This window comes from Dermacentor variabilis, chromosome 5 (genome assembly GCF_050947875.1).
Source record: "Dermacentor variabilis isolate Ectoservices chromosome 5, ASM5094787v1, whole genome shotgun sequence".
Taxonomy (NCBI): Eukaryota; Metazoa; Arthropoda; class Arachnida; order Ixodida; family Ixodidae; genus Dermacentor; species Dermacentor variabilis.
Genome location: NC_134572.1, coordinates 118081388 through 118211826, shown reverse-complemented (window position 1 = coordinate 118211826; position 130439 = coordinate 118081388). Strand labels below are relative to the sequence as shown.

The 130439-nt window shown below is 44.5% G+C and overlaps 5 protein-coding genes across 16 annotated transcripts in view; 3 read left to right on the top strand and 2 right to left on the bottom strand.

The window, feature by feature from the left end:
- Positions 1-9740: 9740 nt before the first annotated feature.
- LOC142583108 (transmembrane protein 245) lies at positions 9741-60669 on the bottom strand. Its single transcript, XM_075693432.1, has 16 exons — positions 59820-60669; positions 53776-54004; positions 52307-52395; positions 50892-51017; positions 46391-46580; positions 44617-44767; positions 40066-40210; positions 38919-39023; positions 36751-36927; positions 34079-34306; positions 32408-32530; positions 29890-30121; positions 23409-23583; positions 22044-22223; positions 17031-17084; positions 9741-10529 (listed from the first exon to the last, which is right to left on the bottom strand). The coding sequence occupies exons 1-15, from the start codon at positions 60333-60335 to the stop codon at positions 17066-17068; spliced, it is 2685 nt and encodes an 894-aa protein (XP_075549547.1). The 5' UTR covers positions 60336-60669; the 3' UTR covers positions 9741-10529; positions 17031-17065.
- A 328-nt stretch (positions 60670-60997) lies between these two features.
- Positions 60998-71724, top strand: Smug (Single-strand-selective monofunctional uracil-DNA glycosylase). 5 transcript variants are annotated; one of them, XM_075693422.1, is made up of 5 exons: positions 60998-61493; positions 65241-65258; positions 66309-66428; positions 67797-67964; positions 71309-71724. In XM_075693422.1, the coding sequence occupies exons 1-5, from the start codon at positions 61257-61259 to the stop codon at positions 71672-71674; spliced, it is 909 nt and encodes a 302-aa protein (XP_075549537.1). In that variant the 5' UTR covers positions 60998-61256; the 3' UTR covers positions 71675-71724. The 5 variants fall into 5 exon arrangements, with proteins under 5 accessions (XP_075549537.1, XP_075549539.1, XP_075549540.1 ...); XM_075693424.1 differs by lacking the exon at positions 65241-65258 and having other exon boundaries at positions 60999-61412; positions 66296-66428; XM_075693425.1 differs by lacking the exon at positions 65241-65258 and having other exon boundaries at positions 61002-61412.
- Positions 71725-72788: 1064 nt separating this feature from the next.
- LOC142583104 (heterogeneous nuclear ribonucleoprotein 87F-like) lies at positions 72789-76885 on the bottom strand. Of its 4 annotated transcripts, none has more exons than XR_012828544.1 (7): positions 76756-76885; positions 75707-75925; positions 75010-75265; positions 74468-74890; positions 74297-74358; positions 73206-73266; positions 72789-72957 (listed from the first exon to the last, which is right to left on the bottom strand). XR_012828544.1 is itself a non-coding variant. In XM_075693420.1 (6 exons), exons 1-5 carry the CDS (start codon positions 76768-76770, stop codon positions 74324-74326), a joined length of 948 nt encoding a protein of 315 aa, XP_075549535.1. In that variant the 5' UTR covers positions 76771-76885; the 3' UTR covers positions 73873-74232; positions 74297-74323. The 4 variants fall into 4 exon arrangements, 2 of the variants coding, with proteins under 2 accessions (XP_075549535.1, XP_075549536.1); XR_012828545.1 differs by having other exon boundaries at positions 74483-74890; XM_075693420.1 differs by lacking the exons at positions 72789-72957; positions 73206-73266 and adding an exon at positions 73873-74232.
- Positions 76886-77011: 126 nt separating this feature from the next.
- Positions 77012-94476, top strand: LOC142583107 (chromobox protein homolog 3-like). 4 transcript variants are annotated; one of them, XM_075693428.1, is made up of 6 exons: positions 77012-77132; positions 77915-78049; positions 83769-83934; positions 85011-85061; positions 87591-87688; positions 93277-94476. In XM_075693428.1, exons 2-6 carry the CDS (start codon positions 77919-77921, stop codon positions 93422-93424), a joined length of 594 nt encoding a protein of 197 aa, XP_075549543.1. In that variant the 5' UTR covers positions 77012-77132; positions 77915-77918; the 3' UTR covers positions 93425-94476. The 4 variants fall into 4 exon arrangements, with proteins under 4 accessions (XP_075549543.1, XP_075549542.1, XP_075549545.1 ...); XM_075693427.1 differs by having other exon boundaries at positions 83769-83952; XM_075693430.1 differs by lacking the exon at positions 85011-85061.
- Positions 94477-104260: 9784 nt separating this feature from the next.
- LOC142583103 (uncharacterized) overlaps positions 104261-130439 on the top strand; it is a 90419-nt gene continuing 64240 nt past the window's right edge. The window contains exon 1 of one of the 2 annotated variants that reach the window (XM_075693417.1): positions 104261-104964. In XM_075693417.1, the coding sequence (XP_075549532.1) occupies positions 104943-104964 (22 nt within the window). In that variant the 5' untranslated portion in view covers positions 104261-104942. The remainder of the gene's footprint in view (positions 104965-130439) is intronic. The other variant, XM_075693419.1, reaches the window with a different exon arrangement.

The following is a 130439-nucleotide window of genomic DNA, read 5'->3' as shown; positions in this document are numbered from 1 at the left end:
GGGGGGAGTGGTGAAGTTCGAATAATTTAGTGGTTTGTCAGAAAATTGGTCGGCTACGGTGGCATTGTTAGCCTTTTTTTTTTATTCAACCTGCTAATAGTAACGAACATGGTAGTAAGACTTTGCCAGAAAACATTTTTTGTTTTTGGACATACCTGGTTTACAATTAAACTCGGGAGGGTGGCAAAACGATAAAGACTTCTTGCGCTAAAGGAGGGTCGTAAACCTGCATCGTGTAGGCTTTTAAACCCTACAACAAATAGTAACCTTTAGGCGCCATAAAAATTTGCCAGTTTCGGTTTCGTTTCCTAGGAAGTTACGGCGTTGCGACGTAATTACTGTGGCAGTTGGACATTACGTTCTGACACGCGCACATACCACCAAGCGGAATCTTTACTTTTCTGGTCTATTTTAATAAATAATTACCTATTTATAATAAGCTACATTATTATTATTATTCAAAATAGAAAGTTTGATTCGTTGCGCCATCACGAGAAGCAGACGACTCGGTGTACGAGTAGCAGCGATGCATGGTTATCAGTCTGTGTATTACGTTATTATTTTGTTTCTTAAGGGCCTCCACTCAGCAATAAATGTACAAAAAAACAACTTACGGGATAACATTGCTTCGTGGCGCGTCAACAACCAGCTCAACAGACAGTTTTTAATGGAGGAAGTCTGAAGCTCATCGCAGTATCCGTGCTTGTACTATTTGTATTTGCTCAAGTTCCCTGCAGCGCCGGAATAATGCCATGTATGCACCGGCGCCCACAATGACACTTCAAACCCAGCAAGACCGCAAGAGTAAGTAGCGTAGGTGTTGTTACTGTTGTTACGATGTGTTGCTATGTTATAGCTCCGTTCCGAAACTATGCCCTCCTTTCTTTTTTGTTTTTCACTTCGGACGGCGGTTATTACGTCTACAACGTTGTGCCTTTCTCGCTCGAAAACGTACGTACAAAGTGACTGCGAGCCTGTTTCGCCTGCTGTAAACTAGGAACAAAACAAGAAGGGAAATTAAAGTGCATTGACGTGGCTGCGCGCGCGTATTACTGGTATTACGTCGTCGCGGTTGTGCTATGCGTTTCTGGTGTTCGCGAAAGGTATGGGCTCTTAATAGCTAGCTGTAACGCTTATGCGTGTGTCAGTTGGCTGTATATGGCAGTGCTAGGCCAACGTGTGTAACTTTTTTGATTAAATCCAGCATATGTCATGTTCTATATATGATGACCAAAACCAGACAAGAAGCGGCGGTGTGGCCATTGTGTCCCATATTTGCATGATTGTGCGCACCACTCGCTTTATCCATTGAGAGCTTGCAGACGAACAGTCGGAAGTATGAAAATTTATCTAGGTCAAAGAACATTTGCGAGTAAGCCAGGGTTTCGTGTTTTAGTCGCATCTTCTGCCGGGCCCAGACTCTCGAATGGCTGCGGCATCACTCCATAGAATAAAGAACCAATTCTCCACACTGTTAGGTTGGGGTCCGTGGGCGCCTGGCCAGACAACTCCGGGTAGCAACACACCCATTCCCACAGTAACGAGACGGCCGACATGGCATGCAACTTAGTAAGCCCTGAATGTAAAGATGGGAAATGTTTCGAGTCGCTCGGGGTTTGTGAATGCACCCCAAGTGCGTGTTCGAGTACAACAGTCCAGACGTGCAAAAGTCAGCAGTTTGTCTCTGACCATGCCAGAGGAGAATTGTGGGAAGTGGGAAATTCGTAAAGTTTACGAATTTGGGCCGGTTCTGCAATTTTCTATTGTTTCCATGTTTATGAAACTTTGGCTGAACTTCAACCGATTACCACTTGCAAACTTGTGAATTTTATTTGGACTTAACAAAGATGCGATTTATAGTGGGCACAAGTAGGAAATATTTGAGGTGTGGAAGGATTGCCCAGATTCTACAATTAATGGTAATGCTAGAGACACTGTCAACTGCTCACTATAATGCTGAATGCCAAGGGATATTTGGTACTTCAAGCAAGGCTCAAATAGAATTAGGTTCCAACTGTATACCTTAGGAACTTTTCTTATAGCGAAAGGAACTTGCTTTGGGCAAGTTCATCCAGACAAGTTCTATACGCAGGCAAAATCAGCAACGGTAATGTTGCCAAGGAAGTTACTCTGATCTAAAGACTCGCTTGTCGGTATCTGCTGTTCCAAGTTTGCCACTCTTTCAGTGCTGCATCTAAAGATAAATCATTAAAGTTTACGTATCCTACAAAAGGTCAGTGCAAGCTTATAAAGACACTTGCACTATCACTCTGCTCTCCACTTTCCGATATGTCATGTTTTGCGGGGATTTTTACAGACATTAAAGTGCACAGGCTGGCAGGCAGGTTAACACTTGAAATGTTGCCTCATAAAAGCCATATCCCATGTAAATGTGGCATCAAAATTTGAACAATTCAACTGTTTTCAGCATACAGAGAAAACTAATCTTTTGAAATGCCAGAAATGCACCCATAGCTAGTGCTGTAAAAGTATCTATATTTAGTGACACAGTTTCGTTTAATTCACTCGATATTGCCATGACGAAATGAATGACCTTTGAATGCAAAACACTTTATGCTGTGAAGTAGCATTGCAACACAACCTATTCTCAAAGAACATAAAAGAAATGGCTACATATATTCTCAGCAAAGCCATGCCAAATCGTAAATAAATTCATGTGCTATGCCTACAATTCCTGCAGTGATTGATTGACTGCAGCACCAGATTTCCTTATCATGATCTTTGCACAAGACTCTGTGGGTGTCGCCCTCTTTTTTTTCATTGTTATGCCCCTGGAATATCAAGCCTCTGCTCACGTTACGAACGATTAATTTGCAACCCCTGAAGCCATAAATCTATAAATCCAGCTTATTGCTAAAACTAGAAGACATATTGAGGCCAGGCTTACTAGGAATTGCACACTTCATATGTACGAGGTCTGTCCGCAACTTTGTAAAAATAAATTGCATACGCTTGCCTACTGACGAGTTAGGTTTGTTGCTTTTGAAGTCGTCCCTTTCCAAGTTGATGCGCAGAATCCAGGATTTCTGCCATGAAAAGAATGCTTCCTGGTATGTTTGTTTCTGTAAAGATTCTGTCCAGCTACGCTAGTGAAATTTTCCGTGATGGCATCAGTAGATTCAATATGCCGTGCTTTCAGAGCAGACTTTAGGGTCTGCTCTGAAATAAAACAACTAGTGAATACAGAGGTTGGGGGACAAGTGGCATCAAGTTCTTAGCCAAAAACACTGTAATGAGCAGTTATGTGTGGGCGAGCGCATTATCATAATGGACCATCCAGCACTGTTATTTCCTAGCATTTAGTCTTCTCCTCCTTCACAAGGTCGTTTTAAAACTTCCAGATAGTATTCCTTATTGCCAGCCTTCCCTTGTGGAGGAAATTAATGGTTAACGACACGTTTGGAATCAAAAAGTATGGAGAGTAAGACCTTCAGATTGGACCCAACTTGTTGCACTTCCTTGGGTCTCGGTGAAAATTGCCCCATCCACTGTGATGACTGAAGCTTAGTTTCCACATCACAACCATAAACCCATGTCCCTTCCCCAGTGATGATGTTTCTTATTGTACTGTAAACTAAGGAGCAGTGGGGCTGTGGCTTTGAGAGAGAGAACGACGACGAGAGAGACAAACCTTGTTTCGGTGCTCGATCGGCTGTATTACCTCTCACTGCTCCATGATTCTAGTCGCGAACGCCTACTGCCCAAAGTGCTTCACGACATTTGGTGGAAGGTGCCGGACCTTTTGTAAACCTGGAACTCCGAAGCCGGACGATCCCTGTCACATCTCCCATGCCTGAGGAAACTAGTCCTACCGATCCACCCCAGGCACCGCCTCCGGTAGTCCGTCCTGGTGCGCCACGCCAACGGGATCCTCCCATATTCAATGGCTCTGTCGATCATGATGTAAAGGACTGGCTGTCATCGTACAACAGAGTGAGTGCCCGCAACAAATGGAGTGAAGCTGACAAGCTTGGTTACGTACCATTCTACCTTTCCGGGGTCGCCCATCATTGGTTCCGCAACCATGAGGCTGACTTTTCCACCTGGACAGCATTCCGAACGACACTTCAAGAAGTCTTCGGTCGCCCTGCTGTGCGCAAACTTTGGGCTGAACAACAGCTTCGCTGTTGTGCCCAACAAAGGGGGGAAACTTTTACGAGCTACACTGAAGATGTAGTTCACATTTGCTGGCATATCAACCCAGATATGACCGAAGATGACAAGGTCAAGAACATCTTAAAAGGCATAGAAGATGACGCCTTCCAAATGCTCTCGGCAAAGAATCCTCAGATGGTCAACGACCTCATAACGCTTTGCCAGAGCTATGAGGTGCTGCGCAAACAACGGCTTTCTACTCGTTGCGTTTTCAGCTCTGAGTGATATCGTCAGTGCTTCTTGCAGTTCAGCAATGTTCGACCAAATCAAGCAATTTGTACGAGAAGTGGCACGCCAACTCTCTCTTCTGCCAGTCAGTCCAGCATCAGAGTCGCCCTTGTCTCCCGATCTCCGTCAGGTGATACAAGAACAAGTGACCAACGCCATACCACTTGCTCATCAACCGCCTCCTATGCCTGTTCCACTTATGTATGCTGCCGTTGTCGCTAATCCAAGGCCTCCGTTTGCATCTGCTCAACCCAGACTTACCAGCGCCTTTCCCTCAATTCCGCAAGCAGCTGCAACATATGCACCTCCAAACAGCTACTGGCCGTCACAGCAACCCGTGCGCCCACCTCGCCAATATTTCCATCAGTCTCCGCCCGCTGTTCTCAATCCATGGCGCACCCATGACAACTGACCTATCTGTTATTCGTGCGGCCTACCTGGGCATGTAGCACGGCTTTGCCGCCGGCACAGGTGGTATCCTTCGGATTCTCTGAGGGCACAAGGCAACGGTTTTGACTCTCCGACCCGTTCCACTTCTGCCGCTCAGCCCTATGGAACTTCGCCTCCTGCTTCCCGAACCTTCAATACCCGTCGGTCTCCGTCTCCCCGTCGGCGTTCTCTGTCGCCGCTTATCCGTCGCCTTGAAGCTATCCGAGAGGAAAACTAAGGACTGCAGTTTCATAGTCAAGAACTGCGATCTCAACGATCCTCAAGACCTCATTTATTTCCTGCGAACATCCTTGAAGTTTATGCAGAAGACATTGCCGTTCATGCGCTTGTAGACACGGGAGCAGCAATATCAGTGATTTCAGACCAGCTTCATCTTAACCTTAGAAAAGTTGCGACACCATAGTCTGCCATTTCATTACGTACAGCAAGCGCTGCGCCGATAGAACTCTTAGGGAAGTGAACAGTGCGTGTTGTTATAAGCGGCACTTTATACCATGTTGAGTGTTGTTCTGCCTCGCTGCTCCCATGCCATGATTTTAGGATGGGACTTTCTGTCCTCTCATCATGCCGTTATAGATTGTGCCCGTGCTGAACTCGCGCTGTCACCATTCGGCCACACCGTTTTTGAAGATAATGATGACGCTTCCTGTCGTGTGTTCATCACCTCCGACACCGAGATTCCTCCATACTCTGCCTCACTTGTACCCATTTCCTGCATTGGGTTTTCCGACTCCACAGTTATTTTCATGCCGTCTAAGCTTGTTGCTCACCGTCATCCCTTCTTGCTTCCTTTTGCCCTGCTAGCCTGCTCCACGATGAGTGTCTTGGTTATGTTGACGAAATCGAGCCAAGGTTCCTTTACGATGTGCCTGACGACCCGGCTTCTCCTCCAGTTGATGCTCTGGCCCTTCAAGTTTCTACCCCCACGCCGCCGTGTGACCCAACATTTTCCCGGTGTATTGATCCCAACCTCACTCCAAGTCAGCACGCCCAGATCGTCGATCTCCTTGACCACTTTCGTACGTCATTCGACCTACAACAATCTCACTTAGGCCGTACTTCCACTGTTGTCCATCAGATCAACACCAGCAACCATGCGCCTTTAAGCCATAGGCCATGTCGTGTATCCGCCACGGAGCATAGCGTCATCACTGAGCAAGTTGGAGACATGCTACAACACGGCATCACACAACCTTCGCACAGTCCCTAGGCTTCTCCTGTAGTGCTGGTCAAAAAGAAAGATGGCACAATTCGCTTTTGTGTGGACTACCGGCGACTCAATAAGATCACCGGCAAGGACGTTTATCCACTATTTCGTATTGACGACGCGCTAGACTGCCTCCAAGGCGCCGAATTCTTCTAATTAGACTTACGATCCGGGCACTGGCAAGTGCCAGTGGCCAAGTCAGACCGTCCAAAAACAGCCTTCATCACACCTGACGGTTTGTTTGAATTCACCGTGATGCTATTTGGCCTGTGTAACGCGCCTGCCACATTTGAAAGAATGATGGACAACATCTTGCACGGCCTCAAATGGCAGATATGCCTGTGTTGTCTGGACGACATCGTCATCTTTTCACCTGACTTTCCTTCCCACTTCCACTTGAACGCGTCCTCAAGTGCATTGCCGATTCTGGCCTCCAGCTTAACTTGAAGTGTCGCTTCGCTGCCCGGCAGCTGGTCATCCTCGGCCATGTCGTGTCGAAAGAAGGTGTGCTCCCTGATCCTGCGAAACTACAAGCTGTTGCCCAGTTTTCGTGACCAACGACCTTGAAAGAACTGCGCAGCTTCATTGGGTTAGCGTCATACTTCCGCCGTTTCATCCGCAATTTCGCCACCATAATAGCACCTTTAACGCAGCTTCTTCGTGGTGGCCACAACCTTTCGACCTGGTCACCGGATTGCAATGCCGCATTCACAAAGCTGCGTCGTCTCTTGACGTCACCACCAATCCTGCACCATTTCGACCCAAGCGCTTCAACTGAAATACACCTGGATGCCAGTGGCGTTGGCCTTGGTGCCATTTTCGCTCACAGAAAGGCTGGCTTCGATGAGTACGTCGTCGCCTTCGCCAGTCGTGCACTCACTAAACCCGAATCAAACTATTCAGTAATAGAAAAGGAATGCCTGGCTATAATTTGAGCCATAACCAAATTCCGTCCGTATCTCTATGGACGCCCATTTGACATAACTGGTCACCACTTGCTGTGCTGGCTGTCGTCCTTAAAAGAACCATCCGGTCGTCTTGCTCGATGGGCCCTTTGACAGCAGGAGTACGACATTCGCGTGCTGTACCGTTCTGGCCAAAAACACTCGGATGCGGATGCCTTGTCTCGTTCGCCACTAACAGACGAGGTTAGCTTCCCAAAGGCCTCATTGTCCGAGTCTTCCCTTGCTGCCACGGACATTCTTCTGGAGCAGAAGAAAGACCCATGGATCGTGTCCGTGCTGAGTTTCTTGTCCACCCCATCGACACCCACTACCAATCGCGCATTACGTCGCCAAGCACATCACTTTTCCATTCGCGACGGGCTCTTGTACCATCGTAACTACCTCACAGATGGCTGCAAATGGTTGCTTGTCATCCCTCGGCATCTGCGTTCGGATATTTGTGCAGCGTTCCACGATGACCCCCAGTGTGCGCATGCAGGTGTACTAAAGACATATGCGCGTCTACGCCTTCGTTACTACTGGCAGGGCATGTATCGATTAATCCGTCATTATGTCTGCTCCTGCCTCGTTTGCCAATGCCGCAAAGATCCACCTCGTCGTGCAACCGCCCCATTGCAGCTGTTGCCTTGCTCAGCACATGCTTTTGATCGAGTAGGCATCGACATTTATGGACCTCTGCCAACCACATCAGACGGCAATCGCTGGGTAATTGTGGCCATCGACCATCTTACGCGCTATGCGGAAACTTCCCCTTTGTCCAGTACTTGTGCACGTGACGTCGCCTGGTTTCTCCTGCGCCACATCATTCTTTGCCACGGAGCCCCCAGGGAATTACTTAGTGACAGAGGCCGCATTTTCCTCTCAGACGTCACCGAGGCTCTCATCAAAGAATGCCGCATCATTCATCGCACCACTACTGCATATCATCCGCAGACAAATGGCATGACCAAGCGCTTTAATCGCACTCTTGGTGACATGCTGGCCATGTATGTTGCATCCGACCAAAGCAAATGGGACCATGTTCTACCATTTCTGACCTACGCTTATAATACCGCCATGCAGACTACCACGGGATTTTTGCCCTTCTTTCTCCTGTACGGACGCGAACCTTTTTCCATAATGGATACTATCCTTCCGTACTGCCCTGACACCACGGAAACCACTACTTTATCCGAAGCTGTTGCACACGCAGAAGAGTGTCACAAGCTATCCCGTATATTTACAGCAGAAGACCAACAACGCCAGAAGCACCATCGAGAAACTTCCCATGCTCCTGGCTCGCTAGTGTGGCTCTGGCTTCCAGCCCCTACCCCTGGATTGTCACCGAAACTCGTGTCAAAGTACCAGGGCTCATACCGCATGATCAACTAAATGTCTCCAGTCAACTACATCGTGGAACCCCTCGAGCTACCTTTGTATCGTCGCCTTCGAGGACGTGAAATTGTGCATGTCCAGCGTCTAAAGCCGTACTATGACCCGCCTGTGTTGTCCTACCCGTAGGTCGCTGGGATGGCTTCTTTTTCCGTGAGGGAGATAGCTGTACTGTAAACTAAGGAGTAGTGGGGCTGTGGCTTTGAGAGAGAACGATGAGAGAGACAAACCTTGTTTCGGTGCTTGATCGGCTGAATTATTTCTCGCTGCTCCATCATTCTAGTCACGAACGCCTACTGCCAAAAGTGCTTCACGACACTTATAAATTTTTCCCGGATGCCCTACGCTCGTTTTCAGTTGTGTGTTTTTGTTCACCTGACAAAAGCAGTGGCAAAAATTTTGCTGCAAGGCGGCACATTCCCAACAAGTCAGTCAGAATGTCATGGCACACAGTTTTTGAGATGCCAACCTCTTCAGCTACTTCCCGAACTGTCAGGCGACGGTTGGAATGAATAATTTAATTCACTTCCTCCACAGTGGAATCAGTATTTGAAGTAGCCGGTCTTCCTGAACGGTCATCTTCAACAGAAGTGCAGCCATCTTCAAAGCGTTTCCACCACTTGTGCACTGCAGCTTTCCCTAAAGTTGAATTCCCAACAACTGTTTGTCACATCTCATATGTCTCCTTAAAAGATTTTCCAAGTTTTATGCAGAACATCATGAAAACTGGCTGCTCACCTGACTTGGCCATTTCAACGTGCATGGGAAGAATACCCAAAAGCAGTCAACATCATTTCTCACAGAAGTGTGTAACAAAACATATGAATGTAGACAAAGCTGCTTTTGCCAGCTGGTACACTAAGTGTGCCACTAGAGGGCAGTACAAGTTGCATTGAAATTGTCTTCCGGACAGTAATTTATAAAGGTGAACTTTCTGGAAAGACCTTGCATATACTGACGAGAAAAACTATAGTGTGTGTGGTAAAATTCATTTATGAAAGTTGCAAGAAAGGTTAGTAAAGCAGGAAAGATGTGGTAGCCAGCGCAGGGCCTTCACAAAGTTTTTCATGTTCTTCATCCAAACTTCTGCCAGCTTGAGTAATCTCTATGAAGAGTATAACATCAGCTCAAGATTGCTTTTGGAAATCGTTGCTGACCTTTTGGGGGTTCGCTCTCTGCCCATTATTTCGATGTATGTCCTCATCTAAGTGTTCATAAATCTGCTAATAAGTAGGTTTTTCCCTCCATCTTTTGTTTGCTACTTGTTGAAAATACACCAATAGACAATTCCAAATAATTTCCATTCACTTCAATTCAGAAATTTGAAGACACACACACACACATTTCCATTAAACACAACCTTTATTTTGTAAATAACATCAATAGTTTAAATAACATCAATAGTTGCACCTCCAGATTTTATGTATATTGTCGATAGTCTGAATAGCAAGCAGCTTCTGTACCAACAAGGATTAGGCAACAAGCAACATGATGGGAGGCTATATTGAAGAACCAAGTTACCTGCCATTGATCTATTCAACATTCATCCTTGAATCACACAGTATTAGAGGAACTAGCAAAGACAGATCCATCACTGAAATTATTGAGCTTGGTGAAAATTCTTAACTGTGCTAGTCAAATGCAAGGTTTTGCCCGTAACAATGCTTTCTGGACGTATACAAATCAAACACAAAAAGTTGTCATTCCTGGTCACGTGGCTCGATGACCACAACGCAAGCTTCAACAAATGATGTGACCAGTAAAAGTACAAAATGTTCTTTGGTGTTAGTAGTACTTAGGCCATGTAGAAATGCAAGCACGAGGCGAATTTGTGACATTGCGAGTATTATTGCTTCGACATATTTTCAAACCATTTACACGAAGCGACAACGTGTTCTATTCTGCTGTGCTGCACCAGTTGGCATAGAATACATATGATAAGGAAACATTGTGTAAACATAAGAGGGTGCTTGCACAAGCCAAAGGATGTAGGCTGCAGAAGCTGTTGTGCGCTGCAGACGGAAGGCATACATTGGCAATCTGAAATCGGCTGAGCAAGGCACAAAATGACTAGCAGCTGGTAACGAGGCAGGTTGTCAGTGGACGCCAGGATGCTTCATCTGCTGTTGTACCTGGAAGAGAAAGTGAACGTGCAAGGGATCACTGCAATTTGCCCTGCTGTGCAGTACACTTGCCGACTCCTAAGTACTTGTGCAGTCTCAACATAATGCTGTTGTGAGCACGATGACAGCATTATGGTCATAGTACTCGCTACTAGCTGAATGTAATGCAGGGCTCATTGAGCAAATGCTGAGCCATAACACATTCAGTGCACTAAGTAGTCTTCTAGCAGTTGTGATGCAAGTTACAAGCTGCACTTGCATAAAGAACTGAAGAGTTCTTTCTCATTAATTTATTACTTTATGCGTCTGCACAATAAAACTATAAACCTTTCACAAAAAAGCTTGATGGCCATTGCCACATTCTACACTGGGCTGCAGAGGCATAGTCCAAAACTGGCACTTAATCATCTTTGTTCTGATGCTGTCAAAAGATATAGTCTGTGCACATTCAGGAGTATTACAGGAGAGGGTTAAAGAGTAATTTCGTTTGCATGGAGTTACTTAATGTGCAAAAAAGTTTCTATATGTGTGGGATTTCTGCACACCACTCTGATCAAATTCGTTCAAATGTGTTAAGTTCATGTACAGCAATTGGTTTTGCTCTGTAAAGAATTTTTATGTTTAAGAAGGGTTGATTGTGCATTGTGTTACCTAATTCACAAGTTTGTACTGTAGAAAGTTGTAAGCATGATGCTTACAAACACTCGTTTCAACACATTGGTGCTCTTCTCAATGTTCAATGTCATCTACACTGTTTTCACGTACAAGACACACAAAGCAAAAGTGCATGTTTAACCATTGAAATAAGGCACCCTTCATGAGAAGTGGCAGAGAACAATACTATGTGGATTCATCACGATGGTAATGTTCTTCCTCCATGCACATGTGTGTCCAAGGAGGTGTGGTCGTTTTTGGCACTTTAAGACAACAACAGTTGGTAAAGGCGAGCACTGCAAAATGATGTGAAATGGTACATAACATTCTCAAACAAAGAAATTGTTTACCGCCAGTTTGAGCGCATGCATTGCTTTTCATAGTCTTTGTTCACCACGATGCCAGCATAGGCCTCGTCAGGCACGTACCCAGGATTTTTTTTCGGAAGGGGGGGTACCTTTAATTACAATTGTGAATAATGCCCACTGTTCGCCATAAAGACGTGTAAACCCGCAAAAAAGAAATTAAATAAGGTGTATCTCATGGTACGCCTGTGAGATACACCTCTCCTTTTCTTGACAAACAAGGAGTTGCATCAAATGGGCTCGCGCAGGAAAGATACGCAGGAAGAACACTGCCAAGAACAATTAACCAAGCGTAAAAAAAGTGTGGAAAGTAAAAAGTGTAAAATAAAGATTTCTACTGGTGTTTTTTGAATTAGCTCTGGAAGAATTATAGAGAAATATATAGGCTGGGCACCTGCCTGGGCCTCGTGCTAACAAAGAGACACAGGAAAAGGCTGATCGACGTCATCACACATCAAAATAGCAAAGTCTAAAAGCATATGCAATGCGCTCCCTGTGCAAATAGCATGCTTATTTGCTATGCTTTGTGTCACGCTTACTAGTTTGGTTCATTAGGGAATTGTTGCCAAGCTAGGATAGAGAGATTAGGTGACAGGTCTACATGTTATGATGCAATTAATTGGGCTTAAAAAGATTAATAAAGTAAAGGTGGGGCATGGGTGGTGTACAGCTCTATGGACAAGGACATGTAAGCAAGGTGCACATGCTGGTTTGCTATAATTGCTCTAAGAGCACATGCTTGCAGGTCCCATGCATTGACTGAAGGCCTCTGGGCTCCACGGAACTGTGCCCTCCACACTAATGCTAAAGGTTTAGCTTTTGCCCAATTTGTTCCAAATACACGAAAAATGCATAAATGATCTTAACTGAGGCCAACTGCTGAACCGATTTGTATGAAATTCGTTAAATTTGAAACAAACAAATCTTGTAGCAATTGGGAGCAGGTACCTGTGATTCAGCTACATAGCTACAAAAATGGGAAAATATAGAAGATACTGCATTGCTGTTCTGCAAGACTACAAAAACAGATAGCAGTATTCTGTAAACAGCACCTGCCAAGTGCTGTATTTATTGCATGTCATTCTACAGAATATGACTTCATAAGAATTGTAAAACTCACATGGACAATTATGTTATGTAAGCAAACTATTAAAATAAGTTAGTGTACTTCAGACACACTAACAGGTTCAATAACACAGCGAATTACGAGAGTTTTTTTTGGATTTGGCCGATGTTGATTAATTATCTGCTATCATGCACTGCAGACATACTTTGACACATGTGCAGCTGGTCCAAGATGGGCTAGCAGCACATTTATGAAACACCCGTGGTGGCACCCGTGGCTACATTATGCCCTCTTAGTTTGCATTATGTACAGAATCCTGTTTCTCTCTATATTTCAAATTTCCAGAACTTTCTTTTCAAGTTGCCAGAAGGTTCAAGTTTCTGGCATTATGCTTAAGTTCATTTTATATTCATGCAAGCAGTATTTACTGATCTTTTACAATTATAGAAAAAAGAAAGTGAGGACTAAATAAATCTTTTAAATAATGTACCGTTGACCATGTTCATTTTCTGCATTTACACACGACCACAATGCAGTTAGTAGCATTTAACTTCATTTTATATGCAAAATTTACGTTGGTTCAGCAGTTTCCCCAACAAGAGCATTTCTGCATTTCACATGCTTTAGAAGAGTGAGAGTAAGAGCTTACACCTTCTTCCTTACAATGTTCGCTTCGCAGAAGCACCACCTTTGTGAATGCCTGTGCTTTGGTGATAACATATGCAGGCTACATGTTGTCAGCTGTGAATTCTGACTGTTGTGAATGTGGCAAGAGTGACGATACTGGGTCTCTCTCACTTGTTGTCCTGCACTGCCTCAGGTGCTGCTTTCAGCCAATGAATGTAGGCGCATGCAGCATCTCGGGTAGTGCAGGACAGTCCAGAACAACAAATCGAGGAGACCCACCACTACCAGCATGAGCTTTTGGATGGGAAATTTAAGCAACCAAGAGACTATACATTCCAGCAAGATCTCTCTGGCTTCTGTATTCTGCACTGAAGTTTTTCACCCATTTGTGAGCATTAGGATAGTATATTGCAACAGGGAAAAAAAAAATCTTATGCTTCAATGTGAATGGCAGAAAGGTGCCCTGATGAAGATAAGCCGACAGCTGTCTCAAAACAAGCTTAAATAACTGGCAACGCCTATCCAAAAATATATTGAAACAAGTGGAGTGTCACTCAGACAACCTCAGAAACCTGGCTTATGTTAATCATACATATATCTTACTTAAGTTTCCACATGTGGATGAGGTTGTTCAAAAACACAAATGAAGAATTGGCATAAGAATGCTAACATTGATCACAATTCTGCTAAGCAGTCATGGAGGTATTTTTTAAGTGTTTACTGTTATGTGTAGTGAGAGTTATGGATCTAAGTATGTGCCATTCGAGGCCAATTTGAAATTCTATCCGGCACAAAACTTGTAAAATCAAGGAGTATAAATTAAAATTTAGAATACATAGGACATTTAGAAGAAGATAAGCATTAACAAGCTCAAGTCTAAAGTACCACCACAACGAAAACTAGGTGATACAACAGGCCCAAATTCACGTCAGGTTAAAGTGACCAACTTGGCAGACACACATGTTGCATGTGCATATCAATATACAGTTGACAGAGGCTGACTCGAACTCAAGCATACCTTAATATTGCAGTTAACTTTAAAAAACTTGTAACCTTGCTTGGTTTTCCATGTTTTGAGTGCATATTTATTAATGCTTTAGCTTTTCAGAGCCAGAAGAGTGCAGGCAAGAACAGTAGATCGGAGGTCACTCATAACATGAATAATTAAAATGGCCCATGTTTGATATATTCAGGCTCCTGTGTACATTGATGGGTGCTAGTGCAAAATGGTGACATTGACCTGGTCACCTTGAGCCCGACTGGATAGTATGTGTGTTTGTATCCCTGTCCTGATCATATGTATCTGCTCAAACGCAACAAATTATGCACTACATCCATTTGTACAATAAAACAGTTTTGTTTTAGGCCATCTCTTATTTAAACATAATTTAAATTTTTCATAACTAGCACAAATATCTGTGGTCTCTAGATATTCCCACGCAAATGACACATTTCAGTGTGCTTACTTAGCTCTCACTTATCATGCCTATGCATGCGGGCTTGGACAAATCCTAGCAAAAATTTGCATGGATCCTGCGTTGATGCATGAAAATATGGTCATAAATAGCAGTAGTGCCCTTGTGCCGTACTAAACTGAGTTGCATACGAACAACATTGGGAGAGCAAGTCATAACTCTTTCCTTACTGTATTACGAGAAAGTGACAAGTGGCTTTTTGTAGAATGACTTCAGAATTTTTAAGCAAAACATGCTTTGCGATGGTTTGAAGACAGCACATTCCGTTGTGCATTTGTCTTATTTTTTTTCACTTTTGGAGTCTAAAAGGGCAACTTTGGCCAGTGGTATAAGAGAGTTTTTAGCTTGTTCATAAACATATTGCCATTTGCAAAATGGTGGGTTAGCGCAGAGATGTACGGCAGCAACAATGCTGGTAGTGACTTCTTGTGATGCAGAGTTTAACCAGAGAACACACCAAAGCTAAAGCTGCAGCGACCTGCTATATTCCACTTAAATTCTGGTGTAAAGCATTGGTAGCGACACAATCATTAATGTGAAGTCATATTAAGATTTTCTTTTTTTTTGATCAGAACATTCAAGCTACATAAAAGTGTATAAAACACATTGTAGTTGGATAAAGCATCACAAGATGTTGACCTGCCATGGTTGCTTAGTGGCTTTGGTGTTGCGCTACTAAGCACGAGGCTGCGGGATCAAATCCTGGCCACAGCAGCCGCATGTCGATGAGGGCGAAATGCAAAAACACCCATGTACTTAAATTTAGATGGACGTAAAGAACCCCCGGTGGTCAAAATTAATCCAGAGTCCCCCACTACGGCATGCGTCATAATCAGATTAGTGGTCTTGGCATGTAAAACCCCATAATTTATTTTTTTTTATTTAATAATTTAATCTGTGTTGTTACCAGCTTTGTTGCTGCCTTTCATGGCTCTGGTAACCCAGTAAAGGAAAAGATGTTTACCAACAAGATGAAACCCTCTATTGTCAAACATAGCTGCCAGCATGCACAGCACATTGTGAAACTAGTGGCACAAACATAGAGGAAGGAAAAAAAAACACTCTGGAGAGGGCCACTCCACTCTCCACAAAGCCATCCTGGGGTGCAATATTATAATGGTTTGGAAGGTGAACCATTCACTTGCCCTCATGTGGCTGGTCAGAATGGGGTCTTTGCTGATGAAAGAGCGATTCTGATAAATCATGCTAGGGCAGCTGAACTGTTTGCTTTCTAAACCATCACAAAGTGAAGCATTACAAGATCTCACCCCGGAATGGCACTTTCGACTTATGAGGCATATCCTTTTCTTATATTCGCCTTCTCTCATCTCCGGCTCAAATGTGCCTTTTTCTTGTTTTGCGTAACACTGACGAAGGGGAAATCAGCCACAGAGAGTAGCCAGCTAGCTAGGCAACTTTTTCTATATTTGCCCTATAAATGTGGACAATGAAGCTTAAAATGTCCCACAACTTCTACAACACTTTTTGCAATACACCTTGTGCCTCTCCATTTTTTTTCCTCTTCACTTAAACTACGCCCTTCAGACCTTCAGTTGCAGGTTATTTAATGACAGCAGCAACGAGGACTTTGTAGACTGTGTTCGGCCTCCAGATTACCAGCTCATACTGTTGTGCCTGCCTTGTCAGGAGACATCAATTTTCACACGTTATGAACTTAGCACTGAGAACACATTTCAGGTGTGTTCCCAGTGCTTCGCTATTTATCTTGAACTGCATAAGCACAAAGTATTATGCACAATGTGTGCATGAAGTTGACTGCCTGTAGTGATACACCTCTCACCTACATGAACAGCCATTTTTTATTAGGCATGTGCATACCTCAGCTGGTAGCTCCAATGCTAGACAAGCTTGTCAGAAAGAAGCTGGTCTAATTCGTGCTTCGCTACGCATGTATTTCATATGCTTCAGATTTTCATTAATCCTTGTTAATGACACTGCACTTCAGTACAGTAAGAGTGAAAAACAATCCTTTTTTTTTTTTCAATGCCCACTTCCACTGTGTAGAACATCTTTCCTGATTACTTCTTTACTGTCATTGAATAGACCAGTACTATTTGTCAAATAAAAAAAAAAAGGTTGAGCCCTCACTAGAATCACTGCAAAGCAGCACCTTCATCAACAGTAAGGAAACAGTTAAAAGGCTTCACCAGCTGTCACCCATACAAGTACACATGCGATTAGTGACAAGGGCAGCCAGGAGAATGGGAAAAGCAGGAGCTTAACTTACGTAGTGTTAAAAAAAAAAATGTTCGCAAAATAGAGAAAAAGCAGGCCAATTTCACGAAGCTAATGAGCCTCTCACCTTGGATCCACAGGGGTGATGTGCGCCATGCCACGCTAGTCTATTGTGAACATCCTAAACAGAAGCGACACCCATTGGCACCACAACCAAAAGTAAACAGCAAGAAGCAAAAATAAAAGATTACAGCGTGCAGTACACTTTTCTTGGTGAACAGTGATGCGCAATGCCATGACCAAAGCCTCCTTGCTGCAAAAGTTCTAGCCTCACTGCACATGTGATAAAAGTTAAACGGCCAGCACCGAACCATGTATGCACACCACTGCAGGCTTTCGCAAGCTCTATTTTTCCCAACAGAAAGCACAGCAACTTATTCTGAGGCACCTAATCTGCGAGTATGGCTTGTTAAAATAGTGTTAAAGGAGTACTGACAAATTTTTGAAGTTGTCGAAACTACCATGTACTCCTCAAACATAACACGATCACACTGGGCAAATATTCAGGTTGGGAAACACAAGACCTCATCATCATCAAGTTGCATCCAGCAAGACAAATTGTTTGTTAGATCCAACATTTGTTATGAGCGTACGCGCTAATATTGATGTAAAATAAAAGTGTGATCATGTCTAGGTGAAGAAACACAAGCCTGATGCCTCCAATAAGCCTGCAAGGAGTCACCTGTGGATTTTGACACCTTGTTGGCAGCTTGTCGTGCCAGTATGTTGCACAAGAGCAACAATAAACTAATTAGTCTGTGCACACAACGATGCGTTCAGTGTGATCACACGGAATCGCCAGGTTGGATTGTCAGTTGTGGCCCAAGCCAAGCTGCTAGCCAAAAGAGGCACACATGTCCAAAATGTGCCATTTCACCATGGAGGATTCCTCCACACATTTGAAGCTGCGCTTGCTAAGTACAGTCACCAATCGATTACATCTAAAAAATTTAGTGGCACACCATGTGTCGTTCGAAATTTCTATGGTAGTGCCACAGGTGCGAGGGAACATGCGGGTTCGAACAATCAGGCATCTGAAAATTTTATTGGCAACTGTATTTGACATTTCTTAGCCAATTATTTTTAGATTTTGACATATTTATAGCCACATGCAAACAAATTTGCTTCGATATAACAGCTCTCATGACGCTTCCAGTGTTTTTGCTTTCGTTAGTGCAAAATACTCCATTGAAATGAAGCATGACCTACCAAATTTTATATTTAATTCGTTATATCTAATAATTATTAATCCGTATTCATTACATTGAGGTCTGAATTATTTTAATTTGATACAAAAGTTGGTCTCAAAAGCCCGACTTCGCATCGTTGACACTATGGTGACATAGCAAAATTTGCTGACATCATAGAGCAATAAGACAAGGCATGGTTGTGCCAGTTATAAAAACATTAGCTAGAGTACTGCACACATTTCTTTCAGCTCCACTCATGTGTGGCAGCCACAGAGCAAGCCAGTGTATCGTGACAGTGTACTACTTCCTTGGTACTTAAATCAGCACTGGTTTGTAGAAACGAGTGTATAGCATTGCAAATTATCTGGGGCACTCTGGCACTAGCCAGTACTTTCTTCTGAACTTTAGAGGGTGTTGTGACCTTCATTAATTTGCAAAAAAAAGAAAACAGAGACAAGTAAAAAATGTAATGTCAGTACTCCTTTAACACTTTCTATACAGACAGCGAGCCCAGCTCTTTCCCAGATGCTGGGTTCATCTTGTCCTGAATCAAAGGCATGTTCCTCATTAAAAATGCCATATGTTCACTGAAACATACATTAGGTGGCACATGGTGTCCATGGTACTTGAACAATACCTCATTTTGTTTGCCCTGGCTTCACTGCTTTTTAGAAACGGCATACTCCTCGGGCACATACGTAGTAGTGTTTATTTTGAATTGCAATAGAGAGAGCATCCTAAAGAATTTTAGTGTAGTGAAAATGAATTTGGAGTAGACATCTAATTAGTTGTATGAAGAATATTTTGAGTTCCAGGAAATGCTATACGAGCATTATACCAAGATCTAGCACATCTAGAGTGAATTATGCATATATCAGTGCACCAGAACTGCTGTTTTTCTTTTTGTTTAAGCATTAGACTTCACTTTAAAGCAGCAGAGAAATTTATGCTCATTCAAGAAGGTGTACTCAAGAAGGTGTAATGCTCAGACGTGTACGTACGTCTACGTCCTGTCCTCCACTTAATATTGTCACTGTAAAACTAAGCGCAATATAACCATGAAATTCAAGATTGTTTGCAAGATTTTTTGAATAATCCCATACTAAGAAGGTTAGCATGATAAGTTTTGACAGGTTGAATATAATTTATAGAGGTATGGCCACAGTGCACCTACTTTAACCTAAACTCTTTGTAGGTAAACTTAATAGACTGTACTATGTTCAGCTGCTAGCAGTCAATAAAGCACTGGCATTGTCTGCTGCAGTTGTACAGTAGTGGTATCATCTAGTTATACTGGAGAGCTGCTGTTAGTGTTTTCAAAACATTACATTACTGTATTTGATTCTCTACCTAAAGAAACAAAGAGCTTGTCTTTTTAAGAATTCAGTGAGGCTGATGTACGTTCTGCACCAAATAAAGTATCCATGAAAGTCCAACTTTAGATGCCTATGTAATTGCTGACAAGTTGTCTGCCAAAAACATAAAAGAAAGCAACCCAAATGAGCACATTATTTCAGCCTATTAAACGCACCAGATCGATCAAGCAAGCAGTTTAAGCCCCCTGCACAGAGGGTGAAGAGGTCAAGCATTGATGTTGCCGCTGATGTCAATTTCTCAAATTAGCACTGATGATGTAAAGAGCCTGACCATCTGGTTTCGGCGTGGCAAATAAAACCTACAATGGGCAGAACACAGTTATTCCTCTTGCCAAATGCGTTAACCCGCACCACAATTTGCACTATGCATTACATCTTGGTGGCCTTTAAGCACTCTGTTTATTGGTTTGTTTTATGCACACAGGATTATTTCACTGGCAACAGAAGATCAGGGAAATCGCGCCACATCGCTGCGCTGCCTAATATTGTGCATTTGCTGTCAAGACCCACACCTCACAAACATACATTTTGAAGACACGCTTTCTGTTTGCTGCTGTTGGGCATGCTTGCAGGGACAGTCATTGTCTAAATGTGTTGCCTAAAATGTCCTTGAGGAGTTTGTGATCTTATAATTTGCATGTGCACTGTAATGTGTCAATATAACTTGAGTTGAATAGTACTGCTGTACTGATTAGGCGGAGAGCGTCACTGTGCCCATGGACCTGCTGAGATGTTTCATAGTATTAATTTGTAAGCCAGCCTTTCATAACACTTTACGGTACCGATTGCTTTTCATGAGTGTTAGCCTGAGAAGTTATGGCTGTGATTTTGCTGATGTTAACCTAATTAAGAAAATAATGTAAGAGGAAAGGTGTGAGTGCCATTATGTGATGCTGCATCTTGTTCAAGGTATTCATCTAGCACATTGAATTATTTTATCAAAACCTATGTGAACCATTTAGCTCACCACTCTATATTATTTCATTTGCCTTATGCTTCCTCTTCATAACAATATGTAAATGAGCATGTAAGAGCAAATTTGATTTGTTTTGGCAGTGGCATAGAAGACATCTTGAAAATGTGTGGCAACACTGTGCTACCTTAAGCTGCCATGACATGCATTCAACACAGAGGTCCAGCTCAAAAGATTAACTTCATTTGCTTTTCAATGAACAGTCAGCCACCAGAGAAAGCTTCATCTACATCAAACATCTTGTTCAAACATGCATCTTAACAGTCCACAAAGCAGCCCTCTTGCATGTTTATGGTTTGAGCAAACAGACAGATCAGCAAGAAAAGATGTGCATACACGAAGTGTGAGCCTCAATAGAAGGTGCACAACATCAGATAGTATGGCGACTTGTTTTAGTCGTTGCTCATGCATATAGAAAATTTTGGGGGGAATGGTATTTGCCTTCAGTGCAATCTGCAATGTGCTGTCAAAGGGCGCTTTCATTGCAACATCTGGTGCCCTGACATGCCGCAATGAGCAGAGGAGCTTGGACGTGTATACAGTTTGATAATTCCAAAAGCAGCCAATCTCTTACAGTGTGCTCAAATTGTAGACAATCCACTATCTATCACAGGCCAATTCGACTGCGACTGTAAAGTATGCAACATACAAAACGTAACAAAGTGAGCCAGCAACCTACACTATGGTGAAGTGTGTATTTAAAGGCCTATGTCAAAACATGATGCAGAATTCCCCAAGAGCCATGTACTTGGCATTACAAGTGCACATGCTGTACTTGGATATTCAGAATGTTTACCAAACCAAGATACCTGCATCAGTGATGCAGTCAAACCACTTTTGCTAGTTTGGTGCCAGCATACTTTTCTAATCTGCATTAATCCTAATTCATTCACCACTTCTTGTAGCAGGAAGAGGCCCATTCTTTAACTCCTTGATGTGCTGGTTTTGTTAAAAAATCGCCGCCCATGTAAATGGAGACAAAAATTTAAAAACAATGTTTTTATGTTTAAGTACACAGGGCATTAAAATGCAGCTACACAACGTGTAATTAAAACTAAAGTGAGCTGCTCACCAGCATGTGTCTATTTTGAGGCTTTCTGATGAACCTAGTGAGATAAAGGTTCAGATTCTGCTTGGCCCCTTTGTTTTTGGCCTAAACTATGTGCAATATAATCTAGGCCACGTGTAAGACATAATACAGACTTCCTTTAACATGAACATGAAAGGACATTGGCAATCTATTTTACGAGAAATTTGGCTTAACAGGAATGCACTGAGTCTATGGTAATGTAAATTAAGGCTTACAGACTCTTCAGCTTACAGGGGATTTCATCTTCACACAGTCCATGTTAAAGGTGGTCTAGGCTGCTGGTGAACCTATATTACATTTTGTTTAGGGCAACAAGCAAGCAAACATGTTGAAAGCTGTAGCCGCAGTCAACTACAGGCGTAGAAAAAGTGCCCCAAAAAAGGGTCACACTCCAGATGCCAAGCTTTGCGAGTGACTAAGATGCGGAGTCGTCCCAGCATCAGGGCCTCACCTCTTGAAGCTGAAGCGTCGGCCTGCCGTGCCAGCGGGCATGGATTGCATCACAGAGCGGTACACTTTCATGGCTACAATGAGAACACAGAGGAGCATGGGCCCAAACAGTGCACCCTGGAAGCCCAGGCAGAACACACCACCCGCTATCGCCAGCCCAGTCAGGAAGGGATGACCACCCCTGCATAGCGAGGAAATTGGCATAACCACCGCGAACGAGGCAGCCAGTGTGTTCACGGAAAAGCTGCAGCGCCGGTTTTGAATGTAGTCTGTAGGTTTCAACCGAGCAGAAAATGTCCTTATTGACAACAGTTATGTCACATCGCGTCATAGACACTAAAGAAGAATGTCGAGTTTAGCTTGATTGATAGATAAATAGCTTCTCCCGACTTCAAAAATTCAAATTCATTTCATTTCACCAGAAATGGTCTGGATGGCTGCCTAGGTTAACAGCTGCAATTAAACAGCTTGACAGAGGCTCAGGCAGTCGTCATGTGGCACGGGCACATAGTGTTTAGGGTACAATATACGCAATAATGTATTCATCAGATTTCAGGAGAATTACCGATTCAATCAAGTTGCAACAGAGGCCTATAGATAGGAATGATGAAACATATTAACAGAATACAGGTAAACATATGGAGAACTCTGCTGCTGTGGTTTAGCTTACCAAGAATGGAGGCCTGCTAAGCCAGAGAAGATTCACAAAAATGCCAAGATGAGAGGTGATGCCAGCTTGGAAGTTTTTACACCAGGCATTCTTTGTGTCACAGGTTTTGACCTTGTGCACTTGGGACAGTATGCGCGCTTCGCGCTTAGCCAATTTTTCAACTTTTCATTGCAATCTGAAGGAATCAGACTTGGCCCCAAAAGTTCTGAGAAATGTTTCTGCATGGGATGGTTCCAAACTGGAGTCAAGGCATTGAAATCCGTGGCATCACAATGACACACCGTTGCTGTAGTTCGGGCGTGACATTCAACATGGGCAAGTTCAGTCTCCATTCCTTTTGCTAGTAATAAAAGATTTTCCGACAAATGTATAATGCAGATAAAATTCTGGAAGAATACTTTACGGGTATGAACTGCATAAGTGTTACACTTCCAGTGTCGCTTTAACAATCAGGCTGCCAGATCACTTAATACTCAGTTTGTAAGACTATGCACGATCTGTTAGTCAAAATCAGCTTAAACTGATGACTAGTCACAATTAATCATTAGATTGTTAGCACAGCTCCGCCCTGTTTCATCTTCCTGCCTGATGTCTCATGTTTCGTGAACTGGTTTGTTTTTCTTGTCATCTGGTTTAGCCAACTGCTGTGTAACCAGCAATCTGAGAACAGATATCGCATGCAAGAGAGATACTTGCCCCTTAATCTCGGCATAGATGGCACAGTCAACAAAGTAGGCAGGTGCCAGCTGGCAGATAAGCATGAGAAGCGCCTTGAGACGCTGCGCTTGCACCAGCCACAGCTCCAGCACAGCTGGCAGGCAGGCCCAGTATGCACCAATGAAAGGCACCGCTCCAAACAGGGCTGCCAGTGCTGTGGGAAAAGGGAAGCATGGCAAGTTGCACAAAACAGTCAAAAGTGGAGCTGCACTAAATCGTAACAGGTGCTTGTAGTAAACGGCAGGCCATTGCCACTGGCCAACTGCTCCTCTTTTGTGCTTTAGATAAAGCTATGCTGCAAATTATAATCACCATGACAACTTTGTCCACTGCCACTTAATAACATGTAATATTGTTCTTGTTAAAAATATAAATTAACGAGTGATGTCTTGCCGATGCTTCAGGCCGCTGAGAAAGAGGGGAAGGGAAAGATTTAGGGTGGGTCAAGGGTGGTGAATAAGGAGACATTGAGAGGTAAGAAATAAAACACAAGATAGCATGAAAGACTACTTTGCCTAATGCAGTCTGGGCGAAAAGGGGCAGGCAGATGAACATTTCTTTAATGAACAAATGAAAATGAGTTAGCTATTTATGTGGCTAACATCATATCCCACACAGTGAGAGCAAGTGTTGGAATATTTTAGGATATGCATGCATGCATATATTTATTGCCAAAAAATGCTTAGGTTAGCATATTGTATACTGTGGCCGCTAGTTCAAAGCAACTTGAATACAGCTTTACAGATAACTGAACTGGACCAAACTACATCCACAATGCTTATGTGTTGAGGCTGGTGCAAAAACTGTTACACTTTCTTTATCACGGCCAATAAACGTAGGTCATGAGCCAGCCACAAGTGCTACGCCTGATTGCAAGACTCTCGGCACCCTTATGGGCTTGCAGTGCCATCTAGAATACAGTCTATAGAGTAAACTATTGTTTTCTGAGTAGATTTTTTCTTCTCTCTCTCTCTTCTGTGTGGAGGCACTTTTTAATGAGCATGTAGAGATGTGCACCCAGAGATCATGAAGAGTAGCTGAGCTCTCACGTGAACAATTCCAGTATCGAGAACTTTCTGTTAATAGTAGCAATGAGACTGAAGATGGTGTTAGGCCATAAGATTTTGATTTGGACGATGAAGATCCTCAAAACTAGCTTAGACCATCATGGGCTTGGGCTATTCAACAGCAAGCTTAGTTTTCTGCCTGTTCACAAATGACCGATTTCTTGCGCTCACTGAAATGTTGTAAAAGTCATAGAAATGTTAGAAATTTATATCTTACTTTCAGTCTCTCTACGGCAAGCTGACTACTGCCCACCCAGTAGGGTGTGACATTTTGCCAAATAGTTGTTGCAACCACCAGACACAGACACTTGCCTGTGTGCAGTAGACAACAGTCTTTTTTTTTTTTGTATATCACTTAATTCCCTTATGAGCCAGAACTCAAACTTTCATGTATAGCAGGCAACTAAAGTGGGAACATTTTGGCTATTTAAAAAAAAAAAAAACCTTTTTTCTACTTTATCAGCGAAACACTGTAAACGTTTTCTGCGCACTTCAGCAAACTTTGTTCGTCACAAATTATATAGCATTACCATCAAAATGTACTTTTTAAATTTATACCTTTCAGAAGCATATATATTTAGCTTTATATTGATATACAGTATGCCACTGTAACCATTATGGTATATTCAATAAAAATCATTACTAAAGCCTTGAAGAAAGACTTTAGTAATAATTTTCCTTACTCTGGGTAAAGAAACAGTTGTCCACACAACCACTTCAGCCATAAAGTAGGCAAGTCACTGTCACTCCTGCATAGGTCTGGTCACATTGATGTCCAGCCTTAGTGCTCACACAGCTTTGAATTGCATGTATGCTATTTCTCAAGGCAACAATTAAATGCCCTGGAACTTTTGACAATTCCTAATTTCGTTCTTGAATCACTAATGTTCCTAGAGCTCTTGTTAAGCCTTTTCAGGGTACACTTCATACTATCCCTGAAAGATTCACTAGAACCTAGCATACGCACAGATATGAGTGTATGCATGCACGTGTCCGCTTAAAACCTAGCATGCCATTTTGATATTGTTTGTGCTAATATGCTGGGCCAAACTTTTTATTCCCGACTTTTTCACATTTGTGATGTGTGTCCCCAACCCCTAATTCTGGAGTAAAGTTAATGCAGTCACTGGAACAAGCCACGCTAAATGGTGCACTGATGTCACACCCTGCTGGGATTACAAAAAGTTGGAAGGCATTTTCAATCTCTAATTGAGGTTGACAAAGGTCAAAGTCTTTCTGGGTGAGTCGGGAGTGAGAATGGGGTGCGTGAACAGTGTAACTTATTGTGAGAGCCACACTGGAATGACCCCATCTGATCGACATCAAGTAGAGGTTGAATCACTTTCCAAATTTTTTTTAGTGCATGCATAGCCAACACACCCTCCGTGCATTTCTTTGTCCGCTCTTCCAATTCGGCTTGGGTCAGCAATTTCTTTGGGAGCAGAATGGCAATGCGAAGATGAGTAGCGATTGTCGGTATCATTTCATGCCGCTCCCCTGATGTACAGAAATACGTGCTGAAGGCAGAGCCACCGTACTGAAGGCACTCTATCACGTCACCACTCGTGTGAGGACAGCAGGAAGGGCGTCAAACTTGCACTATCTTCAGAACCTGCCCACATTTTTATACTGCACCATGTCAAGGATCGACCTATAACAGAGCCTAGAAGTTAGAAACAGACAAAGTGGTGGTAACTCGCCAATACTTGCCAATGAAGAAATTGTCTTCAAAAACAAACTTATGTCTTTAAAACTTTCATTCATAAATGTTGCTGGGTTAATTGGATTATGATTGGCAAACACAAAAGCAGAATATTAATGAAGACGAGACATGCCATCCTGCGTCATTTCACGTCGTTTTTAACTTTGGCAAATGCATGGGTAGTGTTAAATGGCAGTGTTAAGGTAAATGATGAAACAAGAAAAATAAGATATCATGGAACTGAATTTTCTGGCTTTGCAAATATATATATATATATATATATGAGTGGATTGTACAATGCATGACCAAAAAATTATGTTAGCACAATCGGCCTTCCTTTCCTCTTCTCCCTCCCTCTCCATTGCTAGCCCCTCATTCAACTAATAATTTTGGAAGCCAAATCAGCAGAACATTCCAACTAACTGCAGTGAATTGCTGGAAACTTGCACTGGTAAATTTGTGTGCTCTTTCCATATGTGGCTATGTTAAGCAAACATTCTCAGGCCTTGCATAATAATTTGTCAAAGCTGTGATGCAGCTTTACTTAAGCCACCCGCCACAAACTGTGCCTTTCTTGTAAGAAGAAGTATTTTAATGATTGGAAAATGTAGAGAGGTCGGCCGGATAATGGAGCATCTGGCCTGCTACTCTACGTAAGGGAAGGGGAAGAGGGGAAGAAAAAGGGTCACAATGGGGGATGATAATGGGAGGAACGAGGTGAATGACACATTACACAACTGGTATCACAGGCGTGAGTCCAGGCCCGTGTCACCTAGGAAACGTGAAAGTGCACGCATTGTCTCTGTCGTCTGCCAACTCTGTGGCCACGCGCCTAGCAAGAGGTCCTCCGACAGTGGTCCATTGTGTAAATGTCTCAATGTATCTGCTAATGTCAGTCTTTCTCGCGCATACTCAGGGCACACCACGAGCACATGTTCTATAGTCTCTACAGCGCCACACACTGAACAGTCCGGGGAGTCTGTCCGTCCAATAATGTGCAAATATTTGCGCGTGAAGGCGACGCCTAAGCGCAGTCTGTGTATCAGGCATGTATGAGGGCGTGGAATTCCACGCAGAATGGGAAATTTCATATCGGGATCCAGGCTTTTAAGGCGGACGTGACGAGCGTCTGGCTGGGCCCAGTATCTTCTCGTCGCACTCCTCATTAATTCCGACAGGAGGCATGTGATGTCCCGTCTGGAGAATGGCACTACAGTTCGCAGACCATTGCTGAGGGCGCGCCTTGCTGCAGCATCGGCCATCTCATTACCGTTGAGCCCACAGTGTCCCGGGATCCATTGGAACACTATGCGGTGGTGTTTTTCTTGAGCGTATGAAAGTAGCTCGGTGATCTGCAGGGCCAGAACCTGATATGCGGTGTGGCGCAGGAAGCATCCCAAAATTTGCAGCGCAGGGTTTTGAGTCCGTGAAAATGCACCACTCTTGAGGTCTTTCCCCGCAAATGTGGCGAATCGCTTCCCGAATAGCCACAAGCTCTGCAGCAGTTGATGTTGAATTATGGTCTAGTATGAAAGCTCGAGTCATCTGTTGGGCTGGTATCACCACAGCTGCTGTCGATGCCTTAGATGACGCGGAGCCGTCTGTGTAGACATGAACATATGTCTGGTATTCTGACCAGATGTACGCGAGAGCAAGTTGTTGTAGTCCACTGACGGGAACCAATGATTTCTTTAGTATGCCGGGGACATGTACGCATACGGAAGGTTGAGCCATCACCCATGGTGGTTTGACGGGGTGATATGGAAGGGCATAGCCTGATGTTATGTGGGGTAGATGGCAGCGGAGTGCACTTGTGAAACTGCTGTCCGGTCGCTCATGTAGAACCGACATCAATGGATGGCAATGGTGTCGTGTCAGTAAGCGTAAATACACACGAAGTGGTTCGTGGGACAGGTATATCGGTAATGGGCATACGTGGGCTTCCTCAATTGTGCCTTTGTTGGAGGCACGCCGTGGAAACCCGAGGCATATTTTGAGTGCCTGCGCTTGGACGCTCTCTAATGTCCGTAAGCAGGAAATGCTCAAGTTTGAGAGTATCGGAAGGCTGTATCGAATGTAGCCTACGAAAAGAGACTGATAAAGTCTTAGTAATGAGCCTTCCGTGGGGCCCCATTTCATGCCTGTTGCGAAGCGAAGAACATGGCAAAACAGATTAAGTTTTTGCTTCAACATATTAGCATGCCTCGTCCATGACAAACCGCGGTCGATGATAATGCCCAAGAATCTGTGGTGAGAGACATAAGGTATTATGACACCGTTAATGGAGATCGGGTAGCGGCAGACGGATTTGCGCGTGAATGCAACCACAGCACATTTTTCGGCAGCTAAGCGCAAACCCTGACGCCGTATGTATCGTGAAGTAGATGACACAGCTCGTTGTAATTTCGCACGTAGTTGTGGGCGTGTTGTACCAGAAGCCCAGATGCAGATGTCATCTGCATATGCACTGATGTGGATGTGAGGTGGAAGCTCGCTCACCAGGCCAATCAGTGCCACATTAAATAATGTTGGGCTGAGAACTCCTCCCTGAGGAACTCCACGGCATACCTGATGACGGTTAGTGTCTCCATCAGGCGTGGACATATAAACGAAACGGCCGCTGAGGTAGCTCACAATCCACAGGTAGAGCCGGCCGCCAATACCCAAGTCATCTAGGGCATCGAGAATGGCTTCATGAAGGATGTTGTCGTAGGCTCCTTTGATATCTAAGAAAACAGCGGCGACGAGTCGGCGTTGACGTTTTTCATGTTCCACTGTAGTAACGAGGTCAATGACTCTGTCAATTGAAGAACGACCCCGCCGAAAACCGGTCATCATGTTCGGATAAAGATCATTTCTTTCCAGAAACCATTCGAGCCTCGCCAGGACCATTCGTTCCATAACTTTGCCAACACAGCTGGCTAATGCAACTGGGCGGTATGAGGTAAGCTCATAAGGAGTCTTTCCAGGCTTCAAGAGAGCAACCAGGCGGCTGATCTTCCACTGCTGCGGAACAATACCGGAGACCCATGTGTCGTTGTAATAATTGAGCAGGGCAGTGCGACCAGCCCTGCCAAGGTGAGACAGAGACGAGTACGAGATCCCGTGCAAATGACCAATGTAGCCAGAATGTCCATAAACTAAATAAAAATTCAATGTCAAAAGCAACTAAGCTCCCCATTTCAACTGCACTTTGTGCATAAGTTAATAGCATACAAGAGTAGTGCCAAGGCCATTCCACTAGACATGTTCAAAGCAGTGATCCTGTATACAAAAAGATCTACCACAACAGCAGGCTTTCCTAGTACAGCTTTGCATTGAAAATATTCCATGGGAGTATTGAACCAGAATATCAAAAACCAAGTTATGCTTTGTTCATGATTAAAAAAGCAGCGCAAAAAGCAATGGCATACATTCAAATGAAAGAAATACAGACAAGCGCTGCCAGCCAACTGAAATTTCTTTGGGCAAGGCAGTGCTATTTGTTTAATAATACTCTCACCTCCTCCATTTAAAAAAACATTCCTTGTACAATAAACCTTAGTTGCTAATGTCACTGTTCAGTTGCTAATTTCAGAACTTTGTGACAGAAGAGCTGCTTTGCACTGCTCTCCTATGACGAGTTTCATGCACGCTGACAGCTGCAGATACACAGCCTTCAAGGAGCAATTGCGGCGACTGGGATGCTCACCAGTGGGAATGTACACCATCTTGACGTCGAAGAGCGTGTGTATTAGCCACGTGTAGAGACCGTAAAAGGCAGCCATCTTGAAAGAGGCTGCAAAGACACCTGCAACAGCTTCCTCAACAGCTTCGCCCAGGCGGCTAGCCGAGCCTGGCAACATGCTGGCAAAGAGATCAAGTGGCTTGTAGCGGTCCGTGCTTGCACGAAGAAGGTAGAAGAGAGCAGTCAAAAACACGACCTGCAGACAACAAACAACAAGCAAGGGCTCATAAGAAGAAAAAAAAAAACAATGAAATAGCAGTGTGAAAGGATCTGGTGGAGAAAGCGACAAGCTGACCATTTCATGTGACAGTGAAAAGCAGTTGTGCTCAAACTCATGCACAGCGCAGCAAAGCGAACCCATTAAATTATCCATAACAAGTGCTAGTCTGTACGTAAGAAGCACAACTTTATACTTTTACAAATATGCAAGATTAATAATGAATGCATATGGCTTTACATAGCCGGCCCTCTATGGTTTAAGATGCACAAATTTTGGATAAATCAGTATTAACAAAAAAAAAAAATCTACAAGGTGTCTTAAATATGGCAGCAGACTTAATTCTGTGAGGTGTGAACTCATTTATGGTGAACTCATTTCTCCCACTGTAAAGACTACTATCTTATTTTTGCTTGCCTGTTATTCCTCCAAATTATTGTGCTCACTCACTACAGGGAACTAGACAAAAAGCCAGTGTTTACAATGTAGTCGACTGTAGAGAGGCATGCAGTCGCATAAAAAAATGTATTATGTTGAATTCCAATGGCAGAGTCGGAGCAAGTTTTTCTGCTCGTTTCGGAGCAAATTTGTTCTAATGACAGAGTGAGGGTGGGAGTAAGGTGTTCCAATGAGAGAGTCGGAGGGGATTTAGAGCGGGAGTCACTTCGTGGAGCAGAAAAAGATGCTCTGGCAAAATCGGCGGAGTGGACCGGAACTCTGCGTGACGTATTTCCTTTACCACGTTTGTCTGCTGGGAGGCGCCACTGGTCACGACTCGCGAGGAAGCAAAAGCTGCTGCACGCTTGGCAAGATAACCATTCGGCACTTTAAAAAAAACAACAGGTAAACGGTGCTGAAGAGACAAGTGACCAGTGCGGCGGTGCTGGGAGCAAACAGCGGAAGGAATTGACAACACGCAAGGTATCCTGGGTAACTCGGTGATAGAACTTCCGCTTCTGCCTTGCTCCGGCGGCACAAATTGTGTTCCACTCGCGGATCTGGAGGCGTTGCTCTGCGCCAGAGTTGAGTGCTCGCTCGCGGAGTCCGTCAGCTGCTCCAACTCCACCATTGGAATTCAACATTAATCTAAAGTAAGTAGTAGTGAATGCCCTGAAGTTCAATATAAGTACATGAACGAAATTTAGTACTCTCAGACTCCCCATGTTTATGTAAGCTAGGTTTATTTAGTTGTAATGTATAGGTTTATGAAACCTTTCGTTTGCAGTTGTTTGGCTGTAGGCTTACACTAATATATCTTTTTCGAGGCTGTTCACCACTTGAAAATAGTGACAACAGGCTATTTCAGAAATATTTTGCCGTAAGAACTACTTCAATGTGTTCAGCAGAAGCGGAGTTACTGGCAATCAAACATGGCATCTGCTGTGCTCCCGTTCCTTCTTCAATGCCTTGCACTGCTAAGGCTATGGCGGAATGGGGCGTGCCCACAACACTCCGCCTTCTAAATGTCACAGTGGAGTGCAGTTCAATTTTCATTTCAATTATAACGTAGACGCCATGACTTCCGATTTTTGTGCCTACAACGTGCTAAACATAAGCCAAGCGTAGTTGTCTTCAGCGAGCCACAGTGCGCTTAGCCAGTGGACTCATGGCAGTAGTCCACAGCGGCCATGGTATTTACACGACAACGCCGACCGCAGCTACCAGTACTAGCCGTGTATAAGAATCCGCTTTATTACGAAACAAAGCACCCAGAAGAGAGTAAGGAGGCAGGCTTCTGTTGAAAAGAGGGTTTGAGAGAAAGGTTACTTCGCAATCCGCTTGCGAGCTCCACACACGACAACAAAACTTGCCTGAGATGTTCACAGCAGTGTATGCTACCCGCGGACTATGTCATTAGCATAGAATAAAATTTATTGACAGGAAAGACAGAGAGGTTGACCTGAGCTAGTGCGCTCTAGGCTGCTACTCTGCACTGGGGAGGAGGGAAGGGGAGTGAAACTACTGGGATGGGTGAGGATGATTATAGAAATGGTGAGTGCTTATGTATATGAGACAGTTTCCTTGCTAGAGCAACTCATCGAGCTTGGTGTCCTGCAGAAGATTCAACAACACTTATTTCACCAAGCACGTGGAGTGGTTCAGGGCCGCCAGGAATGAGGAAGTTGCTGTGTTAAAGGCTCCATGCTTTCCAGGGTACTGTTATAGACAACTGGGTTGAACATGTCAATCATGCTTTGCATTAATAGAGTTTGATGAGACTGGCGTGACCACACAGCACAATGAAAAAAAAAGTTTTGTACTCACAAAATTCAGCACAAAGTTGAGAACCGCAGTACCACCGCCAAACAGGATTGAGATTGTTGTCGTAAGCAGGCTGAGAACGACACTGATGTTGCCCTTTAGCAGGTTCCATATAGATTCGAATACCTGAGGATAAGAGCCACATAAATACCATAAGCTGTTGAGCACATAGGCAAAAGCCTGCTAGATGCTTCAATGCAGTGCACTGTTTGTCTTCATTTGCAATGTTGCTACATCTATATGGGGTGTTGTGTATCCACAAGGCTCAAAGGGTGAGAAGCTGATTGAGCTTAAATGCATGTTTGCTCCAGCTTTTAAAATTTTACAGGTCTAACGTTTGATCAGGCAAGCCAGCCGAGTATGGCATTCGTTAACAGCCAGATTTGCTTCTCATTATCTTTAGTACTAATGTTAGGGTTGTTAAGATCTAGTTTCATTCCAGGTCATTTTATCTAAATTTTATGTGAGCACCTCTCACCAACTGTATATGTGATTACTAGAAGAGAACGAAACAAGATATCTGGTTGAAAATTGCAGGATGTTGAGAAATGTATCTGTAGATACTGATAGGAACCATAGAAGCTTTATGGGTAAATCCTACAAGCTGCTACAGATAAATAAATTACAAAATTGCAACCTCGCATCTACAATGTATGAACGGTCACTGTAGAAAAACCACAGCACCTAGGTGCACAGAACGTTGCAGGGAGTTAAGGTAGTCCTTCTCGACACTCGTGGCAGTTTCAAAAATACTCGAAGTAGGACGTATGTGGCAGCAGTTACAAATGAACCTGAGGTAGTACACTAGAGCCTGCAGTGATCTGAGGAGCATGCCAGAGAATGAAGCCACAGCTGGTGGGCTGAGCTTATCTGACAGCATGTCATTGGAGCACTGCAGCACGTTACATAATGCTCTGGGTGTAAAAGGTGGTGTGTTCTTTATTGGGCGCCTTTCCTCGTCATGGCTCCTGAGAAGACAGTCATGTTTGAAGACCAGAATATAGCTACAAAGGCTCATGCTTGCTGTGTAGTTTTAACCTTGCAGGTGTAAAGTGCCACTTAGTAGCTGCTTCTGTCTTTGGTTTATGCTTACTAAGGACTGCATAAATCTGGTATCTCGTTTCTGGCCTTTTTTCTTATTGAACCATAATGATTGCTTTAAGGGCTTATAACATTAAAATTTTTAATTCACTTCTATTTTCTTCTCATTAGCTCACTTAACACCCCTCGCTTCCTCACTTCTGCAGTCCTTTTTTTTCTGCTTTCTTCCTTGTCTCTTATTTCAACAGCTTCTGCCTTTTCGTTGCCACCATTAATTTATTCCAAATCATTACCTTCTACGAGTTTTCCCTTCATTTTTCGTCTGCCATATGTACCTGCACACTGTCCATGTCACCATCGGCTTTATTTCTACAAAGACTAAGGTACCTGACCGTTTGCAGAAGCTCACTAAACACACAGAATTCAAATGTCATACATACTTCCTCATACATACATACTCAGCTGGCCATGTGTAATAATCTGCTGTTAGACGAATGTTGTTTACAGTAAGCAAGTTACTGTTTAGGAAAGCACTAGTCTAACACAACAATCATGTCACTGGATAATGCAGAGTCATTGGGCACACAAACAACAAGTTACAATCTGGAAGAGCATTTTCTGTATAGCACCCACCGACATAAGAGTGCCGATGTTGTCCCGGACAAAGCTGGTAAAGAGGGAAAAATCGAGGTTGCGCAGGGAATCGGTAAGAGCATCCCAAGAGGGCCCATGGTGCAGGGTGGGATCATCACTGGCATTGCGTGCCACCCACAGGTGGTAGGCACGATCCCAAAGCTCCAGTGTCTGCCGCTCAACTTCCAACTTGTGCGACTCGTCTGCATCATCCAGGGCTCGTCGCACCTGCATACGAGAACGGGAAACACTCAGCGGACGCTGACCAGGACTGAAATCAAATGAAATTATGGGGTTCAACATTCCAAAGCACCCCCAACGCAGGGCTCGTGCTATCGCCCAAGTCAGAGATCTAGGGTGCCCCATAATGTGGGCACAGCCACCTACAACAAGAGACCTACAACAACTACGCAGACTAGAACGACAACTACAGCTCAACAATTGGCATGACCAATGCACCCCATTCCCAGCACCTCCACGAACCTTGGGAAGGAGGAAAACGCTCATATGGCCTTAGGCCCAGACCCATTACCTATCTACCCAACACTTCCTCCATTGCATTACGGGCCCCCACCTCAGTGAAGCAAGTGTAGGGGCTTCCCCAATACAGCACACACACTCTGGGTCTGCCCTGACAAACAAAATACAAACACCAATACTCAGCTCACTAACGTAAAAAACCGCAGACATTGTAGGAACGGTTGACCGATCCCTCACCAGTCAGCATTGCTGTGCTAGCCAGGCTGACCACAGCCTTTGGCCACACGGAACGAAGGAGCAGAGCACAGCAAGAACAAGGCAACAGCAGACGACGATGACGTCAAGTCCTCTCATTCGGCCCCATCCAATGCCTCGTGAAGAGCACAAGGCAATGAAGCTCCGGAAAAGGGGCTTAAGAAACGAAAGTTTTATCTCTCTCTCTTTATGAGAGACACTGTAGTGGGGGTACTCGATAAATTTTGACTACCTGGGGTTCTTTGCAGGGACACTAAAGCAAAACAATAAATCAGTCTAGACTGATAAAGTGTTGTTTGAAAACTTATTGTCATTAATTTCACTATAATAGGTGTTGGTTATCATAAATGAAAACGGGGGACAAAGTTCAATGTTTTGAATTTCACACCAAAGCCTCAATACCGGTATGTCAGTGTGACTTCGCGGATTTCGAAGTATTTTTGCTTATTTGGAATACTGTTGGCACAAGTAAATGTTTCCAATACTTGCCATGTTAAGCCCTTGGGCCCTTTGAAACACATTGTAGTCCATTTCTACCATTAAAAAAATTTACTGGGACCTAACAGATGCCATCAAAATCCATCACAACAAGGCAAGCTGGTGCGGGAACTTCAAGGTGGCATTGGCGCCCATCTAATGTTCATGCAATTTTTTTTGGCTTACCATGTGTATTCTAGTGGCAAGAGTGTGTTTTAGGCATTGTGGAAGGGTTATTTACTAATATACAGGTCAAATCATTTTTTTGTCTTTAGTGTCCATAAATGATTTTGTTTTCCGCCTCCATCTCGGTAAAGCCACCATGGTTTGGAATCGAACACGTGCGTCACTGTGGCAGGTTGGGACTACCAGCAGCTGGTCAGTGGCTACAATACGTCTGGCTGCTGTGCCATGTGTAACATTGAGCAAACCGAGTGAGAACATTATGAGCAAAGTGCCTGCTTTGAAAATTGTTTGGTACTATGATACACCAGAAGCAGTGGAGGGGAAGGTTTAGCTGGAACACATGCTTACTCTTGCCTTTTTATTGCCATTACTGAAACTGCCTATGCGTGAACACGAGGAGATTTGCAATTGTACTATTGAGAGCTGGATTAACCCCAGCAGTCCATATTTTTGGTTGGAACGAAACGGTTCATCTCCTGTTACACCTCCTCCCATGTACTCGCACTAACCTAGGAATTCGTATTCTTAAGTGAATTGTTTCCTGCTCTCTGTTGAAGATAAATCGACATTTTGCATCGGTATTCTAGCTCAAACCTCTCATACATGACAGATTTGCAGCCAGAAAGTGGAGATGGTAGCAACACCTGTGTTTCAAAATTACAACATAGCTTTTATTTCAAAATCAATTTAATGAAAGTAGTACTGTTAAGCAGTCGAAGAGGGCAACGCACAGCTATAGCTCTCCAGCTTTAATTTGTCATTACCATTCATATTGGGTCTAAATTTTGCGCCTAAAGAAAAGAGCCACCCTCTAGCATAATTTGCACATAAACTCTGGATACATTGGCATGGCTTCACAAGATTAAAAAATACACTGTACCAATATGCTTGAGGACGAAGTAGCCCTACCGTTGAACAGCAAGCAGCAAATTTTCGTGCAGGGTTTATAAAAGTGCTGCACACCCATAAATGCTGTCAGGTGTGACAACTTTCTCATGATTTGTTAGCAGGCACATTGTGCGATATTTTTACAAAGACATTAAAATTGGCTCCTGCACATTTAGAGCATTTAGAGGGCACTGACCTTCTCAGCAAGTGGTAAGAGGAACAGAAGGAGAACACACAGTAGCTGGAGTTAAATACCTTACAACACTTTACAACGCTTCAACTACCTGGATCTTAACAATAACGACACCAAATTGTTCAGTAAAAGAAAGTGATACACAAATAAAGTTCACACAAGTTCAGAGGACGAGAGAGCAGCGTTTTCTCACCGCGCCACTGATCCACTGGCGCCCATAGAGGTAGGCATCTCCCAGCATTGAGTCAAATGCCCCCTGGGCATTCCGCAATGATTCGGGCAGCAGTTGCTGGAGCTCTGGGCTGTTGACAACAGTGTGGTTGATGAGGCTGCTTGTCACCTCCACCAAGTGCATGCTCTCGCCATATACCTGGGCACATGCACACACACCCTGTGATGTCTCCCGGCAGTCTATTGCTGCACTATGACAAAGCTGCATTGGTCTCAGTTGCATGCAACACCCAACACCAAGTAAACCAGCTCTATTAGAGAGAAGGATGTGTATCAGGACTACAGTAACCAACTGCAAAACAGTTCAGAGCACAACATATTGTTTGCATGTGGTTTCGAAAGGCTAATGTTTCAGCTGCTGGGATATTTGTTATGCCACACAGCTGCCATTAGAAACAAGAGGAGCATTTACACAGGGCAATAGGGGAGGCCTAACATCTTGCCAGCAATCATTTGCCTTTTGGCATCTTTACCAGCTCATGTTAACTGCTAAGTAGCCATGTGCCTCAAATGTATTCATCCAAAATTATTTTATTGGAAAGCATAGGAATATAGCACTCGTACTCGCACATATACACGGGCATTTTCAAAAGGATACATTTAACAGTGTTTACTACGTTTACAAAGAAACACAGCACTTTTGTGCTGCATTATTTTGAATGCTAAACATCACCAGCACCTGTGTTTCATAGTCTCCTGCAAATTCCATAGGAGACCTCCAGCAGGCTTAGTCAGCTACTGCCCCAGTTGGCCCCCTTCATGGATGCCTATGTTTGCATGAACATACAAGACTAAGGCTCTGCAACATAAATTATTTGTTAGATAGCTACACTCATGTGAACTTTCATCAATGTCTTATTTGAACTGCTTTGATCTAGGACAATGGCAATACTTAAGATGCCAGAGCACTGCACGTAGACGAGTTATAGTAGTACGAAGAAGTATTAGGATTGCATTAAGTTTTGCACCTATACATGAACAAATCACCATAAATTGGAGAGCAAGTTGCTTCCATACTTTCCAGGAAGTTTCGACTACAGTGATGTGCTTATCCCCAATGCTGGTCATAAATGTTTGCCAAGATGGCAACCAGCAATGACAGTCGCTGATTGAATTGTGACTCACTACTTGCTCTTGAAAGATTTAAAGCCTACTGACGGTCATAAAGACATATTAGAAAAATACTGCGAGACGCTGCTCCACATCATGCAACGGTGATAAAGTGGATCACTGAGGTGTGTCATTTTGACGCAGAAACCAAATATCCCTTCAAAGAGTGGAAACAGATCATCTCTCTACCTCCAAAAACCCGAGTGCAAACATCTCCATGAAAAGCTGTAGCATCCATCTCCTGCAATGTCCAGGGAATTATGCTCACTGACTACCTCCAGAAAGGCCAGACAATAAATGCTGATTACTACTCGAGCCTTTTGGAAAAGTTAAAACCAACAACTGCAGAAGAATGTTGCTGAAAAGCTTGAGTGTGGTGTAATTTTTCTCTCCAGGTCATTGGATCCTGTCCACAGAGGGCAGTTTCATGGAAGCAATAAAGAATTATGGCTTCCAACTATCAACACATCCACCTTAGTTACCCGATCTCGTAATACCAGATTCCTCTGTTTCCATTTATGAGGAAAAGCCTTGAAATGAAGGCATTCTTCAACGAACAATGTAGTCAAATTGACTGCTAATTGTTGGTGCAATGGCTAGAATTGATGGCTGGATGACTTTTTGGAGGGGTTGACAAAACTGGACCAAACATGGAAATGCGCATGAAAATGCTCAGCAACTATGTCAAAAGATAGGAAAGTTTAATCAATATTAATCAGCCACATTCTATATCTGCGAAAAACTCATATCCAATGCTTGGAATAGCCCTATAGTAGTAATGTATGAGTACTAGATGAAACATGCTGCCATTTGATCCACATCGCTCTGTGACACAAGCTCAATCTTGGTTCAGGATAGTAGCAATTGTTGCTTTAGACTGCACTGAAGCCCCTCTAAAACAAAAAAGCACTGCAAGTTTTTCCAATTCTCGTGAAACGTACATTGCCTGTCTCAAAACTACAAACAGGGTAATGAAATTACAGTTTGTTACACAAAGCATAAGCCGCAATGTAAACAAACCTGCAAAGCGAGGAAGATGGTGCCCACAGTGGCCAGGAGAGACACCAGCAGCAGAATGCCAATGGTGGTGAGAGAGTCTATGGACGTTTTCAGCACAGACACCATCTGAAATTAAAGCAGGGCTAAGAAGTTGGCACACACAAACATAACTGCCTTGTACTTATTACACATATTTTTCAAACATCAGGTGTGTGTTGTTACTATGAGCGTACCAATGCTGTCCAACATCAAATCACTGAGAGCTAATTAGATCACCTTCAATGTAAGCTGGAACACTGCAACTCAACAAGGTCAAAGAAGCAAATTCATTTAAAAATGGACTAAGAGCTGCAATGATTTACATCACAGCACCAAGCCTGCAGTGCTGTCTATTTCTAATACAAAGTAATCACTAAAATATTCAATGTTTGGTGTAATGTAGCGTTTATAACTGTGGCCATTTTACTAATTCTTCTGCTGTCCACAGTGGACACAGATTTAGATGCCTCAGACAAATAAGCATCACCTGGCGATAGCAACATACATGCGCTTCTCAAACAACAGTTGCAATGCAGAGAGACAATAGTAAAACAGCCTAAAAAACAGTAAGGTAATGACTGTAGCTATAAGTAAATCCTTAACAAAGCCCATAGCAGAGTCAAGTAAAATCCACAAGTGCATTTGTGGATTCGTACCGTTTGAGCAATCATCGCAGCAAATTTCCCTAGTGATATTTGTGTTACACACTCTATTGCCTAGGAGTTGCACTGATTCACATCACGGCACCAAGCCCTGTCAAAGCCAAGTAGATCTGGCATTATTGTTACTGTACAGGGCAAGCACAAAGGCTATCACAAAGAGGGGGGAGGGGGGGCACTTTCGACTTGGTGCAATTGATTCAAAAGTGGTGTTCCTACCTCTAAGACGTTGGAAAATAATTTATATTTAACACAATATTCGAACGCAGTTTCTTTTTAATATATGTATCCAATTCGATTAGAAATTAGTGGTGTTTGAACACCCTTACCTAGTCACCATGTGTTTAGATAGCTCCCAAGGCAAAACTTTCCCAAAAACATAATGAATAAAGAAAAATGTGTTGCAAATACAGACGACAGAATCTGTCAAGAAGGTGTTGAAGGTGGAAAGAAAAAGAATCAGCACGCACACGCTTGTCTCCCTCCCGCAGCAGTCGCCACAGACCGTGCACGGGGGCTGGGAAAAGCGCCTGGCTGCGTTCTTCGTACCAGTTACGCAACGTCCAACACGCAGTACGTGACTGATCCCGAAGACAGCTCCACAGGTTCAAGTGGCTTCCTGCAACACAGACCATTGATCACATGCCGCACAGTGTTGAAAATGCCCTCGCGCTTACTAAAGATTACATCATGAAGCATGCTGACAATTCAGCAAATCGCAGAAATTGAACTAGCTCCACCATGTTGAGCACTACCATACCTGCCAACCTGCAAACAATTAAAACTGTAAGAAGCCTTTGGACATGAGACTAGCGAGGGGCGGTGTTCACATTTTAAATTAAAGCTTGCCTGGAGCATGCACCTTTTGTGGGATACCTATACACTCTATTAACGCTGATTTATGTTTAGATGTAGCACTCAAGAACAAGAAAAAAAAAAGCACGGTTGGAACAGCCGAGACTGTCAAACAGCGCATTGTTTTTTTATATCGCAGTAAGTCTTTCAGTGACTTTGCTATTTTGCCTGCTTCAGGGACTTCTCTGCACCAGCTTGCATGAAGTAAGCGCCCCTCTTGCATCCTTTCGCCACCATAAGAAAACTTCCAACAGGGGGTTTGCAGACTGATGAACTAAACTTTTTTGTGGATATCATTTTTCGTAAAACGTCGCGCAACATCCGTAATATTGAAAAACGATTTCAAATTCATAAAGTTTATGATAAACTTGGGAGAGTTGGCAGGTGTGCACTACCCTTATGTGACCGGAATCAATCTTAAGCAAGGAAACAAATTTGCTGCACTTAAAAGAGACTGCACATATCGTGGTACATACTTAGAAATATTTCCAAGGCACCAGCTGAGTCAGTGCGAAACGTGCAAGCTTATTGTGAAAGACCAACAACATGCGCCAAGTTATTCTTGTTTTCTTCGACTTAGATGGCGCAATGCCTCACAGCTCATGGAAGCTTGTTTAAATGTCTGCAGTACAGAGGTGAACCTTTTGCTTTATTCACTTGAATTGTTGCTGCTGCAACAGTTTCCAAGTCTATAGCACTGTTGAGAATGACTCATTTAGAGGTTTGTTTGCCACGCAAGAGATGATGTTTATATCTTGCTTCCTAATGAATACAGATTAAGTCAGAATCCAGCTCTTGCTCACTTAACTGCCCTGCATAGATTCATAAACTTATAAGTGGTATATAATAATTCACAACAAGCTACAAGGAGATGTTAGATTGATGACATGACTCAATATCTTCACAACAAGCAAACCACTGAGAACAAAAGTGTAAAGAACTGCTGATGCGCAGCTGCAATTGACTTAAAGCTGAACCAGGTACCAACGCATTCGTAATTATTTGATGTCAGTGAAAACTCCTATAATATAATCAAAGATGCCATTGCTCATAAAGTGAGTGTTGTACCTACTGCACAAAAAAGAGATGCAAGCATCTCATTCTCACGAGATGCAATGCACACTTTCGCATTTTAAATGTTTCCATGTGAGCTACTGGTGGGCATAAATTTTATTGCATAATGACCAGTTGTCCATAAACATCATATCGCAGACTCTTAAAACAACACATGCCGGGTGTTTGTATTTCACCCCTTGCACTTGTGTTTCATTTAAGACTAATAACATGTCCTGAAAATGGCACTGTACAAAGGTAGAGCAAATGCAACCTATAGCCAATGATGTGTTTGGTTAAAAATGATAGATAATATTAGCAGCTGATGAGCAGCTGATGACAAGTTGCTTCCTGCAGCATGCCATAACTGCATGGGTATGGCTTCCAATGACAGGACGTTACATAGCATGCCTTTTACGATTAGAATAGCAACGAAGATTAATGCAAAACAGTGAAACAGCACTACTCCTTATTCTGCTATCTTTAGTTCTAGCACGTAGAGGATTTGAAATGGGCATACAGGTAAAGGCAGATGCAGGAACCAAAGGTGAGGGTCCTCTGAAACATTCACGAGGAGGTGCCAGCCGATAAGACAAATTATTAAATATGTGCATACACACATAAACAGCGATCAAGGTGTATAAGCTTAATGCGATCCAAGGACTAATAACTACAGATTGCTAGGCTCTGGCCCCTTAAGCTAGTTTCCAGCTGCGAAAAAATTAAACCATGGGGTTTTGCGTGCCAAAATCAAGATCTGATTGTGAGGTACGCCACAGTAAGGGACTACAGAAATTTAGACTACCAAGGGTTCTTTAATGTGTGCTTAAATCTAAGTACACAGGTGTTTTCACAATTAGGATCCATCAAAATGCGGCCATCGTGGCCAAAATTCGATCCCGCGACCTCATGCTTAGCAGCCCAGTTCCCAAATGTGGTTCCCACTAATTAGTAAGAACGAAACAATTTCCAAAGAGAAGAAACACTCAGAAAATAAGTCTAGCTCAGCAGTGAAATCACCTTGGCTTCTCTGCCAGTGCCCTAGACATCGAGAAACCTTTTACCGCAGTTATTCAACCACTGTGGAAATCATTAGAAGTACAGTACATTGGCTTTTTATACAATTTGGCACAACGTATTAGGAGAGCACACCGCTTCTGTTACTGCCTTCTGTGGCTAAATTCCGTTAAGTTCTAACCTCGTAACAATTTTTTCAGAGCAGGTAAGTATTTTTACATTCTCAACCAATTCACATAATCACATAATTTTTAGCACCGTCAATGAATCTACACTTTCAAGTGTGCCTGTCATTAAGGTCACATTTAGACGGCAACACCCACCACTGGCAATTATTTTTGGTATCATGGGCAATTTGTTTTGCTGGTAAAATTCGAAAAACGTTCAGCTGAGTGAATTTCAAGGGTGAATAAGGCTAATTAATCATTGTCACACAAATGATATGCAATGACAAATTAGCTTGAAGAAGGTCACTTGAAGACAGATGGACAAAGATTTAAAAACCATCGCCAGTGGCTCCTTTTGGAATCCTGGCACATCCAGAAGATGCTAGGTAACATCAATCATTCGCCAGGAACACTTCCCGCCGCTTACGGTGAAGGCCTATGAAAAGTGTGGAAGCACCTGTCAAAGCGCCAAAAACATATAAGCACTGCTACGCCTCAGGCCATCTCTCCCCTGAACAAGGAGCCGGTCGGGCTCCGAAACATCAGGTTTTTAATGTAACAATCTTGGTTGGAGTTTACCTTCTCTAATCCTTACACAGTCAAACCTCGATATAACTAACCTCGTTTTAATTAAATTCGCAATGTAATGAACAATTTTCATTTCCCGATCTTAGCTGGAGTGAAAACCGTGTGTTTATTTTTTTTGTGATTTAACAAAGTAACTTTGTGACATAGTTTTGATTTAATTAAGTTTTTGGCCATTTCAATCATGTAGTCGGGGCCTGTATGGCTAGTAAATATATCAAGAAACTCTGATAAACAAACCCTTCTCGGCAAAAGGGATGGGGAGGGAGTGAACGCATGCCTATCTGCATTCTCCTCTAGACGCACGTCCGTGCATGGGCCAAGAACTGTACCGATCTTGCAAGTGATCTCTCCGCGGCAAGCCGAAATGCATGGTGCCTTCACGCTCATTTTGTTGTTCCCACACTTCTAGTGTTGGCGTTCGCTCAATCTCAAATTTCCAAGACACGGTATGAAGTGCTTGCTCATGGTCATCGAGTAAGATCTGTCAATGTTTGCCTGAGTGCGCGTGACACCGATAAAACTATGAACCTCACTTCATGTAGTGGCTTTGCTATCACCATTAATCACCACCTTTCTGGCAGAACTTTTTTTTCCCCTCAGGACCAATATTCATATTTTTTTACACTTTTGTTTTTAATTTGTGGGCACAAAGCGAGGTCAGCTATGCCATGAAAGATTTGCGGTACCACACAACGCAACACACAAATCTCTGACGCCGTGGACCACGTCGCTGCATTGCTCTCGGTGCAGTCTGCACTGCAATATTATGGCCTGACCTTCTTGCGGTTTGTTTATAAATGCTTACTAAAAAGATATTAGCCACTGGAATGCTCTGGAAATTTGTGAACTTGTTTTTAATGCTGAAACTTTAAAACCTCGAATTAATGAAATTCGCCATTTAACAAAGTTTTTCATTGCAAGTACAACTTCGCTATATCGAGGTTGGACTGTGCTACAATCCACCACGATGCTTTATAATTTTATGTCCTGAAACTGTAGAGTAGGTTATGAGGGACAGCGCAGTGGAGAACTTCGGATTAATTATGACCACTCAAGAGAGAAAAAGAGAGAGATGTAAAGGAGAGAAAGGCAGGGAGATTAACCAGAGTTAAAGCCTCCAGTTTGCTACCCTGCAAACTCGAACTTTTTTATTGTGCACCCATGGCAGATCACACAAGTGTTCTTTGCATTCCACCCTCACCCTGGCCAGGAATTAAACATGTGATCTTGTGCTCAGCACCCATCACAATGCCAGCTTATCTGTAAAACTTGGTGCATTAACTAGATAATTTCGACTCCCCACAAGTGCAATGCAAAAGATAAGAGCCTCCACAAAGTGACTTGCCCACTCGCTTGATGACGGTGTACAGCAGGGGCACGTAGGTGAGGTGCAGAAGCCAGATGTAGCGCCACAGCTGAGCCAGCAGGCAAGCCCAGACCAGCGTGGACAGGTAAAGTCGGCTCCTCCCAGCATCCTTGCCACTTTTTGCCTCTGCAGAGCAGTTCGTCACAAGTGAGGCCGTTGCCAAGAACATCATAAAATCACAACGGGCACTGTCTGGAATGCTAAAGGCATCGACAGAAAATAAAAAACAACTTTAAGAATAACAGACACAAAAAAGGGGTAATTAAGTTAAGCTGCATTTCCAAATTGCGGTTCAACAGTCACTCTTACTGTGACAGCAAGTTTCGTGGGCCCGCAAGGAGGCTGAACTAAAAGACAGGTGGCAACACCATCCAGAAGTTACCGCAGCAGCTTGCGGTGACTACATGGATTTTTACAGTGTCTACTCAGGTTTAGTTAATGGCTTATCAGTAAAAAAGGAATTTTATGGCATTTTAAGACAACCAAAGACACAGCCAAGCAAGCTTGAAGAAATTGGCTTGCGCCAAAATGGCTTAAATATGAGAGAATACTTCGAAATCCGTAGCGTCACTCTGGTGTACTGGTACAAAATTCAAGAAAGCTAAGTCTGGTGTCCATTCTCTCCAGTAATACCAGTAATTCTTTTGCTGTCAACTGCAATGAAAATAAAGTTTCGTTTTAAATTAATGCTTTGACAGACTAAGCTGATTTGGTATTCTTTTTTGGTGTTTCTTTAGATGCCACTAAATAATGACATAGCTTACTTAATGACAACAGTGGTAAGGGCGGCGAAAAACGTCACTGGTACTAGCCAGTCATGCATATATATGTCATGTGATACTTGTGTGTGTTTGCTGTCCTTCATACTCTGCCGTCAAGCAGAGTATTGCTTGTTCTCCAAGAAAATATTCCATTATTGGTGCATGTCACCGTGCACAGCTTAGTACTTCAAGCACGGCACACAGCAAAAAATTATGTGCAAGCGAGCTAGTAAGCACAGAAATTATTGCAAAATACGGAATGAACAGAGAAATATGTGGTAGTATATCATAGATTATATGAGTGCAGTAATTACATGACCTGTGGTCACCTTTAGAAACGGTTTCACCAAGATATTGCATGGTCGAGTTGATTACCAAAGGAGGCTTAACAGTACAGGGGAACATAAGATGCTGGCAATACATTCTTGAAAAACAAAAATGTCTTGGGGAGGCAAGTTACATAAATGTACTACAGTGGAATCTCAATATATGGAAATAACTTTTAAATGGAACTGCCTCTTAAACGGTACACCATCCTCATGGTTGGCTGGTTTTGTATTCATGCAATTGTATTCAGCTTTGTCTCTCAGTGAATGGAACTCCTGATAAACAGAACCAATTTCCCTGGTCCCTCGAGGTTCCATTTAAGGAGAATCCGCTGTACTATACTATCTACGCCATTTAGCCCAACGGCAGATCAATTTTGGGGATACAGCCACTTTCACAAGATCTCATGGGACTTAGCACCTGATGCATCCGCATCTATGGGTGACAGCACTTCTGTCACTGCGGCTTGACAGCACACTTGGCATTGTGAGAGGAACGCTGTCGGCTGTAAATCCTTACGCATTTGATGCTAAGTCATGAAAAATTTCGCAAAAGTGGTTCTATCCCCCAAGCAACTGTTCAAGAATACCACCCCAAGTCGCAGCTTTGCTATACGCTCTTCCACCGCTGCAACCTGCACAGAATCAGGTTAGTGACTCACCAGAGTCTTCCTCTTTGCTTTTGCTGCCCTGGTCACTGTCCTGCACAGTGATGGCTGGCAGCACCATGTCACCCTCGCTCGATCCAGGTGCAGGAGAGGGTTGCCGGTGCAGAACAGGGTGCAGGGGTGCTATCTTCGCTTCGTCTGATGGTGCACTGGTGCTGGCACTATCGGCCTCTTGGCCTTTATCCTGCACAAAAAAACAGTTTCATAGCCGTAACCATTGCGTTTCTTTTGCACCACAGATGTGGATGCCTTTGTTAATAGCATTTTATGTGTACATTTATTTGTTTGACTGTTTGTTTATTTTTGTGGCCATCAGGATTTACAGAGAATAGTGGCGAAAATGAAATACAAATGCAAAACAGACGCACACACAAAAAAATTGTTACGAAAGAATGAACATAAATTTCAGACTTAAGATCTTCTTGGTCCGCAATGGGGATGACTGCAGTAGGAAGGTGGTTCCAGCCTTGACTATGTTGACTTACGAATAAATGAGTCGGAATACTAATCATGATTAGTCTGGCAATTTGTAACGTCAACTTTCATATGGTGATCGACATGGTAGATACATAGGAGCAGTAAAAAGAATGCTTCAGGTTCTTCCAATTTAAATATTGTGATAAGCAAATTTTCTCACATAATATTCAACAGGTGGTTTCCTTGAAGCATTTTAGCACCTGGCAAGGCAATGTGTGAAATTTATGCGTCAAAACTGACAAAAATGAAGCTTGTGAAAATATGGCTTCCAGTAATGTCAAGCAGCTATCATGCAGTGTTCTGTCTGTCACTCAATATGGCATGCATACCACACAAAAGGCATTGCTTGCAGGATTAGCATGCACATGTTTATTTAGGAGTTTTTTGAGCGTGAAAGACCTTGTTGAAATACGTGTTGACCAGCATTTTTCACTTTCTGGAGGCCTTGATACATACTTAAATTGACCATCGACTTAGTCCACCTTTTCATTGACTGGCCCCTTGTTAAGATGCATCTTATTGTGCTTCAGCTTAATTTGTGTTGCTTCTGAAATGCACAAGAAACAAGCTGCTTTTAGCAAGTCACGCAGGAGTAAGTAATGAAAAAGAAAAGAAAACTAAGGTGTGAAGTAGTAAGTGCTCTCCCAGCCTTACTTGCAGCTGCATTCATGGCTACATCTGCTCTTCCTAGGGCCAAAAATCCTATGGTTACAGCATAAAGTCCATACAGCAAGAAAACTCGTGAAACTGGAACTTCACCAGATAACACGGAAGAACCCATGTACATGACTCATTACATACCAGTGTCATTTGGTTGCTAATATAATGTATATAGCTTTTTACATTTAAAACACCATCTCAAGCACTTTAAACAACAGTTTTTTTGCATTTTACCCCAACCAAATGCACATGGCACGAGAACACTGCAGCCACTGACCCACTGAGGAAGGTAGCATGATTGCTCAAAAAACAACTGTTCCAGCATATTAACTGTTGAACAACTTAGCAAAGCACTATCCGCTTCACACAAAGTGGACAATGCTACGAAGTCTAGAGAAACTTCTCTCACAGCTTGCATTTGCGACCAAAAATAGTTTGTCACATATTAACGAAAGGCATAAGTACGCATCGTGTAATTTGATGGTGCACTGAGACTAATCCATTCGTCACAAAATGTGACATAATTATTAAACATAAGGTGTCACAAATCTGGACCTATATACAGTTGACTTCCATTAATTCGACCCTGAAGGGACCGTCGAAATTGATCAAATTATCCGGCAGGTCGAATTAAACAACAAGCAGAAAAAACGTCAAAACGCACCACCACTGATTCCTTTGGCAGTATTGGCCCTATTCTAACATGCCCCTGGATCAATCCCGTGCCCACTTTCTATGTGTCCAAAGTAAAAAAACAAACGCAGCAATGAAATTAAAGCTCCTAAATAAAGTAGAAATCTAACGCACACCTGATTTTTAGCAAGAAAAAACTCAGTGAAGATGGATGACCGGCGGAGCTATGCATGTGGGCCCCTCAATGGCGAAATGCACCTCCGTCGCGGGTCATCCCGGTATTGCACCATCTTCGGGATCGGCCCACGTATGAAAAATTGTTGGTCTACGCGTGGATGCGATCCACCAGATCTTAGCCATAGACAGCTTCGCTGTAAAACGGGCAAGGCCCAATAAGCGTTGCACATTATCGGCTGGTTTTCTAAAGTCAGCTTCGCCGCAATACATCTGTGTAATGCGGTAAAGCATACAAACGCCACGACGACAGTTTTGGTTTTCAGTCCGATTACACCACGCAGCCAATATATCGGCCCAATTTTCTTGGAATAAAAAAAAAAATTCGAGTTTGAATGGGGTATGTATCCAGACATTGTGATCTATGGTTGTTGCTTGAAAATCCTCCTAACCGTAATCAGACATTGTGATCTATGGTTATTGCTTGAAAATCCTCCTAACATAGGCCGAAAACAGGAGTTTTCGATGGGAGATTACATGTGTTCAACATCTTCACTGTTCTCTACGCTCTGCCGAGACAGACGCTACCACTAAAGGGGTCACCAGAGGAGTCAGGTGCATGCATGCCGACTAGTAAAGTTAAAATTATATGGTGAAGGCCAATTTTTGGATTGAAGTAACAAAAATTTGGGCCCATAGAAACACATGGGCACAGGCTCGGACTATCGGTCGGGATCGAATTAACTATAGCTAATTAATGGAAGTCTACTGTACCAGTGACCAAGTAGAGTAACGTTTCTGTGACCTGTGGCCACAGCGCACTGCTTGCACTCGCAACAAAAGCATGATGTGTCGTATACTGGCAGCCCAAAGGTGCACACATGTGTGATTTGACATAACTGTATGAACATAAGTTGTTGTAAAATGTGTATTAGTTCATAAAAAGAACAACATATCAGCACACCGAAAACTGCATTGCAAAACACGCAGTGACCAATGAATGACTGCACCACTTTGCGTAGCTTTCGCTTCCGCTAAGTATGAAATGCAACATAGAAGATCACATTTTGCGTGTTCCCCTCTTTACACGTCCGTCTATATGGACATCCGCTCACAACACACAGTTAATTCCACTAAATTGCGCCAGCTCTGCGACCACAGACAGTCAAGTGCTGACTATGCTCACCAGTGTAACATCCTACATCAACATACTACATGTAATGGGGCCCACTGATAAGCATTCCTCCTTACTGCGGCGCTTCCTTACTGTGGCCAAACACTACCTCAAATTGCAGCATGCACACAGTTCAAAACACAGCGCAGGCACAAGCATGACTTGCACTTGTTAGTGTTCTGGAGTAATGCTAAGAAACTCTGTGTACAATAAGCGAGCAGCCCACCAAAAAATCTAGGATGCCGTGTATTCCAACAGAAAATTTACAGCTGCCATCAATACAGCATCACATCTTAACTAACTGGCCACAAGACGTAGTCACATATATTTTCTTCATGAGATTTCTCAACAGGGAAAACTGGAAATCCCAACAGTGGAAATTCATTTATGTGGCTGGAATTCTGGTAGTAGCTACTATTACAAGACAGAAACAACGAAAGGAAAGTAAGGCACAAACATGAGTGATAACCTGCATTCAAATAAATGACAAGTGCATTTATGCCTCCTGAAATGTCATGAGCTAAATGGCAATGACGTTTTACGAGTGAAAATGTCACTGACACTGTTATCTGTGACAATAATCCTGGAAAATAAATGAAGCTGCAGCCTTGGCTGTACCAGCAGTGGGGAAGCCACTACATAGCGAGTCATGGTAAATGAAATACTGTGTATGCTGGTTGTATCCATCTACTACTGGACAAAAGATAGGCCAATGACAAATGACCCTACGACAGTACAATATGCTGATGGAATGCCTGGCACCAGCATAGAACTGCACTAATGTGTACGCTAGAGTAAAGGACATCACATAGTAAAGAACAAGGAACTAAATATGCAAAACAAGAAAGCAGAGATTTTTTGTTTACACCTACTTATTCTTATGTGACTGTTTTAGTGTATGGTAGCATCTGGAAACTCATTCTGACTAACTATGCCTCACATTCATATTAAATATACATGAGCCATAAATGGATGAGGGCATACCATATAGATGAGCTATAAACATTCTAAACAGCCCCAGAATTCATCCACTACATCATGCTGTCCTGCTAACATCTGCACCCAACTTCCCACATTGTACGAGTCCTTAATTCTAGCCTTCAAAAGTCGCTGACCATAAGCATCACACAACCACTTCCACGTTCCTGCAAATGGGCTAAAATGCCAGAATGAACAGTCTAACATTCACGAACCTGCTAAACTGACAGACCAGCTTTACAACCACCAGTGTGAGGTACAGGAGGAGCGACTTATCGGAAACAAACCTAGTCAAGGAATGCGTGCAGGGACCAGACAGGGGCACAGCACACCACACCAATTAGCGAGGAATGCAACAGGCAAGTGACTTTTCAGACTTTTACAGCTGTGCCCACTGACTTGAGACGACAGGGAGGTCTTGCGTGTAGACTCTGGTGGGGCCATGCCTGGCAGAAACACAGTGTCTGGCTCAAGGCTGAATGACACCCGCTTCTTGGTGATCGGCTTCGGAGGGCCCAGGTGGTCCTAGGTCCAAACACTTTGGCTCATCTTCAAACCCCACATTGACAACAGGGATAGGGGGCCATGTGTCATAACATAGTTGTAATGTACAGTGCCAGTGCTACAGACTAGCTTCATTATGACACAAAGAAATATTTTCACATACCAGTACTTCAATGTCTGCAGTACTTTGCACAGTGCAGATAGAGCTTCCGATCAGGTCAGCCAATCAGGAATGGGAAGAGGTTGCATGCAGTCTCAAAGAGAGAACAAAGATTACCCAGGGTACATGACTAATTCTTTGGTGATTCTGCTGTCAAACCATGTACAGAGCGTAGGAAGATTCATCATCATCAGCAGCCTGGTTACGCCCACTGCAGGGCAAAGGGCTCTCCCATACTTCTCCAACAACCCCGGTCATGTACTAATTGTGGCCATGTCGTCCCTGCAAACTTCTTAATCTCATCTGCCGACCTAACTTTCTGCCGCCCCCTGCTACGCTTCCCTTCCCTTGGAATCCAGTCCGTAAACCTTAATGGCCATCAGTTATCTTCCCTCCTCATTACATGTCCTGCCCATGCCCATTTCTTTTTTTTTTTTTTTCAACTAAGATGTCATTAACTCACGTTTGTTCCCTCACCCAATCAGCAGGAAGATTAGTAACAGACAATTCATAACTTTTTTTCTGCTTCTATTTCCTGATCGGATGATTTGGCCTGCAACTTTCACCACACTGCACAGAGTTTGTTAGATGGAGTACAGCTCAGCAAGACACCGTTCTCTTGTGCATGTCTGCTCCATCAATACAAATGGCACAAGTCAAAATGTATGAACTCTAAAGGTACCCACAGCCAATGAAGTCATTCTGCCACTACCAATGTGGCTTTCTGCCTGCCATCCATTTTCCCTTGTGCACTCACTAGATCACATCTGATTACCCACTCTCTCTCCTTTGTTGTACACAAGTATGTGCCATTAAACGTGCAAATGCATACCTGTCTCACAGAATGAAAAAATGCAGGCAAGCGAGCAGAGACAATAAAAAGCATATATTTGTAGCAGTTTGCTAAGGCATAAGATGAGAGCTGTTCTTTATGTTTAACATTCAGTCTGTCGCGTTGTTGATGTGTCGTTTTAGTCATCAATTGAAAACCTGTTTAAAGATATTACAATTGCTTGAGTCAAAGTTGTTTTGCTTGTCCTCTGCAGCACGAGTTAACAGCAACGAATTGCATGCTTTTGCTGCTGCCTGCCATTCAGATCCACCACACCAGTGGTGTAGGATGCCAAAAGGCTGGGCAGGCGTGTCTCACCTGAGTAGATCCTGCCACAGGTGATCCCGTGATCCAAGCCCAGCCTGCGTACAGCGTGCTCACGCAAGGTGAACCGGGCTCTGTTGTTCCTGCATCAAGAGAAACCACTCAGTCCGCACGCCACTGTCTGTGTCTCAACAGTCATACAGTCATAGGAAGAAACACTAGTAATAATGCAGGTGACTGCTGTTATCAGCAGAAAAAGAAATAAGTAACTTGAGCTGCATTTTATGCCGATACAGCACACACGGAAACTGAAGCTTTCTTCTGCACCCAAACCTATGCTGGTGCAATTCCTTTTTGCAGTGCGGACTGCATTCTGTAACCATCTTCTAAAATGCTTCATTTGTGTGCTTAATAGATCGCATGGCTTTTGGGTTGCTTGAGTCCAAAACGTTACAATGGTGAAGCCAGCATGCAACTGCAAGATGGAAAGCATTGAGAATACAACATAGGAATAAGCAATACGAAGGAACATCAGTAGGAAAGAACAGCCAACTGTAAAAACCTAAAATACAACTGCCTCTACTGCCGCCACAGAAAGGCAAACAAGATAAACTGACAGTCTAGTACATATAGTATTCTGCCTCTTCATCGGATAAAGTAGATAGGTTCTGTACTCACAAGTGTACAATCCTTCACTGTTCTCAAGGCTAGCTTAAACATCAGATTTATCATAACTAGGTGGGCCATATGTGTGCTACTGGAATCTGAAAGCAACAAAGTCTGATTTGTAACGGTGCGACTCAATGTTCAGTCCTCCAGACATGAACTTGCATACACTTACGATCCTCTTTGTCACTCATCTGTACCCTTCCTCATTTTCTCTTTCCCATCTCATTCAGTGCAGAAGAGCACCACGGATCAACCTCCTGCCTTATATCACATAAATTATCTTTCTTCATTCAGATAACACTGAAGAAAGAAGTGTTAGTGCACAGGCAACGTTAAATGAACTGTCTGCAATCATCACTGTCCTGCACCAACCAGTAACACCCACACCATGCCTGCAAGATAACCAGCACTCCATCTAATAATCCGCTGCCCAGTGCAGGTTTCCCTTTCCTTGGCCTCTGTTTGGTCGATATATTAGACCACAGGTTTTCTGTCGTACATATACCATGTGCCTTACTGCATTCCACACCCAAGCCATAATATTCTCAACACATATTTGTTATCTAATCTGCCTGTTCACTGACTCTGCTTCTATCAAATCAATGGTGTGATCAACAGGAAGGAGAACAACTGGCTTGCATTCAAGACTGTAAATTTATTTGCTTCAGCTTTGAAACCGGGGAAGCTACAATGGGGCAGATGTGTCAAAAGGATGGCCACATAACAAGTATCAGCACACAATGTACTAGCTTATGCTTTTTACAGAAGTTCTTGCTTGAATATCGATCGTGTGTTTTCTTTTGTTCTTGACTGCAATGTGCATAAGCTTGTGCGAACAGTTCAGTGTGACTCACCATGCTCCCCACACTCAACCGTGGCACCGCGCAGCTCAGCCAGGAACCCTGTGGCAAGCAGGGCCAGGAACGCGGCCAGGATTGGCACCCGCCACATGCCTGCCACAGTGGCCAGATGGCAGATGACAGCTAGCCAAACAGCGGGTGACATAGCACGTAGGGGCCCCTCCGTCTGCGGTGTCCACCAGAACACCAGCGCGCCTACGTAGCCCACCAACATGCCCCAGACCTGCATACATTAGCACAGTAAGACACTGCCGCAGGTGAATTTTGTTCGAGCATAGCCACGCTGCAAAGTGCAACAAATTAAGTTTTTTCTCACATACTTTAATCAAGTGAAGTGTGTGTTCAATCAATCAACGATGTGTTCACTAAATTCTTCAGCAGCAAAAATGGTCCTGCAACAGCTTTTAAAATCTTCCAGAATGCACCTTGCATGAAACTTCACTAAAATTTATTCACTTATTACCGAGCTAGTTATTTATAGTTTACATGTTAGCACAGCAGTATCATAGCACCTGTCTTCTCTACATCGTGAGGCTATGCTCTGCGTGAGGTGGCAACGAGGTCACTTACGGGTTGCAACTGAAGGCTTGCTCCAGATCTAGCCACACACAGTCGTTCTGTAGTACTCCCCAACTTGTAGCGCATGTAATTGCAGCTACATTGGGTTCAAACGAATATGGTAACCAGCAGTGTCAGCTTTAACAATGTTTATTGCTGTGAGCAATAAGTAACACTTTCACAGGGAAGTGTTACTCTTTAATAGGTAATAAATAGGCTTGCCTCGTTGCACATGACAGTCAGGCAACAAGGTCACTCATGGGCTGCAGCAGGGATCTGTTAAGTCGTTGGCTACATTCGAGGTCAGGAAACCCGTGAGAAAGCGTCACCTTTTACACCTCTTTATACCTCTTTGATACCTTTTTACCTTCACGGGAGGAATCCTCCTTGTGCGTCGAATACCTTGCTCTTTCCCGTATTGCAAGAGCCTAGGGAGAACCGGGAGAGGACGTAGCGCACCTCTCCCAGACATTAAAAATAAATCTGGCCAATAGTTATCATATTTATTGCTACATCATGTAGCAAACAGGAAAAGTGGTCGAGATTTCAGGAATTTGAAGGAGAGGTTTACTAAATGTTATTTTACGGGTGCTAGCTGAGACATACACGGAGAAGGACATACACAAAGCACTAGAGAGTGTGTGGCGTTTTGTGTGTGGGTGTCCTTCCCTTTGTATGTCTCTTCTAGCACCCAAAAATAATTTTCAGTAAATCTCATGAACTTGCCCAAGAAGTTATATTACAGGAATGAGCAGGCATTGTTGAGCGAAATTGCATGCTCCCATATTAGGTGAACAGGAATAATTTGCTCGTGTGTACGTGACAGCATTATCTAGTGGCTAGACAGACAGCTTTATCTGCCACATTAAAAATGTCTTGCAGTGCTCCTCTAAAGGTGCCGTTTTTTTATATTTCTGTCCTTCCCTCTTTTGTTTCCTCTTCATGCATGCTAGATAGTTGCACAGCAACAGGTCTAGGGCAGGATGAACAATGTTCCTGATGCCCAGCCGATAATGGCAACGAGACAGCCACGCGCTATTACAATGTGCCTTTTTTTATCTTTCCTTTTGTCCTACGGTGACTCTGGACATTGTCTCTACTGCACATGGAGTCACCTGTGGTAATAGAACATCCCTAACACAAATGTACAAAAAAGAAAGACTAAAAGCAGGAAAGGGTAAACAGAAACATCACAGACCCTATTTAGCAGTTGTCTTTCGTGGTGTCTTGCAATTTTCTCAGTTTCTATTTTTATGCTTAGCATGCACTGCACAGTACTGTAAAATTTGCACATGTAATATGAGACTATGCTCCGAATTTCAGTGACATAACGCAGGCTGATGAACTAAGTTGCACAAACAAGCCACAGAGTGAGTTGGTCTTGCATCTTATTTGCCTAAGAGTTGTAACTCCCAATACAGCATTCCAGTTCACTTCTAATATAGCATCACATTTTCCTTTCTTATTCTACACACCAGAGTCTCATTCATTATGCACTATCTTTTCTCTCAGTATTGCACTGCAAGTTAAGTTAGTAAACTCGGCTACCTATTGATCCATCCAGTGACCATGATTCAGTTAAATGTTATATACAATGACAGCATCACTTGCAACTGTAAAGCCACTTCTTACATGGTCAAATGTAAGTCGTAGTCATACAGCTGCTGTAAGCCTCTTGGAGTTTCCGCGACGTGCTTCATTATGCCAAACTTTGAGCTCTCAAGTGTGGCATCAAGTGGCATGTGCACTTGCAACTAGTGGCATGCGCACTTGCAACTGCACATCGTTGACGACTATCCTATGGACATGACGTGTTTCGTCTGTAGGTAGTTCCCTATCCATGGCGAGTGGTGCAATTGAAACAGCACTTACAGTGAATCACTTTTTAAGGCATTCTTTAACCACTTATTTATTATGCCTAAAGGCAGGCTTTTGAAAATTAAAAAAAAAGTAACTTCTGCAAAATTTTTGAGTAACCTGCTGTTTTCTTTTTCTGCAGCATGCCACAAGTGAATGCTAGCGAAAAAATACACATGAATACATCATAGCAGCACCGTGCATATAAGGTCTACATGTCTTGGTAATTAATGTTCAAGCGTGCTCGTCTTGAAAATCACCAATCACCTTATAAAAATAAGCTCGTCACAGCTTGCACTTACCAGGCATCAGACGATTGTGAGAAGCAGTTCATTATCACTTGTCATTATATATATACACTCTGCCCCCAGAAACAATAAAAAAACAACATTATAAAGCTTATTCTTAAAAATAATAATAAAAGAAATAGCAATTTGAGGCCTCACATTGTAAAGTTTATGTTAGCATTAAAAAGAAAGATTGCAAATTTTAGCAAATATAATTCACAAAATGTTTAATACCAGCATGTTTCCCAGCTGTCTTGGAGCATAGCTTTCACTTTGCAAAGCTGTGACCCTGAATCTATCAATGACTATTACCTACGCAAGTGACTGAAAAGCTAATTTATGAACACTTCATGAATTAAGTACACATTTGCATAAGTGTAAATTTCTGCCTCACCATTAATTACCCTTTTTTTGGCATCTCTTTTACACAAAACATTATTACTAGATGAAAGCACACTAAATGGGGTTTCATTTATAGACAGACGATTGCATTTCTTGACAGTATACCATATTCTTAAGCATAAGCTAGACATGATAAAATTTTTGTTGTTGACCTTTTCAATAAAGCTGCCACAAACTGTTGGCAACGGTCATGCTTTTTATTTATTTTCATTTTTTTTGTACCTATTATATCTCTGAACCTAGGAAGTGCTAGGTTGGGACAATAATGGGACAAGTACCTGCAAAAGTACTTTCAGTTGTGGAGCTAAGCTTAACATTTTGTGCAATGGCTTTCAGATTTATGTTTTATTACAGTAATGTTGTACATTTGAGCAAGTATAAAATAAGTTGCACGATAGGGTGTCCCAAAGTTCAAAACTGTGAGGGGGACACCCTAAATTAAATCTACAAGCAGCTCCTCAAATAGACTGAATAACAGTAGAAGCACTTGAAAATAAATTTATAGAGACGCAAATAAAGAGGTAGGAGGGGGCTGGCAACAAAGGTGCACCTTTCTCTTGTCAGCAGTGATTTATACACTCCTCCCACCTAGATTTTCTACCAAGCCTTCTGGAATGGCAGCAACGGCTAAATTTTGTTGAACCTTGCAGATGAACTGTGGTGGCAGCCTAAGCACATCATGAACTGAACTATTGTCAGAGAGGAAAATTTTAATATTCGCTACTGTAGCACACAGCTACAAAGGAAACCTGAAACAGGTTTCCCAGAAAGAAAGCTTTACAGATGAATAAAAATTTTCTGGAAAAAGAAAAGTTAAAACCAGGGGTTTCTTGGGTGGTCACTTGGCCACCTGAGCCAATGAGGAGGCTTGAAGATTGCCAGAGCAAGGCCATAGCAGTCTGCACTTCAAGGCAGAGGGACACTAAATTATGGAAAATCTGTTCCGCAAAATCCCGCAAGGTTTCACCACTTTGTGGGCTATTGTCCAAGTCTTCGAGATTATCTGTGCTGACTATACGATTGGAGCCTGGCAGTGACGCAAACAATTATGGTCAGAAGTATGAAAAGCAGCAGATCTAATTCAATGCCACTAGTGTTTTTAGTTGGCTATCCTCATAACCAAAAGGCATCATGTTGCTCTGCGAGTTAGCCCGCACACACAAAACAAATCGGAAAGAAAGTTGTCACTGCAAAAAGAGTGACTTGATAAAAGCCTACTCTGAATGAATACAATTCAGTACAGACTATAGCTCTGTGCTGCAGGTTTTCATTTGCCGAAAAATTTCCAGGGATGATTCTGGTATTTGATTTTATCACATATTTTAACCTATTAGATGTGGTGGCAAACAGTGAAGGCTAACTCTTTCCACATTAGAAAACAAGAAAAAACAAGAGACACACCCTCAAATGCTAGCAACACCCCCCCCCCCCCCACCCCTTACTCCCAGAGTAGAAACCCTGGATGAGCCCTTTCTTGTCAGCTCTCCGCACCCAACAACAATGGTTATCTTCAATCGCTGTGCTGTTTCGAAACATTGCACCAGCCCACTTCAAAAAGGTGAACAGCCGAACCAGCTTGTATTTTTCCTCTCGTCATGACAAGTGCAAGCCCAGTCAGTAAACGAATGGCACCTTTCACTGTGCAGGAGTAAACAGTCGTTTGATGTACCAGCAGTCACCGCACAAGCAATGCATGGCCCATGAGGGCACCAACAACTGTATGTATCTCTGACTGAGCACAAACGTCTGAGGCAGTTGTTTTGCAAGCACCTGGGTTGGAGCCAAGTCTCAACCCAAGGCAAAGTAGCAGGCTTCAAAAAAAGCCGCAGGATCACCCCCCTCCCCACACCGTCCATGAGAAATTAGAGCTGGCAACGAGCACAGGAAACAAACAAAGTTCAAAGCTGAATGTGTGTGCGTCTCACCCCCAAGAGGTCTCTAATGGGGTCCTGCACCAGAGCGAGCGACAGACGCAGATTGCTGCAAAGCCAAAAGAAAATCTCTGTTCTGCTCTACTGAGCTGAAGCTAACAAGAATGGTTAAGCATTCTTGCACACAAACAACTTTTCCCCAGCAAGCATCAGGTTTTGTGGCATAGCACCTGCTTCGACTTTGTGCCGACATGGTTATATTAGCTTAGAACGCAGTGCACAGGCGCAAAATAGTTAAACGAAAATAAGAAACAGAAAGACGTCATCTTGACTGGCCATGGGTCAACGCATTCCCCATGGAACTACATCAAATAGCACCCGCAACACAGGGGCATGTGACACAATCTAACTAGTACGTGCCAAAACCATTTTTCATTCCACCATAGTCAAAAGATTGAGTGATTTATGTATGGGCTTAAATGCCCCGATGAAACTCGGGGCGGCTACGAGAAACCGTGCTGGCGTGCTTCGGAGTAATTTTGACATGCGCTCAAGGCTGGGCATACGAGACTTTCTGTATATTTGTATTCTGCTCTCATAAGAATGCGGCAGCCGCGGCCGGGATTCGAACCCGTTGCCTCGATCGTGCTGCGCAGCAGAATGCCGAAGCCACAGAGCCACCCAGGTAGGTGGGCGAGAAGTTGTTTGAGGACAACCTTCACGGCTCATTCAAACTCAAACCAGCTATATTGTCGTTTAGTGACGAGGAAATCGCGTGCGTTTTCGCAAAGAAGGCTAGTCAGAGCTGCACGCACACACAAAAACGAATGATGCTTAATCGCGTGCTCGCTCTTCGCACATCGCATCACTGCGCCGCGCCCGAAAACATGATTCAGATCGCCACGGTGTTATCGTGAGACCGCGATCCCAGCAAGAACAGCCAGCAGCTACGTCCCGAACGACGCTGCCGCCGATGATGCACTGCGACACCCTCTCGCTCCTCATAGAAGGCTGGCCGGACGAACATTGGACCACAAGAAGGCGGGCGGCACAGTGCACCTACCATCCATCCCGAGGAGAAGATCTCCATCGTCGCCGACACGACGTGGTAGAAGACACGCAGCACGGCGAACACTTTCCAGGCGACCGTGACGGGCAGGAAGTGGTGCGCGAAGTAGACGAGGGGCACGAGTACGGAGGCGGCGAGGAACCACTTGAAGTACTGCAGCACCGTGTTGCATGCGCGCTCGGCCACGCTGTCGACCACCTGGAAGGGCAGGCAGAAGACGCCCACGGCGAGAGGCGTGCCCGCCTCGCGCAGCGCGTCCAGCCAGCCGCCCAGGAGCACGCAGAGCGACCGCTTGAACGGGTGCAGCACCGACCCGAAGAGGAGCGCCCACAGGAGCGGCCCGAGGAAGGGCTGCAGTATGAAGTACACGGCCACACCGGCTGCGCTGACGAAGGCGGCGAACACGAGCGTGGCCGTGTTGTAGACCGCCAGCTTGAGCGCCTTCTCGTGGCCCTGCGGCACCAGGCTGAGGAACTCGAACGGCGAGCGGGCCACGTCCTTCGCCGCCATCTCGTCGCTGCCGCTACGCGCTAGACGGTCAGCTGTTCAGCGTGCGGCAGCCGATGAGGCGGGCGGGGCGATCATCGCGTATGCGTAGTGCACGGCACCCGCCCAGCCCCGCGGGTTTACGTGCGGGCGGCGGCGATTCTACGAGCGACACATCACACAAGCACCATCCCGCGCTGCTGCGGACCGCGACGTTACGAGGAGGCTCGTGAGAATCGGGCCGACGAACGGTTTTGGAAACGGCAGCAGGCGAAGCACTGGCCACGAGCAGCACGTCGCAACGGTCGCAACTTCGTATGTTTGTTTACCTGCTTGCTGGCTCAGCAAGGTTGGACTCCAATATTACAAAGTCAGCTAAACCTCTTGTTTCGGTGTGGTCGGCAACGCCAAAGATACGCAGTGGCAGCTAGTAAATAAAAAAAATATTTTTGAGCAACAAAAGCTTTTTTTTTTTTTGAAGGGGTGGTGGTGGTGACGTGCTTATAACCGCCTTTTAAACATTGCAGCTTCGATCAAATTTTAAAATTCGATTTATACAGGTGTCAGACGGCGCTCTTTTGATCACAATCGAACCCGATCCGGATTGAATTTCTCCCTCGCGATTGGCTTGTTTGCTCAATCAGCGTAAGGGAGCCAATCGCGGTCGAAAATTCCGTGATCGAAAGTGGCTGTGTGTGACACCGGTATTAAAATTGTTGAAATCAATTTTTCGTCGGAAAAAAAGAAAAAGACTCTACTTGGCTTTTTCTGTGCTTCGTCTGACTACTGGTGGCTACGGTATAGTTTTTGTTACGGTTTTTGTTTTGCAGTGGTAGCTGTGCTGTGACTCGGGGGTACGCTACGAACTGTCGAGCTATCGAGTTCCGTTTCTGCTCACAAGAGAGACGCGAGACGTCGGGAGAGCACGAAGAGCTGGCGGCGCGCATGACTTGCAATGATGCCGCCGGCAGTGAAATTGCGGACGCTTTTCTTGCCATCGAACGGAAGCAGAGCGAGCTGCTTTCCCGGATTCCGTACGGCTCCAAAGTTTCCCACATCTACAATCCCCTGGAATACGCCCGCGAAACGCACGAATACTATGTGCGTAAATACTGCAAGACTAGGAAGGCAGTGCTGTTTCTTGGCATGAACCCTGGCCCCTTCGGCATGGCTCAAAACGGGGTGCAGTTTGTATATTATTTATTTATTTAAAGACGCCTTACAGGCCCCCAGAGGCATTGTGTAAGGGGGAGAGTACTATCAAAGATTATAACATGCACATAATTAGAATACATATGTGAATACACATACCAAAAAAAAAGAATACCAGAGATGCTCTAATATGCAGTAATGTATGTGTTACAATATGTACAACAAGCGAACCGAACGCTTTTGAGCACTACCAGCTCATTCAACAACAAATAAATTTCACACAGTAAAATATAAACAATAGAATTACAGAGTGAGTGGGACATATTTAGGCTATTACAAAACAGTATTTGACGCATAGTTGCACATCAATAACGGGAAAAGCAATGACAAAAACACTATGTGGAATTTTTGGTTATGTAAAGTTTTTTGAAAAATGCGTTGTTAGAAGAAGCCGAAAATTTTCTTGGTCACTCTCAGTAGCTATGGTGTAAGGAAGGTCGTTCCAAAGGAGAATGCCTCTTGGAAAAGTGGAGCAGTTAAAAATTAATTAGTCTTACTGTAAATATGCATAAAATTGAACCGATTGGTACAACCATTGTGAGCTGTAATAAGGAGGTTCAAGATGTAGAACTGATGGCGCTGTGTTGTGAACGTATTTATGAAATGATAGCAGGGCTATATCATGACGATCATGCAAGAGCTGAGTGGTAAGTTCAGTTAAATTTGCGTTATGCTTTCAAAATAGTCATATCAATGTAAAATAAAATGCGCAACCCTATTTTTTAAACAGATTTGAGTTTTTCGATCAAATGTTTCTGATGGGGAGACCAGACGGATGCAGCATGTTCAAGGTGAGGTTGAACAAATGTTAGGTAAGCTAGTTTACGAATAGCTGTATTTGAATTATGTAACTTGCAGCGCATGTACCCTAATTATCTCGAAGAATTTGTGCATATATATGTGCAGTGTGCATTGACCACGAAAGAGTTCGAAGAATTTGTGCATATATATGTGCAGTGTGCATTGACCACGAAAGAGTTGAAGTTAGGTTAACACCAAGATATTTATATTGGGTATTGTGCAAGATAGTGATGTTATATTTCTGTGATAAAAAAACATAGTGTTGGTACGCTTTTGGCTCAAAGAGATAATTTTACATTTAGAAATGCTTAGCTTCATTAACCAAGCATTAGTACACCAAATAGAAATAAGTTCTAGATCTTCTTGGAGGATTGTATGATCGTTGGCACCCTTGATGGAAAGATAAAGAATGCAGTCGTCCACAAAAATGTGTGCACGTAAGGAAATGTTATTCGGTAAGTCATTAATGTATCCTAGAAATAGTAACAGTCCAAAAACGCTGCCTTGAGTAGTACACTTGAAGTAATGTGTAAAAGAGGGGAGGAAAAATTATTAACTGTTGTGAACTGCTGACGATTAGATAGAAAATTTCAAATCCATGTTAGTGTAAGAGAATCTAATGTAAGAGCAGATAATTTCAAAATCAAATGGCAATGTGCTACAAGGTCAAATGCTTTCAAAAAGTCTAGAAAAGCACAATCACTTTGTAGATCCTCTTCCATGTTAGCATGTAAATCAATTGTTAATTTGAATAATTTCATTTCACATGAGAAATTTCTCCGAAATCCGTCTTGATAATTAAAGAAAAATTTGTTGGCTTACAGGTGACTGTAATTTGATGCAAATATGTACATGTAACATTTTGCAGCACATAGATGTTAATGATATTGGATGGTAGTATTTTTGTGCATATTTATTACTTGACTTAAATATGGATATAATCTTCCAGTCTGAGGGCAGCATGCCACCCTTTAATGATTGCCTGAAGATCTGAGACAGAATTTTACTAGACACTATGACAGTCTTTTCAAGAATTACATTGTCGTTTATGCCACAGGGCGTACGTGGCTAGCTTGAGGTTATCTAGCAGGCATGCGACACCTTCAACTGTTATTTCTGTAGGTGACATATGTTGGTAGTTGAATCCCGGTACATCCGGTAGATCAGACTGATCTTCTGTGGGGACTATAGAGGAGGAGGAGGAATAAACTTTTATTGTAGAACCAGCACTTTATGATGGCCGGGCCTAAGCCTCCCACGAAGGGACGTCGAGGGCTTGCCTCGCCGCCGCCTCGCGGGCGTGCTGGGTCGCCCAGGTTTGGTCATCGAGGGCGGAGCTCCGCAGAGCCCCATGCATCCTCGACGAGAGAGTCGTGGTGTTAGTGTGTGTGTACTGTGCTGGGCACTCCCATAGCATATGCGGAAGCATAGCCGGGTGAATTCCACAGCACCGGCAGTTGGGGGTAGTGGAGACGTCCGGAAATATAAGGTGGAGGCGGGCGAGTGAAGGATACGTGTGTGTTTGTAGTAGACGCAGGGTGGTAGCCTGCGCCCGGCTGAACTTTGGGTGAGGCGGGGGGAAGATTCGGCAACTGAGGTAAAAGGCCTTAACGAGATTGTTATAAGTTGTTGGGGACTATAGAAGAAAAATAAGTATTGAAAGTAGAAGCACAATGAATATCTAAAAGGGGAGTGGTCGCGATATGGGCTTATTATGTGTCAGAACTTTCAGGGATTAGACTTTAAGAGAGATGGCAATTCATGAGTGAAGTATTTATCTTTAGCTGAAGACTGGGCAGAACAGTAAATTTTTAAGCTTTCTTTGCATGTGTGTGTCCCAAGCTGCTTGTGTGTACAAGCACTTAGAACTACTATAGTGGCGTTTCTTCCTGTTTCATAGTAAGTGTAGGGATCTGATGAACCATGGTTAGACTTATCATTAGTTATTTAAATAAGAGAGATCGTCTTCTCTGCCTGACTTTATCTACTGTTGCATTTCGCCTGCATGTGCTGTAGATCATATGATTGTACAACTTGACAGCGCATCCATCTTTTGAAGGTGATTGGCAAGGTTAATGCAATTAGCAACCTATATAATGATGGGTGTGTAATTGATGATATGTTTCTTATGATGATTATTATGAATAAGAGGCCCAGTGGCACATAGATACAGTTATCCAGGTTGGTGCCAAAGAGGTTCGTTGAAGAGCGGCATATACCTAGTGACCCTTAGCTGGCATAGATAAGAATCCACAGAATCTGTCACCACTTTACTGAGGACTGTAATAAGTGAGGTGCAAATGTGTGGTTCTTCTCGTTTTGTTCGCTTGCTAGTTCAGTCATGGGCACTCAACTGGTAAAATTGAGTGTGCGCATCACAAGGTAAGAAATTTGCACATTAAAAGAGAACAACTTCTGACCTGTCTCCTCTGGCAGCTGCAGTTTTGCTGAATTTTTAGCCAATAAAACTCTAGATGGAAGTTGAATATCCCGACGTATCAGATGACATGCAGCAGTACACATTGCTACTGGTGGTAAATAAACTAGACACTCAAGCCAACGCTTTCTGTAATTAATGTAATTAAGTTTGATGGTTTACAGATTCAAGGATTGCACCCACACCATGACATAGTACTAGTAAACATGGCAGCATATACCACTATAAATTCGAATCTGTTTGGCTGTGTACACATGCTTGCCAATGGTTGAAATGTGACTGAAGCAGAAAGCTGTGGTTCTTCGTTTTGCGGTGTAGCTCACGTTCACTTATCATGTCATGATACGAGTTCAGAGTGCATGTATTTGTCATGTGCATTTCCTTGTGTAGCTGCATAAGCATTTGATTGTCGATCATGCCTGCGCAATACTTTCCTATTACCAGGTGCCTAATGCTCTGCTTTGCAAATTATTTAACAGCAGCCACCGTACGAAGGGGTGAGTTTAGGGTCATTGTTATCATGTGGCATACTTTCTTGCATGTCTTTTTTATGGTTAATGTGGTATTTCATGGAGACTTGTTATGGCGAATGTAATATTTCGTAGTGTTGATGATAATTGCAGTTATACTGTATTGCAAAAACAATAAATATAAAGGAAGCACTCAGAGTTTCATTCTTAATGGATGTTTTGCAGAGATTTTCCTTCAGCCCACAATTCACACACATCTCATCAATAATTAATGCATAGAATCGAAAGCTTCACATTTAGATTAGAATTTCACTTTTTATAATATACCAATAAAATATGCAACTTTGCACAACAACACCCAACCAAAATACATTCTCGTCGACAGCACAAAAAACAAGCAGCAACAATGTTGAGAGCTAAAGAGGTTAGTGTAACCAAATGCCTGAGGTGTTACTCCTGATGGCATAGACTGAAAAACATAACAAAAAGTTAATTTTATTGTTAAGAAACCTACACATACACACATTCATAAAAAAAATAACACTCATAATGGATATGCGAACAAACCGTATTTGTAAAACTGGACTGAGTCAAAGGTATCCTTGCAGCAATTAAAGGAAGTGCTTCCCCCAAAGTTAAAGGATATTGTGCAGTTCATGGCATGCATAAGCAAAGGTTTAAAGATTACTTTAAGGAAGATTTTGAAGCTGTTAAACACTACAAATTGCATGAGCCACAGTCTCCAGAATGCTGCTTGTGTGGAATAATATTAATATACTGGACTTGAATATCAAATAAATGGTAGTTGAAAGCAACACTGAGCTCAGTGAGATGCAGGCATGTATGATTACGTCTATTGAGGCCTTGCCGGTTGTTAGAGTCACAATCTGAATCAGTGCTGGAAAGGGGCACAGATCACTTAAACAACAGAATGGAAATGATCACAAGTATAATGGGAACTATTATTGTGCAGTAACACTCAAAGAGGGGCAACATTTTTAAAAATGAGAGTACAGGAGCGTTGGCTAGGTAACAGCCATTTACAACAGACATCAAAAATTCAGTTTCTTCCTGCAGGTGCCATTTGGAGACACAGCACACGTTGTTGGCTGGCTTGGGATCCAAGGCCAAGTGACAAAGCCAACTCGCGAGCATCCTCGAAGGCCTGTGTTGGGCCTTGGCTGCACCAGGAGTGAGGCAGGCAACCGTTCCTTTCGAGCATTAGGTTCTGTGAGGGTGGCGGCTACCTGAACTTGGACAAGGGTTTGCAGAGTCGAGAGCAGCTTGACCTTTACTCGTGGGAAAATAAAAGCAAAGCAAATGAATGTTTAGAGCTGATTCCCTCAATAAATGTGAACCACTCATCTTTCTTTAACAGAAGTAAGCAACTATTACAGTAAGGGCACCATCAGAGATGGTAGTGCTGTGGCACTTCTTGTGTATGAATAAGTGTTGTCATGTCCTGGCAGCACAGCTGAGTGTTGCAGGGTATGGAACAACAGAAAGGAAGTTGACTCGAGGATTTTCGCAAAGAGCCTATTCAGAACTAGTGACATTGAACAGATACTTCCCGACATAGCAGGGCCAATGCAGAGACCATTTATGAAATTGGGCCAAGCATTTCAGCTGCCAGAACTGCATGAAATGGCTCACTGTAATGGGATTGTTTGGTGATTGGTAGAAGCAGGCAGAGCTTCCAGGATGTGAAAATTTTGTTACAAAAGCTGGCATGTGGGACTACATGGGGAAAAGGATTAGTACCATATCTGTCTTAAAGGTCCACACCTTGATGAACTCCCAGAGGTAGCCAGTAATGGCCTGGGAATTCAGGCATATTGGCGGGTGTATTTGTGCCTCCGTTGCAGTCCTTCAAGATCTGGACAGGACCACAAGAGATGCTTGATTACCTGGCTTGTCCTCTGTATCGCAGGAGCAACAGCTGACTGGGCTGGGCACATTCATCTCCATTCTGTTTGTCTTTTTTTTATCTTGCTGAAATAGCTTTTTTCTTTTCAAATAATGACGAGGCATGAAGTGCTCTGGTACATCTTGGTCCATATTACATTTCCTCTCAATGCTGTTCATAAAAATGATTTCAAATAATGTTAAACTAAGGGTAAGCAAGTTAATTGGACACCAGCTGGGCATTATGCAGCATTTTGAAGCACTGACTTCATCTGTGTGTAATAAAAAAATTGTTGCTCTGTATAATTCCAAAAGGCTACTTTGTGCATGCATGGGCCGACTGTAGTTGTGTAGACACCTTGTCTGGACTGAGCTCTCATGTGATTTAGACTAGCTAGAGCGTGTAAAATGAAAGACTCTAATTTAGTGAGTTCATGTACAAACAAACAGCAGAAAGCAGCTAGTCCCAGCTTGAATAAGATGATGCCTTTGGAATAAATGTTTTGTATATGACCCTGTAGTGTTGACTGAGAGACACTGGTAGATGCATTGCACGAGCTGGTCTTGGTTAGCGCAATAATTCAACGTGCTAAAGAAGAACCACGCAACAGCGTAATGTTAAAGACAGCTGCGTGTGTGTGTTTTGCATGCATTGTGCAGGTGAGTGGCCATCGCTTCTGGGGCCTACTTCGCGAGCTCACCGCTGGTGGGGAGCTGCTTCGAGGTCCCTGGTTCGTGCACAACTACTGTCCCCTTGCATTCCTGCTCCCATCTGGTGCCAACCTGACACCCAACCGGCTGCCACTTGAAGCCCGCCAGCATCTTCAGGCATGTTGTGCGGTGCTGTCCTCCATAGTCTTTTTTGACCCACCATGGTAACTCACTGGCTGTGCCATTTTTTGTAGGACTACGGCAGTGGAAACAGCATGGTGGCAGGGTCCAGCAATGCAGCCCACATTGGAGCCCCGTATGAGTGCGATCTGGGCGTTGGTGATGAATCGAACAGCCAGCAAACAGACCTCTAGTACTTAGAACTCACTTATACAGCTTCGCTGTCTTTGATGTATCAGTTGCTCGGGTGGGCATACATCTGAAAATAACTTTTTCTTTAGAAGGTCTTTTGACACGATCTTCCATCTTAAATTACTTCAAAAGCTGTCGCACACTTTGGAAAATTCTATTATTTGTAAGCAAATTCACTTTTACCTGATTTCCTGGCAGCAACATGTTCTCTTTGGTAACACACGTTTTAAAACAATGTTTCTTAAACTGCAGGCCATGACCCCCAAAGGGGCCTTGAGCCTCTTTCAGAATGTCATGTAAGCTCCAACTATATGTTCATTCTTCTTGCCGAAACAGAGGTACCTATACTCTTTTAACACTATTTTCTTTAAGAGTAATATGAGCACGTATATCACACTTGAAATAATTTTTTTATGCTGAGTGTAACGTGTAGTGTTAGTTTTGGCCACAAGAGGGACAGCAAAACAGAAAGGCAAATGGCGATGTAAACCTTCAGTCGCCACACGAAAAACTTCACCGAACATGGCCTCCAAATTGCATCCAGTTTTGTTTCACCAAAATTGTGGAATTGGGGTTAAGCAGATATGGTTGTATCAAGAAAGCTAATACATTCTTATTAAAATACATGACTAAATCAACCCTTGTTAAAAAACATGCATTTTCGTAGCTTTCTCTGCTGTGGTTAATGTCTTTTAAGTAAATTAATATGTAAATGTATCTGTATCATCGAAAAAAGTAAATTTTAATGCTTAAAAAGGTGGAGTGACATGGTAGGTTTGGTACAATTGAAGGGGATCAGGTACAGGAAAAGTTTGACAAAGACCGTTCTAAAATGTTACTTATGGTTTTGGAAGCACCACAATAAGGCTCTATTCTGGGGCCCTTACTGTTTCTTCTCTACGTTAATAGCATTATTGATTTGAATGTAAACGCAAGATTCTATGGAAATAATTGTGTTGTCTGTTCCATGATTACTTCTCGCTCTGATAAATGCAATCTGCAAGCACTAGTAGATAGCTTTGTACAGTGGTGTGAGAGATGGCAGATGTCTATAAATCATAAAAAGTGTGCCATTATGTCCATTGCAAAGAAAAATCACTCCCTACCTTTTAATGCAGTTAGCATTCTTAGCCCAATTCACCTACTTTGTCATGCTGCTGCTGTCAGCTATTATATAGCCTTTGGAATGTTTCGCTTGTGCACAAAACAAGAAAGGAAAATACATGTCCAACAGATAAAATTGAGATTGCATGCTCTTCTAGCTGACAATGAAAATAAAGTTTATGCTTAAATAAGACGCGTGTGTAATCATGCTCTAGTGTATTCGAAGTCAATTACCTGAACCCCAATTCTTCAGTGCCAGTAGAACAAAACAAGCTGCAGTTGGGAGGCCCCATTTAGTGAGCTCATGGTCGTTCAATACCTTTTACTGAAAGGCCTTGGTGAAGCCTCCTCTGTGGTATTCGAACGTGTAGACACTGTGGTCTGTGGTGGCGCTGTTGTGCGTGGTCGTATTAATGCGAGTAGTATTCTTACCCTACAGATTGTAATAAAGGTGTGTTAAGCAATAAAGTGTGTCGCTACGTTACTTGAATTCTTATTGCATCAGAATCGCAAGATGGCTTCTGCTGGAAATTTTACTTATAAAGCTAACAGAAATGCAATTTTTCATATTCATCAGTTTAGCTTCGTTTGTATATTAGTTAGGTCTACGATGGGATCACCACACCACTTGCACCATGAACAAAGCAATGACTAAATTGTAAAAATACTGAAACTTGGGCGAGTTGATAGCTGTTTAATATAAAAAATTGCTCCCTACCTTTTAATGCAATTAGCTTTCTTGGCCTTATTCACCAACTTTGGCATGCTGTAAACATGGCCGCAGGTTAATGGCAACATGTAAAAAAAGTTAAATTATGAGGTATTACGTTCCAAAACCACAAATTGATTACGAGAGATGCTGTAGTGGGGCACTCTAGAACAATTAAGACCCCTGGGATTCTTTAACGAGCACCTAAATGTAAGTACATAGTTTTTTTGCATTTTGTACCCATCAAAATGCTGGCACTGTGACCAACATTCAATCTCACGACCTTGTGCTTAGCAGCCCATCATCATAGCCACTAGCAACCACAGCGAGTGGCAACATGTACGCTATGCCTATTTGACATCTTACAAACTTGGCGTCTTCTTTTAAAGCACATACATTGTTTTCGCACACTCTTTGACCCCCGCTTGGCAGAGTGGCTAAAACAATTGCCAAGATGGTAAAGATTGTTGAACCAGAGAAGTCTAATGATACACAATGTAAACGCATTGCTGTTTGCCCTATGTCTATTGCTTTTCCCACGGACTAAGGAATGTTACCACCCCGTTTGCCATTGACCTTGTTTTCAGCACTAATGACAAGCTGCAACGAATGTGCCAAGTGGTGGCCAAAGAGTTTCACAGAACGAATAAGAAAAAGTGTGTCTGTGCTTTAAAAGAAGGCGCCAAGTTCGCAAGATGTAAAATAGGTGCAGTGTACATGTTGCCATTAACTTGCGGCCATTCTTACATAGGGACAGACCAGCCGGTGTGCTAATACCCGCCTAAAAGAGCATCGACAATCAGTTGACAAAGATAACCACTGACACTTAGCCAACCACTGCAAAAGCTCTTGTTGTGAACTCGTCCTTTGTGATACTAAGATTTTGTTTGCTCATAAAAACAAGCCAACATGAGAAATAATCGAGACCTTCCACATCAAAAAGCATGTTGTGTGCATAAGTGAACCATCTGTAGTATTAACAATTGGCCTTCTTGAGCGCCTCATAACTTTTCTGTATATTTAGAAGCTCTGTGCTTTACTTAGATTCTGAATGCTCCGCCGCATGCTCGCATTAGTTAGTCCAAATTTAATTGGAGTCCTTCTTGTCAGTCTTTTGCATGGGCATAAAAAATACCTCTACTATAGGGTGTGCAATACAGGATACGCTACTACTTTAGCTCATATAGTTGCAGCCAAGTGTTCCTTTTTTGATAAAAAGTGAGGTTTGTGCATGTGGCCTCAAGAAAGGCTTGTGTAAATTTTTTTTTTTATCAAGGGAAAATAAAAATTCATGCTTCAAGGGGAGAAATATTTTTACCTGTGGTGCCTTTTGCAGGCCATCTGTGATGCAGCCTTGCTGTCTGTGCTGAACCTGCTGCGGCCAGAGATTGTTGTTGGCATAGGATGCTATGCAAGGGACAGGACACTGGCAGCCCTCGCTACAAGCGACGGTTCCTTCAAACCACCTAGAGTGCTCTGCCTGACCCACCCAAGCCCAGCCAGCCCCAAGGCCAACCGTGGCTGGCATGCACTGGCCCTCTCCGAGCTGCTTTCGTTTGGACTGATCTCGGCTGATGCTGCCGACAGGGCCAGTACAGAGCTGTGTCCTACTTCTGAACTGGCATCGAGTGAAACCGATGTCAACAACGCTGAAGTATATGGGAACAACTCAGAACCGTGTCCTACTTCCAAAATTGCGTAGGATGCAACGTTGCCTGGTTGAGTAAAACTGGCATTGAGTAAAACCGCTGATGCTGAAGCATATGGAAACTCAGAACCATGCCCTACTTCTGAAATGGCATAGGATGCAACATTGCCTGGTTGAGGCAGGTTGAAGGCTCTTGTGGTGTACCCAGCCACAAACATTTCTAAAATGCAGAAGCTATGGATAAGCCACCACAGCCCACACCCTTGTAGGTGCAGGAATGAAGAGGTACACATATTCATGCCCTTCCTTCAAGTACAATGCAACCAGAAGTTGCAGATGGCATGTTCAGGCCACAAAGTATTCCAAACTTTTTCAGCATTCAAGGAGGTAGGCATACAGCACAGGTGCATGTAAACTCAATATGTGCCTCTTTTGCAAGGCTTCAAGGCAGAATATGGTCTAAGAGGAATGGGATTAGCTTTGAGAGGTAGTTGCTCAGTGCAACAACTCTCCAACCTGATGGGTTGAAGGCTATATAACAATAACATGCAAAAAAATCTCAACTGAATCCTCAAAGGAGTTTGACAAAAGCCCTGTGCAGATTTCTACTCAGCTAGACAGACTTTTACACCATCTGCCACAATAGCACTTATAAGCACTCCAACATACAGTTTGTGAGAGGCCACAATTAAGCTGCTAACCTTTCACAAACCTACACTGATAACGAAACTTGCCAGAAAAGCTCCCAAATTTCTCGAGCACTATGTTGTAGTAGATTGGTATAGTTGTGCACAGCATATCGAGCTAGTAACATTGTAGACTTGGCTAAGGTACCTCAATCTGGCATGAATTGCAGGACGCATAGAATACTGCCCATTAAAATTATGCTTAACTTGATGTACAGCATCCCTACTCTCAATTGCACACGAAAATTTTACTCTCCTCCAAAACCAGTTCCCATATACACTTCAATGCTGCACTGCAATGGTGCACTTGCTTTTTCAAAGCACGAATTTGTTGAAGCTGTAACAGTTTCCTAGCAAGTTCTCATAAACCCCTTTGGAACCAAGATAGCAACAGGATAAATGCAGCGTCGCTTATGCACATACTAGTGCCCGTAGGCATTTGAGGTTGCCATTGACCTCGCACTGGAAGTTATGAAAGCCAATACAACCGTGAAACTTTTTATTGCAATGTGTCCACGAGATTGTACAAGGGCAGGCACGCAGTGCATTTGATGAGCCAACGGCAATGCCTGCTGCAGAACCAAGCAAGTGGGCCAGCAGGACTGCTGCAGGAGGTTCCAGCTCCTGCAGACTTTAGATCTGAAAAAGTCCCTGTGAATGGGAGAGGAAGGCAAGATATGAGAACTGAACTCTCAATTTGTTCAGCAATGCATACAAACTGCTTTTACTTAGGCTATCAGGCTAACATGTACAACATTCACTGCACCTGTGGGCAATCTCTACAGGACTGGCATTCTGAAAGCCTGTATAACGAAGCAATAGCTGTATGCAGTATCCAAGAGAAAGATCAAGCATGAGCCAAATGAAGATTCCCAACCAGACACCACCAGCACACATACCTTTTGCCTGGCTCCTTGGCACACCACGTCCTTATGGCAAGGCCAGCAGCCTGTTTGAACTCTGGGGGGCAAAGCAGAAGTCCTTTTAGATTCAGAGCTACCCACATTAAAAGCTGCAGAGTTTTGCTTTCCCTTTTAACTTGCATTGCATTTGCCAAAGGCAAACGAACGGCTAGCTTTAACAGTGGACACCAGTCCTTAACCATTTCCGGCCCACTTGATACTTCCAACAGGACCAGATTGCAAGGCCTACACAGGAGCACTGCACATACACCAATGCACGACTGCAATACTGCGCAACTGAGAATAAAGCTTAATTATTCGAGACTGAGCAACACTGCTTTGGCCAAAGCCACCAGCACCAGAATAGACATGCGGCCTAAAATATGGGCGCAGTCTGGGCTGGCCAGACAGTGGACAGTTTGCGACCGGAAAGGGTTACCCTGCCCTTGGCATGCAGCAGCCCAAGGATAGAAAGAAACCTGTGCTTACCTACAAAATGGCCTTCCTGCAGCTGACTTCCTCTCAGCTACGCTATCCACGCCTGTCTACCACCTAGACAGCGAAGCGAGCTCCAGTCCTTGGCCAGCTCCGGCAGCCATGCCTAGCTCTGCCTTTATACGAGATAGACGACTAAGGCTCACGGTAGACAGAAACAACAAGACTCTCTCTGTACACTAGATGCTGTGTGTTACAACACTAGTCTTTATTGACCCAGACGTGAACCACAAGACAACATCTACAGGAGCAACGGGTGCCTCTCTGGCTAGGGAGAGCGCTCTTGCATTTGGGGGACCACAGACACGTGAGAGAAGAGAGACAAATGGTATAGACACAAAGGCGCATATGTGATGAGGACGGGGTTGTATGTGATGTGCTGCGGCTGGCTCTTCCTCGGAGGACACGCACTGCCTGAGCTGGTGCTGGCACAGCTCCAGACCTGGGCTAGCCGGTTGCCTAGCTAGCTCGGACCAAGCTGCACTGCCTAGCCCTGGCTGCTCTGCCCTCTCAAAGCTTTCCTGCCGCCCTGCGGGTCGGAAACACACGAGTCACTCCCAGGCCCACAACTCCCGGCCGTTACGAATACTCACCCCCCAGTTAAAACCACGACGACTTGTTTATCTCCGGTAGCCGCCGCCCGCACTGCCGTTGCCTGCAACAAAAGAATGCATTTGTGAAGCCAGGGAAGCCTACACAACACTCCCGAGCCACGTAAAAACCCCCAATAAGAAACACGAACGTTAACGCAGGTTATGACTCACCATATGAAGACTCACCATATGGGCCGGACCCACGCTGCGAGTAACCACCTGGGCCTCCGCGCATGGGTCCACCACCATAGCTGTTGCCATAGCCGGAGCCAAAGTCTCCGCCGCCGCCACCTCCCCAGCCGCCCTGGCTGAAGCTGTCTCCGTAGCCGCCTCCACCGCCTTGGCTCCAGCCTCCACCGCCGTAGCCGCCGCCACCACTTCCGTAGCCACCTCCGCCCGAGCCGTAACCACCGCCGCCGTAGCCGCCACCGCCATATCCGCCACCGCCGTAGCCGCCTTCCCAGCCGTCGCCACGGCCACCGCGACCGCCCCTGAATGCGGGCCGCTTATCCTTCTTGAGGTTTTCCATTTCTTGTTTAGAAAGGGCCTTCTTCACTTCGGTCCGTTTTCCCTTCAGCATGTGGTGGCGCTTCACTGAAAAAGACGAGACAGGCGAGTTCGCACTCACAAACGATCGGGCACTGTATACCGAATCGAAGCGCGTCCTGTTGTAATCAGAATGTTTGGAATTTTATACATGCAGAGGTGCTTACGGACAATCTTGTCCACTGGGTCGTAGTCGTCGTACTCGACAAAGGCAAAGCCACGCTTGCGGCCGGTGTCCTTCTCGGTGACCAAGTTGACGGAGAGGATGTTTCCAAACTGCGAGAAGTAGTCCCGGAGATCGGACTCGTCGACGTCGTCTTTGAGACCGCCAACGAAGACTTTCTTCACAGTGGCTTGCGCCTCGGGTCTGCCAGCCTCCTCACGTGGTACGGCCCGCTTTGGTTCCACCTCACGGCCATCGACCTGCGCAGAGGCAGCATCGATGCATGCGTCCAGCCCGCTTTAACATGCCATTGAGCACCTGTTGCTTGGGTGATAAAAAGGCGCCAATCTCGGGAGGTGCGAGTTATCTTATGGCTGCTATAACGCGACCTAAAACCAAGGGCTACGCGGCAATGGGAACGGCACGTGGCTGTCGAGAATACAACGCTTGCATAATGTAGCCGTTCAATCAGCTCGAGCTTATAACACTTATCAACTGTTCCCGGCCGGCCGATGCCGCTGGTGACGCAGGCAAAGCACCGCTTCGGCCACTGACAAAGCGCTAAGACGAATTTAACCACAGCATCAAAATGGTCGAACTGGCGGCTAGCGCAATAAACTTTCGAATTAATGTCATGGGGATGAATCAACGCCAGGAATTTCACTGGTCAACGCAAAGGATGCGAGAAAATTATGGCGCACCTTGTGCGGTCGTGCCGCTTGCGCGTCGTCGACCATGTGAGCGCGACGGAAGGTGATAAAGCCGAAGCCACGGCTCTTTTTGGTGCTGGGATCTCGCATGACGACGCAGTCCACGACTTCGCCCCATTGCTCGAAGTGGCCTTTCAGGCTCTCCTCCGTGGTCTTGTAGTCCAAGCCGCCGATGAACAGCTTCCTGAACTGCTCAGGCTCACTCTCGTTCTGTAAAAGAAGCAACGCCCAACTTTACAATCCTACGAAGACCGCGCAAAAATTTATTACATTAGAACGCAGGCCTTTAATTTTACACGAGACATCTACGGGCCCGGCACGTTCCGATTCCCCCCCCCCCCCCCATAAATGAACATAAACGATTACCGAAGCACCCGGCGCAAGCGACAAAGTGGGCGGGAAAAACTAGTGACCAAGCGCGAAGAATGGCTGACGAGGCACATTTGTCTACTGGCAGAGGAAAACGTACAGGACCTGCCTGCGACCGGTACCGGTTATCCTAAGCCTACCTCGAACAAAGGAAGCAGCTTCCTTCTACGGGACAATTGGCAACTCGAACGTCGAACCGCGCTAACTTTTTCTTTGTCACACACTTAGTAGTTTCCTGGAAAAGCCCTTGCATTAATTTATAATAAACATTTTTTTTTTAAATCCGATGGCGTGTTTATTCCAAAGGAAATTGAACACCCGCCATGTTGAACGGGATAGAACGAGGCTTAGGTGACCGGCGTGCGCGCTCGAGTCGCGAGTCAATGCTCGGATTACTAAACCAAAGCTGAATATTCGACGCCGGACATTTTACCTACGTGATACAAGCACTTAGAATCAGTAGTGAGATATTTCCTACGAAACCGATGGAAGTAACTACGCCCTACACCGAACATAAGCCGGTATGGAGGAAGGGGGGGGGGGGTGATGAAAGCCAACTGCGACGCATTTTAGTTGCCACTGAATATACGAAAGATGCCTTAATACGGCTAAAACTACGAACGAACAGCAATAACTACTACACGGACGACACGAAAATGGTTAGCACTCACATCTTGGGCACCCATTTCCGCTCGATGGATTGCAAGTACTAGGAGCTACGAAAGAACGCTGCCGCTCAACGCCAGCGCCTGCACAGAATGCCACGAATGCACGCACTTCAGTAGACGTCATCACAATTATTTGCAACTGCACAATACATTTTCTTCACAAAAAATATTAGTAGTGATTGTTTAAAAATATTTTGTTATTTTTTATATTAACTACGTATTTTTATATTGCCTTTGCTGAAGCAAATGCTCCGATTATTTGCCGCATTAACCGCGGTGCTAATATCCCATGCTTTGCGTTGTTTGTATGTAATCGAACGTTTTCCCGCCTGTAGTAGTTTTCTGTTAAGCCATAGAGTTGATATTCGGCTTGTGTCCAGGTAAATGCGAGTGACGAAAATTTCTAGACGCGAACTTGTGTTATTCATCCATATTTTGTTTAAGAAACTACATGATTAGCTCATCGATCGTTTGGTGAAGTTTTCTCCGTTTCATTGGTGATGGTGACAGGTTGTGTTAAAACAAAGTTTAACATGGCGCTCACGTTATCTCGTCTTGTGGTGCGCCGCTCTCGCTTTTACTGTTAGTTACGTGCTCTTCGATACGGCTCAATCTCGGTTTTTCGAGGTCGTTTGAGCCGCTTCAGCGCTATTCTCTTTTGCTCGCTGTGGTTCGCGGTCGGGTTTAAGCGTGCGTCTGTTATGCTAAGCCTAACGTTGTACGGTATCTCTGAACGTGAACCGTTGGTTCGTCTCCACCGGGCGGAAAACCCGAGTTGCTCCACCGCTATGATAACGAATAAATAGCGCGCTTTTAAAATACTGCGTGAAGCTTGTCTCCGCGTAGCATCATGGTTAGCGCGCTCTCTATCAACATTCGTGGAGCCTATCTACATTTCTCTCACTCCCCGGAGGTAATTCTACATTTTGCATACGAAGTTAATCTAACGATAGCACTACCAGCTCACCTGAACAGTCTGCCTGCATTTCCTTGAAATTTAAAGTCGCATTAAATAGACAAGCGCGCGCGCGCGGATGGATACGGTATCCGTGAGTGCGGCATGCAGCTGACTTCTGCGTGCGTTCGTTAGCAGTTGTGGACTAATCTGTTTCGTTGATTTTTTTTGTGTGTGTGGCACGCTGCGTTTTTCCTGGCCTTGCAGGATAATGTCTGGGAAGCGCAAGAGCCCCGAGGGCAACTCCTCCGGCTCGGAAGAGTTCGTTGTGGAGAAGATTCTCGACAAGAGGGTCCGGAACGGGCGCGTGGAGTATTTCCTCAAGTGGAAAGACTTCTCTGAGTAAGCTGGCAAAACCATTCGACTTGCGCACAGTAGTCTGACGATGCACACAAGGACGCTCGGATAAGACGCCGGTAGCAGTTTCGGGGGCTCGCCCGGTAGCCCCGCCGTAGTTTTTTTTTTTTTTTTTTTTTTGTGATCGGTGCACTTTCGTGTGCAAAAGTTTCGAGGTGGTTTGCTGGGCTATAATGGCCTGAACTCAAGATAATGCTTCGAAATTCGCGGTCTTGAACCGGTGTCTCGGCGCGGGAGCTTCGGTGGGAAATTGAAATACAACTTTGACCTTCATATCCTCATCTAATGTTCAACTATCAAATTGATTGTCTTTGCCGTTAGTGTCTCTAAAGAAATACCGACATGTTTTCGACTATTCTGGGATGAATGTCCAAATGCTCTAAACCTTCCTGGCAAGCACCAGAGTGCCCTAGATTGTTACTTTTATTATCTTGTATCTAGATTAAAATATCTTGTGTTATAATATTTGTATCTACGAGTCAGTTTCAGTACCAATTGGACAGTCATGACATCACAACACAGCGGCTCACTCTGTTACAGCAAGTGCTTTTACATCGACAGATCAGAGCAGCCAGAACAAACTTGTAACTTCAAAGACTTGTAACCCTTTCTTCAGTAGCATGTGGCTGGTCTAAAATATATCATGTGTGCATACTGAGGAAGAGTGTTTCACAAAAAAAAATTAATACAAATGAAGTTTTGGGGAGAGGATATTTCTACTTAAGAAGGTGCAGTTTTTTTTTTTTTTTTTTGTCAAATAACTTATGGCACCATACCTACAGTGATGTGCCAGAATTTCTTTAATGGGCAGAAAATTGCGAATTATGCCTTCCTTTAAGATACCATTCCAGAATGTGCACCTATTTGAGTGCAGCTTCTTGGCATAGATTTTTGTTTCCTGGTTATCTCTGGTTGTCTGGAAAAAGTAGTGGTCACAAACTGCTGATGCATGCACCGGTCAGCCTGGTCCAGTGGTCGCAAGGCATGCAATGATCATGTCTCGCCAAAAGCTGGACACATGCTGCATAACCCATTCTTGCCTTATTCACTTTGCACTTCTCTACATTCCGCATGGGATAATAAAGTCCCCTACTGCTGCTGCTGCTGTTGTTCCCTGTACCCATGGCTGGGGCTTCTGTTACAATGTACAGTGCCCTTCGTGTCCTTCATGCCTTCTCTTCCCTGTTAACCCGTCGGATAAAGGTTTCAACAAGGTGATTACAGTGTGTCGGACTGCTGCGTCAACTCTCGTGTCCCCGCGCACACACACACCGCCACAGTTGACTTGTAACCACGGAGTGAGAATATTTAGGAGTTGAAACCCATCAGCGCAGGCACGCGCGGGCAACCAGATATTGTCACAGCATCACGCACTATGCAAGCTGCTGGCAGAGGGGGGGTAGTGCCAAAGAGAACCCCAAGCGAGCCTCATAATTGTGTTTTTGGTACGTAGGACCTCAGAATAATGTCTTTAATTTTTAATAAATTTGTGGCACATGTGGGAATTGAGGCATCGTACTGTGATTACGAAGTCAGCAGCTGTCTAACAGAGAAAAAAAAAAATTAGATAACTCTTTCGTGTTAGTTCTCCTTTAAAGAGCATTGCCAGATGCCTGAATTTGAAAGGACATTTTATGGCTGTTTTATTGTTCTTCCCAAGCAGTTCAATGGTAGTTTAGTAAGTGTAATCAATTATTTATGACTACTATTTGAGGAATAAAAGATGCACAATGGTGCTCATCTACATTGTAGATATTAGCAGTATTCATTTTGTGTGGGCAGGTAGAGCCCTTTTATTGTGCTTGCTTCAGTTTGACTGGCTGCATGAAACATATTTCAAGCAGCTCTGTAGTAGGCATACGTTAATATGTGATGCAGTTTTAAGGCAAATTTAATGCAAGCTTAAAATTTTCTGTTTCCTTCCCGTTGGGTTTGTGTATGGCTTCTGACATGGCGGGTGGTCTGAAGTATTAGCCGCTTCCAACCATCTCATCTTTCATGGCTTTGCTTAGCTTGGGATGTTAAACAGCACACACTTGTATAAATTGGCAGGTTGTGACTGGCTTGTGGAGAGAATGAAGTTGAATGTCAGTTGAGATCTAAAAATTAATCTGCAGAAAACTAATGTTTCACAGTCTTGGAAGAGAAGCAGTTTACGATAGGTAGCGAGACACTGGAAGTGGTAAGGGAATACATCTACTTGAAACAGGTGGTGACCGCAGATCCGGATCACGAGACTGAAATAATCAGAAGAATAAGAATGGGCTGGGGTGCATTTGGCAGGCATTCTCAGATCAAGAACAGCAGGTTGCCATTATCCCTCAAGAGAAAAGTGTATAACAGCTGTGTTTCACCAGTACTCAAGTACGGGGCAGAAACCTGGAGGCTTACGAAAGGGGTTCTACTTGAATTGAGGACGACGCAACGAGCTATGGAAAGAAGAATGATTGGTGTAACGATAAGGGATAAGAAAAGATCAGATTGGGGTGAGGGAACAAACGCTAGTTAATGACATCTTAGTTGAAATCAAGAAAAAGAAATGGGCATGGGCAGGACATGTAATGAGGAGGGACAACACGGCCACAATTAGTACATGACCGGGGTAGTAGGAGAAGTATGGGAGAGGCCTTTGCCCTGCAGTGGGCGTAACCAGGCCGATGATGATGATGAGGAACCACTGGTGCAGCAGCTGCAACACAACGTGCCAGCATATGTTATTGTTCACAGCATTCAGGTTATCGTTAAAGGAGTACTGACAAAAGAAGTTTTGTGTATTGCTTCCGCACTCTCAGGTAGTTGTCGATAACTATGATTACGCTACAAAGGGTACCACTTTGCCAAAAGCTGTCAAATGAGCTCTTCCAGTTGTGCACTTGTCTTGACAACACAGGGGGGGGGGGGATGCTCTGCCTTGTGCCGTCGAGCGCTGAATGGACTATGCTTTCCGCCGCATGAGCATAGGGTGTGCACACACACCAGTGTGCTCTGGTGTCATGAGACCGCCACAACCAGTTTCATGGACACGTTTTGTTTTTCACTATCAGAGCTGTGCTGCTCCTGGCACGCATATTGAAAGGTCCACATTGAAAGTTAACGTAATTGGTTGTGTGTTGCACTCTCGGGGAATTGAGGCTCGATAACGTAATTAAGGTGTTGGGCAGCTATCTGTAAAGCAGTAAAGAAATGCTTTTAAAAAAAAAAGCTTAAAAAATGGCAAGGGCACAGCTTTCGTGCGCTAAAAAGGGCCATAGCAGTAACTTGATCCCGATGGAAGGTCCTTGCTGGCAACCATGCATTTATTTCTACAGATCAAATCATTTGGTTTTCTCAATCTTGAAATCGGCCCTCGCAGGTTAATCTGAACTTATCTGTTTAGACATAGCCTATTGTCAGTGCCATTTGCTCATCACAAGACAGCAGTAAAGCAAGTTCTAGCATGGGGTGGCACCAACAATGCCCCACTTTCATGTATTGATTATGCAAAAGCTAATTCAAAAGATGTTAGCTTACGGGCTGAGCTTGCAGCAACCTGGCTGCTCTGCACAGCATAAATATTTATTTATTTAGTAAACAACCAGTTACTGCTACTCCGAGGTGCTGTTCTCTTCAGGAATATTTTATATATATACATATGAAATAGCTTGTTGACATTGAATTTGCGCCACTAAATCAGACACTCCACTCGCGTTCTTGGGTTGATGTGGCCAAGTGGTTGCACAATGCATTTTGAAGAGAAAAAAAAAATGGGATGACAACGCTGCCCTGCTTGACCATATCTATCCCCCCCACAACTTGCCCCCCCACAGCTTATCCCAAAGACTCGAATAAGAGCTTGCATGGGAAAGTGTGCCTAAGATCTGGAGGAGACGAAGAAAACAATGTGAGCACTGAGGATCATCAGTTACCAAGGGTTTCAGGAATGCTTTCAACAATGGATAAAGTAGTGGAACAAGTCCATTGTGTCATAGCAGTTGTACTTTGAAAAGTGGTTAATGTTTTGTAACATTCGAAGGAATGTGCAAATATATTAAACTTGAGAATAATGAATCGGATATTGTCTTCAAACCAAAGTTAATATACGTTTAGGTCCTTTAATAAAATAGTCACTATTTGAAAATGCTAATATTTTGAAGAATACTTAACATAGTCTACTCTACATGATCAGACATGAATTTTACACAATTGGCTATATTTTTCAATGCATCCACAGTAGAAATAATGTAATAGCGCACGTTGCCTTGCTCAGTCTACGAGACTCTTACAGCTAAACATGATTGCTCGCAATAAAATGTTTTACACACATCACTCGCGAGCGGTTATTGTTCGTTACTATTTATAGATGCAACACCTGTGTCCTTTCATTGTATTAAATCGGAATGTTTCATTGCAGCATACTTTATACAATAGTGGCACCATCTGCCACGACACTTCGAACTTGGAAAAGAAAGCTTTTTTTTTCCCCACTCTGTTGCTGTTGCAGACGAGACAGGTGTCTGGTCACGACTATGTACGAAGATATTAATTGGTTCACAAGGTTACCTTTTTATGCTAATAATGCATGGCCACGTCATCTGAGAGTTCCCAAGTTTGCACACAATTTTAGCGGTTCATAATGCTCCTTCTGTGCCTTTAATAAAGCATGCTTATAATGTGCAGTGTAATTGCGGAAACTTCCTGTTGTAATGAATACCAGGATGTTAAAATTGTTCAGTATGGTGGAAAGGTTGCACATTATATACAACCTACTATTGTTATTGTTACTCATGTTATTTGCTTCTGGCTCTGTCTGATTCGTATTCAATTTAATGTCAAACTGCTATTCGCACTCCCCTTAATTTCAGTGCACGGTGCATTTGACTACAAACCCTTAAAATGTGGACTGCATTAAATTTTGGGCAAAGTCGGGTAAATAGAGCAGTAGTGTGTGGCTTTTTTTTTTTTTTTTTTTATACATCTTTATTTAATTTGACCTTCCAGATAACTTGGTCGATCCCGCTGTGTTCAAATTAATTGAAGTAGACTACATACTGTATGCAAAAGTTTGCATTCACAACGGTATGCACTTCGTGAAACCAAACTATAGTATTTTCTTTAATGCAGGCAAAATGCACATAAAGGTAGACTCTAATCTTTATACAAATATGAAGAACTTTCAACATAACACACCTTCACTTACTGTAAGCTCGGCTGCTGGAAATCTCGCTAGTCAATGCTGCGAGCTGCAACCTCGCAGCTGCCCTCGGCACACCATAAAAAATGTCATCCTTGGTGCCATAGAGTGCATACGCTGTGCTTCAGCTAGTCTAAAGCACAGCGTATGACTAGCACAGCTAGTTAGGCTGGCTTTATGGTAGGTGTGACAGAGTAACTCTATCAGCTCCGTACTTTTGTTAGCCTTGGTCACGAATATAGATTGGCAGCTCATTTCTGGGCCTTATTTTCTGAAAAAGAAAGTCGACTTGTATTCAAATAAATGCGACAAGTTGTTGTACACAGGGTAGATTTTAGGTTTGCCGTTTCTGAAGCTCCCTTTCATCGTGTGTGGCTGCTCTTTATTCTTCTCGGAGGGGAGATCTGCTCGTCTCGCTCGGGGGATAAGGTGTCCTATCTGCATCGGTGCGTGTGCATTGTCCCTGCAAGTACGGCTGGTTCAGTCGTACTGCCGTCCCCCTCATTTTCTGTACCTTCTTTTGTCATCAACCAGTTCGGAGAACACATGGGAGCCGCACTCCAACTTGGACTGCACTGAGCTAATCCAAGAGTTCGAGGAGAACCGCAAGAAACGGGAGGAAAAAAAGCGTTCCTCGGGAGCCAGGGCCAACGGTGCAGCTCAAGAACCCAAGAAGAAGAAAGCCAAGACGGCCTCCGAGGTACGGCAGCCCTCAGAGGTGTGTTCATCATCATCATCATCAGCCTGGTTACGCCCACTGCAGGGCAAAGGCCTCTCCCATACTTCTCCAACTACCCCGGTCATGTACTAATTGTGGCCATGTTGCCCCTGCAAACTTAATCTCATCCGCCCACCTAGCTTTCTGCCGCTCCCTGCTACGCTTCCCTTCCCTTGGAATCCAGTCCGTAACCCTTAATGACCATCGGTTATCTTCCCTCCTCATTACATGTCCGGCCCATGCCCAATTCTTTTTCTTGATTTCAACTAATGTGTTATTTGTCAACATATAAGGCGGAATGACATCTCAGCCTTAGTCCCTTTGACCAAGTTAGTAGTTTTGCCCTGGGATGCAGTGACAGCGATGCCAAGGGCATTACATTACTCTAAAAGGACAGTTCCACACATAAGTTGTGGGAAGGGTCTACAGCAGTAAAGGAACGAGCAAAGCTTTTGCTTCCTTGTTTTCTATTTAATTTTGCCACTGCCAGCTGCCATTTAGAGTGGATTTAAAATGCAGACCTGCATAATATGTTGTTATAATTTTATGAGAAATTGCATTCACTCATTTATTTGACAATCCCTTGAAAAATTTGTAACCTGCTGGGGATGAGGTCGTTGAATCAAATCCTGGTGGTGGCAGCTGCATTTCAATTGGGGCGAAATGCAGAAGTGCTCGTATTGTGCTTGGGGTGCATGTTAAAATAGCCCAGGGGGTTAAAACCCCCCCACTATGGCATGCCTCCTAATCAGAGTGCTAATAGTCAGAAGGGCTCAAGGCTAGGCTAGTGTGTGGGACTGCCATTGTGAAGCATGAAATAAAAACATAGCATGCACAAGACAGGTGCTAGACATCCAAACCAAATATTGCCCAGCGCGGTGCGCTAGCACTAACAACTGCGCTAGTGACGCACTTGAAGAGCATGATGATGTCTGTAGTAGTTCTGCTGTACTGCTTTAGGAATTGCTCAACTCGTACGTTGCTTGTTGTAGCGTATCAGCATGTGCGCCGGCTGACGAATAATGTCGCAGATCATGACGACAGTGTTGTGATTCTAGCCGAAGACCGATGATGTCTTCGAAGTCAGCCAGGGTGAAAAGGACACGAATGTAAGTGAAGGCAACAGTTGTGAAGATCCAAGAATTTTGATGGCAAGGGAGGCCATAGTGACATTAGGCAATCTGCAGCTTTACTTCACTTATAGCTCCAGCGTTTTGCAGTGGAGCATGCTATGAACCTTGGTGAAGGAAGGTTGGCTGCAGTTATGTCAAAGTGTGCACAGAAAATTTAGACATGCTTCATTTAGTCTGTCTTGGATTCATGATAAGTAAAGGGTTTCTTTTGTTGAACATACTTAGCCTACTTTAGTTTTAGCAGTATGGTGCACAACTTTTACTTCATATAACGAATTTTGGAGGTCCCAAGCACTTTTTTTAAAAAGACATTTGGCTGTACTGCACTCACAGGCAAGCTTTGTACAGCATTGATGGTTTGCGAAACATTGTCAAATCAGTCTACTCTTTGTGCATCATGACATGGGAATGTGCACAGCATGTTGTATTAAAGGAGAACTGACACTCAAGGCCAACTGCAGCAGAATCTAGGACCACGTAAGATAGTGTAGATATATATTGAAGAACCTCCATACAAAATTTCCCATTTGAAATACGAGCGGAAGCATTGCGAAAGACTGAAACATTGTCGTTTTTGATACTGAAACTGGAAGAGAAAAGAAATGCCGTCATTACCGTTTGCTGGAAGGGATCCATAACCTAAAGCGTACAGCTCCTTACATGGCCTTCAAGATTAAGGAGACACCCAGGGCGTGCTGAAAAATTTCAAAGGCGGCATGCTGGAACTTGCGTTGTAGCGGCAATCACCGGGTGCATGCATAGTCTGTTTTGGTGCCATTTCAAAGCTGCTAAAAGGAAAGCTATGCGTTTACCAACCTCGCAGCTTTGCCATGATTGTTTTAGTGGTATATACAGTAAAACCTCGTTAATTCGGATTTGACAGGAGCGGGAAAAATGTCCAAATTAACTGAATGTCGAATTAGAGGTATCAAGAAAACACTACAAACGCTTGCTACGCCAACCCGCTTCTATTTATTGAATGAATCGACAAATCCTGTATTTATGTTGGCACGAAAGCATTGCGGAAGCTGCAATTCATCTCGTGACCAATTAGTACTCGCAGTAGCGAAGGCGTTGCAACTTCCTTCGCAGTGTGACCATGGCGTGCGCCTTCGTCCAAGACACACTTTTCACTATGCGTGCACATCCCAATAATTTTTTGCCAATGACGCAACAGATCGCCTGTCCAACGCAGTGTAGCCGAAACCACACGGACGCGGTGTAGGACGAAATCACAGTCACTATCGACACGATAATCGATGACGACCATGCAGTTCTCGAGGCACGCTGCCGGCGCGTGCATTGACTTAAAAAGTAACAACTGTTTGCTGCAACTACCAAATGAAACCCCGGTCGCTTTCGACGCGATCATGGACGGTGACCATGCAGTTCTCTGGGCACAGGGTCCGTGAGGCATTATGCGTGGTGGTAAACACAAGAATAAAGACTGAAAGGCACAAATAGGCACGAAGTATTTCAGTGTTGCTCTTGTGCGCATAAAGATTCCGTTGATGAATGGCAATGAGAACTCCACCGCTTCGTTTCATTTGAACACTAGTGCCTCTTTCGCTCTTTTGCCATGCATACTTGCAGCACTCCATGCTCGCCGAGCTGAGAGAGTTGCCCGAATTAACCCTTGTGCTACCAAACATGTCTGAATTAATGAGTTTGATTCCATTAAATAATGCATGCGCCTGCCAGGACCCAAGGACGAGTTCGATTTTCCAAATTACCAAAGGTCGAGTTAACAAGGTTTCACTGTGCTGCTCATTTATAACAATTAGCCAAAGTGAAATTTAATTTCTGTTATGTCTTTAATAGCTTTTTTATGACGCAGTTTGTTTTTGTTTCCCAAAAGGTATATTTGTCATGATGTGCCACAGAAGATCGGCAGGTGAGAGCAGGACATCGCAACGTTTTGGCACTTGCTCTGGCTCTTTTGGCAGTCGGTTGTGCTACAATGGGCCACACAATGAGCAACAGCATAGCAAATGATAGAGTGGGCCGGAGCATGTGCCAAAATGTCACAATGTCCTGCTTTCATGCCACTCTGCGTGTTGCAGCGTTACTGCACATACACCTTCTTTGAAACGAAAGCAAAAGTTGTTCATAGAAATCTCTTAGTGAATCTTATAGGGTGCTGTGAGGCTTGCTAGTATTTTTGTTGACCTCCAAGACTTTTGCTAAAAAGAAAAATTTATGGAAATGTCATCTTGGTGCTCTTTTAACACATTCACTGTGGCAATTTTGAAGTCTCGATTCCTTTGCGATATGACCCACCTGTGAGTCACCAGGAAGTTATGCTTCTTTGAAGCTTTCTCATCCTACGGAGGGATGGTAAACTCTCCTTTGATACCGAGCAGATTTCACTTGCGCGCTTTAAGAATTCGCTGCACAGCCACACAGGAGGTATAGCTGCCATGACCCATGCTGCAGTGAACTTGTTAACGAGGACATTGTTAATGCGAGACATGCCAACTGGAGCTGGATGTCCGTGGGATGCAGGAGGAGACGCAACCACGAGGCTTTGATCGGGGGCTGGAGCCAGAGCGGATCATCGGGGCTACAGACTCCAGTGGCGAGCTGATGTTCCTGATAAAATGGTGAGTGTCAGCCTGCTTTCCAAATCATGATTAGCACTGCAGGGATGCTCGACTTTCTTGCTCCCTATTACGTTTTCCCAGCATGGCTCTCGCATCTCCTGTAAGCTTGCTTCACCACTTAGCTAGGTGCGATCGGTGTAGTTGCAGAAGAGGGTGAGAGATGGCACGAGTGTTGCGCTGCTAACTCTAACGGTGAGGTCACTCTGGCACAAAAGGGGGTAGCCTCTTCCTATTTGGCTTGTGGTGAACAGAGTGCGTGAACTTGGTGCACGCTATGCAGGGGACCATCTTGCAAGGCTTCGTTGCAGTGCACCAGGATAGACGAATGCGGTAGATTGAACACACTACCGTTCACATGACTACATGCAAACGGTTAGGCTGTGGTGTCCAGCGCGCGAAGGTGAAGGTATTCACACAATATACTGTTGTGGTTGGTGAGCTGGACTTCTCGATTTGTCCGTGCCCATCGGCATATTCTATTGGTGATAATTGGGCTGGCAAGCATTAGTGTATGAAAAGTGCAATAAATGCCTTTGTGATTGTCTGTGCTGCTGTGTTCATTTCTCTCAAGAGCATGTTTGAGAACCTACAGCACGTCCATGTGTTCACTCCCCGCCGAATTTGCATTGCAGGGTATTGGGGCAACAAGCATGTTGCGCTGCTGTAGCAAAACGCTGCTTTGCTACAGCAGCGCAACATGCTTGTTGCCCCAATACCCTGCAATGCAAATTCGGCGGGGAGTTTTGCTAAAATGCAGTCAAAATACCATAGTTACTTGCACAAAGAATGCACGTCTCTTTTATATGTCACTAAAATGTCTTTCTTTCTCCTGCTTATTAAACTAGCTAAATGCCTTTGGGAGTTCTTTCGAAATTTTGTTTTAAACAAGAAAAATGCTTTTTTTACGAAACATGGATCTGCAACAAGTAGTCATTTAACCTTGCGTTACGCTCCTTTTTACTAACAGAAGCTCACTTTTGTGGGGAAGAAAACCTTGAAGCTTGGTAAAGAACACAACATCAGTCCTTGCAGCACTAAATTGTTTCCTTGTTATCTGTGCACAAGATGCACATTTTGTGCATGTACTTCTTTGTTGCTAATGGATCACTAAAGTTCGGAAAGTGCTTTCCAGAAAGCCGATCCCGAAAGTCGTTCTTGCCTTCTCTGTCTCTACTTTCGTTGTAACTGTCGAACTCCAACACAGGTTCATTGTCAGTCATCACTCTGCTGTAGCAGCGCTGCCATTTGGCAGTTTGTCAAAGCTTTTTGCCTCTTCGCAGGAAGTTTGGCATTCTCCACCACATGCTTCCCTCTTTTCTGTTTATGAAAGAAAAGTGGTGCCATTTAGCAAACAAGCATGTCATTACCGTTTTTCCTAGTGATGGTAGCACATATTTTGAATACAAATATTTTCCTTGCTTTCTAACGCGGTGAGACTTGTGTATCTGTACATGTGTGCTCCCCAGTTAAAGGGGTTAATGATCGCAACCTGCAAATCTGCACGGCAAGCTTTGTTCTGGTTTGGTTTTGACTGATAATGATGCCCGACTGCCGGTGCCAGATGTTCCCTGGCACTTTCTGAAGAAAGCCGGCATTTCTTCGTTTTCTTTGTCAGTTACATATAGGCGGAGTGATTGGATTGCCAGTGCGTATCAGTGGGGCGGAATGCAAGGTACACTGCCGGCTTCAAGCTCGAAGCTGTTGAGTATGCTTTCAAGAATGGCAACTGTGCATCGACAAGGCACTTCATTGTCAATGAAGTACCTATCTGCTATTTAAGACAACAGCACGAAAAGCTGCAGTCTACTATCAAGACACTCTCACCAGGAGGCAAGTTTAAGAGGTTACTAGTGGAGCTGTTGTGCATGTGGATGCTAGCGGAGGATTATTTCTTGTTTCACTGTCATTGAAAGCTTCAAGAGAATTGACATCTTATACCCATGTCACACGTCAAATCTAATGCCATTTCCAACAAATGACATTTGTTGCGATTAATGTCATTATCACAGTGTGCTGTCACACGGCGAAAACTAATGTAATCTGAAAATTATGACAATGAAGATAGTAAAAAAAGACACGCCTCAAACCCACTCTTGTCCAATAATTATTTTCGAATATGCTAAATTCCGCTAGAATATGTGATCGTGGCTTTCAAACCGTAGCGTTCGATCACTAACTTGTTGACATTGCCAACGAAGTCGAGTCAAGCCAAGCCAAAGCTAAGGCAAGCAACAGGGCGAAGAGAACAATAGGCGCGTCCGCTACATCTGCTAAAGTGGTATGAGAAGGGCAGTTGCATGCCATCGCCGTTCTGATGTGCTTGCGGGCTCCTAATATCCTTATTCTTGGTGCGTGCCACAGGAAAACTCGCGTGCTTTTACGCCAAGTCAATTGAAGCGGCTGCGGCCGATGCTCCGGTGCGAACCAACACGACTTCTGCAGCGAAAGCTAAAGACGGCTGGCTGTCTGGTCACTGGACAGAGTAGTTTTCTGTATTTAGGCATGCGATAGACTTCAATGTCGTTAAAGCAATAATTGGGTAACAAAATTGATAGAATAATAGTGATTTCTGTTAAAACAAAAAAGAAGCGTGTACTGTTTGCAAAACACTGGTACACTCATGGTGTCGAGGATACTCATTCGTTTGTAAATGTCATTTTCGACGAATGTCATTACGTTTTACCGTGTGACAGCAAACAAATGGCATTATCAGCGAATGTCATTCGTTGTAAATGACATTAGATTTGCCGTGTGACAGGGGTATTAAACTTGCTTGTCAAAACCAAGGACCATCTGTTTTGGGACAATGCTATTGAAGCTTGGGTGGCAAAAAGCGTGGATTCCTCGTGGTGCAGATTTGATGTGGAATAAATGTTTTCAAGATGACAAATAAGATTCGGCCTGTTCCCGTCACTTCCATATCTGTTTGATTTGTTCGTAGCTGGTTTTTGGAAGCAGTGTAGTTTGTTAGTAATAGTAAACTTACAGTGGTAACTGAGCACAAATATTTAAGTCAAATTTTCACTTCAGCTCTTAGGTGGAATATACGCATTGATGCAGTACGTAACCGTGCAAACAAAGCCCTTTAGAGCCTAGAAGTAATTTGTGTTGGTACAACACCTGAAGTAATAAGCTTGGCTTATAGGACACTCGTAAGCCCTACTATAGAGTATGCCAAAATTTAGGAACCACACACAGTAAAATATTGGTACAAAAGTAAATGTGGTATCCCCAGCTGTGGACCTTGCCTAGTTCCACAGGTCGGCAGAATAAAATTATACTAACACTTGCCAATATTCACTTGCATTCATATTCATTTCCCACTCATACTCGCTTCCACTCCCACTGACTAACACTCTCTCACATAGGTACTCCCGTCCACTCATACCAAAAGTCGCTTGCATTCGTAACCACAATACAGTGAAACCTTGAACTATAGTTGGCCGGAGCTCAGAAAAAGTATGTACTAAACGGTAGTGCTGCTTAACCGAAATAGCATGGAGATCGCCCACCTACCTGTCAAACGGAACTTAGAGAGAGTGCGCTGAAAGGGCAAAAACATGTAGTATTTATTCACTTCGCTCGACAAGTCTTATTTTCATTTGATGCTGTGGCGGCCTAGCAGCGACAACAGCGGCCTCAAACTCAAAGCTGTGAGCCAGCTTTTCAGCCAGTTCCCTCTTCTCGACAAACACTCGCATGGCATGGCATGGCATGGCAGATTCCTTGTTGGTGTTGCATATTCTCCGTGCACGGGTGCGGTAACGCTGCGGAAATCGCGGGACGCCCTTTTCATTGAAGGGTGCTGTTCTCGTCGCGACAATTGCATTCATGAGGCTGACATAATGCGTAGCTTCTGCCACTGTCGGGCCTGAATCACCTGTGCTGTCGCTTTCTGTGTAGTCCTCATCACTGTCGTTAGGCGACACTTCGGCAACAACAGAGACAACAATGGCGAAAAGTCAAACCTTGTAGCCAACATCTTTCTGCAGTTGCAGCGTCGCTGCCGAGCAACTTCGCATCCAAATGCCACACAGTCAGTGGTAGATCCCTGTCGCGTGCTAGCACCAACTTCATACCAGGTTCGATAGCTCGAACAATGCCCAATTTTTCTTCTCTGTTGAGCACCCAGTGTTTTTTGAGATTCAGCTTGACGCGAGTCTTAGCTTGCATGACACTCTTGGACACTGCAACGAAATGATGCTGATGTTGATGTGGTCTCATGCGCAAATGCACAGGGCACTTGGAGGTCGTTGTTCTGATCTTTGAAGGCTATTGTTCTGCCAGGCTGCCCAGTGGGGACGACGCGCTGCCGTGGTTGTGCGACGAAAAGTGGAAACGCTACGTGTTAACCAATATGTACACAATAAACTGGTACAGTTTGTTCGGATACAAAACTCACTATGTTCAGTGGCCACTGACTCGGGGATTTGACTTTGCTACTTTTCAAACAAAACTACTGTTTAAGCGAGCACGGTTTAACAAGGTTTTACTGTAATTGGCACTCAATCCTGTGCATACTTGCACCGTTCGTTCCTCGCTTACGCTCTTCCTCAGGCTTGTGAAGTCGGGTGTGGAGAGGGTATGCAAACTTGTGCGTATACTGGCAGTCCAGAGCCAGAGAATGACAACACTGCTTTTATTGCATTCAATGGGCTTGAAGCTGTTGAGTGCAAAGGGGACTCAGGCATGGTCAGTTGTCCGTCACTTTCGTGAGGGGGTCTTGCCTCTAGCAGCAGGGCTGTTTGCAAAGTTCTGTGGGAATTTCTGTAACCAAAGTAAAGAAGGTCTTTAAAAATTGCAGAGCATTCGCTGAACAGAATGGGCATCAAATTAATATCGGATAAGAAGTGAAGACATGTTTTGTGGCATGAAATGGCATTCAACTAGGGTTGCCAGCCGTCCCAAATTTGGTGGGACAGTCCCAACTCTTCAGCAAATGTCTAGAGCCCAGACTTCACCCATTGAAACCGGTCAACTCTACCGGCTTTTTAATGAAAAACAATAAACAGACAGTGTCTTCCTGGTGAAGTTTGTGGTGAAAAGGGAGTACATGAACCATATTGTGGGAGCCACACTAGAGCAATGCCTGATCATCAACTAGATGTTAGATAGCCTTTTAATGCTTTTTAGTGCATGCATAACAACGTCTGGCACCCTTTGCACATTTCTTCCTTTCTTCAAACATTGCTTCAGTCAGCAATTTGTTCGAGCATAGCAGTGCAAAGGTAAGCAGCGAGTGAGAAAGTGCCAGTCTCATTCTATGACGCTCCCCCGATGTACTGGGATTTCCCCTGCATGAGCATGATGTAGCGCGCCTGCATGTGCTGAAGGGGCAATCGCTGCACATAATGGTACTGCGTGAGAGGCATTGGACTTTAGATTGTGCTGCCTTTGGGATCAGCCCATGAATAAGGCTAGAGTTAGAAATGTATCCCATGTGAAAAAGTAACTGTTAACTTGCTAAGAAAGACTTCTTTAAAAAAGAAAAATGGATGGCAAATGGGTGTACTGCTCAGCAGTTGTTCCTCTATTTCTGCGAGTCAATATCTCTCCGCTAAAGACGCTTTCCACTTGTGCCACTGCAGGAAGAACAGTGACGAGGCGGACCTTGTTCCATCCCGGCTGGCAAACGTCAAGTGTCCCCAGGTGGTGATTCAGTTCTACGAGGAGAGGCTGACCTGGCACACGAGCTCAAGCACAGCCAAGTCAGAAGATGCCGAGGAAGCGTCGTGAGGGACAACCGTGGGTGCAGGCCTCTTCCGGTCACCAACCTGCGCTCCAAGGATTGGCCTCAACATGCGCAAACCTCTTCGTGGAGATGACTGACCCGAGCACGTGCCCCTTGGAACAGCAGCATTACACGAGCCAACTCGGCAGAGCTGCTGACGATTGCAGGCTTGAGCAGCCGCACGCGGCCTTGGCGATAGCAGGCTTGGTCTGTGCGTGGCGATGCGTTGTGCAAGACTATCTGGCCCTTTGGTGACACCCAGGGGAAATGGGGAACGGCTGGAATTTCTGTGCTCACTATATGCAGGACGTCTATAGAAGTCTAGTGCTGCACTAGCCAGGGGCACATGCTGTGGTCCATCAGCTCACATTGCAGTGGCCGCTGTGACGTCCCACCCACAATTGGCTGCCAAAATGCGGGACACATTGTTGATGATGCCCACTGCATTTTTCACTTTTCGTGCAGAGAGATGTGAATGATGGAGTAGATGCGAGGTTCTCATATAGAAAAAAAAAAAAATGGTGGGGTTAATATTTTTTTTTTCTTTTCACTCCTTTGTTCTTTACATTTTTGCCTCCCTCTCCCATTTTTTTTTTCTTTTAAAAGCTGGCAGGCTTCCAGCCTGTCTGCAATTGTGACAAGTCATACACCATGTTACTTTTTACACGTCACCCTCTTGTGTTTTCTCATAGTGCGTTCATCCATGTGCTTATGTTTTAGAAATGATTGCGATGGCTTCTTAAGCCTCTGTTCAGTGAGCACAAGGCTGTGTTCAATTTTGCACACCTCTTGTTTTATACTATTGTGTACCCCCTTTTTGCTGCCCATGTCACCTTGGTAACTGGTCTTTCTCTCGGAGATGTAGGCCAGACGTGCCACATAAAGTAAGCCTGTCAATATTGCCTGTTCTGTGAATCGAATTCTGTGCCGCCAGTCTTGTACCTTAGCAGCCTGCAGGGGTTCATGGACTCGTCATTTGTACTGCAGTCCTGCACTTGGGTTCATGGAATGCCCTCATTCAGGGCAGCAGTCAATAAAATGATGAAGAGGCCACTGCTGTCATGTTTTGGTATACTTCCTGTTCTTTTGTTCTCTTGTCTCTACAAGTCATGATCAACTGAAACCACAAGTAGTGAAGCTAGCTTGATAAAAATGTGAAGTAGTCTTACTTTCAGTGGTGCTTCCACCTCTGCACAGCAAAAACATTCTGCACAATGTGTAGGTGTTTAAATAAGAAGGCTTAGTGTATTCCATCCTTGCTGCTATTTCTTCCAAAGCATTTGCTGTTAGTAAGAGACTGGCTCATCCACAGGGCATCTTCTTTTAACAGGTGCTTGCATGTGTAACAGATCTACATTTTTCTCTTGGTGGATTTGTCCATTAGCTTTTGGCTGGTGTTATGTGTTGCAGTTCGAGCTGTTTCAGTATATTGTGGGGTACATAAACATTTCATTCAAGACTAGTTACATGCATAGCCCGGTGGTTCAGTGCACTTCGACTGACCTGCCTTGAACTAGCTTAGCTTGGGGACTTGAGTTTGGCCAGTGATTACTCTTATCTGCTTGTGTGAAATATAATGGAGTGAAACTTCCATATTTGCTGCTCGAAAGAAATTCTCTCTACGTGGATTGTCCTTGGGTGCAAGTTAGTTTGCCTGTTTTCTAGTGCTATGCAGGCAAGATGAAATGCACTTTTTGCCCGCACGATGGCCCAACAACTTTTGCAGGGTTGGTAAGCTTTTCCAGTATTAGTTGAACTTCGGAGCTCGGAATGCACAGCAGTTCGAACTGGTTTGGGCAGTTTTCGTGCCAAGAAAGAGTCTCGCTAGTCCAGGGATTTCCTTTCATTCACGAAGTGCCGCAGATGAGTGGCAGTCGTTCCATCACTTTGGTGTGAATCCAGTGCTATTGAATGGCACCAGCTTCCCTGAATTCAAATTTGAGGGCACATTTGACAGATATGAAATGGCAGTCTGGCTCCCCAGTTTTTTAAATGTACCGTTGCAGAATAGTGGTTGGTTGTTTGCCTCAAGTAAATAATTAGACCTTGAAAGCTCTAGCAAGTCTGGTTAATAGTTTCGACTTTGTACTAATTATTGCTAGGAATATTTATAGCCTCTGGTGATCTTGTGCATACAGCCTGACAAATTTGCTGTCGGTGTCCCTGCAGCTTCCTCTCCACTCAGTGCCAGCAATGAAGTGCTCATGGAAGATAACAAAAGCACATGACTGCAACTGAAAAAAAAAAGAGTAAAAGACAAGACGATATAGCAGGTGAACTGCTGATAATGCAGTAACAAACGCTGTTAATAAATCGTTCAGCAAAATTTTAGAAAACTTCACTGGTTTTCTGAAAGAAAAAAAGTTGCCGACTGCCTTTCTTGAAGTAAAAGATGCAGTGTTGCCCATTAAAGCATGACCCTTGTTGTTCAGAGAAGCAGGTTTGTCGCTCGCTGATTTTGAAGTATGCAGCCCGGCACCAATACCATGGTCTAGGGTGCCCTATCCGGTGCCCAGTTTGAATGGGGTTTGTACACCTTAAATTGGGACAGAATATTACAGGGCCCTTAAAGCTCCTTGGAAATAAATGGGCTCCTTGCATAGGCTGAAAGCTTTCATCTTGCAGCGAGGGGGAAGGTCGACCTGCTTTCCAAACGCACACACACACATACAGGGTGTCCCACATAACTTGAGCCAAGACTTTAAAAATGAAAGGTGCATGGGAAGCGAATTGAACCGAATGCATATTATTTGCAGTAGCCTATAGTAACTCAAGACAATCTTTGTTTTCCCCATAACTCACCAAGTTTGATTACCCACCTTTTTAATTATTGGCTGAGGACCCCAAGTATAACATGCAGATTTGTAGAGCACCTTCAGAAACCACTGATCGAGTTGTTTCCTTTACGATACGTCTCGCGTATTCCTTTTTTCCGAGTTGCAAATAAAGCCCACGAAATATGAAAAGAGCCATGTGATGGAGCGCTTGCGCACAGTAGTATCGTGCTGCTCTCAAGCGTGCGTTCCGTGAACAGGGTCGGTTCCCATCGGATGAGGGCGAAAATGCATGCTCCTGGCTGAGCACTGCCGATAAGATAAAGAACGCCCTACTGCTTCCTCATCGCCAGTCACGATGCAGCTGACCTTGTTCACCGAACACACGCTTGAGAGCAGCACAATACCATTGTGCAAACGCTCAGTCACTTGGCTTTCTTTCATATTTCACGGGCTTTCTTTGCAACCCAGAAAAAAGGAATACGCGAGACGTATCGTAAAGGAAACAACTCTATCTGTGGTTTCTGAAGGTGCTCTACAAATCTGCGTATCATACTTAGGGTCCTCAGCCAATAATTAAAAGGTTGGGTAATTGAACTTAATTATTTAGCGAGTTGTGGGAAAAACAAAACATTGTCTTAGTTACTATAGGTTATTGCGAATAGTATGCGTTGGTTCAATTTGCTTCCGACGTGCCTTTGATTTTTAAATCCTTGGCCCAAGTTAAGTGGGACATCCTGTATATACATATAAAGTGACTGTCTTATACAAGTATTTACAAGACCTTGTAGCATAGGCGGAAAGTTTTCGTTTTTCCGAGGGTAGCTGGGGCCCAACCAGCTTTCGAAACACCACCCATGTAGACGCACACATATGTGTGTGTGCATGTGTGTATTAACAATTGCACTTGGAACTTAATGTGACCTCGAAGAACTGTTCCCTGAAGTGACGGCTAGTAGTAGGATGAGCCATGCAGATTTGTTTAAACTAGGGAGATACATGTGTTTTGTGTATATTAGGTCATACAAATACACATAGGTACAATCAAAAATCTTTTCCTGGGGAAAGTTCATTTGTGAAGACATGTAAAAATTACAAATATATAACAATGTCTGAACACAAGTAATGACGAATTATTAGCATAAGGCAATGCAACTCCATCACGCCATAGTTTAATAACTTGTCAAAACATTCCTTGTGCCATTGGTTTCATTTATTTCCCGGCGGTGGAATAAAGGATTATCTGGTAATTAATTGTCAGGTGCACAAATAATCAACCATATTAAATATATAAATGGTAAGGCGAAGCTTGATATCTCAAAAGCTCGAAAGGACACGACAGCAAATAAGAACGGCGTGGATTACGTTATTGAGCAGCTGAGAAAGCATATGACGAATAAAAATTAATGAAAATGCACAGCATAAACTATGGAGTTTTACAAATAGCGTAATCAAACGTCTTTGCATACCCAAAAGGCCTTGCCCTGCTTGCGCTGTTGTGTACCCCATTTTTGTTCCTTTTCATAACTTATTGCATTGTTTTCCAAGCCAGGTGGTTTGCTTGAAGCTTGCCTCGCTTCCCTGGAGCCTGCCTCCTCGCTTCCTATTGGCACATAACTTTTGACAACTGAATACCTCCTGTATGCCTTAATGTAGAAGGAGCACTACGTAAAACTCTTGACACCTTGGTGCAGGATTGATCAGAGCTATACGGTAGCTACCAACATCTTTCTTTTACCCAGACTCATCGCCATGGAACTTTCAGGAAGGAGTACCGCTCAATTAGAACAAGAGTGAACAATTTTCCGAATCAGTCAGTGAAGCGTGCATTTTCTCCTAGTTTGTAGCGACAGCGCTTGGCTGCCCGTATGCCTGAGGAAAACTGTACGCAGATGGCGCTCTTTATTTTGGAGGTAATCTGCGCCGGGTTCAAGCTTGCAATTTTAGTTGGCTGGTCCTTCCTCGTGCGCTGTCTCCCCGCACGCCTAGTGTTTCCGCAGGTGCTTATACGGTAGAAAATACACTTCCTTCTCAGCATCAGACGTGTTCAGCCGAAGTATACCGATATGCGAGGTGCCCACTGTTGGCTTTGTCGTATGTGCTCGGGCTGTGTTTGCAGCCCGTGCACAGTGCGACGTCTGCAGCAGCGAACTCGAAGCATGCTTTCCATTTCTCGTTTTATTTCTCATTGTCGCCGTGATGTTCCATATAGAGTCCAAAAGCCGTATGAATGAGTGACTTGTAAATCGTGGATGCAAGAAAAAAACATGTAACAGTGAGCCAAAAAGGATGGAGGCTTGATGGGCATTCGCGCGCTCAATATACTCGGGTTAGTCGGAGGTCACGTGATCAAACGCGCTTCGGAAGTAGAGCGCGCGTATTCTCCATCCCTGCTGTAGATGCGAAATGACTGCACGGCCCGCAGGCCGTGTCTAATTGTTGTTAATCATTGGTGGGTGCAATGATTCAGTGCAAGCAGGGATGGTTGCTAACTTCTTGCACGCTGCCTTCCTTCCTGGGTTGTCTTTCCACGCCTCTAGTGTTGCAGGTTGCAGATCACGTGTTGTAAGAGAGAGTGGTAATTGCAGATAACGCTGACAGGGACCGTCTTGTAGCGGGCATAAAAAATGGCAGTATTATGATGATTACTACTTTGCCGAGTCCCGGTGAACTGCGCTGTACGAACCGTTCGCCCCCGCTGCCATCGTTGTGACAGCGAGTGCTCGTGACCATCCAGTGAGATATTTACAGGTTTACATTGGTCCGTGCATTACACTATTGCTTGTTGCTTTAATTAGTAAGCTAATGTTTACTACAATTTATGTGACCATTATAACGTACAGACTCGCATAAGGGCCGCACTTTTTTGCCGCTATTCCAATGAGCCTTACATGGGACTGGGCCATTTGGCCTAATTTTTCCAACTACGTGTATGAAATCCACCCTAAATTACCACCGCGATCGCCTCCTCTCACCATTTAGTAGCGGCACGCAAAAATTCGCCGTTGAGCGTGATTGGAATCGGCGCACTGAACCCGATTGCTTCTCAGTTGCATTTGTTTTAAAATATCGGCTGTCATGTCGGGGGTGCGGTCCTTACACGGATTCATATGGTAAGAATTTTCCTTCGTGTAATAGCTTTGCTATCACTAATACTGCTTCACCTTTCCAGCAAAACTGCAGCTTCTCTCTCTCTTCTTTTACCGTGAGTCCGAGTATAAGTGCAGCTGCGCCTGACTGATATTGAATTTCATTTTGAGTGAATCCGACTTGTTTGAAGTAGTAGCTTAGCGTGAATAAAACCACGGAAACAAGAAAGACGGACAAGGACAAGCACTTGTCCTTGTCCGTCTTTCTTGTTTCCGTGGTTTTATTCGCGCTAAGCTGCTACTTCAAATATGGACGACCAACTAGCCCAAGAGTCAGCTATTCTAGAATCCGGCTTGGCCTCATTTTGGTTACTGTGGGAGTTGTGTATATATTTATGTCCTCGGCATGCAAGTGGCGATGTTTCAACCCCTAATAAATACAAATTATCAGACTAGCTTTTTTTTTCTTGAGTAACCATTGCGGACTGAAAGGAGCAGCAATACTGAGAGGCACATCATTCACACGCATTTTGCACGCCGTTGATAAAAGACTATGCCGAAGTGGTCAGTAAAGTCTGCAGGTTTGTTTTTCAGGTTCAAAAATGCATGCATAGCAATCTGAAGCAAAGTGAACCTAGAGCAACACATTCATTCTTAGGACTCCCTTCAAAGGGAGGATGGGGGGGGGGGGGGGGGCTCATAAGGCGGCCACCGATATAGCGCACGCAGTCACACACACACTATATATATATATAATCAGTGCAGCGTTGTGAAAAAGGTCTAAGAATCTTAGTCGAACAAGGGTGATGACTCAAGTGGTGCAGTGACTAGGACAAATGCTTGCAGAAGTACGACAATATCTGCTTTCCTGTTTTTGGTGAATGCCGCATCAGGTGATAATTGCGATTAAATCATCAATCGTAAAATTGGAAATACAACTGCCCTGCGGAAGGCACTACTGAAGGCCTTCCGCAGGGCAAAAAAGAAAAAGAAACAAATGAAGGCGGGGCCTGTGACGTATGCGTCACGCGATCCTCGAGGTCCGGTATGGGAGAACGCAGGGAAGGAATTTCGCTTGCGGAGGCTAGACGGGGCGAGTGGAGAGAGCGTCTTGCTTGGCAGTGGAGCCCGCCTGCTGAAATCATGGGTTCGCGGCACTGAAATATTTATATCTCGGCTATTAATGAGCCAATTTGAAAAATTTTGGCGACGGAACGCTCCATAGAGGACACGTAACAACTTCCAGCGTATAACGAAAACTTGGTAGGGGGCCTGGTGAGGGGCCCTGTAAGTAATTTAAGCGACCATGAGAGCACCAAGACGTAGATGGCTAAATAGACTGATACTATCAAAGTGGCAAGTGTTCGCCAAGAAATGCTTCGCATTTGAAAACTGCATGACGGCTGTGCCATGGACACTTCTATCGGGAAACAATCCTAGATACTTTTGAGAGTATTGCAATGTGGCGTAACCACAGCGACCAACCTCAGGCTTGTTTAAGAGGAAGCTTTTAGCTCGGGCCCAACTCCGCCGTGGCCTATTCAAGTACATGTAAAACGCAAAAACGGTTTTTTGAGATAACCCCTGGACCGATTCTAATGAAATTCGTTGCATTTGAGAGAGAACGTAAAATTCTAGTGACTGTTGGAAGCGGAATTTCGATTTAGGCCTGCCTGCATTTTGTTCAAAGAATTTTCAAGAAATCGAAAGTTCGCGAAAAAGAATAGAAGCACGAAGTTTGCAAATCAATAGCTCTCCGTCAAAAACAGATATCGCGGTTCTATAAACGGCATATATTAGATCATTCAAAGCGGACAAATTCGGTATTTCAACTTATATATTACGTGAATTTCTTACATTGTGTGCAAGGGTTCTGCAAAAGCTGTATTTACACATTACTATTTTTTTTTTTAGATTCACGTATAACATATCAATTTTGTCCACTTTAGATGTACTATGAGATGCAATTCACAGAATTGTGATATCATTTTTCATTGCTGAGTTACGGAGTTGTAAACTTGCTCGTTTCGTTTTCTGAAAAAAAAAATTTTTTGCCAATTTTTTATAAAAATTTGACGACCTAAACAAAAAATTCGAGAGAAACAGTCACTTGAGTACCAGTTTTTCTTTTAAATGCAACATACTTCGTCAAGTTTGGTGCAGTGGCTGCCGAGAAAAGCGAATTCTCTTTTTACGTGTATTTAGATAGGAGCACCCGAGCCACATGAAGCGACGAAGCTGTGCCACAATTTTGTTTTGCTAATTCGCTCACACCGCAACCATCATGGCTCCATTTTCGGCCCCGAAGTCGTAGGAATGCTTGGCGGAAATGTAGCTTTCAGCCATTTGGCTCTAACACGACGAGTATTTTTTTGGCTGAAGTTAGGCACTATACTAATCATCATGGCAGAAGGCGATTGACATGACTGCAATTAGTAACTTAGCAAAATGTACTGAGCCTTAGCTGCGCATTAAAAATCCCTAGGCGGTGCAAATTTTCCCTCAACTCTCCAGCGTATCTTTCGTAGCCACTGTTATGCCTTGGGACGTGAAACCTTGTCAGTCGTTCGACGAGGTCGATATAGTAAAAGTACGCATTGCGTAACTTTCTGCGACCACTGGGAACGTGCGGATAGGGCGAGTGTCCAAGGGCAGTGGGACCCGCGATGCATGGAATATATTTTTCAAACTCCGAAACATGGAAGTTGCGTGCACTGCGCGCAACCAACGGTAAGCGAATAAAAGAACGCAAAAGGCAAGTCGATAATGCGCGTTAGTTCTAGACTGTGCGCGATCTATCACGATTACTGAGAATGGGGCCGGGTCTCATTCCCAAGAAATGACGCAAACGTTGGGGTGGGATTGGCGCCCCGAATGAAGTCGTGTGCTAGCTCCTGTTACGAGCATATGTCTTATTCGTGAACAACATTCCGGAACTGTAAGTCGGCCAGTGGTGGTAAAGGGGCGCTAAATAATATTGCGATTTATTCGTAACTCGTTCTTCTGCAATGAAAGAGTAATTTTTGCTATGGGGAGTATGGTGCCATATATGCAAGGAAGAGTCTTATTTAGTAAGCTATCTGACAGCGTCAGAGCAGGTCTAGTTGCTTGGTGAAGAAGGACGCTACTGCATTCTAAAACATGCAGAGGCAACACGCCAAGTTTTCATCACTTCCTGCGCCTAAAGGTCCCAAATCGGAAATATGGTTAAATCAATGGCGTCACACTGACAGCTGCTCGAATGTCATATTCTCCTGTTTTTGAAGCGACACCGTATTGGGAAAATAACATTCTACAATAACAAGAAAGCCATTCCTGCTGGCTGTGAGCGGGGGCTACACCGGGAAAAGACGCGAGACCAAAATACTATAGTGGTGCCGCCGCCTTATATAATTGAAACTCCCGCGCCGCTACGTTGTGGATTAAGCCTTATCTGGCCTAGTTAAAATTTTTATCTGTTAAGACGGACTGCGGAGTATTTTGCAAGTGTCATAGACTGCATTTAGCAAGCTCCAAGAACTTTTAAAGATTCACAACGACCCAAATACGGAAAAATACTTTCAATTACTTTACGTCATGCCAACGTGCCAGCGCTAACATTTCGGCGCGAAATATTAAAAAAGAATGAAAAATTTTGCTTTGATTTTTTTTTTGCGAAATAAATAACATTTATAAACCAAAAATTAACGAAAATAAAGGTCTGAGAGAATAATACGTCAGTGTAAACTGATTTAATTTCTCTCTTAAGTGTCTAATCTTTTTTTCTGCAAAGTGACGGGAAATATAGCTTCAATGCTTTCCTAGTCTAAAATGATTTAGTGTTGCTATGGTACTATAATGTTGCTGAAAGTGGTGGTTTGGCCAGATTGATATTGCTGCTAAAAAACTCGTTTCTGTGCTATCCCTTCACGTACGCCACTCCTTCAGGCATTGTTTGCTAAATAAAGGAGCCTTAAACTGAGGACGAATTATACACATTTGCGCTTGAGGCATGTGGCACGCTACTTTTATTTGGAAAACGTAAAAGGAAGTGCCCGTACGTAGAACTATTATAGAAAAGCCTTTTCTTCTTTCTGTATTTATTTTTTCCTGGCATAGTATATATACTTATAGGCATAGTATATAGATATGTCATGTGACCCCTGGGACACGCCACTGAAAGTTTTTTAGTGACTGCTGGCGTTCTCAAAATGCCCCCTGTTGAAATCTGAGCTCTCAGCCTTTCCGGGAGACGTTGCCGCTTAAATGGCGCGGGCGTTATGTTATCTAGGAGAGACAGAAAGATAACGACTTTGTTTAAAATCGAAGATGGAGTCAGTGGAGGTCCTCATTACAGGACTTGTCTTATCTCCTGTGAGAGCGGTTTATTGAACGTGTTAGTGGGCTTCCCAATATAGCCTAAACGATAGCCCTTTGCACATCGGCGTCGCAAGTATTTGGTGGGAAGAAGGGTCGTTATCACGTTCCCGCTTGGATTACCGCTGATGCGCTCGGCGATGCAGCCCAGTAACGGGTAATTAAGTGACCGCGCCCAAATTCGTTCGGCCTCCTACCCCTAGCTGCCAAGAACGTATATCCAGAGCGGACAAACTGAGCAGCGTTCATCACTACAACGGTTTCTCGTCTATAATTTCACGGTGAGCTGATAGCAGCGCGGAGATGCAAGCCTCGGCTCTTTCCATTACATCGTGCCGCGTATTCCGTAACGGAAACAAAACAATAAACTTCCAACTAAATTCAATTGGGAGAGGGCGTATCATAGGCATATGGGCATAAATAACAACGCACCCTCCTCCCTCCCCCCCCCAAAAGAAAAGAAAGGAAAGGAAAACAAAGAATGAAAATGAAAAAAAGAAAAAAGAAAACGTCATCTATTGATTCGTTAGCTTCCCCTAGATACCTTCATTATTATTTTTACTTGCACGCCACACCAAGGGCGTCACTCGGTGTGGGTCTCCTACTATGACCCGAACACATGTCAACACATGTGTCAGCAGTGTAACAATGCACGTACGGTGTCAACCCCCTTGACGCGCGGCAGCATATGACGCAAGCTAGCCGACTAGCAGACTGCACGCAAGCCAGCCACATGTCAACTGGTGTCCTGCGACGTCAATGGAGTGCATCAGGGACCTGAACCCTCATATCCCAGAAAACCTACAAACTTGTATGGACGTGTGTCACGCTCTTGGCGCTTTTCAAAGGCGCTCTCTTTCCTCCCCTGCGAACCTTTCTGCGCTTTCCTGTACGTCACAGGAAACGCTAGGTACTGAATATTCCCTAGCTAGGGAGAAGCTGTTTGGAGGTTGGCAACGCTGCGCTAGCCGATTTTTGACTGTCTCTCGGCTACCGTACTCGTCCACTCGTCGCGTCGTGCGTCTCTGTTGTCGGTGTTGTGATATGCCGTAAAAGCAGCCGCTACACCGGTGTCTCGCGTTCTGTGGTACTGTAGTACTTCACCGTTCGTCGCCTGTGCCCAGCCTGCGTGCCGATACTGAGCTGTGCGAAACGTTTGTGCTGACACTGGCGTCTATGTGATGAAAGCCGCACTCTTGCTCCGGGATTGCTCCCCGTGAGGCCGCCAGTCATCCCGTAAAACGACAGCGCTTCTACGATAACGAAGCCATCTCTGATCAGCGTTCGACGCGAAGCCGGCTGACATGGAGAACTCCAACGTGGAAGGTAAAGGCACAACGCATGCTTGCAAAGCGTCTCGTTACGATGTCGCGCGGACATGTCACGCCCGCATGACAGTCCGCATATAGCGCGTCCTGCGGCATTTCAAAGCCGTGTTTTCGCGCTTGCTGGGTGTCTCCGTATGCGAGGTCTGGCCCATCCTCCGCTTGCACAAGAACGCGTCGCTGCAGTTTTTCGAAATTTGTTTCAGTGAAGTTAATAAAGAAGCAAAATCTTTCATTTGTTTCGTCGTGCTTTTCAGTTAAGTCAGTCGGAACATTCGAATACTGGAATAGAATTTTCCGCGTGAATGGTATATTCGCGCCTACTGACATTTCCAGTTTGCTTCAGATCGTGCGGCGTGCAACTCTTTTCATAGTCGCGCAGCTCTGGGTCGGTTTTGGTTTTGCCGTTCGAGCTTTACACATGTATCGCTGTGCGCATTTTTTGAAAGAGCATGAACGGAATACGATAAATATAAGACCATGAAAGCCGCATCAAACCAGTATTATAGCCATGTCAGCGTGTCGGCTGTAAGATTGGCTCCACGCTGCTGATACACGAAGGCGTGTCTCCGCTCTCCGAAGCCGCGCTTGCTTTTGGCGCATTGCTGCAGCGAAACGTTGCGGGCAGGGTGCATTTTCGATCGCGATAGAGCCCGATCGTGATATAATTGCTCGATCGCTATTGGCTCATTTGCGCAAGCGGTTGAGCGGAGGCAATCGCGGTCGTGAAAATTGGATCCCGATCAAGCTCGATCGCGATCGAAAGTGCACCGTGGCATTGGGTTTCAGAAGGCCGTGTCAAATCTTTCGGTTCATCACCGTGGAAAATTGTCTATTCGGATTCTTCGCGGCTGGTCGTAGTATACAAGGCAGCCGTAAATGTAGTCTTTTCGTTTTTAAAACATTTTCGCCGTCAATGAAGACTGCTGAGCTGAAGAACAGAAACGCGCACTTTAATCAATGAAAATGGCATCCGCACCATCCGTCAGCGTCATGCAGTGGTCTGTGCGTTATTACGTTTTTGTCTTTCTTCTTGTACTTGCGCCGAAGATAGACGCTCAGAGAGAAAGAAAAACGATAAGACTTTGTGTGGATATATATATATATATATATATATATATATATATATATATATATATATATATATATATATATATATATATATATATATATAAGCTCAGTAGGAATTGGCAAGCTCACTATTTAATTAATTTGCTTGACATAGTCCACCATCCCCCGGTTCTGTACATGACTATTCCCAGAATGTTATCGTTATGTTTTGAATTTATGATCGTTTGTTCATTGGGTGAATGGAAAACAAAGCGTGCTTAAATTAACTCATTTACTTTGGTTTCTACTTGTCCCCGCCGAAATAGCGAAAGTGTCACTTAATTAATTGCAAGACCGACTCGCGATAAGGAAAATCACAAACTAGAACATTTATATGGCCATGATTAGCGGAGATTGATGCCTCTAAATCTGAATGGTTATAGTGTCAACTTGCTCTTTGCAGCCTGTAGTTGTTTCGTTAACCATGTAGGTAGGCCAACGAAAGAGGCGTGGTCTGGTTTTTCGCGCCGAAAAGCCGGCGCTTTTAGCTAATTATGTTGCCATAATAAATACAGATAAATTATATTACCAGAGTACTGTGTGATACCGTAAAAAAAGATGTCGGAGTACTTACTGAAGTATTCAGGTCAGTAAATGGCCGGTAAAGTGCGGTCGTCGATAACAATAGTTCCAGTTCCTTCTCCTGGATTGTGTGGTCGTTTTTCTTTTTACTCCATTCAGCTATGTCGGTTACACTTGTATTACAAGAAAATTTAGACTTGCAAATAATTCGCTTTGCTAAAGGATTTTGGGTTGAGGGAATTGGTAGCAGCAGGGGGCGGATAAGCGTTAGAATAGAAAGAAAGAAAGACGAACATATCCCGTAGTTCTCACACGTTACATTCATTGTGCGTCTGTTCTTTCTCATTTTATATCTATAGTTTCGTCGTCGCCGACGTCCGGTATAGTGACGAAATTGTAAACCTCTTACGACACCATGCATGCCTGTCTGCTCGAGGCGCATAGCGCGCTGAGCTATTTCTGAGTGCAAGCTGTGAGCGGTGTTATGCACTCGAAGCGTTTATACCACACGTCTCCGTGTTTATAGTTTTGGTTACTGAGCTTTTTTTTTTTTTTCACTGAACCACGCGCTTCCAAAGCGCGATCAACTTTTTGGGGGCACGGCGCCAGAGCAGGCAGTTTTACGGGATTGCGGCACACGCATGAACCGGAAATACGAGAAACTTAGCCGGTGCCGTAACAAGGAGTGAAGATGGGAGTTAAGAACACCCTCATTTTTTTTTTTTTACCTACATGCTCTACTATTCGCGGTTTTAGATATATTTCTGGCTAGGTAGTGCTGTTATTTGTCAATGTTCTCGCTAAGCCATGCATAAAAAAAAAATATTACAATAAAATGAAATAATGCAACAGTTTTTTTTTTTACTAGAATGGCGCCGTGAATTTTAATAATTTCCTGCCTTTCCGCTGAAAATAGATATTCTTAACAAAATAAAGTTTGCACCCTTTGGGGCTTATCTTGTGCCACAACGATAATCGTGGTGCCTTCCCGTTTTTGACAACTCTGCGTTCGCTACTTCTGTCGATAGTGCAACGTCACGCAGATAACGCGGACGCCGTTCGTGACCCGGGAGTACCAGGCGCGCAGCGTTAGGAAAAGAAAATGCAGGCTTAGATAGATGCCGATTATTGTTAATTGCGTGACAATTAAGATATGCCCCCAAAGGGTGCAAACCTGCAAACCTTTCTCAAGGGTGTATGCGGTCCACACCGAACGTATACGGTACAGTGAAACTGTGTTCGCGTCTTCAGGCTATCGCAAATACCAGCTCTGACTGCTATCTGAAGTTGAGTCTCGCAGACCCTCGACAGTCCTGTATGTTAACAAACGGACCCCTTGTTACAACCTTTGAAAGGGATTTGCGGTATATATATCGTTATCAATAGGAATCGGGAATCAGTAGAAACTTATTGATTGGGAATTATGTAGGGGCTGCAGCGTTCTCGACTCCGCCGGTTTGGTTGCAAAGCCACCTGCATTCAACGCGATCGCAAACGGTCTCTCCAGACACATGATGTGTGTGTATACCGCGCAAGCGTTTGTCATTAAGCGGTCTCATCTGTATATATACACACTGGCAGCAGCCTGCGGTGTGCCTCTATAAGTATACACGGCAGCCTGCTCGCAATAACAGCGCCTTTGGCGTACGGCTATAATTTAGCTGCGCGTGCGATCTGTCATCTCGTCCGAGTTGATGTAGACCAGAGTGTGTATACGCATGCGTGCCTCTGCACCCACGGAGCTCTTGCACGCGCGCGGGGCCCATCTTACACGGCGGCAGTTTGCCTGCAAGCGAGATGATGATGATGAAAAACGTTTATTTGCTCTATTTTGCAGTGATTTTTGCGGCTTCAGATGGAGTCTTCCATCTTCTCTCCAGGGTCGGTTTCCCTAGTCCAGGGCTCCGCTGTGGGTAGCTGCCCTGCGTGCACGCCTTACTAGTCTTGTTGGACTTTCAGGATGTCGCTGGATAGCATCCTCTCCCACTGTTCCGCACTCGGGTTTTTTTATTATGGCTAGCCCTTCTGTTTTCTGGCAAGCCCATGTGGTATGGTATACGGTTGGTTTGTCTCCACACCATGGGCACTTGCTCTCGTACTGCGTGGGGTAGATCTTGCTTAGCATGTTTAGGCACGGGAATATGTTCCCGTTTGTAGCTGTCGCCAAGCGAGAGGCAGCAGCACCCTACACTGACCCCGATGATTTTGACGATTTCTAATGAGATACCGTTCGACGGGCCGGTGACAAATAGTCACCGTTGGACTGCTTGCGCTAATCCAAGTTTTACTATACCTCGATTGCACTCTAGCATTTATTGCGCTTATTTCTGTTCCTTCTAATCTCTCTCTTCGCTTAAAAAAAACACTCGATCATTATTTTGCAAAGGTAGCTATGCTTGTATAACGACCCCGGCTCTGTAAATTACCTGTGTATTTCATTGATCCACCCATACTCCAAACGCGTGTCTTGCTTATCTCGGTCGCAGACTTTGCAGTTGGCGCTCCAATCAGCTTCGAACCCCGGCGTTTCTGGAAATTGGGCGTTCCCTAAGGTCTTGGCTGCGCGAATATCTTGGCATTCATCATATATATATATATATATATATATCACTTGACACTATTATGTAATAACTCATTATTGGGGTCTTTAGGGGATCCTTAGAGCCTGCCCCCAGTGTGGTTTGTGGTTGCATGTGTTTGCGCTGTAAACAGTTTTCATGTCAAGTATGCACCAACTCGCCCAGAAAGAAGTTTTAATGAAAAAAAAACTGCCCCCAGTGATACAGGGGAAACGAGCGCTTTTGCAAACTGTGACGCACCCATTTAATTAGTCTCATCAAGAAGCTCTCTCTTGTGTAATTTTTAAATTTCGTTATAACAGTCAACAACATTTTACCAAGATTACCTGTCCTGATCGCCTAGAACACCTACCCTGCTGAAAAAGAAAAAAAAATCGCAGGGCCTGTATTATTTTCCTTCTTGTATTCTGCTCACGTTCTTGGGCCTTTCTCCTGCTCCATCCCATTCCCTTCGGAATAGCTTGCAGGCGCCTATACGGCCGGCTGACCACTTTGCTTTTCAATAAAAAGGTTTTCTTTCTCTCTCTCCCTCTTTCTCGACGGGATTCGGTTGTGTACCTGCTAAAGCGTGTAACCTTACGTGCTTTATCATTTGCGTAGGTCGCACACATATATTGACGGGAACCACAGTATTCCAGCACCGCCGGTAATCGATTTTCCTTTAGATACCCAACCATAAGCGTCTTGTGCCTGAATTAAAGTAATACCGACCGAGAGCCCAGACACGAAAGGTATCAGCTAAAGCGGATGGGTCGGAAAGATACCCGACTCACATGCAACGCTCAATTCAATATGCGAGCTTATGGCAAGATATGTTAATTCATCGCCGCTCACCGCCGCAACGACAGCTGAGAAACAGCGCCGGTCGAAATTTACGCCTTTCTCGGTGCACGGTTCAAGTCTGTGCCCGCGCTAACTTCATTTCAGTCGCAGATTGGGGAGGATGTAGGAATAGGCGAATTCGGTGGGGTTCTTTTGGCGCTCGCCATCACCCGCAGCTAAGTATATCGCGTAAGCTTTATCTATGTCATTTCGTTGCGAACAAGAAGTTAAAGGGACACACTATCGCTAAAGAGAGAGAGAAAGAGATAGACAGGAGAAAAGCTAAGTCAGTTTATAAACTCATAAACTATCCTTTCAAAAACTCTAGTTTCGTCAACAATGCAATAATAGGTTAAATATTAGAAGAGAAAATGAAGCTTAAAAAATTTCGTTGTTTAAATTTCGCGTCATAGTGCCATCGCCAGTACGTCAGCGTTACGTCACGGAGTTCAGAGTATTTTTTTTTTTTTTGCGCATTTTCGTAATTCATGACGTCACGGAGTGCTGGGGAGTGAACACCAGGGCGGCGATGCCGTCTGCCGTTCGTTCTTGCGTCTTTACCAATCCCGCCTCTTCTTGGTATTGCATAAGGTTAATGTACTAGTTGTATACGGCTAAAGCTCGCCCTAGTTTCTCTTTAGTGGCCCCTTAAATAATTTCGTTTTAAATTGTATTTTCATGCAGTCGGCCAGTTAAGGCCTAAACGACAGTTAATACCGGGGCCGCATTCTCTCCCGTTGGTGTTGCACGCAAACGGCCGATGGTTTGGAGGGGGGGTGCGGTAGGCATGCAGCCCGCAAGAAGTAAAACTCGCCGTGATTCGATCAAGGCACCTCTGGAGAGACTCGTGTAAAAAAACGCTCCTGCTTGAAAAATAAGCAGGAGGGGGGTGGGGGGTAGAGGGAGAAACTAATAAAGCGACCAAACTTGTTTAGGACGAAAGCAGACCGCACACTGCATGACCGCATGGCCTATACACAGAGCCGCGCTTTATTTATAGTTTCGGCTGCGCATGTTCTTTCTTTCTTTTTTTTAGTCAACTGAACCGATACATATACAGGAGCTGCCTGTCCATTGATGCTATAGTATAGAGTAGGAAGGCCGGTCGTTACAGTAGCCCCACTCCGTCGCACGTGGACCGCTAGCATCGCTGGCAGCCCCGCGCTTTGGTGTTTCCGATAAAAAAAAAAAAGAGTGTAGTTTTGGAGCCGATGTGCCTGTTCCAATGCGAGCAGGGGCGATAGCGCGCTCGCGTGAAGAACCTCCATCACGCTCTGTACATAGTCCGGTTCGCTGTTTTCGTTCTTCTTTTCTGTATTTATTAATTTGTTTACGGATTTATTTATTTATGTATTTTCTTGCGTGTTCACCACATCAGAGTGCCCACGCAGCGTAGATGAACTATCCCGTGTGAACCCGCCTCGTTGGCCCGTGTACTTTGTCCTTGTCACTCGGAACCCCTTATAGCTTCCCAAAGTTAGTCGTATCTGAACCTTCGGAATGACACTCGGGAGGAGCAGCACTAAATCAATTTAGGCAGGTAGATTGCCCTCTTCAATATTTCAGCTCCATGTGCGAGGCCCAAGGACATTTGGTTAAGTGTAGATGTAGTTAGCGATGAGCCAAAGTTCTCCTTTTAATCTTTTATAAATATATATATATATATATATATATATATATATATATATATATATAATATAACCGCAGTGACGGTGTGTGGCGTACGTCACCATCTTTGTTGCGTATACTTTCGCATGGTCGGTTATGTTTGGCGTAGCAAGCGTCAGCATAGGAAGGAGTGCGGGGGGCGATATTCGGCTCTGTATACATCGACCTTTCGTTAACTTTTGAATTTGACGTAAATTCTTCCTTTGTACACAAGTGTAGATATATCCTCGAAAGGACTCGGCGAGAACCTGTCACGTGTCGTCGCGGGGTGATGCATAGCATAGGGTCTCATACTCTGCCGTAGGTGTCTGCACGCGGGAGCTGCAAGCGGCTCGGCTCGGCAATATATATGGCGCAAGAAGCTCGCTTTGGCGATTGGGTTCCGCTTTTTTACGTTATCGCGCCTCGTTCCGACACAACAAAGCCTCCGATCGCGGAATACGATTGACCTATTTAGAATCACGGCTGTGCACAATCCATGCGTAACTAAATTAATGCTTCTCTTGAGCGTCCTCTTAAGCCTCCGAAAAGCTATGGGACTACCGTGTGCAGCCTTCGTGGGACATCAGTATAAGTTTCGTGTGCTTCTTTTTTCCTGCAGCAGACTCTGCTTTCTTTCTTTCCTTCTTTCTTTCATTCTTTATTTTTCTTTTTATTTATTTTTTTGACTGCCTGGCACTAACCGGTCTGTAAGACGTAGTATATAACCTAGACAACCGGAAGGAGCGCCACGTTGGCAAGATAAAGCCGGCGTACATTCGTGCCTCAATCCGTTGCTCCCTAGACAACGGAGCTGGTTTTATTGGAGCGCATGCAGGGCCTGGCCTCCACGTACATCAACTGGGAGATAAACATCTGCGCCATCTGGGAAGCGCCCCGGGACAGATAAGGAGGAGTTAACCGGAGCGAATTCGGAGTGGGACTAGCTATAGTGGTACTCCATAGCGGTCGGTGTATATATATAGCGTAGGAACGAGGGGTTTGTAAAAGGAGGGAACGAACTCTGTTGCCGGAGGGCAAGAAAATCTGCCCGCTGAGGAGTATGCAGGGTGTCTTAGCTATCGTGCCCCAAGATTTGAGAATATGCATTAGCCACGTAGCTGGAGAGAACCAAGGTAATATCGTTTGTCGACGCTTGCAGAAATACTCAAATTCTTATTTCATTGCATTCCGCCTAATTACATAATTAGGCTTAATTAATCGGCTTCTCAAATATTATAATTAGATGAAAAGTGTCAATGAGAAAATTGTAGAGCAACGTGAAAAACTCCCGATACAGCTTTATGTCGCTCAACACCTGCTACGTAAAAGTCTCTTTTTTTTCCCCGAGTGGTAGAGAAGCTCGCGAATACACGCAAGGTTGCCGCGCGACTGGCCTTTCGAGGCAACCTTAGTCTAGTATCGTTGGCTCGAGGCGCACACGATTTTGTTGCGCGAGATTTTGTCCGCCTCTGCGAGAAATCCAGCTCTATGACTAGACATTGTGCTATATCGGCCGCGGACGATTAAAGAAAAGAAAAATCTGCATGATAAAAAGGTGTGTGTGTGTGTGTGTGTGTGTGTGTGTGATGCGCACTTCGTTGTTTTGCCGCCGCTACATCGCAGTATATAATGTTATGCTGAAAATCCTCAATCATAAAATGTGTCGATTGACAGATTGAAGCTACGATTGAGATGAATGAAATAAATCGTCTAGACTATGGTTCAAAGCGTGATTGACATCTGTCGGTTTCATCTTTTTTTTTTTCATCTTTCTTTCCGGTTATTTGTATCATTGTTATCTTTTTAAAATTTATTTCCATTGCTTAAATTCAATTTAACTTCGATTACATGCATGTGTCACTTGGCTTCCTTCCGTAATGTTTTTAATTACTTGTGCGAGCTTTCTCAATATCTCTCTTCTTAGCGTGGCTTGTTTCCTTTTACTACATTCGTGTCTAGTTTTGACGGTCGCACAGACTTGAACGCGCACGCTCAGTGTTCGTTGCTTCTTGTTCTAGTTTCTCCCTTTCTGTCAATATTTTATATATATATACGAACCGCAGAGGGGCGCACGTGAGTGAACATATTTGCTGGTGTGATTATATAGTAAATTTCAATTCACCTCATCCTTAATTCATGGAGCGGCGCAATACAATAGCCGCAAGAACTATGCTACACAATTGACTCATTCCTCAATTAATTTATCGTTGGGTAGAGGCTGACAACGCCCCGTTTTTATTTCCAGTGGCTCCAGTTTCATCATAATCAACATAATCGAACAGGCTACAGCAATTCGTCGAACCTCAGCAAGGAGGCTTGCTTTAACACGCATCGGCGGCGTATAGTTAGTTGACCATCACTCAAATAAACGCGTGACCAGTAGCGCGAGTTCAGTATAACTCACTGTTATCTGCTCATTCGCTGTTATAAAGCGCATATAATATAAACTACGAAAATTGGGCGTACATATATAAGGCTCAGCTTGCGTAGCGTCGAAGCTTCAGGGACAAGCGCTAAATATAAACGGTGTCTTCCATTCACGCTGCATATGATATAACTCTGTCATACTTTGTATATAGGGGCAGTATATAAAGTGGTGGGTGACAGGCGAGATGTTGCTCGCGTCTTTTTTATACGTCGTACCGCCGGTTGCTTTCGAAGCCTAGTCACCACCACGTCGCATGGCGCGTGCATCCAACAATAGCCGAGTTGAGCGGGAAATTTATTGCAATTCTTTTGTCCGTCTGCTCGCGTGTCTGCGAGGCAGCGCCGCTATACGCGATCAATGGCGCAGCGCGAGGGCCTCAGAATTAAGCCTGCAGAATCACTTCAGAACCGAGTTCCTTCGCCTGTCATCCGACCCCCTCCACCCCCGTGTATCAACCTCACATCCCTGTCTTTGACGTTTTCTTATAAAGAGCAGCTCTCTCGAGGCTGCACGGAGAAGCCATTGTTTCTGGCCGCCCGGATGTGCTGCTTTTCGGCGGGCGGCGTCCTTGTTGCAATCAGGCGCCCCTTTGCGAGGCGATTCGCTCGTTGCGGAGAGCGAACCAGAAGTGTCGCTGGCACGCGCCGCTATTGTGAGCGAGCAAAATCAGGGTTGTTCGTGCTGCTCCGATCGTGCCGGCCGTGCGGCGTGACTTTGCGCGGTGGCGGCTTCGTTTCAGGTCCGCGAGGCTGGGGGGAAACTTTCTGTGGCAACGAAGGGAAAGCTACGCGGGGAGGCAAAGCGCGCACAAGTGAGTGCGCTTCTAAAAAAAAAAAAAAAAAAAAAGAGTCCCTCGTTTTCATATACGTTAGTTTAAGCTGGGGAAGAAAAACGTAAGCACCTTATTAGCAACAGCTAAGTAAGATAAAACGCAGCACCGAATGTAAAGGCTTTTCCTTTCCGCGTCTGGGAAAACACGAATCGTCGCGCGTGAAAGCCGCGTCGATTGAGCGCCTGTTAACCCAGCAACCAAAAGCACTGTCAAACGCTTGCGGACTACTTGGTGGCGTAACACATGTACAGCAGGCACGCGCCCGTAGCTTTTCTTTCATTGCCACAGAAAGTCGTCCGCGAGTACAGAAGAGAGGCGCTGGGTAAGGATTAAGTGTGGCCAGTGCGCAATGTGGGTTGTGTATACAGGCTACACGTTGAGTCTAAACGACCGGTCCGCGTGGCACCGTCGCCGACACGGCGAGCCATCTCTTATTACATATGACGTACAAAACACAAAAGAAAACAAGAAAAAAAAGGGGGGGGAAACGGGAACCACTGTAGGATCATTATCGGTCAAGCGATAGCTTCCCGGTGTTATAGGACCGGCCCACAAAATCGCCACTTTCGATTACACTATTACGCTGTCTTCAGAGGATCCGGCCCGATTTACATCGGCCGGACAGTAGGGCGTCCACGCAAAGCAGGGATGAGCCAAGGTCAGGGGGGGGGGGGTAACATTTGGGCGTCGCACGTGCACGTTCGTTGTCTGGAGAAATGATCCAGTTTCGAGTGTCGAGCCAATACACACGGATGCTGAATCTGTTTAGGAGGCGGCGCCTGCACACGAGCACGGCTGCCTTTGACCAACACGCTGTGTACTCCACAAGTGTTGTTACAGGGTAGGGGTCACTCGCCAGAGGTTAGTGAACTCGACGCGGTGATCGACTCGGTGGATATGCACGCGGCGTTCTGCTGCTGCTCGCGAGGTCCCGGGTCCGATTCCCTGCCGCGCGGCGGTCGCCATTCTGGTGGAGGCGCAATGTGGAATCAAGCGCTGGCGCACACTGAGCATTGGGTGTAGTGTAGCCAGCAGGTGGTCGAAATCAATCCGAAGCCCTCTTATGCGATATTAAAAGCCGCCTGTTGCAATAGCGTAATTCTATAGTCTTTTAGCTTAATTATCCGGATAAGCGGACATAGCTTGCGGGGGAAATCGAAGCACACATTTGAATAATTAAACGAAATCGCTAATGACCTTCTTCATTAATTACTTTGCGGCACATGTTACGATTTACGAATTGTAGCTGGTGTGTTTGCAAGGCTATACACTTGGTATGAATTTCCGGAATGACACCAGTTTGGAGATACACGTACCATAAAACTCGCCGTGAAAAATGCACTGTCCCACTTTCTTTTAACGAAACACTCTTTTATGCAGTGAAACACAAAAGTAACTGGAACGCACATGTATTTCGTCCCACACTTTGGTAAATATCTCGAAACTGGTGTCATCCTTGAGAGAGAAGTCATAAGCGAAAGGCAGGGAGGTTAACCAGGCTGAGCCCGGTAGGCTATACCCTGCACCGGGGAAGGGGGAAAGGGAATTGAAAGAGTAGAAGGAAGAAGTGAGGTTAATTTCAAGTGGATGCGTCTTGCAACCTCACCGGCTACATTCGTAAATTGCAATAGGTGCCGTAAAGTAGTGAATTATGAAGTTAAATAGTGAATTTATGTTATTTAGTTGGATATTTGTATCGATTTCTCCTGCTACTGATGTCCGCCTGTTCGAATGATCCATACGAGAATAATGCTGCCTTTCACAGGCGATTCTTTAAAAAATTCCGGGAAACTTCAGAATGATCTTCCCGTATATTGGGCCTCTTTCATAGCCGCACAGTGTTACTTGGGGACGTTATCAATCAGTCAGTCAGTCAGTCAGTCAGTGTTAGATACGGGACCTTTTTCTGAGCCCCCTTCGAGTTCCCCAGACCACATCGAATCGCAGCACAGCTAATTGAGAAGCGCAGAAACACGGAAAGCACATTCCAGAGGAGCGCACGTGCAAACAAGTTGAATAGCTCCACCGGTGGCGTACGAAGTGGGGGCCACTTCGTACGCCACCGGTGGAGCTATTCAATGCTTGACTCTTCCAGAAAGCGAGGGGATAGCCCGGCACTGTTCCAGGTAACGTGAGTCCCGTAGCCAGACGGCTGTGATGTACCGGGAAGGCCTGGCAGCGTCGCACCGGCCGCCTTTGAAGATGGCATTTGGAAGCCAGCGAGGCCATACCGCCGGGAGTAGGGGGCCCTCGGACAATTGGGGCCCAAGCGTCGTCCGCCCGTCCGCCTTTGAAGAGCGCATTGCAAGTCAGCAAGGCAAGACCGCAGGGAGCCGCCGGGTGTGACACCACCGCTCGGGCGCCTACCATTGGCCGAACATGACGCGTCTTCCAGACCTCGAAGGGTTTAAAAGACGCAGACCTAGAGGATGCCAGAGATTCCTAGAGCATTCCCTGATTCACCTCTCTCGAACTTCTTGCCGCGGGCCGCAGCGTCCGAGTTGCTGCCGGCCCGTAATGACTGTACGACGGTTACTTGACTCTCATCTCACTGTAAATAATGTAAAATAAACCTCCCAAGTGTTTCATCCCGAAGTCCGTCCTCGACTCCTACATCAGTCAGTCAGTCAGTCAGTCAAGTGTTAACACTGCTGCTAGTGAAGCAAAAAAGCAGTTCGATCACACGCACCCACAGTGTCACACTCGCACGCATGCACACATGTGCCCGCACGAGATAATGGCGGCGGCGAGCGAACTGCCGTCTGCTGCTGTTTTCACTTCTCTCTTTCTCTGCGACTTTAGAACGGCTGACCGGCACTGATCGATATTGCGCAAGAAACCGTCCTTCGCGTGTGCTGGTATGCCGAAGCAGAAGAGCACGTGTGTAGAAGTGTGCGCTCGCGACCCGAGATAACGCCGGGCGCGACGTAGGAGAAAGGGGAGATAGCGGTCGCAAGTTGCGGCGGCGCATGCCTTGCCTCATCGTCTGAAAATGCTCGGCGAATGCGCGTACACTTCGGGGGTCACGTCAACCTACCGGCGCGTGGCTGAGGGTCGCTGTTATTTATTTTTTTTTTTTGATTTTTTTTTTTTTGCTTTCAGTGAACGACGTGTAGAAGTAGTAGTACCGAAGTGCTGTAAATAATATATACATCTGATAATGATAACAAAAATCGAACAAAGCGTTTGCTGATGCAACCGTCTGCTAAGATAAACCCGCACGTTCGCCTCTCTCGCACGGACGTCATTCATTGTGCGATAACTGTCGTTGAGACATATAATTCAGTAAATTTTACTGGTTGACTTTAATTACGAACGTCAACACGACTCGTGTTCCTGGAATTGAAACCGATGAGTGCTCATTTTGCTTTCATTTAGTGTAGGAGTCCTCAAGTGTAGCGGTACAGGTATTAAAAACATTCCTTCCTCACGTATTTGGCGACAGGTGCTTGGTGGAGGGATATATACCGAAAGCGCTGCGGTATAGTCTCTGGCTTCCTGCCACAGTAGACTTTGGCTTGAGCGTTCACCGGTTTCAGATCCATAATTGCAGCATATGTGCACTAAATATGTCATTATGTAGTTGTGCTTATTTACTTTACTTACACTTTAGACTTTAGGAAGTGTTCTGGGACCCTTGCTGTTTCTTTTATATATAAATGGCATTGCCTCTGTAATTACTCCTGGAACTCAAATTAGGTTATTTGCAGATGTTTTATTTCGTGAAATCAGAGGTGTACATGATCAGGCTGAGTTGAAGTCTAATCTCATTAATGTATCTATGTGGTGCACAGATTTTGGCATGACTGTTAATGCCGATAAAACTGTTTATCTTTGTGTAACGCTTAATAAAACTCCTCTTAAATATACTTATAACCTGACATCTCTTCCTTTGAAGCAGGTTACCAGTTACAAGTACCTAGGAGTGACAATCACTAATAACCTCTCATGGATTCTGCACATTGATAACATTTGCTCTTCAGCTTTCCGCAAACTTTGTTACCTAAGACATAAACTTTGAAATTCTCCTCCTAAGGTCAAACTTCTTAGCTATTTCACATTCATTCGGCCTAGGCTTGAATATTGCTCTATTGTTTGGGATCCTTACACTAAAGTTAACATTAAAAAGTTAGAAAGGATTCAGCAAAAAGCTGTCAGGTTTATCTATTCTAAATTTAAGTGCACTGATTCTCCTTCTGAGCTCATGAAAGCTAACAACATTAAATTGTTTGAATCAAAAAGAAAATAATGTCTGAATTTTTTAAACTTACTTCTTAACGGTAAAATGACTATTGATCAGACACAGTTTCTTTCCCCTTTGGCCACAAGACCTGCGCGACATTACCAAACACACTTTCTAACCCCTTACTTTGCGAGAACAGACATTGAAAGTTTTCATTTTTTCCGCGTTCTGTGATTGGAATAGCCTAACAGAACATTATGACGCACTGTATGACTAGATGATTATGTCTTCTTGCGTTCGTTCCTCAGGTACTATCATTTTTCTTTTCTTGTTGTTGTTCTCTTTTTTGTGTAATAGAGATATTCTGTAAATTGCCCGTTCTGCTTGGACCAGATTGGTCTGCAGTATGTAATAAATAAATAAATAAATACTTACGCAATATTTGTTGGTTATTATTGCATGATTTCTCATACCCGTATAAAATGAACAATTATTTGTTATTAGAGACCTGTGAGAGAAAAGACCGTGGAGCTCACTATTCATGTCACACTCCGAAGGAGCTACGGATATGATGAGGTAGGTAGAGTGGCAAATAGTTTAATACTTAGCTTGAAGAAAAGGAAAGTGTAAAAAGAAAATGAGTAACACATATGCATTGTGCGAATGAACATTTTTGCTGCTGCTTTTTTTTTTTTTTTCAGCCTATAGGCGTGTAGGCTGGAAGCATGTGATACAGCCCACCTGCGCTTGTTCTACAAATGAAAAAAAAAAAAATGCACTGCCGCGGCTGTGCTAGAAGAAACTTTTTTTTTCTGATCCCATATAGTCTCTAAACATTCGGTCGCGAGTGTGCGTTACCTGTTAGGGGCTCGTGGTCAAACAAACCAATACATCTAACTAGTACAGTACTACGAAGCAGCTCATCGAAAGTACGTATACGGAAAGAGCTGACAATTGAGAGATATATATTGTACGTACAGATCCAAGTTGTGTGAACCGGGATACTGCACCGTCTTGTGTTCTCTAGATTGCCACCCAGAGGTCGTTTCTACTTTCCTTTCCCTTCTCTTTTTTCCTTCCTTTTACGAAACCGCGCGTACAAGTGCAATTGACAGCGATCATGTTTGGCCACCCTCGCTCTCCCTTCGCTCTCCCTCCTCCAGGTCGCCTGCCGCGCGCGATCGACGCGACAGTGATCCATAAAACTGCGGATCGGTGACACGACCGCGCGCGTCGATCGCTTCCGCGTGGTTATGGCTGGCTTGGCTTGGCTGGCGGCGGCCACATCTGTCTTCGGCTGTCGCGTAGCGTGATCACGGCCCATCGGATACGGGGGGGCCCCCGGTTGACGGGGCGGGCCCATTCGGCCCCAACGCGAGTCCCAAAGCAGGCTCGCGTGGCCGCAATCGCACCATCACTTTTCTGAGCGGGACCTGTGATCCGAGATGAAATTGAACCCAACTGTGGCTACGGGCTCGTTCCCGGCGCTGCCGCGATGATCCGAGAGGTCAGCGATTTCGGTTCCTTCCGCGCTGATGGTCGCTGTTTCTGGGCGGTGCGAGAAATTTCGGGAGAACGTGCGAGGGATAGAGGGCGAGAGAGAGAGGGGGGGAATGGTGAGACGTATTTGGCCTATTCGCGCAAGTGTGTATCGCGTCAAAGCCGCGCCTTTTGTGCCGAATCGACCGTTCCGACTAAAACGCATCCGTGTGGACTCGCATATTTCCTCTTACTTTACGTATATTCCTCTTATGGAAATGATGTAGGCTGCAGTATCGTTTGTGCATTTGTTTCCGCGTGTATGAAACGGAAGGCATGTGTAACTATGCGGGGTCCGTGTATGGAAACTGTTTCACCGCGTGGATTTTTTTCCTTCGAAACGGGCGGGCCCTAACAAGTGTAAACTGGGATGCATAGCGCAAGAACGACACAAGGACAGAGCAGGAACACGGGACGAGCGCTAACTTTCAACAATTGATTTATTGCAGCTGGTGAGCATATATATACTCACAGGGAAGCCACTGAAAGAGACACACTTGAAGGGAAGGAAGAAGGGAAAAGCAGTCATGTGACTACTATATATGCCAAAAAAATTCAAGCTCTTTCTTAGGTAAAAGAATAGACGGCGTCGTTCTTGCGCTATGAATCCCAGTTTACGATTGAACCACCAACACGGCCAAACTTCTTCCCTCCTAACAAGTGGCCCACAGTTGGGGAAAAGAAAGAAGGAAGGAAAAATAAAGAAAGAAAATGACTCCGGGCTTCCCGTGTCTTCTGCAGCGTCTCCACTTTCCTTCATTTTTTTCCTGCCTCTAACAGAAACACGACACTCGAAAAAAAAAAAAATGAGAGAGAGAAAATTGTGTGTTTATTCTGGCGATGTTGTTTGTGCGCGTTCGTTTTTCTTTTTTTCATTTTTCTTCTCCGGCGTATCGCAACAAATCGGCTGTACAAGGACGTGCCGTCGCTCTTTACTCATGAACGTAAAATATCGACTACTCGCGCCAATATTACGCTGCCGCTAAAGCTAGACGTATGTCGAAGTCGACTGCAGCTTTCAAAAATATTTGAAATCTGCGTAGCAAGGAAAGTCGTGTAACACGCTCGACTTGAACGTTTCCAGAATTCCGAATTGTTTTTTTGTTTTTTTTTTGCGCAGGTGGTTCCGTATGTTGTATACACATCGTTTACTTATTTATTTATTTATTTATTTATTGCCTATTCAAGAGGAAACTTTTTGTAATTTCTGCATTCTTGTGTTTTGGCTCGCTTGTTTATATACTCCGAAGGTATATTCACTCAGAATAGTCGCCACTTCATCATACAAAAACAAGGAAAGGGGGGGGGGGGTCCTATTTTGTAAGCTTGGCGCCCTGGGCTAGCATTCCCGCCGATCGATCATCACCTTTGGGGATAATTCCACTCTAGCGTGATGTGACGTAACGTCCAGCGCGCGGCGTCTCACTGGTCTGTCGACCGGTGCCCTGTTCGCTGGGTTAGCCAACTTGAGCGTGTCCTGTAAGCCGCATCCCTTAAATTGCTGACCGAAAATACGGCTTCTGAGTGAAAGTATACTCACAAAACTCAGCTGTGGCTTCGATAAAGCGATAGCTGTGACTACAGCCCCTCCATCCACGCGCCACCGCCGTGCCTGGATGGAGGGGCTTTAGCTATGATGGGGTCAGAGACCATCAAAAGAGAGACAATACCGTGAGTCCATTTTGACCGTGCACCTTTTGTTAAGCGTGTACAGGTTGATAGGGCAGTGAGATAAGTACTGTCATGAAGTCTTGCTTTCGCGCAGATGCAACGTTTCCTTTTTTTTTTTTTTTCACGCTGTGACATTTTAGTGTCGACGTCATCGGTGGCGTTCTGCGTTTGTATGCATGTAAACAGAGCTGTCAACATTCCGTGGGCAAATGCATATACATATGTAGCATTCTATCCGCGGTGTAACAAGGACGTTCGTGATACAGTGTGGAGAAAAAAAACACACAAAAAAGCACCTTTATTGATACCCAGAGCAGGTATATCTATTAATGAAAGATTAATACGGGACCGCATTCTTGATCGATCACTTTTGGGGACATCCCTCTCAGCGCTCATTGATTGGCTGAGCCATGGCGGAAGCGGAAATGACGAAGTGAATATCGAACTTTAGCACCGCGGACACATGTTATTGCGTAAACGTGCCACGGGAATACGGCAAGATGTGGCCGCAGGTGTCTGTCTGTTTGTTTGCTTGCGTTTTGTTTGTTTGTATGTTTGTTTGTTTGTGCACAATGGCGACATCTTGTAACGCTACACGTGCTCAACCGCGCGCCAGGAACCTTATCGTGCAGGACGATGGCTAAATTGGTTTCCAAGAAATGAAAGATACGAAAATATATTCGTGAGAGTTACGTCTTTGCGCGTTTACGCTCGGTGTAGCTAAGCCCGTAGTACAGTCGATCATTGCGACTAAAAACAGGATGTCGCCACGAACGCCGATGTGTTTGTTTGTATACGCCTCTAATACAGTGCCGCACGCTAGTACTTATCGGTTACGCTAAATCATATACGCATACGGGCTGTTCCAGCTAACACGGAGAAAACTTGTAAAGAAAAAAAAATAGGGGGGGGGGGAGGAGTGGAGCCTTCTGTACGGATGGAGCCAACTGCATGCATGTATGTTATTCGTTATTCGCAACCTCCTGAAGGAGCCTCCGGTGTTTTTTGTTCCTGTTACGGCAGTAATTGGTACCGATTAATTCATAAACATTTCACTGTTAGCTTTTTATATGGTCACAATGTCAATGCGAGGTTTGCAGAACAAAATCTTTAAACATCGCTTTCAGTTGTTTGCGACGCTTACCGTGTGCGTAGCTTTCTTTCTTTCCTTCCTTCGTGCTTTCCCTTATAGGCCATAGTTTAACATATGCATATGCGCTGTATCCGTGGAACGAGGGAAAGGGTAAATGCGGTGCCGCTACTCAGCGGAGCGCTACATGCGTGTATTCTTTTGTTCCCAATTTTGCTTCTTTCCAGCTCGTATATATCGTTTCATTCCTGTTGGTGCGCACACGCGGTCCGATTCATGGTACATCCCCTATTGCGGATGCATGCGTTCCCTGTTTAATAATAATAATAATAATAATAATAATAATAATAATAATAATAATAATAATAATAATAATAATAATAATAATCACCGTCGTCCTCTTCGTTTCGTGCCTTGTCCGCTGTTAAACACGGTCTACAGCTACGCACCACCTACTAGCTCATTTGAATATTGTATGATGTTTTAAGAGTGGGCGGTCGAGTACTGCACGCGATGAGGCGTATATATCACGTGTAGCGGAGAACGGCCGTAATTGAGGAGACGTGCGTATGTGTTGCAGGCCGTCACGAGCTTTCCTTTCGTTTTCTCTTTAATTTTATTTTCTTATTCTGCGCGCGCGGGGGATCGATATTACGAACCTTATTAACAACCCCTTGTAAAGGGCTCGCGTACTTCCAGCACATAGTCGTATCGAGCGATTCAGTATACTTGGCAAGAGATGCTGCCATGACATGACCCTTTTCGTATAGTTCATCGTCAAACCTCTCCTGGCTTTTTTTTTTTTTCTTCTCATCATTCGGTTTAGTTTTTATTTCGATTTTAATTTGCTTTGTTCTTTTTCTGTGTGAACCCTATGCAAATAGCATTCGTTGGGCTACCGTTACCTGGGCAACGTGTTGTCGTGGATATATATACAGGCGCTCTTTAGCGATCTTCCTGGCAGCAGCAGCAGCTGTTGTTTTCGAGCACAAATTCGATTTTGTAGTACTCAATTTTGCTGCAGATAAGAGACATACGATAGTAAGATACCATATTATACAACGTATCATGTTAAAAAGAGCCTGCATCAACTAAGGGCTTTTTCATGGTTATATACGTTGTCGGTCTCTATAGATATTTAAAGAGCTACGCAGATCACCAGATCGACATAGACGTTCCTTTAACAAATCATTCTTGCTAATGGGCGCTGTTAGCAGCTTTCCAAAGCAATAAAGGAAAACACGCTGTATCAGAGTTGCGACCAGCTCTTTACACTTTGTGCGCGATTTAGAATTTTGCTGCAGCTCGGAAATGTATATGCCAGCGTTCGAAACACGTGGCGTCGATGACTTGACTTCGGCTCCTGCAATTCATTCGACATCATACAGTACACAGAAGCATGGACTTCTAGGTTCGCTTCTAGGTTATATCTATACGCCCTCTTTGAGCGTGTTCGTTTATGAAGGCTCCATATATGTGGGGCTGCGATGGGGACACCGCCTATATGGGCTGGCTCAACACGTCGCAGCAGTTACTCATGCATAACCTCCGTAGCATAGATATAGCCATGCGCGTGGTATACCTTTCCAGTGACTCAGCGAACCTGTACATATAGAAAGCCGTGAGCAACGAAAAAAAATATATATATAAGGGGACCGAACAGCGCCGGGTGCGAGGTGGGTCTGCGGAGGCCGACTTTCCATGACGTCAGGCTCGCTCAGTGGGCTTGTCGCCGTAGCAATGTAATATAGTATATAGGGCATTTTAGTTTTGGTTTGTGAGCGGCCGTCATCCTTGACTTGTGGTTCGAACGCTTTCTTCTTCTCCTTCTCTTCTTTCGCAGAGCGAGATCGTGCCGGGCGAAGGCGATCCTTGAAAATCGCCCGCGCTGATCATGATACCGCGCTTGTGCACAGTTCGCGAAATCGGTCACAACGTGCCCGCTTAAGCAGAGAAATTCGCCAACAAGGTTGGGTTTCTTTCAAAGTTCGCGTGAAAAAAAAAAAAAAAAATACGCGCGCGAGAGTTGTTTGTGTGTACACTTCGTCGGAACACGCAGCTATATACTTCGTGGCATTTGAAGCCGAGTAGAGGGCACACGTCGAGGGCGCTCGACGGTCTTCTTTTTTTTTTTTTTTTTTTTTTTGCCGCGGCATATGTGACGGATTGCTGCCATTTCCACGCGGGCACGTGCATACCTTTGTCGTGGTTTCTACGAAGCATATCGGGAAATCGCACGTACAGCCGAAGGTCGGCAGACGCGGAAGCGCTGTCCTCGTTCAAACCGAAGCGAACGCAATTAGAGAAGCCACGTCCTCATCAACAACGTCGACTGTATATGTATAGGTTGTGCCCGAGACGTCGAGAGTAGAAGCCACAGCTATATGTTTTTGCGGTGGCCGGGCGCGCCTGCACGGTAATAAGGTTGAGTATGGAATAATAAAGGAGAGAGAGAGATATATTGCGATCGTTTATTGTATAGTGTTCCCCGTGTCCGGCGTCTTGTCTCTCTATATATAGCCTAGCTTCGTAATCAAGAGTTTCCTTGACGAAGCTGACCAAGGACTTCGAGAAATGTGGCTCGTCAACCCTTTGGGGAGCCATCCAATCTTCCCGGGCTTTCCCGTGAGTTTATAGCCGGAGGAGCGCGCGATAGCTTTTCGTATATATGGTTGTTTGGCTGGGGCATTCCCAGGAAGCGCGCCTGTTATTGGAGTACGCGCGTTGCATTTCGATCATTTTGTCATCCCTTCCTGTGTGGGTCGTCCTTTTGTCGGTCGCGCCAGTGTTCGTCGTCGGCAGTGCAGGACAAATCCGTCCAACAGTTCATTCTTCTTGGCCTACACATTGCGTCTTATAGAAATGACGCATGCTTCTTAGTTTTCTGTGAAGGGTGTGTTTGTGCTTGCCTCGTGGTTGTTGTTTGGCGTCTGTTTAGTACCTTGGATGGGCTTATGGAAAAGTGGTGTGGAGGGTGGAGTGAAATGATATACGATATAGTGTTTTCTCTTTTATACACAACAGAATTTGATGACAGCCTTCTAAAACAGCATCCTAAGGCTTCATCGCAGTTGCTGAAGATTTGGGTGACATTATACCTTCCTATAGGATTATTAGAAATCGGCGCGGAGAGCTTCCTTCAACGACACCTAAGAAAAAGCTCGCAACGTTTATCGCTATCAATGTTGTGTCGGTATACTTATCGGGAATAGATGTATCTGCTTATTCTTCAGTTTGTTTATGTTATGTATAGCCTTCGCTGTATACAGTAGTTTCCACCACCGTTGTAGGTTTCAGTATGAAAGATGAAATTCTTTGGTTTTGCGTGCCAAAATGGCGATATATGATCATGAGGCACGCCGCAAGTGGGGTGGGTGGGGGCTCCGGAATAATTTTCAGCAGAAATTCGCTTAAAACTATGCCCCCGGTATCCGTCGGGTTATCGGCTCTGATAAATCAGCGCATGCGAATAATCTCAATTTAAGTAACGCCGACCGCATATCCTAGATTGTAAAAGGTGCTTCTCGTGCGTTGAGAGGAGTGGCGGATCTTTTCACTTTTGCGGTGCAGTACGATGCGGTAGGTAGCATTGGGCCACACGGTGTATGTATACGAGAAGCGCTTCCGCTGTTAATACCTTCCTTCCTTCAGTGCCTGTCGTATGCCATGCTATAACGTATCGAAAAAAGAAAAAAAGGGCACCACAAGGCATCGTTATTTTGCGACCGCGGATGACTAAGTACGTATTGATTTCACGCCAGCAGGCAACTGTAGCACATTACCCCAGTGTAGTAGTCATCGGTGAAAATTTCATCAAGCGTTCCCGTTCGTAGCTGTCCTCACTGCATACACACCGCTCTCTGGCGCCTATGTGTGATATGTCATGCATGGCCGCATTCGTCTAATGGCCGTGACGCAGCGCCTCGACATGCACCCCCCGAGCTCTGGGCCTGCCCCCCTTTCTCCCTCGGCTGCTGTGTCCGCGGCCCAAAAGCACATTGCCGACGTTGAGGGGGGGATTTGTCTGGAGATGTGGGAAGGGGAGGAGGGGCCAACGTCATTGCGCGGCGGGAGCCCCGTCTATTTGTGGCTGCGTCCGCAGCAGACGGGCCGGTCGACGACCCGTTGTTGCCCTTATATAGCGTTAAAGAAAAAAAAAGGAAAAAGGAGAGAACGGGCGGAAATCGAAGACCCCACCGCGTGTTCCCCCACCGGCAGCCTCCCCCCCCCCCCCCTTAGCCGAACCTTGTGACCTGTCCATGCAGTATAAGCAACGTGGGCGTCCGGCCCTTGGCTGCTATAGCATGACGCTGATTTGGAGCGCAAGCTCTGGGCTTTCCAGTGTCTCGCACAAACACGGATCCTGTCCCGCCATGTCGAGAGACAGTTAAGTTGAAGCTTTGAATAACGGAGGCTTTCGACAAAGCTGCAACTTGAAGCTGCAATTTGGTTATGCTGCTTATGCATTGTTCTGGATAAACGCGCTGTTGCGCACAAAACCTCAAAGCGCGACGGAACACGTACATCGCAGAGTAACTGCCGAACAGCTGTTCCCTAGCGCATATACTGTACGTCCTTGACCCGATAAGCCAGCCCGGCGAAAAATGTATAGGCGGATCACGCTGTTGAGGAAGTGAGCGTTCTCTCGTCACCTGAGCGAGGGGTTATGGAGCGAGAGTAAGGACACGGAGAAAGGTATTGTGTCGTGGCGCCTGCAGGCTTCTTAAACGTATATTGTACTATTTATGGCCGGGCCTATCTATACCTTTGGGTACGCATAACAATCTCGCAATGGAATAGAATCTATCGTGTGTCCCAGCTAAGGTTAGCCAAGCTGTTAACAAAACTAAATTTAAAGACACTGTGCAAGGCGCAATTATAAGAGCTGTACTGTGTTCGGACGTCGGAGGTCTCACAGATGAACATCGCAAGTCTTAAAATCATATCCAGCGCCGTGTTTTTTTCTTAATCATACTTTTTTCTTTTTTCTTTTTTTCGTCGAAGAGCTTGTCTAACGTTACCTGGGACACTCTATATACGAGACGTGCTCCTGCGCTAGAGATTATGCTCGCGACTGAACAGGCGACGTTGTGACGTGGAGGGACACGTGATCCTAACGATCTGGCTATCATTTGGCCGATGCCAGCGGTAGCCTCAGCCCTGGTGCTGGTATGTTGCGAGACCGACAGCCTAATTGATAAGAGTGTACGTTCAACTATTGGGGGCGAGAACTTACGGAGTCGCCATCTGTCGGAAGCACCCCCTTTGTGTATGAGGGGTCACGCGGCGCGCTACTTATTGGTTTGGCTTACGGCGCTCAGTAAGAACACCACGCGGCAGCCCTCCTGGACATTTCTGTAAGTACTCTCAAAACGCTGGAAGTTTCTTACTGTAGAAATAATAACCTTGGGCAAACTGAAAGCACAGAATCGTTTACAGACTTTGTCTGTTTACCGAATACGCACAGTGAACGCCACTGCGCGCGATCGCCGCGATGGAGTCTTCCGAAGCGGTTTCTTGCGTGAAAGGTAGGCAAACACTGAGAGCAAACTATGTGAAATACGTTCTTATAGTGGGCTGTCTGTATAACCAAATGGGGCATAACAGAATGGAGCTTAACGCAGCGATCGCACGTGTTCGCAGCGACCGACTGGGCATCTGCATGCAAGCATGTCGCGCACAATGTTTCGCTTTCGCTGCGAGCGCGTTGTCGCACCGTGCCGTGAGCTTTAGGCCGCAGAATAAGAGCATTTCACAGTACACAAGCGACAATTGTTGAGTGGACGCTATTAGAGCTGTTCAAAAATAATTTCGTTATACAGACTTCGACGCCTACGGTGACTGTGATGTGCCGTCGCGACGATTCAATCTTTATTTTATTTTTTTCTGAATTCTTGGACATTTCAGTATTATTTCTCGAGTTGCGTCGCACTGTTTATTTATTGGTCTTCTCAGCGTGAGGGAATCCAGTGCATTAATTCATAACACAAACATGACCATATGCCATGCCTTAGTTTAATGTGTGTCTTACCGCTCCCTTTCCGTTCCAGTGAACTAGCCAATATCTAGCATCGACAAGTTTATAGACCAAACCGTCATAACATTAGCCGGGCAGCGGACGCGGGCGTGCGTCTCAGTGCGCGTTTTCTGCTACTCTCCGAACATCGCGCAGTCCCGGCGCTGTAGCAGAAATCTTCCTCGCGTCTGTGCTTGCTGCATACCCGAGTTTTAATAATAATAATATTTGGGGTTTTACGTGCCAAAACCACTTTCTGATTATGAGGCACGCCGTAGTGGAGGACTCCGGAAATTTTGACCTCCTGGGGTTCTTTAACGTGCACCTAAATCTAAGCACACGGGTGTTTTCGCATTTCGCCCCCATCGGCCCGAGTTTTAGCCGATGGCTGTTTGCCGGTTCTAAGTTTAGCGAGCCAAGCTTCACGCAGCTTCTTGTCCTGCGGCTATGTGTGAATAAGGCTGACACCGGGCTCTGTTGCGTACGTCCGGCACTACGGCACCGAACAGTAGCCTACCATGCTGCATGCCTCCAAAAACAGCCACTACTTATTATAGTGCTTTCAAATGTTGTCAAGCACACACCCAAGGCGGTAAAGCCTCGCCACTTAATCAGAACCGCGGCGCAGGTGGGACTTTCGTTTTCAGCTCGATTCGGCGCTACCGAAGCAGCCGACGCGGCCGCTGTGTCCACGTGATCCCTCATGCCACGTCACGCCGACAGTGGCGCCAGCTTTTCCAGTGGTGGAGCTCGCCCCAGATATCTCCGGAATGGGCGATGAACCTGGATATTGTTATAGATTTTTCTCTATTTTTATTTATTTGCAAAATTCTGCAGGGCACTTATGGATGGCCTGCAACATTGACTGACATCACGGAATCAGCAGAAATGTGCCAGAGGCTTTTATGTGCCAAGGAACCGCGCTTTTTAGCCTTTCTTTTGTCGGCGAGAGAGTTGGTAGATCGACGTTTGCATTCTTTCTGTTGCTATCGATACGCACGTTACACATTTTATGTTATTGAAAATTTCGTTTG

What these genes read in the sequence shown, in the direction of transcription:
- LOC142583108 (XM_075693432.1), bottom strand. Translation starts at nt 60,335, where the DNA reads ATGGCGGCGAAGGACGTGGCCCGCTCGCCGTTCGAGTTCCTCAGCCTG. An exon ending in AGACCTCCCTGTCGTCTCAA is followed by an intron (nt 46,581 to 50,891) that starts GTCAGTGGGCAC and finishes TTTTTTGTGCAG; the next exon opens with GATAAAGGCCAAGAGGCCGA. An exon ending in CCATCTTCCTCGCTTTGCAG is followed by an intron (nt 36,928 to 38,918) that starts GTTTGTTTACAT and finishes GCATGTGCCCAG; the next exon opens with GTATATGGCGAGAGCATGCA.
- LOC142583107 (XM_075693427.1), top strand. Translation starts at nt 77,919, where the DNA reads ATGTCTGGGAAGCGCAAGAGCCCCGAGGGCAACTCCTCCGGCTCGGAA. An exon ending in AAGTGGAAAGACTTCTCTGA is followed by an intron (nt 78,050 to 83,768) that starts GTAAGCTGGCAA and finishes GTCATCAACCAG; the next exon opens with TTCGGAGAACACATGGGAGC. An exon ending in AGGGTGAAAAGGACACGAAT is followed by an intron (nt 85,062 to 87,590) that starts GTAAGTGAAGGC and finishes CGTGGGATGCAG; the next exon opens with GAGGAGACGCAACCACGAGG.
- Smug (XM_075693422.1), top strand. Translation starts at nt 61,257, where the DNA reads ATGACTTGCAATGATGCCGCCGGCAGTGAAATTGCGGACGCTTTTCTT. An exon ending in TTGGCTGCACCAGGAGTGAG is followed by an intron (nt 66,429 to 67,796) that starts GCAGGCAACCGT and finishes TGCATTGTGCAG; the next exon opens with GTGAGTGGCCATCGCTTCTG. An exon ending in AAGCCCGCCAGCATCTTCAG is followed by an intron (nt 67,965 to 71,308) that starts GCATGTTGTGCG and finishes TGCCTTTTGCAG; the next exon opens with GCCATCTGTGATGCAGCCTT.
- LOC142583104 (XM_075693420.1), bottom strand. An exon ending in AAGCGGCACGACCGCACAAG is followed by an intron (nt 75,266 to 75,706) that starts GTGCGCCATAAT and finishes GCCTCTGCGCAG; the next exon opens with GTCGATGGCCGTGAGGTGGA. An exon ending in ATATGGTGAGTCTTCATATG is followed by an intron (nt 74,359 to 74,467) that starts GTGAGTCATAAC and finishes CTTTTGTTGCAG; the next exon opens with GCAACGGCAGTGCGGGCGGC.